The 144,179-nt window shown below is 51.7% G+C and overlaps 1 long non-coding RNA gene across 1 annotated transcript; it reads right to left on the bottom strand.

The window, feature by feature from the left end:
- Nucleotides 1-24,216: 24,216 nt before the first annotated feature.
- LOC140407758 (uncharacterized) lies at nucleotides 24,217-123,416 on the bottom strand. Its single transcript, XR_011939781.1, has 4 exons — nucleotides 123,083-123,416; nucleotides 121,580-121,926; nucleotides 90,649-90,878; nucleotides 24,217-24,408 (listed from the first exon to the last, which is right to left on the bottom strand). It is a non-coding gene; the product is annotated as an uncharacterized lncRNA (long non-coding RNA).
- Nucleotides 123,417-144,179: the final 20,763 nt, after the last annotated feature.

Below are 144,179 nucleotides of genomic sequence, written 5' to 3'. Positions count from 1 at the left end.
AGATGGAGCAGAATTTGTAAGGAGCATCCAGGAGGGTTTTCTAGAGCAGTATGTAAATAGTCCAACTCGGGAAGAGGCCATACTGGACCTTGTGTTAGGGAATGAGCTCGGCCAGGTGGTTGAAGTTTCAGTCGGGGATTACTTTGGGAATAGTGATCACAATTCCGTAAGTTTTAGAATACTCATGGATAAAGACGAGAGTGGTCCTAAAGGAAGAGTGCTAAATTGGGGGAAGGCTAACTATACCAAAATTCGGCAGGAGCTGGGGAATGTGGATTGGGAGCAGCTGTTGGAAAGTAAATCCACATTTGATATGTGGGAGGCTTTTAAAGAGAGGTTGATTAGAGAGCAGGGCAGACATGTCCCTGTGAAAATGAGGGATAGAAATGGCAAGATTAGGGAACCATGGATGACAGGTGAAGTTGTAAGACGAGCTAAGAGGAAAAAGGAAGCATACATAAGGTCTAGGCGACTGAAGACAGACGAAGCTTTGGAAGAATATCGGAATGTAGGACCAATCTGGAACGAGGAATCAAGAGGGCTAAAAGGGGTCATGAAATATCTTTAGCAAACAGGGTTAAGGAAAATCCCAAAGCCTTTTATTCATATATAGGGAGCAAGAGGGTAACTAGAGAAAGCGTTGGCCCACTCAAGGACAAAGGAGGAAAGTTATGCGTGGAGTCAGAGAAAATGGGTGAGATTCTTAACGAGTACTTTGCATCGGTATTCACCGAGGAGAGGGACATGACGGATATTGAGGTGAGGGAAAGATGGTTGATTACTCTAGGTCAAGTCGGCATAAGGAGGGAGGATGTGTTGGGTATTCTAAAAGGCATTAAGGTGGACACGTCCCCAGGGCTGGATGGGATCTATCCCAGGTTACTGAGGGAAGTGAAAGAGGAAATAACTGGGGCCTTAACAGATATCTTTGCAGCATCCTTGAACACGGGTGAGGTACCGGAGGACTGGAGAATTGCTAATGTTGTCCCCTTGTAAGAAGGGTAGCAGGGATAATCCAGGTAATTATAGACCGGTGAGCCTGACGTCAGTGGTAGGGAAGCTGCTGGAGAAGATACTGAGGGATAGGATCTATTCCCATTTGGAAGAAAATGGGCTTATCAGTGATAGGCAACATGGTTTTGTGCAGGGAAGGTCATGTCTTACCAACTTAATAGAATTCTTTGAGGAAGTGACAAAGTTGATTGATGAGGGAAGGGCTGTAGATGTCATATACATGGACTTCAGTCAGGCATTTGATAAGGTTCCCCATGGTAGGCTGATGGAGAAAGTGAAGTCTCATGGGGTCCAGGGTGTACTAGCTAGATGGATAAAGAACTGGCTGGGAAACAGGAGACATAGAGTTGTAGTGGAAGGGAGTTTCTCAAAATGGAGAACTGTGACCAGTGGTGTTCCACAGAGATCCGTGCTGGGACCACTGTTGTTTGTGATATACATAAATGATCTGGAGGAAGGTATTGGTGATCTGATTAGCAAGTTTGCAGATGACACTGAGATTGGTGGAGTAGCAGATAGTGAAGGGGACTGTCAGAGAATACAGCAGAATATAGATAGATTGGAGAGTTGGGCGGAGAAATGGCAAATGGAGTTCAATCCGGGCAAATGCGAGGTGATGCATTTTGGAAGATCCCATTCAAGAGCGAACTATACGGTAAATGAAAAAGCCCTGGGGAAAATTGATGTACAGAGAGGTCTGGGTGTTCAGGTCCATTGTGCCCTGAAGGTGGCTGCGCAGGTCGGTAGAGTGGTCAAGAAGGCTTCAGCATGCTTTCCTTCATCGGAAGGGGTATTGAGTACAAGAGTTGGCAGGTCATGTTACAGTTGTATAAGGCTTTGGTTCGGCCACATTTGGAATACTGCGTACAATTCTGGTCGCCACATTACCAAAAGGATGTAGATGCTTTAGAGAAGGTGCAGAGGATATTTACCAGGATTTTGCCTGGCATGGAGGGCGCTAGCTATGAACACAGGTTGAGTAGATTAGGATTATTTTCATTAGAAAGACGGAGGTTGAGGGGGGACCTCATTGAGGTCTACAAAATCATGAGAGGTATAGACAGGGTGTATAGCAAGAAGCTTTTTCCCAGAGTGGGGGACTCAATTACTAGGGGTCACGAGTTCAAGGTGAGAGGGGAAAAGTTTGAGGGAGATATGCGTGGAATTTTTTTTACGTAGAGTGTGGTGGTTGCCTGGAACGCATTGCCAGTGGAGGTGGCAGTGGCGGGCACAATAGCGTCATTTAAGATGTATCTAGACAGATACATGAATGGGCAGAGAGCAGAGGGTTACAGATCCTTAGAAAATAGTTTTAGATAGAGGATCTGGATCGGCGCAGGCTTGGAGGGCCAAAGGGCCTGTTCCTGTGCTGTAATTTTTCTTTGTTTTTTGTTCTTCTTTGTATTATTATTGTTGCTCCGCTTGCCACAAGTTTTGTTTTTCGTTATAGTTCACTATCGGCTGCTAGTACAGTTCTGGAAACCTATCTGTGTCCTTGAACAGTAAATCATTTGGGACTTCTGTCGAAACTTCCAGTAAGTTCTTTGCCTCATTGGTGCCCTAATGCGGTTTGTTCAGCCATTGTCACCCTCCACCTGGGGGTCGCCTTGTCCCATTGGAGCTTTATTAGGGCTGCTCTAGACCTTCTTTTAAGATCTGCGCTATCCACAACTTGGGGTTAAAATATTTGTCAAAGGCTTTTAATAGCTCACCAAATGTGGTTAAGATTTCAACTATGCTTTGGTTTATAGCTACTTCATCCACAGATAGGTCAAACAAGTCTACAAACATGTTAACTTGTACTTCTGATTTCTTACTGAATCCTGTAATCTAAACTTTTTCTTCTCCAAGACTTAAAATCTTGTGCATGGTTTAGCCATTGCTTTAGCCAAAATCAGTCTGATAGTTTTAATTTTCTATTCATGGTCATTTGTTCCAATAGGTAAATACATCCTTATCTTTTTTCCTCTTGAATATGATTCCGCAACTGCTGTTTCTTTTTCTACACTGTGATCTCCCTGGAGTTGTCATTTTGGTGGGTTCCCGTTGAACTGATGGGGCCATTTGTTTTTCAACTCTTCTCAAACTAAACTTTTAATACTACTTGCCAGCATCTCAGATTCGAAGATCGATTTTGAGGCAATTCTTTCTTTTTTTTTAACCCGACCTGCCATTTTGAAAAACTTTGCTTTTACTTCCACCCCACTCATCCACCGCATGTCATAATAATAATCTTTATTGCTACAAGTAGTCTTACATTAACACTGCAATGAAGTTGCTGTGAAAATTCACAGAGGGAGAATCCAGAATGTCCAATTCACCTAACAAGCATGTCTTTTGGGACTTGTGGGAGGAAACCGGAGCACCCGGAGGAAACCCACGCAGACACAGAGAGAATGTGTAGATTCCGCACAGACAGTAACCCAAGCTGGGAATCGAACCTGGGACCCTGGCGCTGTGAAGCAACAGTGCTAACCTCTGTGCTGCCGTGCTGCCCTACCTAGCTATTTACATATCCAAGGTACTACCCTGCATGGGTTCTGTCTCCATGTTGGCTCCTTCCAGGCTACCACACAGTCTACTATCATGTGACATTTTACATCATACCATGGGCAGTAATGTTCTCCTGTCCCACATTAACCCATACTTTGCCGGGGCACCCTCATACTACAATGGCACGCCACTACCTGTTTAGGGCACGTATAACCGACAGACACTTTCTGTTCAGAGTTAAACAGGGGTAGGGCAGCGTCAAAAAAGGCAGAGAGACAATGATGGAAATGTAGTTCCATTTAATTGTAGAGCCTGAGGGACATCAAATGGTTAAGCCAGGCAAGATAAAGGTGGAGGAAGATTTGCCTAAGGTATGGCTCAGAATTTGAGGGGGACACTGTGATACTGCTCAAGGAGGTAGAGATGGTCATGCACAGGGCCCTGGGAGAAGAGAACATTGATGTTTAAGGGATTTGTTTTTAAATCTACCACTGAATGTCCGAGTGTGCTCAAAGGGAGATCCATGATAGTTACTGCAGGACGCAAGAGGAGTATGACGATGCAAACGCTGGGGTCCATCAGCAATTAATGTTCGTGGACTCTGACTTCTCAACTGTCACCATCTGTGGTGATATACATCACTGTAAGTACACAAAGGGTTAATGTACATACACTACACCTAGCTAGACACTAGAGGGAACACCAGAGACATGACACACAGACAGTCAACCAATAGGTCAGTAAGATAGGACACGTCCAATGGGCAGTCACGATACACACAGAGGTGACACTACCACAGGAGGGCATTACACCAACCCATATAAACAGACACATCACACATGCTCAGTCTCTTTCCAGTGGAGACTCTCAGTGAGTACAGACACAGGGTTGATTGAACATCATACCCACCACGTGGATTGTCGCAGACTGGTTCATCAGTCTGAGTAGCTATAGCTGGATTAACAGGGATTTGTTTTTAAATCCACCACTGAATGTCCGAGTGTGCTCACAGGGAGATCCATGACAGTTACTGCAGGACGCAAGAGGAGGAGTACGAGGATGCAAACGCTGGGGTCCATCAGCAATTAATGTTCGTGGACTCTGACTTCTCCACTGTCACCATCTGCGGTGATATACATCACTGTAAATACACAAAGGGTTAATGTACATACACTACACCTAGCTAGACACTGGTTGAATCCAGGTAGAAGAATTGTTCATAGTTTAATAAATGTGTTAAAGCTATTGATGTGTTGGGTGCTCTGGGTCCGTGGAACACATACAGGCCACCAACACTTAAAATAGTGCAACTCTATTTTATTAAGTCAGAAACTGTTGAACATACTTTCACTGTGTGTTAACACAATATTAGATTGAACTAAAGACCTATGCCTTGTCCTAACCAGTCTATGCACTCAGCACATGATGAAGATCTGTGTTGCAGGCTGTGAGCTCTGTCCTACTAGGAGGCTGCAGCTCGAATGAGCAGGAACTCTGATGCCCCCTGTCTTTATAGTGTGTGTGTTCTAACTGGTGATTGGCTGCAGTGTTGTGTGTGTTGATTTGTCCCGCTGTGTGTCCATCAGTGTGTGTGTATCTGCACAATGATATACTGGTGTATATTATGACATCCCCCCTTTTATAAAAGAATGTATATGTGTGGCAATAAATAGTGTATGGTGAGAATGTTCCTAACTCTGTGTGGGGTGCGAAGACATATTTACAGGACTACATACATGAGAACTAAGCTATTTACATGGGAAGGTGCCTGGTGCAGAGAAACAGTATGCAACAAGAGTAACGAGATCAACACTATATACAAACCAGGGAAACGATCAAACAAAGCAACAAAACAATTCAGAGAGCCTATAAGTTCGCAAAGTTCAGACATTAAGTCTCTGAGGTGGGCGACGAATTCTGGTTGACCGTCAGGGTGGCACACCACTCATCATCTGGATCGATGCTGTATACCGATAGAGGCTCGATTCTTTGCTTCGGGGACACCCTGTTTTTTGTAACTATACCGACACGAAAAGGCGCCTTCGGGACCTCGGTGTCAATGATGGGTAGTAGGTCCGCATCGGACTCGGTGACCGTGGGTTGAATAGCCCGGACATTCCTGCGAGGCTGGCTGAAGCGATGTGAGTTGGCAGGCTGAGCTGCTCTGCATAAGGCAGCATAGTGTCCAAGTTTGCCACATCTCAGGCGTTGTCGGGATTTGGCAGGGCATTGCCGCTTTAAATAGGCGGAGCCACAGTTGCCGCACGTTGGAGCGTCCGTACGTTTGCTGCGCCACCGCGCATGCGCAGTGCGGTCGTACGTGGTGCGCGCCTGCCCATTACGCTCATCGACGTTGCCGTCCCCTCGTTTGGTGCGCACAAGCGCGGGAGTCCGCGAAAAGCGCGCAAAATGGCTGCACTCATCCAGGCTGAGGCCCTGGAGTTGCTCGATTGCTTGGACCCATTCCGCCTCGTGGGGACCTTGGATGTTGTTTCAGCCGCTTGGATGTGGGAATACCGACTCATGGCATTTTCGTGCAGCACACAGGTCTCGATGGCGGTCGCTAGGGTGAGATGCTTTACCTTGAGGAGCTGCTGGCATAGGGGGTCCGACTGAACACCGAAAATGATCTGGTCGTGTATCATGGAGTCGGAGGTGGGCCTGTAGCTACAGGACTGCGCAAGGATGCGGAGGTGGGTGAGAGAGGACTGGAAAGGTTCATCCTTACCCTGCAAACACTGTTGGAATACATAGCGCTCAAAACTTCCATTCACCTCTACGCTGCAGTGAGCGTCAAACTTGAGGAGGACCGTCTTGAACTTTGTTTTATCTTCACCATCCGCAAAGGTGAGAGAATTGAAAATGTGGATGGCATGGTCCCTGGCCGTGGATAGGAAGAGAGCGATCTTCCTGGTATCCGAGGCATCCTCCCGGTCTGTGGCTTCAAGGTAGAGTTGGAAGCGTTGTTTGAATATCTTCTAGTTGGCCCCTAGGTTACCGGTGATGCGGAGCGGTGGCGGCGGGCAGACGCTGTCCATTTTGCAGGATGACGGTATGTTGGTGGAAGGCAGATCACTTGCAGGTAGGTCTAAGAAGTTCTAATATCCCTCAACTCCTGGTATCATGATCTGTTGGGTGCTCTGGGTCCATGGACCACATACAGGCCACCAACACTTAAAATAGTGCAGCACTATTTTATTATGTCAGAAACTGTTGAACATACTTTCACTGTGGGTTAACATGATATTAGATTGAACTAAAGACCTATGCCTTGTCCTAACCAATCGATGCACTCAGCACATGGTGAAGATCTGCAGGCTGTGAGCTCTGTCCTACTAGGAGGCTGCAGCTCGAATGAGCGGGAACTCTGATGCCCCCTGTCTTTATAGAGCGCGTGCTCTAACTGGTGATTGGCTGCAGTGTTGCGTGTGTTGATTGTCCCGCTGTGTGTCCATCAGTGTGCGTGTATCTGCACTATGATATACTGGTGTATATTATGACAGCTACCTCCAAGTCTGAACCTTCCTTTGTCAGAGTGCAATCAAGGAAGCAGCTCATGCGACGTTGAGAGCACAACAAAACACCATCGACAAACTTTTCAAGATATTTGCATTAGCAAGACCTGCCAAAATTCAACTTAAAGACACATATTACTGACCATTTCTCTCAGAATTGGTTAAATAAGAGCTGGTTTAGCACAGTGGGCTACACAGCTGGTTTGTGATGCAGAACAAGGCCAGCAGCGTGGGTTCTATTCCCGTACCAGCTTACCCGAACAGGCGCCGGAATGTGGCGACCACGGACTTTTGACAGTAACTTCATACTTGTGACAATAGAAGCTTATTATTAAGTAGAAAACATCGGGACTTGAAAATTAAATCAAAAGAGAAAAAGGATAAAGAAAAGAGATGGGAAAGATTTGCTCCTCTTCTATAGTTAGTCTTTAGTGTTGGATATTTGAGAAGCTGGTGTCTCACTTTATCTCTTAGAGCCCTGGATGTACCAAAAATATCCTGGACGAGAAATGTCTTACAAAATGTTCAAAGATTTTGACGTGGTTGGAATTTTAAAATTGGGCACAGTTGAAGAAAAGATAACAAAAGAAGTAAAAGAAAATAGTTTAATCCAGAGTTTGTTTGTTTTTTGATTGGCAAAGCTTACCGATCTAAATTGACGGAATTGCATGCCACGTTTCTATGACACCCCAAAACAAGCAGAGGAGCTTTCTTTTTGTATATTGTCAAACAACATTAATTTACTAAATGCATATTGTGTGAGATTATCATAAATGTAAAGAATTGTAAGGGTTAATGTAATGTCTAAATCAACCACCAGAGGGAACTAGATGTACAACTATATAAGGCATCGATGCTAAGCCTTGTGGGTGAGAGGCTGCGGTGAAAGCAAGAGTACAGGCTGAAGGAAAGATAGTGTGAGTGAGAGCAGATCATAATTAATGTAATAGTGCAGAGATTAGTGGCAGGTCAGTGTAGATTGTATGTATATTATCAACTGTGTATCATACAGGAGTAAGTGCCGAATCCAATTAATTAATGTAAATAAATTTATAGTTTGTTCAACTTAAAAGCTATTTGTGGTCTTTGTGAACACTATGCCAACCATCCTAAAATTAACAAAACAAAGAACACCACATATTGGACAACATGAGATACCACGGCAAAGGATCCAAGAGTCTCGCAAATTCAAGAACTTATCTGCAGACATCAAATTTGGACGAAAGGCTTTTTTTTGCCTTTCAGAGACTTGGCTTTAACCATTTGTTACGATTTATTATCTTCAAAGACAAGAATGTTTGCATGCGGGAGATACGGAAGTTACCTCTAAACTGATTGCAAACACGTCTGTCTCAGATATAGAACCACAAAGCCTGGACGTAATTGTTTCTGAAATTGGAATTGATAAAATAACTTGATATGAGTTGCTATTTCAAGCATTCAAAGGAAAATCTGCCTGAAGTTGAAGGGGACAAGCACATTTTATTTTGCGAGAAAGCTAATGTAGAAACAGTCTAAGTGGATTCTCTATAAAACTGTTTGTTACGGGGAGATATAAATTGAACACAAACAAAACGTGTCAACCCAACAACACTGCTGTGAACTTGAGCAAATTTTAAAATAAAATTGTCAGGCACAATCTAACTTGTTATATTTGAGAAAATAAAATGCTGTATAAATGAAAGAACAAACAAGCAAAATATGTGGAATCAGGAGTGAAGGATTAATTTCTGCTTTAAAAATATTATGAAAACATTTTATTCGACTGTAAGATTTCTGCAGGGCTCTTGAATGTGACAAGGGTCTAGATTCTCCCATTCCCCAGCCTTGTGTTTCTCAGCAGCGTGCCATTGGCTGGCAGTGGGAATTTCTATTCTTACCGATTGTCAATGGGATTTCCCATTGAGAAGATCTCGCAGCGCCGGGAAATCCATGGGCGGGTGTGCACTGCCAACGGGAACAGAGAACAGGATTCTCCGGAAAAATTTCTAAGTGTGGCAGTGAACGGGAACTGCCACAAGCTTCCCGGCGCTAGGCCCAGTGAAGCTAGTATCGCTATTCAGCATTAATTGGTCCACTTAGCGAGGTCTCATGGTCTTCTCACCGCAAATGAAGGCTCGCCAGCCAATTCGCAGGCACTGCGCTTGCCAGCCTCCCCCTCCCGCTAACAAGGTTGAGCAGCACTTAAGCTGCACTTGTTCAGCCAACCCCAGCTAGCTCACAACAATGGCGCCCAGGAGACCGGCCCCAACATTCAAATAGTGAACAAAGAACAAAGAAAAGTACAGCACAGGAACAGGCCCTTCGGCCCTCCAAGCCTGCGCCGACCATGCTGCCCGTCGAAACTACAATCTTCGACACTTCCTGGGTCCGTATCCCTCTATTCCCATCCTATTCATGTATTTGTCAAGATGTCCCTTAAACGTCACTATCGTCCCTGCTTCCGCGACCTCCTCCGGTAGCGAGTTCCAGGCACCCACTACCCTCTGTGTAAAAAACTTACCTCGTACATCTCCTCTAAATCTTGCCCTCGCACCTTAAACATATGCCCCCTAGTAATTGACCCCTCTACCCTGGGAAAAATTCTCTGACTATCCACTCTGTCTATGCCCCTCATAATTTTGTAGACCTCGATCAGGTCGCCCCTCAATCTCCTTCGTTCCAGTGCGAACAAACCGAGTTTATTCAACCGCTCCTCATAGCTAATGCCTTTACCAGGCAACATCCTGGTAAATATCTTCTGCGCCCTTTCTAAAGCCTCCACATCCTTCTGGTAGTGAGGCGACCAGAATTGAACATGATACTGTTCAATTCTGGTCGCCACACTACCAGAAGGATATGGAGGCTTTAGAGAGGGTGCAGAAGAGCTTTACCAGGATGTTATCTGGTATGGAGGGCATTAGCTATGAGGAGCGATTGAATAAACTCGGTTTGTTCTCACTGGAACGACGGAGGTTGAGGGGAGACCTGATAGAGGTCTACAAAATTATGAGGGGCATAGACAGAATGGATAGTCAGAGGCTTTTCTCCAGGGTAGAGGGGTCAATTACTAGGGGGCATAGGTTTAAGGTGCGATGGGCAAGGATTAGAGGAGATGTACGAGGCAAGTTTTTTACACAGTGGGTAGTGGGTGCCTGGAACTCGCTGCCGGAGGAGGTGGTGGAAGCAAGGACGATAGTGACATTTAAGGGGCAGCTTGACAAAAAGATGAGTAGGATGGGAATAGAGGGATACGGACCCAGGAAGTGCAGAAGATTGTAGTTTAGTCGGGCAGCATGGTCGGCACGGGCTTGGAGGGCCGAAGGGCCTGTTCCTATGCTGCACTTTTCTTTGTTCTTTGTTCTTACTCCAAGTGTGGCCTAACTAAGGTTCTATACAGCTGCAACATGACTTGCCAATTTTTATACTCAACGCCTCGGCCAATGAGGGCAAGCATCCGTATGCCTTCTTGACTACCTTCTCCACCTGCGTTGCCCATTTCAATGACCTGTGGACCTGTACACCAAGGTCTCTCTGACTGTCAATATTATTGAGGGTTCTAACATTCACTGTATATTCCCTACCCATATAAGGCCTTCCAAAATGCATTACCTCACATTTGTCTAGATTAAACTCTATCTGCCATCTCGCCGCCCAAATCTCCAAACAATCTAAATCCTGCTGTGTCCTCCAACAGTCCTCATCGCTATCCGCAATTCCACCAACCTTTGTGTCGTCCGCAAACTTACGAATCAGACCAGTTATATTTTCCTCCAAATCTTTTATATATACTACGAACAGCAAAAGTCCCAGCACTGATCCCTGCGGAACACCACGAGTCACAGGCCTTCAATTAGAAAAGCACCCTTCCATTGCTACTCTCTGTCTTCTATGACCTAGCCAGTTCTGTATCCATCTTGCCAGCTCACCTCTGATCCCGTGTGACCTCACCTTTTGTACCATGAGGGACCTTGTCAAAGGCCTTACTGAAGTCCATATAGACAACATCCACTGCCCTACCTGCATCAATCATCTTTGTGACCTCCTCGGAAAACTCTATCACGTTAGTGAGACACGACTTCCCCTTCACAAAACTATGCTGCCTCTCGCTAATACACTTGCTTCCAAATGGGAGTATAAATGGGAGTAGATCCTGTCTCGAAGAATTCTCTCCAGTAATTTCCCTACCACTGACGTGAGGCTCACCGGTCTGTAGTTCCCTGGATTATCCTTGCTACTCTTCTTAAACAAAGGAACAACATTGGCTATTCTCCATACCTCAGGGATATCACCTGAAGACAGTAAGGATCCAAAGATTTCTGTCAAGGCCTCCGCAAATTCCTCTCTTGCCTCCTTCAGTATTCTGGGGTAAATTTCATCTTGCCCTGGGGATTTATCCACCTTAACATTTTTCAAGCCTCCCAACACCTCGTCTTTTTGGATCTCAATGTGACCCAGGCTATCTACACACCCTTCTCCAGACTCAACATCCACCAATACCGGGCAGCACGGCAGCACCAATGGATAACCCTGTGGCTTCACAGCGCCAGGTTCCCAGGTTCGATTCCCCGCTGGGTCACTGTCTGTGCTGAGTCTGCACGTTCTCCCCGTGTCTGCGTAGGTTTCTGCAGGGTGCTCCGGTTTCCTCCCACAGTCTAAAAACGTGCAGGTTATGTGGACTGGCCATTTTAAATTGCTCTTAGTGTCCAAAAGGTTAGGAGGGGTTATTGGTTTACGGGGATAGGGTGGAAGTAAGAGCTTAAGTGGGTCGGTGCAGACTCGATGGGCCGAATGGCCTCCTTCTGCACTGTATGTTCTATGTTCTAATTCCTTCTCTTTGGTGAATACTGATGCAAAGTATTCATTTAGTACCTCGCCCATTTCGTCTGGCTCCACACATAGATTCCCTCCCCTGTCCTTCAGTGAGCCAACCCTTTCCCTGGTACCCTCTTGCTTTTTATGTACGTGTAAAAACCCTTGGGATTTTCCGTAACCCCATTTGCCAATGACTTTTCGTGACCCCTTTTAGCCCTCCTGACTCCTTGCTTAAGTTCCTTCATACTTTCCTTATATTCCACACAGGCTTCGTCTGTTCCCAGCCTTCTAGCCTGACAAGTGCCTCCTTTTTCTTTTTGACGAGGCCTACAATATCTCTCATTTTCCATGGATCGTGACATTTGCCATATTTATCCTTCTTCCTCACAGGTACATGCAGGTCCTGAATTCCTTTCAACTGACTTTTGAAAGCTTCCCACATGTCAGATGTTGATTTACCCCCAAACATCCGCCCCCAATCTAGATTCTTCAGTTCCCACCTAATATTGTTATAATTAGCCTTCCCCCAATTTAGCACATTCACCCGAGGGACACTCTTATCCTTGTCCACCAACACTTTAAAACTTACTGAATTGTGGTCACTGTTCCTGAAATGCTCCCCTATTGAAACTTCTACCATCTAGCCGGGCTCATTCCCCAATCCAGTACAGCCCCTTCACTAGTTGGACTATCTACATATTGTTTTAAGAAGCCCTCCTGGATGCTCCTCACAAACTTTGCCCCATCCAAGCCCCTAGCACTAAGTGAGTCCCAGTCAATATTGGGGAAGTTAAAGTCTCCCATCACAACAACCCTGTTGCTTTTACTCCTTTCCAAAATCTGTCTACCTATCTGCTCCTCTATCTCCCACTGGCTATTGGGAGGCCTGTAGTAAACTACCAAGATTGTGACTGCACCCTTCTTATTCCTGGGGCGAAATTCTCCGTTATCGGCGGAAACTCCGCCGATCGGCGCAAAAAACGGCGCAAATCCCACTTGCGTCACGTCATAAAAATGGGCCGATAGTCTGCGGCCCGAAATGGGCTAGCAGCGACGTAACGGGATCCGCGCTTGCGCAGTGGTTCACGCCGTGCAGCGTCATACGCGCTGCACGGCGTGACGGCTCATAAGGCCGCGCAGCTCCCCCCCACCCGACCGGAACAGCCGACCGCAACACCCGACTTGATGGCTGGCCGTCGCTCAGCCCCGAGGTTCGAGTCACGCGATGTGGAGGCGCTCCTGGATGCGGTGGAGCAGAGGAGGGACGCCCTGTATCCCGGGCACGGCCGCAGAGTTGCCCCACGCCACAGCCGGCGTCTGTGGAGGGAGGTGGCAGAGGCCGTCACCGCTGTGGCCCTAACACCACGGACAGGCACCCAGTGCCACAAGAAGGTGAACGACCTCGTCAGAGCAGGCAGGGTGAGCGTCCCCCATATCCCCCATATCCCCCATATCCCCCCTCCCCCATATCCCCCATATCCCCCCTCCCCATATCCCCCCTCCCCCATATACCCCATATCCCCCCTCCCCCATATCCCCCATATTCCCCCCTCCCCCATATCCCCCATATCCCCCATATCCCCCCTCCCCCATATCCCACATATCCCCCCTCCCCCATATCCCCCATATCCCCCCTCCCCCATATCCCCCATATCCCCCCTCCCCCATATCCCCCATATCCCCCTCCCCCATATCCCCCCTCCCCATATCCCCCCTCCCCCATATCCCCCATATCCCCCCTCCCCCATATCCCCCATATCCCCCCTCCCCCATATCCCCCCCTCCCCCATATCCCCATATCCCCCTCCCCCATATTCCCCATATCCCCCCCTCCCCCATATCCCCCCTCCCCCATATCCCCCATATCCCCCCTCCCCCATATCCCCCATATCCCCCCTCCCCCATATCCCCCATATCCCCCCTCCCCCATATTACCCATATCCCCCCCTCCCCCATATCCCCCCTCCACCATATCCCCCATATTCCCCCCTCCCCATATCCCCCATATCCCCAAGTGAATCCAGCCCTAACCTTAACCTCTGCAATGCACGCGCAACCGATGGCGTGCATTCATATACCTGCCTAACACTGTTGCCTTTTACCCCTGCCACCACCCCCCCCCCAGGAGAAGCGCGCACACAACAATAGGGAGCATGTGAGGACTGGAGGAGGGCCCGCTGATGAGAGGCCACTGAACGTACACGAGGAAAGGGCCCTGGAACTGGCTGGCGGACCTGAGGACCGGGAGGTTGCTGATGCAGAGGTCGGGGCCCCACGAGCAAGTGAGCCACCAACAGCCCGTCCCCATATCCCCCCTCCCCTATATCCCCCTCTCCCGTATCACCTGATCACTGCCTGATGTCTAACCATGCATGCTTCATTGTGTATCGCAGGACCAAACGTCCAGGCACCCATCCCCGCAGATGCAGACCGCCCGCAGGATGCCCCTCGGAGACCACGGGAGACGGAGAGACCCGCACCCTCCAGCATGCGACGCCCGCAGGATGCCCCTCCGAGACCACGGGAGACGGAGAGACCCGCACCCTCCAGCATGCGACGCCCGCAGGATGCCCCTCGGAGACCACGGGAGACGGAGAGACCCGGACCCTCCAGCATGCGACGCCCGCAGGATGCCCCTCGGAGACCACAGGAGACGGAGAGACCCGCACCCTCCAGCATGCGACGCCCGCAGGATGCCCCTCGGAGACCACGGGAGACGGAGAGACCCGAACCCTCCAGCATGCGACGCCCGCAGGATGCCCCTCGGAGACCACGGGAGACGGAGAGACCCGAACCCTCCAGCATGCGACGCCCGCAGGATGCCCCTCGGAGACCACGGGAGACGGAGAGACCTGGAGCAACAGGGAGACGACACCCCCGTCACGTGCGGGAGCGACCACCCAGCGATGAGGGGGGCAGCCACAGGCCCCCGTCACATCCGAGCCAGGACACCACTACCCGGGACACCACTATCCAGGACACCCCTACCCGGGACACCACTACCCAGGACACCCCTACCCGGGACAGCACTACCCGGGACAGCACTACCCGGGACAGCACTACCCAGAACACCCCTACCCGGGAAGACGAAAGACCGGACAGTGACTCAGAGTGGATGGGTGGAGACGAACCCCCACCCCAAAGTGCCATGGACTCAGAGTGGGACGAAGAGCACGACACAACGCCACTGCTGTCACCAACACCCTCCACCATCGCAGAAACACTCACCACGGTTGGGCACTTTAGTGATGAGGCGTCTGGTACACTCACTGGTGCGCACAACACAGCCGTCCCGGTACAGCAGGTGGAGGTAGGAGCAGCAGAGGGACCGGGCGGTCGGAGGGCAGCCCAGGCCAAACGAACATCTGCCGCCCAGATGGATCCCGGGTTCCTGCAGTTACCACACCCACACATAGATCCGATGCAACCACCGACACGGAGACGAGCGAATAGGGTGACGGGTGGCTTGCGGCGGCTGCGGTCGCAGGTGGAGGAGTCCACCCGCGTCCAGGAGCTGGGAGTGGTCCCGGTCATGCGTGCCACCCAGGCTGACACCGCACGGGTGGCGTCCGCGGTGGAGGCAATGGGTGCGACGGTGTCAGACATGGGGAACGGTTTGCGAGGCCTGGGGCCTTCCGTGCAGGCGGCGTCTGTGGCCCAGGAAATGGCTGCCCTCTCACAGGAGGCCATGAGCCAGTGCCAGCGCCAGATGGCAGAGGCGCTCAACGCCATAGCCCAGTCTCAGCAGGCCATGGCCCAGTCTCAGCAGGCCATAGCCCAGTCTCTGCAGGCCATGGCCCAGTCTCTGCAGGCCATGGCCCAGTCTCAGCAGGCCATCGCTGAGGGCATCGGCGCCAGTGGCCATGTGCGAGCTGGCGTCGCACTGTCGCAGACAGGGTTCGACAACCCCCTGGGCTCCATGGCTGCAAACCTGCAGACCCCTGTCGATACCAGCACGGGCCTCCAGGACTGGCAGCGTCAGATGTCGGGGGCGCGTCGGATGGCCAGTCCGTTCGCATCCCCCACCCATGTAGAGGCCTGGGGGCCATCGGGCACGCCGAGGGAGGAGGAGGTGGTGTGGTCCGTCCCGGCTCCCTCTGTAGGGGAGGTCCCGGTACACCGCGACACCTCGGACTCCCCCCCTTCCGTCCCAGGTGCATCGGGTGGGCAACGGGCAGGACAGGCTGGCAGCTCGCCATCCCAGTCGCAAGGGCCGCAGCCTGGCCCATCTAGGCCAGGACGCCCCAGGAAACGGCCGCCAAAGGGATCCAGTGTCAGAGGGCAGGAATCACAGGAGTCCACCTCCAGTTCTGCTGTACCGTCTGGGGAACCACGTAGACATAGTCAAAGGGCCCGTAAGGCCAAACAATTAGACACTGAGTAAGTTGGCACGGGTGCAGGGCACAGATGAGTTTTAGGCGCTAGGGCACGTGCATGAACTCCTTTGGTTATTAAAGTCAATGTTACACCTACCGAAGCTGCCTTTGTGCTCTGTCCAAAGTGTGCGGGGGTGTCATGTACGTTGAGCGCAAGTGTGTGTGTGAGGGGTGGTCTTACCTCAGCCCCAGGTGAGTCTGCCCCCTTTCCCCTGGGCCGCCATCAACATCCCCCGGGCAGAGGACGGGACCGTGCGCTGCAGTGTCACAGCCGCATGCAGGGATGGTCCGGGTGGATGGTGGTACTGTGGCCATGGGTCAGACATAGTCCAACGATGTAGAGCCAGGAGCTCATTGGAGGCGGGTTGTCATCATTCTCCATGGCCTGCGATAGACACGCGTCCACCCGCAACTGGGTGAGCCCGGCCCGTTGTGCCGCCGGTGGATCGGCAATTGGGAGTGGGGGGGTGGTGTGCATGCGGGTGGGGTGTGTGGGGTTGGGGAGGGGGGTGATGGTGCTGGGTGGATGGATGGGTGGGGGGTGTGGGTGGTCGGCTGTTGTCATGGTGTGCGGTCTGTGGCCATACTACCCGATTCCCACGCCCATCTAGTCAGTGAAGCGGGCGTCTATCAGTCTGTCCCGTGCCCGCTGGGCCAGCCGGTAACGGTGGACAGCCACCCGTCTGTGTCTATCCCGTCTGCCCTGACCATTGCCCCCATCCCCCTCATCTGGGGAGGACTGGGCCTCTTCCTGCTGCTCCTCCACTCCGCCCTCCTCTGCCTGCGGCACATCGCCCCTCTGCTGGGCTATGTTGTGCAGGACGCAGCACACCACAATGATGCGGCCGACCCTATCTGACCGATACTGGAGGGCGCCCCCATAGAGGTCCAGGCACCTGAAACGCATCTTCAGCACGCCAAAGCACCTCTCGATCATTCACCTTGTCGCTACATGGGCATCATTGTAGCGGTTCTCCGCCTCATTGCGTGGCCTCCGTATAGGCGTCATCAGCCACGATCGCAATGGGTAGCCCCTGTCGCCCAGCAACCAGCCCCTCAGCCGGGGATGGCGTCCCTCGTACATGCCGGGGATGGATGAACGCGACAACACGAATGAGTCGTGTACACTGCCTGGGTAACGGGCGCAGACGTGCAGGATCATCATGCGGTGTTCGCAGACCACCTGTACGTTCATCGAATAGGTCCCCTTTCTATTAGTGAACACGGCCCTGTTATCTGCAGGTGGCCGCACGGCGACGTGCATCCCATCGATCGCGCCCTGGACCATGGGGAACCCGGCAATGGCAGAGAAGCCCACGGCCCGGGCATCTTGGCTGGCCCGGTCCACGGGGAAGCGGATGTAGCGGTGCGCCATGGCATAAAGGGCATCTGTCACTGCCCGGATGCACCGATGCACCGATGTCTGCGATATGCCGGACAGGTCCCCACTCGGTGCCTGGAATGACCCCGTTGCATAAAAGTTCAGGGCCACCGTAACCTTGACGGACACGGGGAGAGGGTGTCCCCCGCCAGTGCCACGCGGTGACAGGTGTGCCAGCAGGTGGCAGATGTGTGCCACGGTTTCCCGGCTCATCCGGAGTCTCCTCCTGCATTCCCGGTCCGTGAGGTCCTGGTATGACTGCCGGGGCCGGTACACACGGGGCGCCCTCGGGTGCCTCCGTTGCCGTGGGGCCGCGACGTCCTCCTCCCCCTCCTCGTCCTGTCGGTCAGGTGTCCCTCCAGCCTGGGCGGCTGCCGCCTGCCCCTCTGCGGCAGCCTGCGCCGCCTCTCTGGCACGCTCCTCCTCCTCCTCCTCCTCCTCCTCATCCAGGGCAACATAGACATGAGCGGCTGCCACCACGGCGGCCAACATCGCTGGATGATCTGAAAACATGACGACCTGGTGGGGGGGAGGGGAACGACGACATGTCATCATTGCCCATATCCCCTCCTCCCCCCAGCCAGGTGGCATGGACCGCATGGGTCCAACTGTTGGAGGCTGGCACCTGGCCAGGTGGACCAACTCATTTGCCCTCCCATCACCCACCCCGGCACGGACCCCCTCCCCAACCCCCAACCTCCACCCCGGCACGGAACCCCTCCCCAACCCCCAACCTCCACCACGGCACGGAGCCCCCCCCAACCTCCACCCCGGCACGGACCCCCTCCCCAACCCCCAACCTCGACCCCGGCACGGACCCCCTCCCCAACCCCCAACCTCCACCCCGGCACGGACCCCCCCCCCAACCTCCACCCCGGCACGGACCCCCTCCACAACCCCCAACCTCCACCCCGGCACGGACCCCCTCCCCAACCTCCACCCCGGCACGGACCCCCTCCCCAACCTCCACCCCGGCACGGACCCCCCCCCAACCTCCACCCCGGCACGGACCCCCTCCCCAACCCCCAACCTCCACCCCGGCACGGACCCCCCCCCCAACCTCCACCCCGGCACGGGCCCCCTCCCCAACCCCCAACCTCCACCCCGGCACGGACCCCCTCCCCAACCCCCAACCTCCACCCCGGCACGGACCCCCTCCCCAACCCCCAACCTCCACCCCAGCACGGACCCCCCCCCAACCTCCACCCCGGCACGGAACCCCTCCCAAACCCCCAACCTCCACCCCGGCACGGACCCCCCCCCCCAACCTCCACCCCGGCATTGACCCCCTCCACAACCCCCAACCTCCACCCCGGCACGGACCCCCTCCCCAACCTCCACCCCGGCACGGACCCCCTCCCCAACCTCCACCCCGGCACGGACCCCCCCCCAACCTCCACCCCGGCATGGACCCCCTCCCCAACCCCCAACCTCCACCCCGGCACGGACCCCCTCCCCAACCCCCAACCTCCACCCCAGCACGGACCCCCCCCCCAACCTCCACCCCGGCACGGAACCCCTCCCCAACCCCCAACCTCCACCCCGGCACGGACCCCCCCCCCCAACCTCCACCCCGGCACGGACCCCCTCCACAACCCCCAACCTCCACCCCGGCACGGACCCCCTCCCCAACCTCCACCCCGGCACGGACCCCCTCCCCAACCTCCACCCCGGCACGGACCCCCCCCAACCTCCACCCCGGCACGGACCCCCTCCCCAACCCCCAACCTCCACCCCGGCACGGACCCCCTCCCCAACCCCCAACCTCCACCCCGGCACGGACCCCCTCCCGGCACTCCCCCGGAGCCCAGCCTACTCTAACCATCCCCCCCCCCCCCCGCCGCACACACACACAAGCCGAGACACACCTCTCCTCAGGCAATCAGTCTGCGGCCACGCCATTTCCTGCCCAGAGCCAACCCCCCAGGCCGTCACTCACCTCCTCGCTGGTCGGCGTGAGGCTGGAGCACCGGGTCACGCCGATGAAAAGGAGGTTTGATTGACGTCGACGTGAACGGTCATCACGTCGACGGGACTTCGGCCCATCCGGAAGGGAGAATATCGGCAGGCCGAAAATCGGCTGCCTTGCGCAGACCCGTGACATTCTCCGCGGCAGCGGCGCCATTAACGCCCCGCCGACTTTTCTCCCTTCGGAGACTTCGGCGGGGGCGGGGGCGGGATTCACGGCGGCCAACGGCCATTCTCCGACCCGGCGGGGGGTCGGAGAATGACGCCCCTGATCTCTACCCATTTGACCTCGCTGCCCTCTGAGGTGTCCTCCCGCAGTACAGCTGTGATATTCTCCCTAACCAGTAGCGCAACTCCTCCAACCCTTTTACATCCCCCTCTATCCCACCTGAAACATCTAAATCCTGGAATGTTTAGCTGCCAATCCTGTCTTTCCCTCAACCAGGTCCCTGTAATGGCAACAACATCATCGTTACAAGTACTAATCCAAGCTCCAAGTTCATCTGACTTATCTGTTATACTTCTTGTATTAAAACATATGCACTTCAGGCCACCAGTCCTGCTGTTTTCAGCAACTTCTCCCTGTCTGCTCTTCCTCAGAGACATAGTGGCCCTATTTCCTAGTTCTCCCTCAATTTTTTCACCTTCTGACCTATTGCTCCGGTACCCACCCCCCTGCCATACGAGTTAAAACCTCCCGTGTGACACGAGCAAACCTCGCGACCAGGATATTTATGCCTCTCCAGTTTAGATGCAACCCGTCCTTATCCAGGTCACACCTGCCCCGGAAGAGCTCCCAGTGATCCAAATAACTGAAACCCTCCCTCCTACACCAGCTGTTTAGCCACGTGTTTAGCTGCTCTATCGTCCTATTTCTAGCCTCACTGGCATGTGGCACAGGGAGTAATCCCGAGATTACAAGCCTAGAGGTCCTGTCTTTTAACTTTCTGCCTAGCTCCCTGAACTCCTGCTGCCGGACCTCATCTCCCTTCCTGCCTATGTCGTTAGTATCAATATATACCACGATCTCTGCCTGTTTGCCCTCCCCCTTCAGGATGCCCGCTACCTGTTCTGAGACATCCTGGACCCTGGCACCAAGGAGGCAACATACCATATTGGAGTCTCTTTCACGTCCACAGAAGCGCCTATCGGTCCCCTATGACTAATGCTCTTCTGCGCTTTGACCCTCCCTGCTGAACATCAGAGCCAGCCGTGGTGCCACTGCTCTGGCTGCTGCTGTTTGCCCCTGATAGGCTACCCCCCCCGACAGTATCCAAAGGGGTATACCTGTTCGAGAGGGGGACAACCACAGGGGATTCCTGCACAGCCTGCCTGCCCCATCTGATGGTCACCCATCTCTCTGCCTGCACCTTGGGTGTGACCATATTTATATAACTACTATCGCTTCTGCCACCTGCATGCTCCTAAGTGCATCCAACTGCTGCTCCACCCGAACCATGCGGTCTGTGAGGAGCTCTAGTTGGATGCACTTTCTGCAGATGAAGCCATCCAGGATGCTGGAAGCCTCCCGGACCTGCCACATCTCACAGTCAGAGCACTGCCCCCCTCTAATTGACATTGCGTTAATTAATTAGTAAATTAAATTTAAAAATACATTTTTAAAAAAGTTACTGTTAACAATATGTTTCCTAGCACTAGATTTCTACTTTAAATGTAAATGCTAAATACAGTGCTCTCCGGTCTCTGGCTTAGATACCCCTCTAAATTATGATTAAGTAATTAATTAATTAAGTTTAATTAGTTTAACAATGTTTAATTTTTAAATTTAGTGCAGATTCCCTATCAGCCAGTCAGGTCACAGCTTTCCGATGATGTCACTTTTCAGTTTTTTCCCACACCCAGTCGGATCACTGAGAATAGCAGAATATCTATTACTTACCTGTTCCCAAGCTGCTCCCCAGCTCTCTCTCTCGCTCCCGAAAATGAAGGTCGCTGGAACATGGGGGTAAGTTTTGATTTCACCTCCCTTCCCAGGGTGCTCCCTGGTTTTCTCCCTGCTTCCCGGAATGCACTCTGGATCTCTCCCTGCAGATTACCAGTTACAAAGCCAAACTAAGGAAACGGAACAAAAAGGGAAACAGCACCTCCTCCCACTCCGCGCTGAATGACCACACTGCCCAAATTACCAAGTTCCAATTCCCACTTTGGCTGTGTCTCACTCACTCAGGCTGTGTCTCCTTCACCTGCGCAAAGCTTACTGAGTGCGCTTTCTGTCTGTCTTTTGTATAGAACTCAGCTAAACAAGATGAGTCACACTATTTAAGCTTCAAACAGAAGAACACAATGTACACCCTTGTGCCACTAAACAGGCCTCAGGTGACTGACAGATAACTGCCTCTCCGCAATTAGGGTGGGGGCAGCTTCAGCCAATCAGCCACTGAGCTCGACACTGAACCTTTAACTGAAAAACTGAAAAAACTGTTTTGAAGACTTGAATTAACCACTTACCTCTTTAATTACCACAATGCCCAAATTACCAAGTTCCAATTCCCACTCTGGCTGTGTCTCACTCACTCAGGAAATTTGAATTCAATAAAATTCTGGAATTAAAAATCTAATGTTGACCATGAAACTATTTCCGATTGTCGTAAAACCCCATCTGACTCATGAATGTCCTTTAGGGAAGGAGATCTGTCATTCTTACCTGGTCTGGCCTACATGTGAATCCAGATCCACAACAACCATGATTCTTGAAAGGAAGCTTTTCAATCAAAGCTTTGGCCAAAAAAAACAATAAATGAAGACCATATCCAACAGATAGAGAAATGGGAATTGGGATTCCAGTTTGAATGCATAGAAGTGATTTTTTACATGTGTAGTTACTAATGTGTGGGAGCGCATGGTGAACTGCACTGAAGGATGTGTCCCAGACAGGCTCAGCATCTGACGAACAGCATGACATGAAATAGTTAATGTGGCCTGAAGAGGAAGAATGCACTTTTAAATGATCACGACTCTGACACACACTCCATAGAAAAACTGATGTCAGGGCAATTAAGTTGATCAGAGGGAGCAAAATTATAGTAAAAGGCATTTTGGGTTGAGACACTTGAAGGCTGAGGAGAAATAATACATAATAAGAATTTTCCACATGATGGATGTAGGTGAAGGGAAAGCTGAAGAACCTTTTAAGTCTATGCATAATCTGTTGCTTTAATTGTCTGCTCATCCATATTAATAACCTAGAAAGTAATAGTGCTGTGGCAAAATAATCAGATCATTAGAGAAACGGCTTGTATTGTAGGATTAACTATGTTACCTGAAAAGTAGTTGTGAGAAGTCAATAAACAGACTTCTTTCCCAAAGTGGCGAGTTGGAAGAAATAGGGACCTTTAAGAAATAGGCCAGAATTTTTTGGTTGCCTCGCGGTGATTTTATTTTATTTTATTTATTATTGTCACATGTATTAGTACATAGTGAAAAGTATTGTTCTTGCATGCTGTACAAACAATGCAGACAGTACAAAGGGAAGGAAGGAGAGACTGCAGAATATAATGTTACAGTTATAGCAAGGTGTAGAGAAAAGATCAACTTAATACGAGGTAGGTCCATTCAAAAGTCTGATGGCAGTAGGGAAGAAGCTGTCCTTGAGTCGGTTGGTACGTGACCTCAAACTTTGGTATCTTTTTCCTAACGGGAGAAGATGGAAGAGAGTATGTCCGGGGTGCATGGGATCCTTAATTATGATGGCTGCCTTTCTGAGGCAGCGGGAATTATAGACAGAGTCAATGGATGGGAGGCTGGTTTGCGTGATGGACTGGGCTACATTCACAACCTTTTGTAGTTTCCTGCGGTCTTGGGTAGAGCAGGCTCCATACCAAGCTGTGATACAACCAGAAAGAATGCTTTCTGTGGTGCATCTATAGAAGTTGGTGAGGGTCGTGGCTGACATGCCAAATTTCCTTAGTCTTCGGAGAAAGTAGAATCGTTGGTGGGCTTTCTTAACTATAGTGTCGGCATGGGGGGACCAGGACAGGCTGTTGGTGATCTGTACACCTAAAAACGTGAAGCTCTCGACCCTTTCTACTTCGTTCCCATTGATGTAGACAGGGGCATGTTCTCCACTACGCTTCCTGAAGTCGATGACAATCTCCTTCGTTTTGTTGACAGAGAGGGAGAGATTATTGTCGTCGCTCCAGTTCACCAGATTCTCTATCTCATTCCTGTACTCTGTCTCATCATTGTTTGAAATCCGACCCACTATGGTGGTGTCATCAGCAAATTTGAAAATAGAGTTGGAGGGGAATTTAGCCACACAGTCATAGGTGTATAAGGAGTATAGTAGGGGGCTGAGGACACAGCCTTGGGGGCACCGGTGTTGAGGATGATCGTGGAGGAGATGTTGTTGCCTATCTTTACTGATTGTGGCCTGTGGGTTAGAAAGTTCAGGATTCAGCCGCAGAGGGAGGAGCCGTGGTCAAGGCTACGGAGTTTGGAGATGTGTTTCGTAGGAATGATGGTGTTGAAGGCTGAGCTGTAGTCGATAAATAGGAGTCTGAGATAGGTGTCTTTGTTATCTAGGTGTTCCAGGGTAGAGTGTGGGGCGACTGTAGAGGGGGGGAGTGGAAAGAGTGCTTGGGGCCTGCAGGGGGTGCAGCTCTCTGGGTCAGTGGGGTTGGAAGCTGGGGGGTGGGGAGGGCTGCAGCTGCTGCGATGCTGGTCTGGTCGTTGGAGAGCAGCAGAGTGGAGGCTTCCAGGGCGTTTTCCTGGTCTCTGGCAGCCGCTGTAGGGGAATTCTCAGGCCTGGGACTGCAGCTCCGGCAGCTGCTCACACGTGGTCGGCTGGTCCGGGTCGATTTCAGGTCGTCAGTTTCAGGTGTCTCCAGGGTCCTAAAGATCGCAAAATCTGTCAGTAATTGAATTAGAACATTGTTAGAGCGTTTAAAAGAGTTAGAATTAAGTTTTAGAAGCATAGAACGATAGTAAAAGATAGATTTAGAGGGTATGCTGAGCACAGCTTGCAAGAAGTCGCCTTGCACCGGCACCATCTTTTTCGAGAAAAAATATGGTGGGTCCTGTCTCAGGATATTCGGCAGCCTAACCAAAAGCCTTTTGACTTTCAGGGGGAGTAGATGACCTAGTGGCGGGTGGGGTTATAATGATAATAATAATAATTATTATTATATTATTATTCTAACCCCGTCCGCCTCTAGGTGACATCCTGCCCATGCAGATTTTTAAAATTATACCGAACTCTCATGAAACTAGCTGGCACCATATTTAACTCTAACCCTCTCTCGAAAAAATAGAAGCAATTCTAAGGAGTTAGCAGCAATTAGGAGAGGCAGTGGCATAGTGGTCTTGTCACCGGACTGGTAACCCAGAGACCCAGGGTAATACTTTGGGGCCTCGAGTTCGAATCCAACATGCCGATTGGTTCACTAATGTCCTCAGAGAAGGAAATCTGCCATCCTCACCCAGTCTGGCCGACATAATAATAATAACAATCTTTATTGTCACAAGTAGGCTTGCATTAACACTGCAATGAAGTAACTGTGAAAAGCCCCTTGTCGCCACATTCGCCGGCGCCGGTTCGAGTACACAAAGGGAGAATTCAGAATGTCCAAATTACCTAATACCATGTCTTTCGGGACTTGTGTGAGGAAACCGGAGCACCCGGAGGAAAACCCCGGAGACACAGGGAGAACATGCAGACTCCGCACAGACAGTGACCCAAGCCGGGAATCGAACCTGGAGCTGTGAAGCAGTAGTGCTAATCATTGTGCTACCGTACCACCCACATGTGACTCCAGACCAACACAGCGAAGCGGTTGACTCTCAACTGAATCCCTCTTAAATGATCGAGCAAGCCAGTCAGTTCAAGGGCAACTAGGGATGGGAAACAAATTTTGACCCAGCCAGCGACACCCACATCCCAAGAATGAATTTAAAAAATTCAAAGTCGACAGAAATGTCACAAAGATTGCATGCCCCACATTGAGGTCACTCGACTTCACAAACATTTCTGGACCAATTACAGGAAGTCAGAGATGCCTTTATTGAGAAAATGACTCGGGCGGCGCCGGAGGTGTGGCGCCGCGCCAACCGGCGCCGAAAGGCCTTCGCCGGCCGCCATGAATTGGCAAATGCGCGGGAGCTCCAGTGTGTTCAGGCGTGATCCCAGCACATGTGCAGGGGGGTTCTTCTCCGCGCCGGCCATGGCAGACCGTTACAGCGGCCTGCCATGCGACCCGGACAGCGACCCGGGACGCTCGACCGAGCAGACCCACCTACCGACGCAGGACTCCGCAGAGCCAGGTCCCGCCGGTAAGGACCTTGTTTGATTTACGCCGGCGGGACGGCCCCAACCTGCGCGACGCGATTCCCGCCCCTGCCGAGAAACCGGTGCCGGAGAATTCTCAGAAACAGGACCAGTCCTCATCAGGCAGCCATATTGTTCAAAGGGGAAAAAAAACTTTCAAAAAAAAAATTTGTTTTTAAACCCTTAAAACCCCTTTGGATTTTTTTTTCTTTGGGGGGAACAAAAAAAAAAGAATTTCTGTTTCGCACCAAAACCCAGGAAAAAAAGAGAAAGGCACAGACAGAAATATGCCTGCAAATAATAAACTGGGGGGGTGGCGAGATGTAAGAAGGAACAGCAACGAAGGCGAAGGAAAAAAGCAGGAGCTGCGGCCGTGCAGGCAGACGACCCCACGGGGCGAGGCGGAGGTTCAGGCGAATCAGGAAGCGGAAAAGCTGGTGAGCCGAGCAGCGGAGCAGGAACAGGACGCGGCTACCCGCCCCCCCCCCCCCCCCGCACAGGGGGAGGAATGGAGAAGCGCGCTGAAAACGGAAATAAACGCCATAAAAGAGGAGATAAAAACGGAGATAAACGCCATGAGGGAGACACTCAGTACGGAGCTCCACACAATGGGCCAGGAATGAGGGAGGAAGACAGTGGAAGAGATCCTGAACACTGATTAGACAACAATATTCTGCCATCGCACGACACTGAGATCAACGTACTCTCAACTTCGAGGATCAATGGAACACTCTCTATTATATATTTATTTTGATTTAGCTAAGGCATGATATCTAAAATGTCTCTTCTTAATAGACCACCTTAACACTTGACTGCCAAACTTAGGTTCCCAAATCCAAAGTCTTACAAGTTCCTAGATTTCAGGAAGAATTTCTGCAGCAGTGCCTCCAGTCCATTGAGAAAGAAGGCACTACTGGAAATCTGGGTCTGGATTCTCCCTTTCAGAGATGTTTTGACGCTGGGGCTGAATCAGCTGACTTCTACGACAACAAAATTAGCGCCGGCCCCAGGGCAAATCATCAACCATAATGGATTAGCATCGGCGCCATGTGAAACTCGAGTGATTCCAATGAAAGACGGTATCCGATTTGCCGGGGTTGGGACTGCCGCCCGAGCGGCTGACAAGCTCTAGTCGTACATCAGCATTCCATTCCCCATACATACACTTATCCCAGCTGATAGTAATCAACTATTTCCTGGTAGATCTGATAGGTAAAAAGGCTATTTTAATGTAAATATTAAGACCCAGTTTTAATACCCATTTTAAAATGAGGATTCCAGCACTCATAATCTCAGGTCATGACAAAACACAGAGCTTCAACAGAGACACAAAATGCCTGACACATGCAGAAACTATTGGTCTGATCAACAGATTTTCAAAGTCAGTTTGACATTAAGAAATGAGCCATACCAGTAATCTAGATCAAGGTCGAAGGAAGCACCATAGCACCATGAAGGCACCATTGTTCATAATGTGAATAAAGTAAAGTCAGTAGAAAACCAGTAGAAACCAATCTTGATAATAGCACAGAATCGCATTCCATAGCGTACACAAATATTCAAACATGAAACATTCAGAATGTTGCACATTAAGGATTGACAGTTAACCATCGAATCAAATGTATTTGATTCGAACCCAAACCAATTAGGACGACATAGAGGTGTACATAGATGGCTAAAGACTGATAAGATTCTCCTTAAACATGATGGTCCGTACGGCCATCTCTATCCAGGATCATTCTATACTTGGATCGAACTGCTCGCTATCTTTACTTTCATATTTTCACTTTTCGACTCTAACTCTTGAAGTAAACACAAGCTGTTTTGCCGTAAGCAAGAAACCACTTCTGTATTATTTTGAAAGTTAAATTGTGTATAAGTTATTACTCTTTATGTCCTTTTGCGAGCCGGACTTTATTGAGAATAGATTTAAATTTCTCTCAATTGTAGTCAAATAGAGGCAATAAAAGATTCTTGTTTGCATCCAAGAAGTTTAACTCAAATTTCTACTGAGTTTTAGTGTCTCAAGACTTCATTAAATCCGCATGGTAGATCTCTTCACCAGCCAACAAGATGGCAGCACATCTGCGGCACCCCGGTTTGTAGATGCGGAGCTCGAGACCTTACAGATGCAGTGAAGGAGAGGCAGCCACCCTGTTGCCCAGGATGGGAAGGAGGCTGTCATCCACCACCATACACTGGGTCTGGATGCAGGCAGCAGAGGCTGTGAGCGCCATGGGCCCCACCACAAGGACCGGACAGGAGTGCACTGCACAACTTCCTCAGGGAAGCCAGGGTGAGTAGGCAGCACTGTGCCTCGATTCCAATCCCCATCCCCAAAAACCATAACCACCCTCCCCCCCCACCCGTAGGGCAATCGAACCCCACCCACCTTCAGTGAGCATGCACCCCACCCTGCATCACCTGCCAGCACCCATAACGGCCGCCATGGACGGGTTCCCTGGCCACGAGGGCCACCAGCTGCTCACCCCCTGTATTACCCGTGAATGACTGTCTAACACTGTGCATAACTGCAGAGAGAGGTAGAAGACCGAAGTGGGACCACCGGACCTGCGGAGCGCCGGGCACTGGACCTGGTCGGAGGGCCCGGAGAGAGGGCAGACGCCGAGATGGAGATTGGCATCGGGGATCCAAGTGAGACCCCCATTGCGCTGCGGTTCCCCATGGGATGCATGACATGACTCCCAACCCCCCACACCATCCCCATGCCACTCCCACACCACCCCCACACCACCCCAACACCACCACCCACTACCCCAACCTGCGATCCAATCATGCGTCATGTCTTGTGCTTTGCCGGATCACCTGGGAACGAGGTGGGCTCTTCTGGTGACCCCACCTCTGACACCAACCCCAAGCAGATGCCAGTGACCAGGAGGCAACAGACAGTGACGCAAACCCTCAAACGTCAGCTCGCGACACCCCGGAACACCATTCCGGGATGACACCAACTTCCCATCACAGCTGTATCCAAGACCGTCCACCATCCAGAGACACTCACCTTGGTTGGGCACCTTATTGAAGAGGCTCCTGCAGCACTATCTGGTGCACACCACACACGTGCTGCGGCATATCAGATGGAAGTAGGGACTCCGGAGGGGGCAGTCAGTCTTATGGCCGCCCGGCCCAGGGACTAGCTGCCAACCAGACGGGACTCGGACTACTGGAAGGGACGGGCCCATCGATAATGGAGATGCAGACACAGAGACGAGGATGACATGAGTGGCTATCAGTAACCATCCAGTTGGAGGAGTCCAACAGCGTGCAGAGGCAGGAGGCAGTGCCGACCATGCATGGCACCTAGGCCAACACCGTGCAGGTGGCATCCATGGTGGAGGCCCCGGGGGTGAAGGTATCTGCCTAATGTCACTGCATTGGGCAAATTGCTGCTTCAGAGGGTCGACAGAGACACAATGGGACAAATGGCTCCTTTCTGTGCTGTAACCATTCTACATGATTCATTATGATTTTCGTCAAGTTTAGATGCTTTAAAATACTAGTGGATTCCTTACAAAATCTCAAAGGAGCTTACTTGTCAGGGAGATTAATCTAAGTGGACATAATGCAACTGAAGCAAATACTAAATTACTTCCTCAGGCACTTTCAGAGGCTGAATAGAATATGGATATTGGAAATAAAAATTCCCCTCCTAGTCGCAGATCTGATTTAGAACAAAATGCCCATTTCTTATCTTGCTTGGGCCAGTGTCCTGGATTCCATACCTAGCAGCACAGTGCGAGTACCTTCACCACATGGAGTGGCCCAGTTCAGGAATAAGACAGGGAATAAGTGGCAAACTTGGCAGTGATCCCTGAAAACAGTTTTCAAACATTCTTTAAATAGATTAATAGAGAATCATCAACAAGGCCTGTGAGCAGGAACTGCTGAAGCACAAACATTTCTTAAGGAATGAAGAGGCGAAAATGTCCAAAGAATCAAGTGACGGAGGAGGGATTAGGTGAAAAGAGGGAGATAATGAAATGTTTCCCAGACAAGATCGAATGTCGGGGTTGTTGTGTTATGCTTCTTCATGTAGCATAAGCTGCTTCCTTGATGTGCACTCTGACAAAGGAAGGTTCAGACTTGGAGATAGGTTTAACACATTTATTGAACAGTTAACAATTCTTCTACTTGAGTTCGACTCTCCTGCTAATCTTGCTATAGTAACTCAGTCTAACTAACCAGTCTGCTCTAAGCCACATGGTGGGTGTGATGCTTCTGATCTGCCCCTGTCCTTCTCTCGAAGTGTCACCTGTGGAAAGAGAAAGAGCATGTGTGCCCTGTCCTTTTATATGGGTTGCCCCCTTGGGGTCGTGTCACCTCTGGGTGTCTTATTCTATGTGTTCATTAGCTGTATGTCTGCATGTCATGACATCTCCGGTGCTCCCTCTAGTGTTTACTTAGTTGTAGTTGATGCACGATCAATAACCTCAGAAACGAGATTGGAGACAATTGAAGGTTTTAATACGTTAGATGTTTCCCCAGCAGCGCAGGTACAGAAGAAAGCTGCTGGGGCGGCACGGGCACTTATACCCCGCCTTGCAGGGCAGGGCTAACATACAAGCTTATCTAATGGGAACATTCTCCACCAATGTGTATTCCGGCATTACTAGGTACCGTAATCCTCCTAACACAGACTACCACATTCACCCCCTGTTAAAAAAGAGCCCAGCGTGGGTGGTGGCTTCGTATTACAACGTGGTAAAAGTGGTAGAAGTTACAGTTATGACGGTACCGTAATGCCTCCGTACACCGTTTTGCCTCATTACAACTCTTAGCTATTTACAACAGTAATGTACATTTCAAAAGGAAGCAATTAGTCAATCGGGGGCTCTGGTCGTCCTCTGCGATCGTCGTAACTTTGGTGGTGATGTCGGTGGAGGTTCGGGCGTCTGTGACTCCGGGAGCATGGTTTTGGCTTCTGTGGCAGCTTGATCACCCCTAGACGTGGCTGGTGGAAGGACCGACTGACCTGGGAAGTGTGGGGTGCGCCGGTGGGAGGGAGGGTGGGACTGGTGGCGGCGGTGTATGTGGGGATCCAGCGGGCGGCAGGTCCCGTAGGGAGACCGTATCCTGTCGGCCGTCGGGGTATGCCACGGAGGCGTACTGAGGGTTAGCGTGGCGGAGATGGACCCTTTCGACCAATGGGTCCAATTTGTGTGTCCGCATGTGTTTTCGGAGCAGGACAGGTCCGGGAGCTGGCAGCCAGGTCGGGAGCGAGGTCCCAGAAGAGGAATTCCTGGGGAACACAAGGAGACGTTCATGAGGTGTTTGGTTGGTCATGGTACACGCAGTGACCAGTGGAGTGGAGGGCATCTGGGAGGACTTCCTGCCAGCGGGAGACAGGGAGATTCCTGGACCACAGGGCCTGTAGGACGGTCTTCCAGATCATTCCGTTCTCCCTCTCTACCTGTCCATTTCCTCGGGGGTTGTAACTGGTCGTCCTGCTCAAGGTAATGTCCATCCTGAGCAGGAATTGACGCAGTTCATCGCTCATAAAGGAGGACCCCCTATCACTGTGTATGTAGGCGGGAAAACCGAACAGCGTAAAGATAGTATGGAGGGCCTTGATGACGGTGGTTGCGGTCATGTCGGGCAGGGGATGGTGAATGGGAACCGGGAGTACTCGTCAATCACGTTCAGGAAGTACGTGTTGCGGTCGGTGGAGGGGAGGGGGCCTTAGAAATCCATACTGAGGCGTTCAAAGGGACGGGAAGCCTTTATCAGGTGCACTTTCTCTGGCCTGTAGAAGTGCGGCTTGCACTCCACGCAGATTTGCCAATTCCTGGTGGCTGTCCTGACCTCCTCGATGGAGTAGGGCAGGTTGCAGGTCTTGATGAAGTGGAAAAATCGAGTGACCCCCGGGTGGCAGAGGTCCTCGTGGAGGGCTCGGAGGCGGTCCACTTGTGCGTTGGCACATGTGCCGCGGGATAGGGCATTAGGAGGCTCGTTTAGCTTCCCGGGACGATTCAACATCTCATAGTTGTAGGTGGACTGTTCGATCCTCCACCGTAAGATCTTGTCATTTTTTATCTTGGCCCGCTGTGCATTATCGAACATGAAAGCAGCCGACCATTGGTCCGTGAGGAGAGTGAATCTCCTGCCGGCCAGGTTATGCCTCCAATGTCGCACAGCCTCAATGATAGCCTGGGCCTCCTTTTCGACTGAGGAATGGCGGATTTCGGAGGCGTGGGGGGTGCGTGAGAAGAAGGCCACGGGTCTGCCGCTTGGTTGAGGGTGGCCGCCAGAGCTACGTCGGATGCGTCGCTCTCGACCTGGAAGTGGAGGGACTCGTCGATGGCATGTATCGTGGCCTTTCCAATGTTTGCTTTGATGCGGTTGAAGGCCTGGCGGGCCTTTATCGACAGGGGAAAAACTGTGGATTGGATCAGTGGACGGGCCTTGTCCGCATAGTTGGGGACCCACTGGGCATAGTAGGAAAAAAAACTTAGGCAGCGCTTCAGGGCCTTGGAGCAGTGCGGGAGGTGGAACTCCATAAGGGGGCGCATGCGTTCAGGGTCGGGGCCTATCACTCCAGTACGCACTATGTAGCCGAGGATGGCTAGGCCGTCGGTGCTAAACACGCATTTATCCTTGTTATATGTTAGGTTAAGGACTTTTGCGGTTTGGAGGAATTTTCGGAGGTTGGTGTCATGGTCCTGCTGATCGTGGCCGCAGATGGTGACATTATCGAGGTACGGGAATGTGGCCTGTAAACCGTACCGGTCAACCATTCAGTCCATCTGTCGTTGGAAGACCGAGACCCTGTTAGTGACACCGAAGGGAACCCTTAAGAAGTGGTAGAGCCGCCCATCTGCTTCGAAGGAAGTGTATTTGCGGTCACTCGTGCAGATGGGGAGCTGGTGGCAGGTGGACTTAAGATCCACCGTGGAGAAGACCTTATAATGCGCGATCCTGTTGACCAGGTCAGATATGCGGGGGAGAGGGTTGCGAGTTGCGTAAACCTGTTGATGGTCTGACTGTAGTCGAAGACCATCCAATGCTTCTCCCCGGTCTTTACAACCACTACTTGAGCTGTCCAGGGGCTGTTGCTAGCCTCAATGACACCTTCCTTCAGTAACCGTTGGACCTCTGACCCAATAAAGATCCGGCTCTGGGCACTGTACCATCTGCTCCTGGTGGCGACAGGTTTGCAATTTGCATTGGTCGCACATGTCTGGGGGTGCACAAAATGGCAGCGCCCATCCATCACACGTGACGTCCGTGGGACAAGATGGCAGCGCCCGGAGGCCGCACATGGCCCTGGAGGAGAAAGATAACGGCGTCTGCTGGCCGCACGGGGACGGTGGAGAGGATTGTGGTGGAGGTCCGTATTCGCCGCCGGAGACCGCAGCGACCGCCCGGGCCTGGCATACCGCCACGAAGTAGCCCTTTTTACCGCATCCCTTGCAGGTGGATGCACGGGCTGGACAGCGCTGTCGGGGGTGCTTGGCTTGCCGGCAAAAATAGAAGCAGGGCCCCCCGGGGTTGCCAGGCCGTCTTGCAGCACAAGCTTGTGGGGGGATGGGAGATGCCTCGGGGTCGGCTGCCCAGGGGGCTACCGTGCGGTCGGGGACATAAGCTTGGGCGTTTCGTGAGGCCACATCCAGGGAGTCGGCAAGGGCCCGTGCCTCCTTGAGGCCTAGTGGCTCTTTCTCCAGCAATCGCTGGCGGATTTGGGAGGACAGCATACCTGCAACGAAACCGTCCCGGATCAAAAGTTCTGTGTGGTCGCTTGCCAAAACCTGCGGGCAGCTGCAGTTTCTCGCCAACACCAGGAGCGCACGGTAGAATTCTTCCAGCGATTCCCCAGGGATTTGTCGCTAGCAGATGTCGGGCGTAGACCTGGGTTACAGGGCGAATATAATGTCCTTTCAGCAGCTCCATTGCTGCATCAAAATCGTCCGCGTCCTCGATGAGGGTGTAGATTTCTGGGCTCACCCTCGAGTGCAGGACTTGCAGTTTCTGTTCTCCCGTGGGTGTGTTTTCAGCCGTTCCGAGATATCCGTTGAAACACGCCAGCCAGTGCTTGAAGGTTGCCGCTGAGTTTGCTGCGTGGGTGCTGAGTTGCAGACACTCCGGCTTGATTCGGAGCTCCATCCTTTTAAATGTAGCGTATTAAATTGATGCACGATCAATAACCTCAGAAACTAGGGGCGTCATTCTCCGCCGGCAGGAGTCTCCGTTTTGCCGGCGCCCGGGGGTTTCCCGACGGCGTGGGGCTGCCCCACAATGGGAAACCCCATTGACCGGCCGGTGTTACGGAGACTCCCGCCGGCAGGTCGGAGCAGAAATGTGGCGGGGCGGGTGGGAGAATTTCGCCCATTATTGGAGAACAGAGAACAATACAGCGCAGTACAGGCCCTTCGGCCCACGATGTTGCACCGAAACAAAAGCCATCTAACCTACATTATGCCATTATCATCCATATGTTTATCCAATAAACTTTTAAATGCCCTCAATGTTGGCGAGTTCACTACTGTAGCAGGTAGGGCATTCCACGGCCTCACTACTCTTTGCGTAAAGAACCTACCTCTGACCTCTGTCCGCTATCTATTACCCCTCAGTTTAAAGTTATGTCCCCTCGTGCCAGCCATATCCATCCGCGGGGGGAGGCTCTCACTGTCCACCCTATCCAACCCCCTGATCATTTTGTATGCCTCTATTAAGTCTCCTCTTAACCTTCTTCTCTCCAACGAAAACAACCTCAAGTCCATCAGCCTTTCCTCATAAGATTTTCCCTCCATACCAGGCAACATCCTGGTAAATCTCCTCTGCACCCGCTCCAAAGCCTCCACGTCCTTCCTATAATGCGGTGACCAGAACTGTACGCAATACTCCAAATGCGGCCGTACCAGAGTTCTGTACAGCTGCAACATGACCTCCCGACTCCGGAACTCAATCCCTCTACCAATAAAGGCCAACACTCCATAGGCCTTCTTCACAACCCTATCAACCTGGGTGGCAACCTTCAGGGATCTATGTACATGGACACCTAGATCCCTCTGCTCATCCACACTTTCAAGAACTTTACCATTAGCCAAATATTCCGCATTCCTGTTATTCCTTCCAAAGTGAATCACCTCACACTTCTCTACATTAAACTCCATTTGCCACCTCTCAGCCCAGCTCTGCAGCTTATCTATATCCCTCTGTAACCTGCTACATCCTTCCACACTATCGACAACACCACCGACTTTAGTATCGTCTGAAAATTTACTCACCCACCCTTCTGCGCCTTCCTCTAGGTCATTGATAAAAATGACAAACAGCAACGGCCCCAGAACAGATCCTTGTGGTACTCCACTTGTGACTGTACTCCATTCTGAACATTTCCCATCAACCACCACCCTCTGTCTTCTTTTAGCTAGCCAATTTCTGATCCACATCTCTAAATCACCCTCAATCCCCAGCCTCCGTATTTTTTGCAATAGCCTACCGTGGGGAACCTTATCAAACGCTTTGCTGAAATCCATATACACCACGTCAACTGCTCTACCCTCGTCTACCTGTTCAGTCACCTTCTCAAAGAACTCAATAAGGTTTGTGAGGCATGACCTACCCTTCACAAAGCCATGCTGACTATCCCTGATCATATTATTCCTATCTAGATGATTATAAATCTTGTCTCTTATAATCCCCTCCAAGACTTTACCCACTACAGACGTGAGGCTCACCGGTCTATAGTTGCCGGGGTTGTCTCTGCTCCCCTTTTTGAACAAAGGGACCACATTTGCTGTCCTCCAGTCCTCTGGCACTATTTCTGTAGCCAATGATGACATAAAAATCAAAGCCAAAGGTCCAGCAATCTCTTCCCTGGCCTCCCAGAGAATCCTAGGATAAATCCCATCAGGTCCCGGGGACTTATCTATTTTCAGCCTGTCCAGAATTGCCAACACCTCTTCCCAACGTACCTCAATGCCATCTATTCTATTAGCCTGGGGCTCAGCATTCTCCTCCACAACATTATCTTTTTCCTGAGTGAATACTGACGAAAAATATTCATTTAGTATCTCGCCTATCTCTTCAGACGCCACACACAATTTCCCATCCCTGTCCTTGACTGGTCCGACTCTTTCCCTAGTCATTCGCTTATTCCTGACATACCTATAGAAAGCTTTTGGGTTTTCCTTGATCCTTCCTGCCAAATACTTCTCATGTCCCCTCCTTGCTCGTCTTAGCTCTCTCTTTAGATCCTTCCTCGCTACCTTGTAACTATCCATCGCCCCAACCGAAACTTCACACTTCATCTTCACATAGGCCTCCTTCTTCCTCTTAACAAGAGATTCCACTTCCTTGGTAAATCACGGTTCCCTCGCTCGACGCCTTCCTCCCTGTCTGACCGGTACATACTTATCAAGAACACGCAGTAGCTGATCCTTGAACAAGCCCCACTTATCCAGCGTGCCCAACACTTGCAGCCTACTTCTCCACCTTATCCCCCCCAAGTCACGTCTAATGGCATCATAATTGCCCTTCCCCCAGCTATAACTCTTGCCCTGCAGTGTATACTTATCCCTTTCAATCATTAACGTAAACGTCACCGAATTGTGGTCACTGTCCCCAAAGTGCTCTCCTACCTCCAAATCCAACACCTGGCCTGGTTCATTACGCAAAACCAAATCCAACGTGGCCTCGCCTCTTGTTGGCCTGTCAACATATTGTTTCAGGAAACCCTCCTGCACACACTGTACAAAAAACGACCCATCTATTGTACTCGAACTATATCTTTTCCAGTCAATATTTGGAAAGTTAAAGTCTCCCATAATAACTACCCTGTTACTTTCGCTCATATCCAGAATCATCTTCGCCATCCTTTCCTCTACATCCCTAGAACTATTAGGAGGCCTATAAAAAACTCCCAACAGGGTGACCTCTCCTTTCCTGTTTCTAACTTCAGCCCATACTACCTCGGAAGAAGAGTCCCCATCTAGCATCCTCTCCGCCACCGTAATACTGCTCTTGACTAGCAGCGCCACACCTCCCCCTCTTTTGCCTCCTTCTCTGAGCTTACTAAAACACCTAAACCCCGGAACCTGCAACATCCATTCCTGTCCCTGCTCTATCCATGTCTCTGAAATGGCCACAACATCGAAGTCCCAGGTACCAACCCATGCTGCCAGTTCCCCTACCTTGTTTCGTATACTCCTGGCATTGAAGTAGACACACTTCAAACCACCTACCTGAACACTGGCCCCCTCCTGCGACGTCAAATCTGTGTTCCTGACCTCTATACTCTCATTCTCCCTTACCCTAAAGCTACAATCCAGGTTCCCATGCCCCTGCTGCATTAGTTTAAACCCCCCCAAAGAGCACTAACATATCTCCCCCCCCAGGATACTTGTGCCCCTCAGGTTCAGATGTAGACCATCCTGTCTGTAGAGGTCCCACCTTCCCCAGAAAGAGCCCCAGTTATCCAGAAATCTGAATCCCTCCCGCCTGCACCATCCCTGTAGCCACGTGTTTAAATGCTCTCTCTCCCTATTCCTCATCTCACTATCACGTGGCACGGGCAACAACCCAGAGATAACAACTCGGTTTGTTCTAGTTCTGAGCTTCCATCCTCGCTCCCTGAAAGCCTGCCTGACATCCTTGTCCCCTTTCCTACCTATGTCGTTAGTGCCAATGTGGACCACGACTTGGGGCTGCTCCCCCTCCCCCTAAGGACCCGGAAAACACGATCCGAGACATCACGTACCCTTGCACCTGGGAGGCAACATACCAAACGTGAGTCTCTCACGCTCCCACAAAATCTCCTATCTGTGCCCCTGACTATAGAGTCCCCAATTACTAATGCTCTGCTCCTCTCCCCCCTTCCCTTCTGAGCAACAGGGACAGACTCCGTGCCAGAGGCCCGTACCCCATGGCTTACCCCTGGTAAGCCCCCCCCCCCACAAGTATCCAAAGCGGTATACTTGTTTCTCAGGGGAACGACCGCAGGGGATCCCTGCACTGACTGCTTTTTCCCAGTCCCTCTTACAGTTACCCACCTATCTCCAATCTTTGGTGTAACTAATTCCCTGAAGCTGCTATCTATGACCCCTTCTGCCTCCCGAATGATCCGAAGTTCTTCCAACTCCAGCTCCAGTTCCCTAACTCGGTCTTGGAGGAGCTGGAGATGGCAGCACTTCCTGCAGGTAAAATCAGCAGGGACACTAACTGCATCCCTCACCTCAAACATCCTGCAGGAGGAACATTGCACTCCCTTCCCTGCCATTCCTCTTACTTTCTACCAAGATCTGGCTAACAACTAAATTAAATTTTAATAAAAAATAATAATAATATAATAAAATATGGTTGAAGGCTTTAATACGCTAGATGTTTCCCCCAGCAGCGCAGGTACAGAAGAAAGCTGCTGGGGCGGCATGGGCTCTTATACCCCGCCTTGCAGGGCGGAGCTAACATAAAAGCTTATCCAATGGGAACAAGTACATTCTCCACCAATGGTATTCCGGCATTACTAGGTACCGTAATCCTCCTAACACAGACTATCACAGTAGTTTATTTACATTAACCCCTTGTGTATTTACAGTCATGCATATCACCACAGGGGTAACAATATTGCTGGAGGGAAGTTCCAAAATAACAGAACGACACCCATTTTTTTAACTGAATAGGCCATTGCAGAAATTAAATTCCAATTATTTTATGAAATAGCTCTGGGCAGGATTTTCTGGCCCTGTTTGAGGTGGGCACCATGGTGGGCAGGAGTAGAAATCATCACGACAAGGAGACATGTCAGTTGTACGTCCTCGTAAAGCTAGTTTGCGATTGTCCGCCCCACCTGTCAAAGGTCAGCTGGTTCTCCCGCCATATCACATCAGGAATGTCATGTTAATATATTTACATCTCATTATAAGCCCTGGTTGCTGGAATCATCCCACCCATGGTGGATAATCCGGGCATTTCAATGCATAATTAGAACAATGGGCGGGATTCTCCGACCCCCCCTCCAGGCCAGAGAATCGCCGGGGGACGGAGTGAATCCCGCCCCCACTGGCTGCCGAATTCTCTGTCGCCACGGTTTTGGTGGGGTTAGGAATCGCCCCGCGCCGGTTGGCGGCCGCTGGTAGGGGCCCCTCGGTGATTCTCCGGCCCGCAATGGGCCGAGCAGCCGCCTGTTTTCGGCCGGTCCCGCCGGCGTAAATTAGACCTGTTCCGGACCGGCGGGACCTGGCTCTGCGGGTAGCCTCCAGGGTCCTCAGGGACGAGCGTGGGGATCTGGCCCCAGTGGCCTGGACCGCGATCGGGGCCCACAGATTCGTGGGCCGGCCTGTGCCGTGGGGGCACTCTTTCCCTCCGTACCGGCTGCTGTGGACCACCGCCATGGCCGGTGCAGAGACGAACCCCCCTGCGCATGCACTGGGATGACGCCAGCACACGCTGGCACTCCCGTGCATGCGCCAACCCGCGCCGGCCGGCGGAGGCCCTTCGACGGCAGTTGGTGCGGCACCAAGTCCCTACCGCGCCGATTGGTGTGGTGCCAACCCCACCGGCGCCGGCCTAGCCCCTGAAGGTGCGGAGGATTCTGCACTTTCCGGGCAGCCCAGTGCCGGAGTGGTTCACGCCACTCCTCGGCGCCGGTACTGCCGCCCCGCCGGGTAGGGAAGAATCCCCCCCAATGTGTTTCACAGCGATACATAATCGAGGTGCAACTGGTAATCTGCACTTTGCTCGTGACTCCTAGGTTATTTCGTCTTCCGTGCATCGTGCACAGCTCGCTCGAATGAGTGCCAGGCTTCACAGGTAGCACCACATCATGTTCAGGGGAGCCACACAGGTAGCTCTTGACCTACTAGACCAGTCTGGTGTGGCAGGGTTCAGGGGCATGGGGATACCTGACCTCAGGCTGGAGAAGGGTTTGCGGAGGAGGGCAGACATGGTGTGGTTACAAGTGGGGACAAATGGGAAATGGGTGCCAGGGATTAACATCATCAGTATCAGGATGAGGAGAGAGAATGTTACAGATGTATATCAGCCACTTGGGACCTAAATGGGTTGAGCATGGAGTGGAAAAGCTCTTCAGTTTATGTTGGGAGGAATGTTACCATATTTTTTCAAAGTTCAGGTTCAGACTGAAAACAGACGTGTAGCTCTCCAGCTGTACAGACCTGCTTCCTCTCCAGATCTTCAACCTCTCTACGTAAAGAAAATGGGTGGGTGGATTTTCCACCATCATTCTCACATACGTACTCAGTTCATCTACTTCAACATACTCCAAAGAATTCTGGGTGCCACTTTTAAAGGGCATCAGCACTGAAGTGGAGAACCTCCCCACCTCAAAACAAGGAGGCATCGGGGCCTCCACACCCCCTCTCAGCTCAATCATTAGTGGCCCCTGCTCCCCTACACTCAATCATGGGAGCATCTCCCCCAACACCACTGCAGAATTACCGCCAGAGTTCTCCCCTCACTCCGCATTTCCAGGTTCCCCCCCCTGCCTGTAAGTTCCCCCTTCACTACCTACTCGCCACCCCCCCAACGCACATAACTAGAACCCCCACCCATGGTGCTCCCATGAGAGTAGGTCTCAGGCACTTCCCCTTGGCACAGGTTGGCACTTCCAGACTGGCATTGTGCCAAACCTGACAGTGCCAACCTATGCCCAGAGGTAATGCCAGGGGACAGTGCCAAGGCACTACCCTAGCCCCTACCCTAGCACTACCCTCTACCTGAGGGCTATACATACCATTGAACCCCCGAGGGGATACCCTCAACTGTATCTCATTTTTAAAAAGCGGTTTGACTATGAATAAGGGGGTATCATGTGGCAGTGGCAAGTTAGGGGCTGGGCAATCATATTACAATGTGTTTATATCCATTAAAATTAGGTTCTCGTCCATTGGCGTGTGAACCACGTCACGTCACCGGTGAGGGGTATGGAAAATCGGGAAACACGGGGCGTCATTCTCCGCCGGCGGGAGTCTCCGTAATGCCGGCGCCCGGGGGTTTCCCGACGGCGTGGGGCTGCCCCACAATGGGAAACCCCATTGACCGGCCGGTGTTACGGAGACTCCCGCCGGCCGGTCGCCGCAGAAATGTGGCAGGGCGGGTAGGAGAATTTCGCCCACGATCTCTCCAGATTGTCTGCCTGTGTCGCCGTTCTCTCTGATGGCGACCTCGGGCTGAAAACTGCTCCCATTTTTCAGTACGTAAAGATTGCTTTTTGCCCAGTCTAGGGAGAGGATGCACATGTCACACCAGTCTGTCATGCCCAGTATGTTGTGCACAATGCTGTGACAGCATGCACCTCGTTCCATGAGGTTTCAGGCATTATAATGGGCTGCAGTTGGTATACCCATGCCATCGTTGTGCTCCTAAATCTTTCTGACTTTCCTAATCCACCCGCTATGCCTTGATGCTTCTCTGATATCCATAGAGGGGGTGGAGGCAGCCTGCTGATTGCTGTGGTGGACCTTGATAGGCACCCCTGGAGGACGGAGACTGGGAGTTTGTTTTGGTTGTCCTGCTATGGGACTGGTGCACTCTCCTGGACCTGTGGAGCTGGAGTTGATGGGGGTCACAGGAAGAGGATTCGTCAGACAGTCCCAGAGTCGACTCAATGGATGCCCGCGGAGTGCCCAGCCGGTTGTCCATCTCCGATGGCTACCCAAGAGCCCCTGGCTGAAACCCTGAGGAGAGGGGATGACTGAAGTGAGATCCATGTGCCCTGCACCCCTCTCGCGTAGCCACTGTTAAATGCCATCGAGGCTCCAGTCATCTAGTACTGCTCCTGCAGCAGTACCGGACGATGTCCTGGGCCAAGGTCTCCATGGCGACAGCCAAACTGCCTGTGTCGATCCCAGTGCATTGGCAGGCAGGCCGGCGCTATCCTCTCCGTATTTTATTGCAATCTGAAGATTGCAGGTGACAACCCTTCCTGACTGTTGCTGCAGCTCCAGTAACTGATTGAGGGCAAGGTCTTGTAGATCGTCATCTGAGTCAGACTCTGCAGGATCACAGCCCCCAGCAGTCCTCTGAGTGACAATGACCTCGGATCTCCCTGCCTCCGCCTGCTGTGGGCCTGATTGTGTGCTGTGCTCACCATAATATGACCCCGAGATCTCGGTGCCACCGAGGTGCGTCTTGCTGCACTGGAGGAAAGTGTGGGTGAGCGCCATGACGGTTCTTAAAAAATGCTGTCCTCAGGTCACTCATCAGAGGTGCCCTCTGGGCTGCTGCTGCAAGACTGGCTGGTGTAGGGCACTGGGCAGAGGTGCCTATGGTGGAAAGTAGACACAATTAGCGCAAGGCAACAAAAAACACAGGCGTGCACTCATGGTCGCGTTGACTGATGGATGATCGAGTTCAGGTGAGCCTTTTACACCGACCTCACTTTCACCGCAGGCATGGTCCGTGTCTTCTCCAGCCAGCTCAATGGCACGTTCTCCAAGTTCCGAACCCCACCCTCGGTTGGGGACCTCTCCCTTTCATTGTGCATGAAGACAAATGGAGAGAGTGTGAGCAGGATACACGACAGGGCAAATTAGAATGTTGCCTGACATATGTGGGTGGTGGGCGGTTCCGTGCTCCTATTTTCTATGTTTCTATACCAATCTTCATGCCCGTAACCGCATTTTGTGCAAATCAGGGAATATCTCGCCCAACGAGTCTAGATAAGTAATTCACCGGTGAGTTGGGGTGGGTTTGGGGCGGGGGGAGGGGCTAGATCGAATATGCTTCAAAGTATCTAAGCTTGATGCCAATGGTTATTTGATGGAGAGCTCATCTACCCAATTTGAATGCTATGTTTCAGACAAACCAGAAAATATTCAGATTATTGAGTCACTTTGATGCCTTACCCTGCACTTTAAAGGGAACAGTGTATTGTACTGGGAATTGGAACTGCAGTTCCTGGAATAAGGAATTAGCTGCTTTGAATATTGTGATGGAGCACCATCACACGAGGCATTGTGACATGATTAAACTGCCAGGCCTGCTGTATCTCTCGCACTGAGGTTTTTTGGATTGTATTATTTTCATTCTAACTTCATCGGGCTGCTGACTGCGAGGCTTATTTTGGTTGAATAATTTTGTCGGTGATAGAGGACCTTCTTCAAGGGATTAATTATTTGAGGTTTTCCATTTGCTACTTTACCTTTAACGGCACCCCAGAACATACGTCTATCTCTGATAAATAACCTACCAAAGTACTCAATAAAAATGTTTTTGTTTTATGCATATTTTCAAATCAGGGACTTAGAAAACAAACAATTCTCAGAAGAGTTTTTCTTAATCCTTTGCCTGGCAGCAGACTGAACAACCTTTTCTCCGAATATAAAAGCCCCAAAATGGTTGGAAGCACAGCAGGTCATCCAGCGTCTGGGGCGAAGAGATTCTCAAAATGATGGCATGTTACTGGTCGAGTAATCCAGAAGCCTGGACTAATGAGCCACGAGCCATGAATTCAAATACCAGCTTGGGAGCTGAGGGATTTTAATTCAGTTCATGAAATAAGTCAGGAATCAAAAGTTAGGATCAACCACGATTATTGTCAAAGTCCGTCTGGATTTATTTATTTCTTTTAAAAAAAATTTAGAGTACCCAATTCATTTTTTCCAATTAAGGGGCAATTTAGCGTGGCCAATCCACCTAGCCTGCACATCTTTGGGTTGTGGGGGTGAAACCCACGCAAACAGAGGGAGAATGTGCAAACTCCACACAGACAGTGACCCAGGGTCGGGATCAAACCTGGGACCTCGGCGCCGTGAGGCAACAGGGCTAACCCACTGCGCCACCATGCTGCCCCCCCGTCTGGATTTAATAATTCCCTTAATCCTGCCCCTACCTCCTTGGTCCGATATGGAACTCCAAACCCGTTTGGTTCACTGTACTGTATCGAAGTGATACATAAATATTGTACTGTAGTGGTTCACTGTACTGTATCGAAATGATACATAAATATTGTACTGTACTGTACTGTATCAAAATGATATATAAATATTGTGAGTGCCGCTGCCCAGCCCAGCATTTATTGTCCATCTCCAATTGCCTTTGAGAGAGGCTGGTGAGGCACCTTCTTGCAATCCATGTAGTGCAGGAACACCCACAGTTCTGTGAGGAAGGGAGTTCGAGGATTTTGACCCAGTCACCCATTGAGGATTGTCATCAAGTTGTGACAGATCAGAATTATACCTATAGCCTGAGGGCAATGGAAACGTGAGTGAAGAGGGCATGCCATTGAGTAAGTGAAGACAGTCGGATAGGTCTTCCGGTCCCATCCGCCATAGCAGTCAGAGGCAGGACAGGCAATTTGACAGACCATTAGGTGGGAATTTTTGGTCTTGGGGTGGGCAGACCAGAGAATCTCACCCAGTATATTTAAGACAACTAAATATGAAGAAGTGGTTCACTGTACTGTATCGAAATGATTTCAGAAGGAGTGTTGTGCACTGTGAGCTGTGAAAATGAAAAGGTAGGACGATTATGATTACTGATATTTCTCACAGTCAGATGAAGAAGAAAGCATTTGCCCTGTGTTTTAAGATGGGATGTAAGAGTGGAATACAAGTTAGAAACTGGAAATGCAGAGCTCCCACTTGTAGAATAATAAGAGGTAGACTGCACGGAGGAATAGAATATTGCACTGTGAGAAGGTTGCATCCAAATGGGTAGGTGCTGTCTGCCTGCAGATTAGCACCTGGTGATTGGATAGATCGAAATTGGGAAAAAAAGATCATGTTGAAAGTTCAAATTGAGAAGATGGAAGGGTGTGCGTAACGTCTTGAATGGGATGAAAGCTTTAGGTAGAACATTGAAAGAAAGGGGAAGGTCATGTAGCAAGATCTTGTCCCATTATGATTATGGTTACTGATAGACGTGGTGACTAAAATGTCAATAAGGCTGGGTTATGATAAGCTGTCCTTTTTTCATTTATTTCTTTAGCTTTGAAGTTGCAGATTCATACTGGAAGTCAGGTATTTCTTCAACTGTTCCCCTTTTCAGTTGTAATTTTCACATTAAAAAAAATGTATGTTGCTTTTCTACAGATCTGCCACTCAAGGTACATTCAAACACCGCAGTGCACTTACATTAAAAATAACTTGTTGCAAAGACTGATTACGAGGACTGGCTGGATTTCAATAATTATCTGGGTATTTGCTATGCTTCAAAGGAATAGACAGGAATAAATTGAGATATGTGCAGCGACGGTTTGCAAAGAAGCAATGACAGCAACACGGTTTTACTCGTCAATGAGGTCAGTGGTACACTGGAAATTGCAAGTACCGTGTGAATATGATAAATAATTGCTGCATCAACGTTGTGACCCTATCATTTAGAATAATAACATTTATTCCATGAAAGTCTCAAATACGTTCCCATTATGTAAAAACGGAATAATGTAGTGATAGCTTGCAGTAGGCATCATCACATTTAAATGTACCAACATTCTAAAACACAAATTTCAAAATCTTACTTCTTGACTTACGCCATCTGCTCTAAGATTGGTAATAACCTACACAATAAATTTTGCTCCATTGACTACATTTATATATAGTTCTTAATAATGGAAAGAAAAAGGCCTTGATATTTAAAATGTAAAGCTAAATTCCTGACAGTGCACAAGCACAGTGAACAATCTATCCAAAGGGATATAAGGGGCATTTAAAATTCTAGACCGAGACAAAGGTTCACAACCCATAAGCCAATATGTTCGTATCTAATAGGTTTGTTGATGGATGCCAAATACATGGGCGTTGAAGGTAATAAGGTGGACAGGTGTTGGGTGTTGGTTGGTCAATTGTAGCCAGGTGTGTATGTGACAAAGAGTCAAACAGCACCAGGGAGATTGTGTTAGAATGCAGAAGTTAAATTCTGTGGGGAGCAATAACAGTCTCTAACAAAGCAATCTCGACTCAATGTCTTATTCACGACCAGGCTTGGGAGTCTCCTCTCACATTGATAGCAGAGAATGGTATCCTGAAAGTGAAGATCGGAGACTAAGATTTACTTCCAGCCAGTAGGCTAGAATTAGAGCTAATTTTGTTTGAGATGAGACAGCAATTGGAGACTCTTCGAAGAAAAATGACTGAAACCAATTATACAGCGGCACAATGTGATTTCCCACTACTGTTTTGTGACACGGAGCCTTATGATCAATGGGAAAATGAAGCTGATGCAGGCACACGGTTTATGTCTCCACTGAAAAGAATACAGGATTAAACAGTGCAGCACTTCCACTTCCTGCCAGGAGCAAGATCAGCGACAAAGTCTTCCCAGAGCGAGATGCTCAGGAACATGACAATGAAGAAGGTAAAATTCATGGATAAAATTTACATGGTAGATGACTCGTTTCGTACCTAATGAGATTTGGTCGGACTTTGATAAAGTTAGAAAAATGGATGATTCTTCCAATGGAGAACACACCATGAGTTGAACTGATTATAAATAGTTGACTGATTATAAACAACTGACTATAAACAGACTTGATTGTAAACCAGGGGCTGGTTTAGCACAGGGCCAAATCGCTGGCTTTGAAAGCAGACCAAGGAAAGCCAGCAGCACGGTTCAATTCCCGTACCAGCCTCCCCGAACAGGCGCTGGAATGTGGCAACTAGGGGCTTTTCACAGTAACTTCATTTGAAGCCTACTTGTGACAATAAGTGATTTTCATTTCATTTTTCATGAAACAAGATTACACGATTACATTTGAAAATCAGTTTGTGCCTTTAAATTATTGGACAGTGTGAAGATACCGTCCATGGGTTGGCTCTCGGCTTTAATGGGAGTTCATTTCAAAGAGACAGAAACAAATGGCAGAAGCTTTCAAAATATTTCTGGGAAAGGGTGGCATGTGGCGCAGTGTTTAGCACTGGGACTGCAGCGCTGAGGACCCGGGTTCGAATCCCGGCCCTGGGTCACCGTCTGTGTGGAGTTCGCACATTCTCCCCATGTCTGAATGAAAATTGCAAACAAAAATGAGGACAGAGCACCTTTTGAGAGCTGTAGCAGGTGGTGGAAGTTGGGCAATTATGGAAGGAGAATGAACCTCAGGGAAACCAATGGGTGGTTTGGATGCAAAGATGAGCTGATTTGGTGGATTAGCAAGGCTAATATTGACCCAATGTGTCCAAAAATGTGCAGGTTACGGGGTAAGGCGGGGGAGTGAGCCTAGGTAGGGTGCTCCTTTAGAGGGTCACTGCAGACCCGATGGGACAAATGGCCTCCTTTTGCACTGTTGGGATTCTGTGTGAAATCTTAAGTGTCATGATGTGCTGAATTGCCCGCGTTGAAAAAAAGAGATTTTCACACCACACGTGGCTTGGAAGATACAGAAGGCGAGGAGGAAGTTGCTTGGAAGGTAGTAGATGCTTGGAAGGTAGTAGATGTTGGAAGGTAGTAAAACAGGGACAGAAACAAAAGGCAGTAAGGGGGAAAGTGTAAGGCAGAGAAGCCATAGTCAAAAATCAAAAAGGGCGACAGTACAAGGTACAGTGACTGAGGGGAGCTCAGTGAATAGGACCAGGAATACTAAAAGGAATAAAACGGGAAGTGAAAACATTAATGGTAAGCGACGCGGCAGGTTGTTACATGAAGATATGGGTTCAACGACAAGGAAAATTAGGAGAACGATGAAGAGGAAATATAACTTAGGAGAGGTTACTGATCGAAGTGCTAAGATTCAGAACAGAGGTAAAAAAGCCAACATAAGTGTACTTTACCTGAATGCTCGTAGTATTCGGAATAAGGTAAATGAGTTGATGGCGCAAATCATCGTGAATGACTATGATTTAGTGGCCATTACTGAAACATGGTTAAAGGATGGTCACGACTGGGAGTTAAATATCCAAGGGTATCAAACTATTCGGAAGGACAGAGTGGATGGTAAGGGAGGTGGTGTAGCTCTGCTATTTAAGGATGACATCCGGGCAACAGTAAGGGATGACATCGGTGCTATGGAGGATAAGGTTGAATCCATTTGGGTGGAAATCAGGAATAGTAAGGCAAAAAAGTCACTGATAGGAGTAGTCTATAGGCCACCAAATAGTAACATTATGGTGGGGCAGGCAATAAACAAAGAAATAACGGATGCATGTAGAAATGGTACAGCAGTTATCATGGGAGATTTTAATCTACATGTCGATTGGTTTAACCAGGTGGGCCAAGGCAGCCTTAAGGAGGAGTTTATAGAATGTATCCACGATAGTTTCCTAGAACAGTATGGAATGGAACCTACGAGGGAACAAGCGGTCCTAGATCTGGTCCTGTGTAATGAGGCAGGATTGATTCAGGATCTCATAGTTAGGGATCCTCTCGGAAGGAGCGATCACAATATGCTGGAATTTAAAATACAGATGGAGGGTGAGAAGGTAAAATCAAGCACTAGTGTTTTGTGCTTAAACAAAGGAGATTACAATGGGATGAGAGAATAACTAGCTAAGGTAGACTGGGAGCAAAGACTTTATGGTGAAACAGTTGAGGAAAAGTGGAGAACCTTCCAAGCGATTTTTCACAGTGCTCAGCAAAGGTTTATACCAACAAAAAGGAAGGACGGTAGAAAGAGGGAAAATCGACTGTGGATATCTAAGGAAATAAGGGAGAGTATCAAATTGAAGGAAAAAGCATGCAAAGTAGCAAAGATTAGTGGGAGACTAGAGGACTGGGAAATCTTTATGGGGCAACAGAAAGCTACTAATAAAGCTATAAAGAAGAGTAAGATAGATTATGAGAGGAAACTTGCTCAGAATATAAAAACAGATAGTAAATGTTTCTACAAATACAGAAAACAAAAAAGAGTGGCTAAGGTAAATATTGGTCCTTTAGAGGATAAGAAGGGAGATTTAATAATGGGAGATGAGGAAATGGCTGAGGAACTGAACAGGTTTTTTGGGTCGATCTTCACAGTGGAAGACACAAGTAACATGCCAGTGACTGATGGAAATGAGGCTATGACAGGTGAGGACCTTGAGAGGATTGTTATCACCAAGGAGGTAGTGATGGGCAAGCTGATGGGGCTAAAGGTAGACAAGTCTCCTGAACCTGATGGAATGCATCCCAGAGTGCTAAAAGAGATGGCTAGAGAAATTGCAAATGCACTAGTGATAATTTTCCAAAATTCACTAGACTCTGGCGTGGTCCCGGTGGATTGGAAATTAACAAACGTGACACCACTGTTTAAAAAAGGAGGTAGGCAGAAAGCGGGTAATTATAGGCCAGTGGGCTTAACTTCGGTAGTAGGGAAGATGCTGGAATCTATCATCAAGGAAGAAATAGCGAGACATCTGGATGGAAATTGTCCCATTGGGCAGACGCAGCATTCGTTCATAAAGGGCAGGTCGTGCCTAACTAATTTAGTTGAATTTTTTGAGGACATTACCAGTGCGGTAGATAACAGGGAGCCAATGGATGTGGTATATCTGGATTTCCAGAAAGCGTTTGACAAGGTGCCACACAAAAGGTTCCTGCATAAGATAAAGATGCAGGGCGTTAAGGGGAAAGTAGTAGCATGGATAGAGGATTGGTTAATTAATAGAAAGCAAAGAGTGGGGATTAATGGGTGTTTCTCTGGTTGGCAATCAGTAGCTAGTGGTGTCCCTCAGGGATCAGTGTTGGGCCCACAACTGTTCACAATTTACATCGATGATTTGGAGTTGGGGACCAAGGGCAATGTGTCCAAGTTTGCAGACGACACTAAGATAAGTGGTAAAGCAAAAAGTGCAGAGGATACTGGAAGTCTGCAGAGGGATTTGGATAGGCTAAGTGAATGGGCTAGGGTCTGGCAGATGGAATACAATGTTGACAAATTTGAGGTTATCCATTTTGGTAGGAATAACAGCAAAAGGGATTATTATTGAAATGATAAAACATTAAAACATGCTGCTGTGCAGAGAGACCTGTGTGCGCTAGTGCATGAGTCGCAAAAAGTTGGTTTACAGGTGCAACAGGTGATTAAGAAGGCAATGGAATTTTGTTCTTCATTGCTAGAGGGATGGAGTTTAAGACTAGGGAGGATCTGCTGCAATTATATAAGGTGTTAGTGAGGCAACACCTGGAGTATTGTGTTCAGTTTTGGTCTCCTTACTTGAGAAAGGACGTACTGGCACTGGAGGGTGTGCAGAGGAGATTCACTAGGTTAATCCCAGAGCTGAAGGGGTTGGATTATGAGGAGAGGTTGAGTAGACTGGGACTGTACTCGTTGGAATTTAGAAGGATGAGGGGGCATCTTATAGAAACATATAAAATTATGATGGGAATAGATAGGATAGATGTGGGCAGGTTGTTTCCACTGGCGGGTGAAAGCAGAACTAGGGGGCATAGCCTCAAAATAAGGGGAAGTAGATTTAGGAGGAACTTCTTCACCCAAAGGGTTGTGAATCTATGGAATTCCTTGCCCAGTGAAGCAGTAGAGGCTCCTTCATTAAATGTTTTTAAGATAAAGATAGATAGTTTTTTGAAGAATAAAGGGATTAAGGGTTATGGTGTTCAGGCCGGAAAGTGGAGCTGAGTCCACAAAAGATCAGCCATGACCTCATTAAATGGTGGAGCAGGCTCGAGGGGCCAGATGGCCTATTCCTGCTTCTAGTTCTTATGTTCTTATGTTCTTATACTGGCCAATTATATAGAATCTTATTGGCCACCAGAAGCTTCAGCCTAGCAATGAGTATCCTATAAGCAGATTTGTTCAATTGCACAGTTCTAGATGTTCGGTGCATGTTCACGGCATGTGGAGTAGATTGGCCAAGCTATAAAATGGACTTTACAAGTAAGGAAAACCTAAGTCAAGTCAAAGACTGTGATAATTCAAATATTTATGGGTTCAGTGATGGTAACCATTGAAATCATTAAAAAGAATAGTAACTCTATGTAATGTAGCAGGGGTAAATCAATTAAAATATCTTTTTTTTTTTTATTCGGCCATGGAATGTGGGCGTCACGGGCTGGACCAGCATTGATTACCCATCCCTGAGGGCATTTAAGAGCCAACCACATTGCTGTGGGTCTGGAGCCACAAGTAGGCCAGGCCAGGTAAGAACCACAGATTTCTTTCCCTAAAGGGCATTGGTGGATTTTTATGAGAATCTATAATGACTTAATGGTCATCATTAGACTTTTAATTCCAGGTTTTTGTTTTATTAAATTCAAATTCCACTATTTGCCATGGTAGGCTTTGAACCTGGGTCCCCAGAGCATTATGCTGGGTTGCTGGATTACGTGTCCAGTGACAATACCACTGCGCCAATGCCTTAATGAAAATGGCCTTGATGAAGTTGGACATGGAACATGATAAAAACAATTGTCTTTGCGAGATCTTAGATTTGCATTTCTGCAGTCGGCACATTATTTTATTCCTTCAAGGCTTACCCTCTCTAGATAGAATGTTTAAAAGGTATGAGTGGCAGCTGGGGGGAGGGATTAAAAATGAAATGAAAATTGCTTATTGTCACAAGTAGGCTTCAGAGAAGTTACTGTGAAAAGCCCCTAGTCGCCACATTCCGGCGTCTGTTCGGGGAGGCTGGTACGGGAATTGCACTTATTGCTGGCCTGCCTTGGTCTGCTTTCAAAGCCAGCAATTTAGTCCAGTGTGCTAAACCAGCCCCAGATAAGAGAAGATGCTGTTAAACGCTGTAGGGGTATTGGATGAGGAATAGAGTAGACTTGCTGAGGGTATTAGTGAAAATACGACATTTGTAAAGAATGCAGACGAACACCATCATGATCAACGGTAAGTCTTCCATTGTGAGCGACTTTATTGTGCCCGTAGCAATAAACTTTGAAGTATGAGACAAAGAAAAAGATATCTTTCTGCTACGTTTTATAGATGTAGTGACTTGATTTAGTCTGTCGATAGAAATTTATAGTAAAGACAAAAACAGTACATTTCGATAAGAAAATGGAAAGATGTATGGGAATTTCTTCAAAAACAATGGAGAAGAATTTACCAATGGTGAATTCAGGAGTGTGTGTGAAAATCTAAATATGGCAGCAATGCACATAGCAGCAGAAAGTATTTTTAAGCAATGGGCTATGTGAGAGAAATCACATCATGATTGACAATATGCCCCAGAAAATTCTTAGCTGAACAACCGAATTGTAAATTGGCAACTGCTCTAGCATCAGCAGTACAAGTAAAAAAAAACACATTCCAGATGGTTGGGGGCTACGCCCGTATCAATTAGTTTATGGCAGGAATCCAAAGATACCTTCAATAATGTGGGACCATTCCTGCCTTTAAAGGGGTGTTGGATTCAACAATTATAGCGGGGGGACCTTTAAAATAATAGCAAAAATGATTCTTGAAAATTAAAAAATTGTAGAAATATGTGTAAGTTAAATCGTTTGAATACTGTCCATGACTGTTTCAACTGTTTTGAATAAATGCACTACAAGTTCTGATATGAAGGGACATTTGAAAAGCTTAAAACAATATCGTAACTAAGATCAGACGTGCTGTCGAGAGTTTGAACGTGGGACAAAAGTCGTGGGACAGTTAATTAATTAATTTTGAGTAATTGATTAATGTCTAATTAACCAATCACCTGTTAAGTGACTGACACTTTCCTGAACGAATCACAGGGGTCTCAGCTAGAATTAGAACCAATGAAACTAAGTAAGGGGCTAAACCCAGATAAAGATTCCCTGAAGAATGTAATCCGTCTAACCGATTAGCAGAGAAATCATAGCCGTCGGAGACGGCTATAATCTTTTTGGTAAAAATTACTTTTAAAGGTCTTGGGTGGGTTTCTCCGCCCCCTACCGGGCCGGAGAATCGCCGGGGGGGGGGGGGGGGGGGTGTGGCGTTCATCCCGCCCTGCCCGGATTCACCGGCGCCGGTTTGTGAGCGGGGGTGGGAATCGCGTTGCGCCGGTCAAGGGCCATTGACAGTGGGCCCCCCCGGCGATTCTCCGGCCTGCGATAGGCCGAGTGGCCTCCGGTTTTCAGCGGGTCCCGCCGGCGTATATTACACCAGGGCCATACTGGTGGGACCTGACTCTGTGGGCGGCCTGCGGAGTTCTCGGGGGGGGGGGAACCTGGCCATTGGGGGCCCCCCACGGTGGCCTGGCCCACGATCGGGTCCCACCGATCCGCAGGTAGGCCTGTGCCGTGAGGCACTCTTTCCCTCTGTGCCAGCCGGTGTAATGGTCAGCCATGGCCGGCGATGAGAAGAACCCTCCTGCGCATGCGCTGGGATGACGCCAGCACACGCTGGCGCTCCTACGCATGCGCCGACTCGTGCCGGCCTAGCCCCTGAAGGTGCGGAGTGGTTCACACCACTCCTTGGCGCTGGTACGGCCGGCCACGCCGGTTAGGAGAGAATCCCGCCCCTTGTTGAAATGACTTTTAATTTTGTAAATCTGAAGTCACTTTTATCTTGACATTTTTTGCTTCCACTTGTTGGTGCCTCAAGGACATTTCAAGAGACACAGCAAAGGACAACACGGTGGCGTAGTGGATTAGCCCTGCTGCCTCACGGCGCCGAGGTCCCAGGTTCGATCCCGGCTCTGGGTCACTGTCCGTGTGGAGTTTGCACATTCTTCCCGTGTTTGTGTGTGTTTTGCCCCCACAACCCAAAGGTGTGCAGGTTAGGTGGATTGCCCCTGAATTGGAATAAATGAATTGGATGCTCTAAATTTAAATTTAAAAAAAATAATGTAATTACATTTTTTTTTTAAAAGAGACACTGGAAAAAGGAATTTCCCAGTTAATTTTGTGTGAATGTGTGAAATGTTTTCTTAAATAAATAAACTTTGCTTTACATTCATTCAACTGGACTGAGACCTTGGGCGGGATTTTGCCAGCCCTGCGCCGGGATTCTCCGGCCCGGATGTTGCCAAGCGGCTGTAGGAAAAGAGCCGGGTCCCGCTGGCGCAGTTCTAACCTGCTCTGGGCCGGCGGGACCTCGGCGTGTAAGGATCGGATGGTGGCCTGTGGCGGGCGGGGGGGGGGGGGGGGGTCTGACCGTGGGAGGGGCCTCCGATGTGGCCTGGCCCGCGATCGGGGCCCACCAATCGGCAGGCCGGCCTCTGTGGCTGGGGACCTTCTTTCCTACGTGCCGGCCCTGTAGCCCTGCACCATGTTGCGTCGGGGCCGGCGCGTTGAAGGCGGCCATGACACATGCGTACATTGGCGCCGGCGCCACTGCGCATGTCCTCGTTCGCGGCAGCACAACTACGCATGCGCGGATCCCACGGCGCACTGTTCACGCCAGGATCTGCAGCTGGAGCGACACAAAATTCTCCAGCGCTGTGCTGGCCCCCTGTCGGGGCCAGAATTAGACGTGGGAGCAGCCCGTTCATGCCGTCGTAAAACGTGACGGCGTTTACGACGGCGTGGACACCCTGCCACGGGATAGGAGAATCCTGCCCCCCATCTATGAGCGAGAGTTAAGGCGAATCTTACTAGGGGGTTGCCATTAGTTAAATATTTTGCAGAACATTTACATGCCGTGCATGCAGCGGGTATAGTGTTCCTAAAGGCAGGGATTTCTGAAGAAAACAAATAGGGGAACTTCGAGGTATGAAATTAGGGCGTCAGAAATTAATTTTAAGCCTGGGGCCATGGCGTATTATAAAAGAGAATGGCAGAAAGAATGAAGGGCCCAGGCACTAATCGCAAAATAATAATCTGTAACACGGTAACCAAACTGGGAGAGTACATTCTACATGGCTCACCAGCAGTGATTACTCATTGGTGAAAGTTGGACAGATGGTGCATATTGGAGATGCATCATGCACCTTGCGCACAGATATGCCGGACCTCGAGAAACAACAGATTGTGGTAGATAATGGGCTAACCGAAAGTAGGTGAAGTGATAGTGAGGATCAGGAAAGGACCATTGATCACAAAGCTCAACGACCAAATGTTGGAACTATGGTGGCGGATATGCTACCGAGTGAGTGGAGGGAAGCTAACATTGTCAGAAGGGCAGGAAAGGCAAAAACTGGCTAAATGTACAAGACAAGAGGTAGAATATCTGGGGCGTCATTCTCCGACCCCCCACCGGGTCGGAGAATCGCCGGGGGCTGGCGTGAATCCCGCCCCCGCCGGTTGCCGAAGTCTCCGGCACCAGCGATTCTGCGGGGGCGGGAATCGCGCCGCGCCGGTTGGCGGGCCCCCCCGCTCGATTCTCCGGCCCGAATGGGCCGAAGTCCCGCCGATAAATTGCCTGTCCCACCGGCGTGGATTAAACCACCCTTTGAACGGTGGGACAAGGTGATGTGGGCAGGCTCCGGGGTCCTGGGAGGGGGGCGGGGCGAGCTGGCCCCGGGGGGTGCCCCCACGGTGGCCTGGCCCGCGATCGAGGCCCACCGATCCGCGGGCGGGCCTGTGCCGTGGGGGCATTCTTTCCATTCCGCCTCCGCCACGGTCTCCACCATGGCGGAGGCGGAAGAGACTCCCTCCACTGCGCCTGCGTGGGAAACTGTCAGCGGCCGCTGATGCTCCCGCGCATGCGCCGCCCGGGGATGTCATTTCCGCGCCAGCTGGCGGGGCAACAAAGGCCGTTTCCGCCAGCTGGCGGGGCGGAAATTCCTCCGGCGCCGGCCTAGCCCCTCAATGTTGGGGCTAGGAGCATTCCGCACCTTTGGGGCGGCGCGATGCCCGTCTGATTGGCGCCGTTTTGGGCGCCAGTCGGCGGACATCGCGCCGTTTCGGGAGAATTTCGCCCCAGATTCTGAATTGGCAGGAGGAAGTACAAATGTGGAAAGCCAGGAAACAAAGTGTGATTTCAGACAATGGGCCAAGTGGTGATCACAGCCCAAGGAAGAGATCAAGAACTTGTGAAAGGAAGTCTCGAGGGTGGCGTGTGGCGCAGTGGTTAGCACTGGGACTATGGCGCTGAGGAGCCGGGTTTGAATCCCGGCCCTGGTCACTGTCCGTGTGGAGTTTGCACATCCTCCCCATGTTTGCGTGGATTTCACCCCCACAACCCAAAGATGTGCAGGTTAGGTGGATTAGCCATGCTAAATTGCCCCTGAATTGGAGAAAAAAATAATTGGGTACCTGAAAAAAAGTGAAAGAAAGTCTAGTGACAGGAGGGTCAAGTTGAGTAATAGCAGTCCAGATAGGGGCAGGAGATCTAGTCAGGCATATAATTGAACAAGAACAAGGATCAATGAACATGCAAGGAGTGATCATGGAAGTAGGAGCTTTGACAGAGGCATGCTAGAGAGAAGTTCTAGTGGCTACGAGCAAGGTAAATTGGTAATGGAGGCAAAACAAAAGAAACTAGACAGTTGGGGAGTGCTTAGTTTTTACACAAAAGTGCCAGACAAAGCATTGTCCCATAGATGGATAGGTATTGTCATGAGAATGTCGCTAAAAGAAATGTTTGGCTGCTCATGTTACTGCAGTGATGTCAGAGTGTGGGTGGAGCTGAGCTCTGGTTCTGCTTTTTAGTTTCACTTTGAGAAAAGCTTGGGTGTGTCTGTCTTTTTGGTTTGTTTTTCAGTGTGTTGCAGCTGAAGTCAGCCAAAGCAGCTGTACTGTTGAGCTCTCTGCCATGAAGGACTATCTCTTGATCATTTGGTGAATTCAGAATTATAAATGTTTTCAGTAGTAAATGTAAACCCTGATGTGCTTCTGTTTGAAGGTTTGTTAAATCTTTTGGATGTTAAAAGAACAGCATACAGATTACTTAGTGTTGTATTCTTTGGGGGGTGTATTTGAATTAATGGTTGCTAAGATATTCACTGTTTGTTTTAAAAAAGTTAACTTGAGTTTAAAGAATAAATATTGTTTTGTTTTAAAAAATACTTTTCCATTTCTGTTATACCACACCTGTAGAGTGGGCCGTGTACTCCCCATACCACAATCCATTAAAAGTTGTGGGACAGGTGAACCCCATGATACACTTTGGGATTCTCTAAGCCCTGACCCATAACAGTATGGAGATGGTACATATAAATTAAACCAAACTTGTATGTTTGGGATTTAAGAAACAACTGGGCAACCAGGAAATTAGAGTAGTCTACCCAACAGCAAAAATAGTGTGCAACATACTCATGGGAATGTAAATCCATTGATGTCAAATCAGCATATTTGCAAGGGCAACAATTTCAAAGAGAGTATTCTTAAAACCTCCAAAAGAATCTCACGATTTGGAGGAGAAAGAATGGAGGGTAAATAAGTGTGTTCACGGGCTAAACAATGCATCCAGGTTATGGTTTGTTTCCAGTATGTCCTGGTTTTGCCTGACGCTTTATGGCATATGTGGAATATTCCTTATTATAGTCGTAGTCTGGTCCCATCCCACAACTCATTTATTGATACTTTTATGACTCTTTGGGTGCCCTTTCATGTTCCCATCTGGAACTGGAAAATGTTATTAATTTTGCTTCCAATTTCCATCCCTCTATCACCTTAACATGGTCCTTCTCCAACACTTCCCTTCCTTGACCTTTCTATCTCCATTTCTGGGGATAGACTGTTCACTAGATTCCATTATAAGCCCAATTAAAAGACAGTTCTTCACATCCCACATCCTGTATGGACTCCACCCCATTCATCCAGTTCCTTTGTCTCCGGTGCATCTGATCTGATGATGCCGCTTTCCAAAACAGCGCTGTTAGCATGTCTTCATTCCTCCTTAATCGTGGTTTCCCACCCACTGTGGTCAACAGGGCTCTCAGCCGTGCCCAACCCATCTCCCACACCTTTTCCCTCACCCCTTTCACTCCCTCCCACAACTAGGATGGGGTCCCCCTGGTCTTCACTTTTCACCCCACCAGCTTCCGCATTCATAGAATCATCCTCCGCCATTTCCGCCAATTCCAGAATGATGCCAATGCCAAACACATCTTCCCCTCACTCCCCCATCAGCATTCTACAGGGACCATTCCCTCCGGGAAACCCTGCCCCGCTCCTCCATCATCCCCAACATCCCACTCGCTTCCCGCAGCAACTTTCCATGCAATCACAGAAGGTGTAACATCTGCACTTTTAACTCCTCCCTACTCACAATCCAAGGGCCTGAAACACTCTTTTGAGGCGAGGCAATGCTTCACGTGCACCACCTTCAATCTGGTCTATTGCATTTCCTGCGCCCAATGTGGTCTACTTTACATTGGAGAGATTACAGACTGGGTAGCCACTTTGCAGAACACCTTTGGTTCAATCCACAAGCAGGCTGTCACTGGCCATTTCAACTCACCGTCCTGCACTCATGTCCACATGTCCGTCCTTGGCCTGCTGCAATGTTCCAGTGAAGCCCAACGCAAACTGGAGGAACAATGCCTCATCTCCAGATTAGGCATGTTACAGTCTTCCGGACTTAACATTGAGCTCAACAACTTCCGACTGTGAACTCTCTCCTCCACCTTCACCCCATTTTTGTTTCTATCAATTTTATTTCATTTCTTCCATCGCTCTGTTTATCTCTCACCATTATCACACTCCCTCCACCCCACCTGGCCATCTGTTCCCTGTTCCAGGTTGTCCTTTGACACACACTGCTCACCTTTGCTCTGCCATTAACATATTCTGGGTCACTGTCTGTGCGGAGTCTGCACGGTCTCCCCGTATTTGCGTGGGTTTCATCCGGGTGCTCCGGTTTCCTCCCACAGTCCAAAGACATGCAGGTTAGGTGGATTGGCCATGCTAAATTGCCCCTTAGTGTCTAAAAAAGTTAGGAGGGGGTATTGGGTTACGGGGATAGGGTGGAAATAAGGGTTTAAATGTGTCGGTGCAGACCTGATGGGCCGAATGGCCTCCTTCTGCACTGTATGTTCAATGTTCTATATGGATTGGTTAGGTGAGTGGGCCAAAATATGGCAGCTGGAGTTTAACGTGAATAAGTGTGAGGTCATCCATTTTGGTCGGAAAAATAGAAAGGCAACTTATTATCTAAATGGAGAGAAACATCAAAGTGCTTCGGTGCACAGGGATCTGGGTTTCCTCGTGCATGAATCGCTGGAAACTAGCGTGCAGGTACAGCATGTAATAAGGAAGGCATTATGGGGGCGATTCTCCGATATTGAGGCCAAGTGTTCGCGCCGTTGTGAACGCCGTCGCGTTTCACGACGGTGCAAACAGGGCCCGGCGACAACCTATTCGGGCCCTACAGGGGAGCATGTGCAGTTGGGCCGCGCCATCCTGCGCATGCCTGGGGAACGTCTTACGCACGCCGGCCCCTCACCAACATGGAGCCGGTGCTCTGGGGCCGCGCACGGAAGGAGGTAGGCCCAGGGGGGGGCAGAGGCCGGCCCGCTGATCGGTGGGCCCCGATCGCGGGCCAGACCCTATCGGAGGCCACCCCGGTGAAGGAGCCCCCCTGTCCCCCTCCCCCACTGGCTGCCCCCCCCAGCGTTCCCGCAGAGTTCCCGCCGGCAGTGACCAGGGATGGACGGCGCCGGCGGGATCCTTTCGTATCGTAGCGGCCGCACCGGCGCCGGAAATTTGGCGGGAGCGGGAAACGCGCTGGTTGGCAGGCCCCCCCCCCCGGCGATTCTCCGGCCTGCGATAGGCCGAAGTCCCGTTGCTGTCATGCCTGTCCCGCCGGTGAGAATCAAACCACCTCTCTTACCGGCGGGACAAGGCGGCGCAGGCGGGCTTCGGGGTCCTGGGGGGGGCGCGGGGCGATCTGGCCCCAGGGGGGTGCCCCCTCTGTGGCCTGGCCCGCGATCGGGGCCCACCGATCCGCGGGCGGGCCTGTGCCGTGGGGGCACTCTTTTCCCTCCGTCTTGGCCACAGCCTCCGCGATGGCCGATGCGTAAGAGATACCCCCCCTGCGCATGCACGGGGATGACGTCAGCGTCCGCCGCCCGGCAAAGTCCTTCTGGCCCCAGCTGGAGTGGCACCAAAGGCCTTCCACGCCAGCCGGTGGAGCGGAAATCACTCTGGCGCGGGCCTAGCCCAATCACGGTGAGTGCTTGGCCCCTTTGGGGCAGCCCAACGCTGGAGTGGTTCCCGACACTCCATCCCGCTGGGACTCCCCGCCCTGCCGGGTAGGGGATAATTCCGGCCCAGATGTTTCCTCTTCCAGGCCAATCAAGAATGAGAGGTCATAATTTTAAGATAAGGGGTAGCAGATTTAAAACAGTGATCATGAGAAACTACTTCTCTCAAAGGGTTGTGAATCATTGGAATTAGTGGGTGTCATATATAGACCCCCAAACTGCAGTGGTGATGTTGGGAATGGCATTAAACATAAAATTAGAGATGCATGTAATAAGGGAATATCGGTGATCATGGGTGATTTTAATCTTTACATAGATTGCGCAAATCAAATTAGCCACAATGCCATAGAGGAGGAATTCTTGGAGTGTAAATGGGATGGTTTTCTTGATCAATATGTGGCGGAACCAACTTGATAGCAGGCCATCTTAGACTGGGTACTGTGTAATGAGAAGCGAATCATTGCTAATCTGGCTGTGCGAGACCCCTTGTGGATGAGCGACCAAAACATGATAGACTTTTTTACCAACGTGGAGAGTGAAGTAGTTGATTTGGAGGCGAGGGTGCTGAATCTTAATAAAGGGATCTATGAAGATGTGAGGCATAGGTTGGCCTTGATGGATTGGGGAAAGTTACTTAAAGGGATGACAGTAGATAGGCAATGGCAAACATTCAAGGAATGCACAGGGGAACTGCAGCAACTGTTCATTCCTGTCTGGCACAAAAGCAAAATGGGTAAGAGGGCCAATCCATGACTTACAAAGGAAATTAGAAATAGTATCTGATCCAAGGAGGAAGCTTACAGATTGGCCAAGAAGAATAAGAGGTCTGAGGATTGGGAGCAGTTTAGAATTCAGCAAAGAAGGACAAAGGGATTGATTAAGAAGGGGAAAGTACAGTACGACAGGAAGCTTGCAGGGAACATTAAGACTGACGCTAAGAATTTCTATAGATGTGTGAAGAAAAAGAGATTGGTAAAGACAAATGTAGGTCCCCTACAGGCAGAAACAGGGGAATGCATAATAAGGGACAAAGAAATGGCTGAACAATTGAATACATAACTTTGGTTCTGCATTCACAAAAGAGGACACAAATCAGGGGCGAAATTCTCCGGAAACGGCGCGATGTCCGCCGACTGGCGCCCAAAATGGCGCAAATCAGTCGGGCATCGCGCCGCCCCAAAGGTGCGGAATGCCCAACCTTAAGGGGCGAGGCCCTCGCCGGATGGATTTCCGCCCCGCCAGCTGGCGGAAAAGGCCTTTGGTACCCCGCCAGCTGGCGCGGAAATGACACTCCGGGCGGCGCATGCGCGGGACTGTCAGCGGCCGCTGACGGCATTCTCGCGCATGCGCAGTGGAGGGAGTCTCTTCTGCCTCCGCCATGGTGGAGACCGTGGCGGAGGCGGAAGGGAAAGAGTGCCCCCACGGCACAGGCCCGCCCGCGGTTCGGTGGGCCCCGATCGCGGGCCAGGCCACCATGGGGGCATCCCCTGGGGCCAGATCGCCCCGCACCCCCCCAGGACCCCGGAGCCTGCCCGCGCCGCCCTGTCCCGCCGGTAAGGTAGGTGGTTTAATCTACGCCGCCGGGACAGGCATTTTAGCGGCGGGACTTCCGCCCATCCGGATCGGAGAATCGCGCGGGGGGGCCCGCCAACCGGCGCGCCGCGATTCCCGCCACCGCCGAATATCCGGTGCCGGAGACTTTGGCAACCGGCGGGGGCGGGATTCACGCCAGCCCCCGGCGATTCTCCGACCCGGCGGCGGGAGGAGAATCTCGCCCCAGATACCAGGGGCGTCATTCTCCGACCCCCCAGAGGGTCGGAGAATGGCCGTTGGCCGCCGTGAATCCCGCCCCCGCCGGTTGCCGAAGTCTCCGAAGGGAGAAAAGTCGGCGGGGCGTTAATGTCGCCGCTGCCGCGGAGAATGTCACGGGTCTGCGCAAGGCAGCCGATTTTCGGCGTGCCGATATTCTCCCTTCCGGATGGGCCGAAGTCCCGTTGACGTGATGACCGTTCACGTCGACGTAAATTAAACCTCCTTTTCATCGGCGTGACCCGGTGCTCCAGGCTCACGCCGACCAGCGTGGAGGTGAGTGACGGCCTGGGGGGTTGGCTCTGGGCAGGCAATGGCGTGGCCGCAGTGTGAATGCGTGAGGAGAGGTGCGTCTCGGGTTGTGTGTGTGTGTGTGCGGCGGGCGGGGGGGGTGTGTGGTTAGAGTAGGCTGGGCTCCGGGGGAGTGCCGGGAGGGGGTCCGTGCCGGGGAGGTGGATGGGGGGTCCGTGCCGGGGTGGAGGTTGGGGGAGGGGGCGTTCGTGCCGGGGTTGAGGTTGGGGGGGGTCCGTGCCAGGGTGGAGGTTGGGGGGGGGTCCGTGCTGGGGTGGAGGTTGGGGGGGGGGGTCCGTGCCGGGGTGAGGTTGGGGGGGGGTCCGTGCTGGTGTGGAGGTTGGGGGGGGTCCGTGCAGGGGTGGAGGTTGGGGGGGGGTCCGTGCTGGGGTGGAGGTTGGGGGGGGGGGTCCGTGCCGGGGTGGGGTTGGAGGGGTCCGTGCCGTGCCGGGGTGGAGGTTGGGGGGGTCCGTGCCGTGCCGGGGTGGAGGTTGGGGGAGGGTCCGTGCCGTGCCGGGGTGGAGGTTGGGGGGGGTCCGTGTCGTGCCGGGGTGGAGGTTGAGGGGGGGGTCCGTGCTGGGGTGGAGGTTGGGGGGGGGTCCGTGCCGGGGTGAGGATGGGGGGGGGGGTCCGTGCCGTGCCGGGTTGGAGGTTGGGGGGGGGTCCGTGCCGTGCCAGGGTGGAGGTTGGGGGGGGGTCCGTGCCGTGCCGGGGTGGAGGTTGGGGGGGGTCCGAGCCGTGCCGAGGTGGAGGTTGCGGGGGGGGGTCCGTGCCGTGCCGGGGTGGAGGTTGGGGGGGGTCCGTGCCGTGCCGGGGTGGAGGTTGGGGGGGGGTCCGTGCCATGCCGGGGTGGAGGTTGGGGGGGGTCCGTGCCGTGCCGGGGTGGAGGTTGGGGGGGGTCCATGCCGGGGTGAGGTTGGGGGGGGGACGTGCCGTGCCGGGTTGGAGGTTGGGGGGGGGGTCCGTGCCGTGCCGGGGTGGAGGTTGGGGGGGGTCCGTGCCATGCCGGGGTGGAGGTTGGGGGGGGGTCCGAGCCGTGCCGGGGTGGAGGTTGGGGGGGAGGTCCGTGCCGTGCCGGGGTGGAGGTTGGGGGGGGTCCGTGCTTGGGTGGAGGTTGGGGGGGGGTCCGTGCCGGGGTGAGGTTGGGGGGGCTCCGTGCCGGGGTGGAGGTTGGGGGGGGGTCCATGCTGGGGTGGAGGTTGGGGGGGGTCCATGTCGGGGTGGAGGTTGGGGGGGTGTCCGTGCTGGGGTGAGGTTGGGGGGGGTCCGTGCCGTGCCAGGGTGGAGGTTGGGGGGGGTCCGTGCCGTGCCGGGGTGGAGGTTGGGGGGGGGTCCGTGCCATGCCGGGGTGGAGGTTGGGGGGGGTCCGTGCCGTGCCGGGGTGAGGTTGGGGGGGGGACGTGCCGTGCCGGGTTGGAGGTTGGGGGGGGGTCCGTGCCGTGCCGGGGTGGAGGTTGGGGGGGGTCCGTGCCATGCCGGGGTGGAGGTTGGGGGGGGTCCGAGCCGTGCCGGGGTGGAGGTTGGGGGAGGGGGTCCGTGCCGTGCCGGGGTGGAGGTTGGGGGGGGTCCGTGCTTGGGTGGAGGTTGGGGGGGGGGTCCGTGCCGGGGTGGAGGTTGGGGGGGGTCCGTGCTGCGGTGGAGGTTGGGGGGGGGTCCGTGCCGGGGTGAGGTTGGGGGGGGTTCCGTGCCGGGGTGGAGGTTGGGGGGGGGGTCCGTGCTGGGGTGGAGGTTGGGGGGGGTCCATGTCGGGGTGGAGGTTGGGGGGGTGTCCGTGCTTGGGTGAGGTTGGGGGGGGTCCGTGCCATGCCGGGTTGGAGGTTGGGGGGGGGTCCGTGCCGTGCTGGGGTGGAGGTTGGGGGGGTGTCCGTGCCGTGCCGGGGTGGAGGTAGGGGGGTGTCCGAGCCGTGCCGGGGTGGAGGTTGGGGGTGGGGTCCGTGCCGTGCCTGGGTGTAGGTTTGGGGGGGGCCGTGCTTGGGTGGAGGTTGGGGGGGGGGTCCGTGCCGTGCCGGGGTGGAGGTAGGGGGGTGTCCGAGTCGTGCCGGGGTGGAGGTTGGGGGTGGGGTCCGTGCCGTGCCTGGGTGGAGGTTTGGGGGGGTCTGTGCTTGGGTGGAGGTTGGGGGGGGGGGTCCGTGCTGGGGTGGAGGTTGGGGGGGTGTGTCCGTGCCGGGGTGAGGTTGGGGGGGGGGGTCCGTGCCGGGGTGGAGGTTGGGGGGGGGTCCGTGCTCGAGTGGAGGTTGGGGGGTGGGGGGTCCGTGCCGGGGTGGAGGTTGGGGGGGGGGTCCGTGCTGGGGTGGAGGATGGGGGGGGTCCGTGCCGAGGAGGGGGCTGGGAGGGCAAGTGAGTTGGTCCACCAGGCCAGGTGCCAGCCTCCAACAGTTGGACCCATGCGGTCCATGCCACCTGGCTGGGGGGGAGGAGGGGATATGGGCAATGATGACATGTCGTCGTTCCCCTCCCCCCCACCAGGCCGTCATGTTTTCAGATCATCCAGCGATGTTGGCCGCCGTGGTGGCAGCCGCTCATGTCTATGTTGCCCTGGATGAGGAGGAGGAGGAGGAGGAGGAGGAGCGTGCCAGAGAGGCGGCGCAGGCTGCCGCAGGGGGGCAGGCGGCAGCCGCCCAGGCTGGAGGGACACCTGACCGACAGGTCGAGGAGGGGGAGGAGGACGTCACGGCCCCACGGCAACGGAGGCACCCGAGGGCGCCCCGTGTGTACTGGCCCCGGCAGTCATACCAGGACCTCACGGACCGGGAATGCAGGAGGAGACTCCAGATGAGCCGGGAAACCGCAGCACACATCTGCCACCTGCTGGCACACCTGTCACCGCGTGGCACTGGCGGGGGACACCCTCTCCCCGTGTCCGTCAAGGTTACGGTGGCCCTGAACTTTTATGCAACGGGGTCATTCCAGGCACCGAGTGGGGACCTGTCCGGCATATCGCAGACATCGGTGCACCAGTGCATCCGGGCAGTGACAGATGCCCTATATGCCATGGCGCACCACTACATCCGCTTCCCCGTGGACCGGGCCAGCCAAGATGCCCGGGCCGTGGGCTTCTCTGCCGTGGCCGGGTTCCCCATGGTCCAGGGCGCGATCGATGGGATGCACATCGCCGTGCGGCCACCTGCAGATAACAGGGCTGTGTTCACTAATAGGAAGGGGACCTATTCGATGAACATACAGGTGGTCTGCGACCACCGCATGATGATCCTGCACGTCTGCGCCCGTCACCCAGGCAGTGTACACGACTCATTCGTGTTGTCGCGGTCATCCATCCCCGGCATGTACGAGGGACGCCATCCCCGGCTGAGGGGCTGGTTGCTGGGCGACAGGGGCTACCCATTGCGATCGTGGCTGATGACGCCTATACGGAGGCCACGCAATGAGGCGGAGGACCGCTACAATGATGCCCATGTAGCGACAAGGGGAGTGATCGAGAGGTGCTTTGGCGTGCTAAAGATGCGTTTCAGGTGCCTGGACCTCTCTGGGGGCGCCCTCCAGTATCGGTCAGATCCGGTCGGCCGCATCATTGTGGTGTGCTGCGTCCTGCACAACATAGCCCAGCAGAGGGGCGATGTGCCGCAGGCAGAGGAGGGCGGAGTGGAGGAGCAGCAGGAAGAGGCCCAGTCCTCCCCAGATGAGGGGGATGGGGGCAATGGTCAGGGCAGACGGGGTAGACACAGGCGGGTGGCTGTCCACCGTTACTGGCTGGCCCAGCGGGCACGGGACAGACTGATAGACGCCCGCTTCACTGACTAGATGGGCGTGGGAATCGGGTAGTATGGCCACAGACCGCACACCATGGCAACAGCCGACCACCCACACCCCCCACCCATCCACCCACCCAGCACCTTCACCCCCCTCCCCAACCCCACCCACCCCACCGCATGCACACCACCGCCCCCCCCCATTGCCGATCCACCTGCGGCACAACGGGCCGGGCTCACACAGTTGCGGGTGGACGCGTGACTATCGCAGGCCATGGAGGATGATGACAACCCGCCCTGTGATGAGCTCCTGGCTCTACATCGTTGGACTATGTCTGACCCATGGCCACAGTACCACCATCCACCCGGACCATCCATGCATGCGGCTGTGACACTGCAGCGCACGGTCCCGTCCTCTGCCCAGGGGATGTTGATGGCGGCCCAGGGGGAAGGGGGCAGACTCACCTGGGGCTGAGGTAAGACCACCCCTCACACACACACTTGCGCTCAACGTACATAACCCCCCAGCACACTTTGGACAGAGCACAAAGGCAGCTTCGGTAGGTGTAACATTGACTTTAATAACCAAAGGAGTTCATGCACGTGCCCTAGCCCCTAAAACTCATCTGTGCCCTGCACCCGTGCCACCTTACTCAGTGTCTAATTGTTTGGCCTTACGGGCCCTTTGACTACGTCTATGTGGTTCCCCAGACGGTACAGCAGAACTGGAGGTGGACTCCTGTGATTCCTGCCCTCTGACACTGGATCCCTTTGGCGGCCGTTTCCTGGGGCGTCCTGGCCTAGATGGGCCAGGCTGTGGCCCGGGCGACTGGGATGGCGAGCTGCCAGCCTGTCCTGCCCGTTGCCCACCCGATGCACCTGGGACGGAAGGGGGGGAGTCCGAGGTGTCGCGGTGTACCTGGACCTCCCCTACAGAGGGAGCTGGGACGGACCACACCACCTCCTCCTCCCTCGGGGTGCCCGATGGCCCCCAGGCCTCTACATGGGTGGGGGATGCGAACGGACTGGCCATCCGACGCCCCCCCGACATCTGGCGCTGCCAGTCCTGGAGGCCCGTGCTGGTATCGACAGGGGTCTGCAGGTTTGCAGCCATGGAGCCCAGGGTGTTGGCCAACCCTGTCTGTGACAGTGCGACGCCGACTGGCACATGGCCACTGGCGCCGATGCCCTCAGCGATGGCCTGCAGAGACTGGGCCATGGCCTGCTGAGACTGGGCCATGGCCTGCTGAGACTGGGCCATGGCCTGCTGAGACTGGGCTATGGCGTTGAGCGCCTCTGCCATCTGGTGCTGGCACTGGCTCATGGCCTCCTGTGAGAGGGCAGCCATTTCCTGGGCCACAGACGCCGCCTGCACGGAAGGCCCCAGGCCTCGCAAACCGTTCCCCATGTCTGACACCGTCGCACCCATTGCCTCCACCGCGGACGCCACCCGTGCGGTGTCGGCCTGGGTGGCACGCATGACCGGCACCACTCCCAGCTCCTGGACGCGGGTGGACTCCTCCACCTGCGACCGCAGCCGCCGCAAGCCGCCCGTCACCCTCTTCGCTCGTCTCCGGGTCGGTGGTTGCATCGGATCTATGTGTGGGTGGGGTAACTGCAGGAACCCGGGATCCATCTGGGCGGCAGATGTTCGCTTGTGCTGGGCTGCCCTCCGACCGCCCGGCCCCTCTGCTGCTCCTACCTCCACCTGCTGTACCGGGACGGCTGTGTTGTGCACACCAGTGAGTGTACCAGACGCCTCATCACTAAAGTGCCCAACCGTGGTGAGTGTTTCTGCGATGGTGGAGGGTGTTGATGACAGCAGTGGCGTTGTGTCGTGCTCTTCGTCCCACTCTGAGTCCATGGCACTTTGGGGTGGGGGTTCGTCTCCACCCATCCACTCTGAGTCACTGTCCGGTATTTTGTCTTCCTGCGTAGTGCTATCCCGGGTAGGGGTGTCCTGGGTAGTGGTGTTCTGGGTAGTGGTGTCCTGGGTAGTGGTGTCCTGGGTAGTGGTGTCCTGGCTCGGATGTGACGGGGGGCTGTGGGTGCCCCCCTCGTCGCTGGGTGGTCGCTCCCGCACGTGACGGGGGTGTCGTCTCCCTGTTGCTCCAGGTCTCTCCGTCTCCCGTGGTGTCCGAGGGGCATCCTGCGGGCGTCGCATGCTGGAGGGTCTGGGTCTCGCTGTCTCCCGTGGTCTCCGAGGGGCATCCTGCGGGCGTCGCATGCTGGAGGGTCCGGGTCTCTCCGTCTCCCGTGGTCTCCGAGGTGCATCCTCCGGGCGTCGCATGCTGGAGGGTGCGGGTCTCTCCGTCTCCTGTGGTATCCGAGGGGCATCCTGCGGGCGGTCTGCATATGCGGGGATGGGTGCCTGGACGTTTGGTCCTGCGATACACAATGAAGCATGCATGGTGAGATATCAGGCAGTGATCAGGTGATACGGGGGAGGGGGATATAGGGGAGGGGGGATATGGGAACGGGCTGTCGGTGGCTCACTCGCTAGTACGCCCCCGACCTCTGCATCAGCAACCTCCCGGTCCTCAGGTCCGCCAGCCAGTTCCAGGGCCCTTTCCTCGTGTACGGTCAGTGGCCTCTCATCAGCAGGCCCTCGTCCAGTCCTCACATGCTCCCTATTGTTGTGTGCGCGCTTCTCCTGTGGCGGGGGGGGGGGCGCAGGGGTGGTGGCAGGGGTAAAAGGCAACACTGTTAGGCAGGTATATGAATGCACGCCATCGGTTGCGCGTGCATTGCAGAGGTTAAGGTTAGGGCTGGATTCACTTGGGGATATGGGGGATATGGGGGAGGGGGGAAATGGGGGAGGGGGGATATGGGGGTGGGGGGATATGGGGGATATGGGGGATATGGGGAGGGGGATATGGGGAGGGGGGGCTATGGGGGATATGTGGGAGGGGAGAATATGGGGGATATGGGGGAGGGGGGATATGGGGGATATGGGGGAGGGGGATATGGGGGAGGGGGGATATGGGGGATATGGGGGAGGGGGGATATTGGGATATGGGGAGGGGGATATGGGGGAGGGGGGATATGGGGGAGGGGGATATGGGGGATATGGGGAAGGGGGGATATGGGGGAGGGGGAATATGGGGGAGAGGGGATATGGGGGAGGGGGATATGGGGGAGGGGGGATATGGGGGAGGGGGGATATGGGGGAGGGGGCTATGGGGAGGGAGGGATATGGGGGAGGGGGGATATGGGGGAGGGGGGGATATGGGGAGGGGGGATATGGGGAGGGGGGATATGGGGGAGGGGGGATATGGGGAGGGGGGATATGGGGAGGCTCACCCTGCCTGCTCTGACGAGGTCGTTCACCTTCTTGTGGCACTGGGTGCCTGTCCGTGGTGTCAGGGCCACAGCGGAGACGGCCTCTGCCACTTCCCTCCACAGACGCCGGCTGTGGCGTGGGGCAACTCTGCGGCCGTGCCCGAGATACAGGGCGTCCCTCCTCTGCTGCACAGCGTCCAGGAGCGCCTCCACATCGCGTGACTCGAACCTCGGGGCTGAGCGACGGCCAGCCATCCAGTCGGGTGTTGCGGTCGGGTGTTCCGGTCGGGTGGGGGGGAGCAGCGCGGCCTTACGAGCCGTCACGCCGTGCAGCGCATATGCGCTGCACGGCGTGAACCACTGCGCAAGCGCGGATCGCGTTACGTCGCTGCTAGCCCATTTCGGGCCGGAGACTATCGGCCCATTTTTCCGACGTGACGCAAGTCGGATTTGCGCCGTTCCTTGCGCCAGTTCCAGGGCCCTTTCCTCGTGTACGGTCAGTGGCCTCTCATCAGCAGGCCCTCGTCCAGTCCTCACATGCTCCCTATTGTTGTGTGCGCGCTTCTCCTGTGGGGGGGGGGCAGGGGTGGTGGCAGGGGTAAAAGGCAACACTGTTAGGCAGGTATATGAATGCACGCCATCGGTTGCGCGTGCATTGCAGAGGTTAAGGTTAGGGCTGGATTCACTTGGGGATATGGGGGATATGGGGGAGGGGGGATATGGGGAGGGGGGATATGGGGGTGGGGGGATATGGGGGATATGTGGGATATGGGGGAGGGGGATATGGGGAGGGGGGCTATGGGGGATATGGGGGAGGGGGGAATATGGGGGATATGGGGGAGGGGGGATATGGGGGATATGGGGGAGGGGGGATATGGGGGATATGGGGAGGGGGATATGGGGATATGGGGAGGGGGGATATGGGGGAGGGTGGGATATGAGGAGGGGGGGTATGGGGGATATGGGGGGGGATATGGGGGAGGGGGGATATGGGGGAGGGGGAATATGGGGGATATGGGGGAGGGGGGATATGGGGGAGGGGGGATATGGGGAGGGAGGGATATGGGGAGGGGGAATATGGGGGAGGGGGGATATGGGGGAGGGGGGATATGGAGAGGGGGGATATGGGGGAGGGGGGATATGGGGGAGGGGGGATATGGGGAGGGGGGATATGGGGGAGGCTCACCCTGCCTGCTCTGACGAGGTCGTTCACCTTCTTGTGGCACTGGGTGCCTGTCCGTGGTGTCAGGGCCACAGCGGAGACGGCCTCTGCCACTTCCCTCCACAGATGCCAGCTGTGGCGTGGGGCAACTCTGCGGCCGTGCCCTGGATACAGGGCGTCCCTCCTCTGCTCCACCGCGTCCAGGAGCGCCTCCACATCGCGTGACTCGAACCTCGGGGCTGAGCGACGGCCAGCCATCCAGTCGGGTGTTGCGGTCGGGTGTTCCGGTCGGGTGGGGGGGAGCAGCGCGGCCTTATGAGCCGTCACGCCGTGCAGCGCGTATGACGCTGCACGGCGTGAACCACTGCGCAAGCGCGGATCCCGTTACGTCGCTGCTAGCCCATTTCGGGCCGGAGACTATCGACCCATTTTTCCGACGTGACGTAAGTCGGATTTGCGCCGTTTCTTGCGCCGATCGGCGGACTTTCCGCCGATAACGGAGAATTTCACCCCAGAAATGTTTGAGAATGAAACGTTCAGGGGGCGATTCTCTGATATGGAGGCCAAGTGTTCGCACCGTTCTGAACGCCGTCGCGTTTCACGACGGTGCGGACAGGGCCTGGGCACGACCTATTCTGGCCCCCACAGGGGGCCAGCACGGCACTGGAGTGGTTCATGCTGCTCCAGCATCCTTACGTGGCACCACATGGGCACTGCGCCAACCCGAGCATGCACAGTCGGGGCAGCCCAATCATGCGCATGCTCAGTTGGGCCGCGCCATCCTGCGCATGCGCGGGGAATGTCTTACGCACGCCGACCCCTCACCAACATGGCGGCGGTGTTCTGGGGCGCAGAAGGAGTTAGGCCCGGGGGGTGAGAGGCCGGCCCGCCGATCGGTGAGCCCCGATCGCGGACCAGACCCCATCGGAGGCCACCCCGGTGAAGGAGCCCCCTCCCTCCCCCACAGGCCGCTGCCCCAGCATTCCTGCAGAGTTCCCGCTGGCAGCGACCAGGGGTGGACAGCGGCATCGGGAACCTGTCGTGTCGTAGCGGCCGCTCGGCCCATCCAGGCCCGATGAATCGCCGTTCTCCGAGCGGCCCGGTGCGAATCGCGCGTCGCTGGTTTCTGGGGGGTGGGAGAATCATGTGCGGGGGTCGGGGCGGATAATGCGATTCGCGCGGTGCCCCGGCGATTCTCCAACCTGGCGTGGGGGGGGAGAATAGCGCCCACTGTGAGAGGGAAGAACTGAAGGAGATCACCATTAGTAGAGAAATGGGAAAATTGATGGGATTAAAGGTGGCTAAATCCCCAGGGATTGATAATCTGCATCCCAGACTGCTTGAGGCGGTGGCTCTGGAAATAGTGGATGCATTGATGGTCATCTTCCAGGATTCTATAGACTCTGGAACTGTCCCTGCAGATTGGAGGGTAGCTCACATCACTCCAATATTCAAAAAGGGAGGTCGAGAGAAAGCAGGGAATTATAGACCAGTAAACCCTACATCGGTAGTGGGGAAAATTCTTGAATCCATTATCAAGGACTTTATAGCGGAACATTTGGGAAGCAGTGGCAGGATCAGTCAGAATCAGCACAGATTTATGAAGGGAAAATCATGCTTGACAAATCTGTTGGAATTCTTTGACGATGTAACCAGTACAGTTGACAAGGGGGAGCCAGTCAATGTGGTATATTTGGACTTTCAGAAGGCTTTTGACAAAGTCCCGCATAAGAGATTATTGTGCAAAATTAAAGCGCATGGGATTGGGGAAATGTATTGAGGTGGATAGGAAACTGGTTGGTAGAGAGGAAGTAAAAAGTAGGGATTAATGGATCTTTTTCAAACTGGCAGGCAGTAACTAATAATAATAACCTTTTATCGTCACAAGTGTGAAGTTACTGTGAAAAGCCCCTAGTCGCCACAGTGCTATTCGGGTAAGCTGGTACTTGAATTGAACCCGCGCTGCTGGCCTTGTTCTGCATCACAAACCAGCTGTCTAGCCCACTGAGCTAAACCAGCCGTAGTGGGGTGCATTAGGTATCAGTGCTGGGACCCCAGCTATTCACAATATTTCTGAATGAATTGGATTAGGGAACAAAATGTAACATCTCAAAGTTTGCAGATGATACCACGTTAGGTGGGAGGGTGAACTGTGACGAGGATGCAAGGATCCTACAGCATGACCTGGACACGTTGGGCGAGTGGGAAAATCAATGGCAGATGCAGTATAATTTGGATAAGTGTGAGGTTATTCATTTTGAAGCAAAAACAGGAAGGCAGATTACAACCTGAATGGTTGTAAATTGGGAGAGGGGAGTGTGCAGTGGGACCTGGGTGTCCTTGTGCACCATTCGCTGAAGGTAAGCATGCAGGTGCAGCAGGCGGTAAAGAAGGCTAATGGTATGTTGGCCTTCATTGCAAGGGGTTTTGAGTATAGAAGCAGGGATGTGTTGCTGCAATTATACAGGGCCTTGGTGAGGCCACACCTGGAATATTGTGTGCAATTTTGGTCTCCTTTTCTGAGGAAGGATGTTCTTGCTCTCGAGGGAGTGCAGCGAAGGTTTACCAGACTGATTCCAGGGATGGCACGACTGTCATAGGAGGAGAGATTGACTAGGTTGGGATTATTCTCGCTGGAGTTCAGAACAATGAGGGGGGATCTCATAGCGACTTATAAAATACTAACCGGACTAGACAGAGTAAATGCAGGGACGATGTTACCAATGATGGGTGTGTCCAGAACTGGGGGTCACAGTCTGAGGATTCAGGGTAAACCATTTCGGACAGAGGTGAGGAGACATTTCTTCACCCAAAGAGTGGTGAGCCTGTGGAATTCATTACCACAGGAAGTAGTTGATGCTAAATCATTGAATATCTTCAAGAGGCGACGAGATATAGCACTTGGGGAGAATGGGATCAAAGGCAATGGGGAGAAAGCAGGATTAGGCTATTGAGTTGGATGATCAGCCATGATCGTGATGAATGGCGGAGCAGGCTCGAAGGGCCAAAAGGCCTCTTCCTGCTCCTATCTTCTATGTATCTATCTATGTATCTATACCCCCTGGAGCTTGCAGAATACGAGTTACCCGGATAATGGGGTGGAGAACATTAACAATAATCGCCTTTGTGTGGATAGAGTTAGCTAGTGAGGCACTGACTCGAGAAGACACTGTAGGGGAGTCTACCGGAGCTGTACATAATTTTTTTTAAATTTGTTAATGGGATGTGGACGTCGCTGGCCGGGCCAGCATTTGTTGCCTATTCCTGAGGGCAGTTAAGAGTCAACAACATTGCTGTGGGTGATGAGTCACATGTAGGCCAGACCGAGTAAGGCTGGCAGGTTTCCTTCCCTAAAGGACATTAGTGAACCAGATGAGACTTTACGACAATTGACAATGGTTTCATGGTCATCATCAGACTTTTAATTCCAGATTTATTTTTATTGAATTCAAATCATCTGCCCTGGTGGGATTCAAACCCTAGCCCCAGAACATTAACCTGGGTCTCTGGATTGCGTGTCCAGTGACAACACCACTGTGCCACTGCCTCTCCATAATAGTGTTTGTACAATAAAGTTTTTGTTTCGACCGACTCAATGTGGACTCTTCGTGCCCTTACAAAAATTCAACTCATCCAATTTCTTAATCTTCTTCAGGCGATAATGAATCACAAGTAAATCAAGAAGTTCAGACTCTTTATAATTTATAACTTCCCATCTGGGGCGTCATTCTCCGACCCCCCGCTGGGTCGGAGAATGGCCGTTGGCCGCCGTGAATCCCGCCCCCGCCCCCGCCGAAGGCTCCGAAGGGAGAAAAGTCGGCGGGGCGTTAATGGCGCCGCTGCCGCGGAGAATGTCACGGGTCTGCGCAATTTTCGGCCTGCCGATATTCTCCCTTCCGGATGGGCCGAAGTCCCGTCGACGTGATGACCGTTCACGTCGACGTCAATCAAACCTCCTTTTCATCGGCGTGACCCGGTGCTCCAGGCTCACGCCGACCAGCGAGGAGGTGAGTGACGGCCTGGGGGGTTGGCTCTGGGCAGGAAATGGCGTGGCCGCAGACTGATTGCGTGAGGAGAGGTGTGTCTCGGCTTGTGTGTGTGTGTGTGTGCGGCGGGGGGGGGGGGGTGGTTAGAGTAGGTTGGGCTCCGGGGGAGTGCCGGGAGGGGGTCCGTGCCGGGGTGGAGGTTGGGGGGGGGGTCCGTGCCGGGGTGGAGGTTGGGGGTTGGGGAGGGGGTCCGTGCCGGGGTGGAGGTTGGGGAGGGGGTCCGTGCCGGGGTGGAGGTTGGGGGTTGGGGGGGGGTCCGTGCTGGGGTGGAGGTTGGGGAGGGGGTCCGTGCCGGGGTGGAGGTTGAGGAGGGGGTCCGTGCCGGGGTGGAGGTTGGGGGGGGGGTCCGTGCCGGGGTGGAGGTTGGGGGGGGGGTCCGTGCCGGGGTGGAGGTTGGGGGTTGGGGAGGGGGTCCGTGCCGGGGTGGAGGTTGGGGAGGGGGGGGTCCGTGCCGGGGTGGAGGTTGGGGGTTGGGGGGGGGTCCATGCCGGGGTGGAGGTTGGGGAGGGGGTCCGTGCCGGGGTGGAGGTTGGGGGGGGGTCCGTGCCGGGGTGGGTGATGGGAGGGCAAATGAGTTGGTCCACCTGGCCAGGTGCCAGCCTCCAACAGTTGGACCCATGCGGTCCATGCCACCTGGCTGGGGGGAGGAGGGGATATGGGCAATGATGACATGTCGTCGTTCCCCTCCCCCCCACCAGGCCGTCATGTTTTCAGACCATCCAGCGATGTTGGCCGCCGTGGTGGCAGCCGCTCATGTCTATGTTGCCCTGGATGAGGAGGAGGAGGAGGAGGAGCGTGCCAGAGAGGCGGCGCAGGCTGCCGCAGAGGGGCAGGCGGCAGCCGCCCAGGCTGGAGGGACACCTGACCGACAGGACGAGGAGGGGGAGGAGGACGTCGCGGCCCCACGGCAACGGAGGCACCCGAGGGCGCCCCGTGTGTACCGGCCCCGGCAGTCATACCAGGACCTCACGGACCGGGAATGCAGGAGGAGACTCCGGATGAGCCGGGAAACCGTGGCACACATCTGCCACCTGCTGGCACACCTGTCACCGCGTGGCACTGGCGGGGGACACCCTCTCCCCGTGTCCGTCAAGGTTACGGTGGCCCTGAACTTTTATGCAACGGGGTCATTCCAGGCACCGAGTGGGGACCTGTCCGGCATATCGCAGACATCGGTGCATCGGTGCATCCGGGCAGTGACAGATGCCCTTTATGCCATGGCGCACCGCTACATCCGCTTCCCCGTGGACCGGGCCAGCCAAGATGCCCGGGCCGTGGGCTTCTCTGCCGTTGCCGGGTTCCCCATGGTCCAGGGCGCGATCGATGGGATGCACGTCGCCGTGCGGCCACCTGCAGAGAACAGGGCCGTGTTCACTAATAGGAAGGGGACCTATTCAATGAACGTACAGGTGGTCTGTGACCACCGCATGATGATCCTGCACGTCTGCGCCCGTCACCCAGGCAGTGTACACGACTCATTCGTGTTGTCGCGGTCATCCATCCCCGGCATGTACGAGGGACGCCATCCCCGGCTGAGGGGCTGGTTGCTGGGCGACAGGGGCTACCCATTGCGATCGTGGCTGATGACGCCTATACGGAGGCCACGCAATGAGGCGGAGAACCGCTACAATGATGCCCATGTAGCGACAAGAGGAGTGATCGAGAGGTGCTTTGCGTGCTGAAGATGCGTTTCAGGTGCCTGGACCTCTCTGGGGGCGCCCTCCAGTATCGGTCAGATAGGGTTGGCCGCATCATTGTGGTGTGCTGCGTCCTGCACAACATAGCCCAGCAGAGGGGCGATGTGCCGCAGGCCGAGGAGGGCGGAGTGGAGGAGCAGCAGGAAGAGGCCCAGTCCTCCGCAGATGAGGGGGATGGGTGCAATGGTCAGGGCAGACGGGGTAGACACAGGCGGGTGGCTGTCCACCGTTACCGGCTGGCCCAGCGGGCACGGGACAGACTGATAGACGCCCGCTTCACTGACTAGATGGGCGTGGGAATCGGGTAGTATGGCCACAGACCGCACACCATGACAACAGCCGACCACCCACACCCCCCACCCATCCACCCACCCAGCACCCTCACCCCCCTCCCCAACCCCACACACCCCACCCGCATGCACACCACCCCCCCACCCCCAATTGCCAATCCACCGGCGGCACAACGGGCCGGGCTCACCCAGTTGCGGGTGGACGCGTGTCTATCGCAGGCCATGGAGAATGATGACAACCCGCCTCCGATGAGCTCCTGGCTCTACATCGTTGGACTATGTCTGACCCATGGCCACAGTACCACCATCCACCCGGACCATCCCTGCATGCGGCTGTGACACTGCAGCGCACGGTCCCATCCTCTGCCCGGGGGATGTTGATGGCGGCCCAGGGGGAAGGGGGCAGACTCACCTGGGGCTGAGGTAAGACCACCCCTCACACACACACTTGCGCTCAACATACATGACACCCCCGCACACTTTGGACAGAGCACAAAGGCAGCTTCGGTAGGTGTAACATTGACTTTAATAACCAAAGGAGTTCATGCATGTGCCCAAGCGCCTAAAACTCATCTGTGCCCTGCACCCGTGCCAACTTACTCAGTGTCTAATTGTTTGGCCTTACGGGCCCTTTGACTTCGTCTACGTGGTTCCCCAGGCGGTACAGCAGAACTGGGGGTGGACTCCTGTGATTCCTGCCCTCTGACACTGGATCCCTTTGGCGGCCGTTTCCTGGGGCGTCCTGGCCTAGATGGGCCAGGCTGCGGCCCGGGCGACTGGGATGGCGAGCTGCCAGCCTGTCCTGCCCGTTGCCCACCCGATGCACCTGGGACGGAAGGGGGGGAGTCCGAGGTGTCGCGGTGTACCGGGACCTCCCCTACAGAGGGAGCCGGGACGGACCACACCACCTCCTCCTCCCTCGGGGTGCCCGATGGCCCCAGGCCTCTACATGGGTGGGGGATGCGAACGGACTGGCCATCCGACGCGCCCCCGACATCTGGCGCTGCCAGTCCTGGAGGCCCGTGCTGGTATCGACAGGGGTCTGCAGGTTTGCAGCCATGGAGCCCAGGGGGTTGTCGTACCCTGTCTGCGACAGTGCGACGCCAGCTCGCACATGGCCACTGGCGCCGATGCCCTCAGCGATGGCCTGCTGAGACTGGGCCATGGCCTGCAGAGACTGGGCCATGGCCTGCAGAGACTGGTCTATGGCCTGCTGAGACTGGGCCATGGCCTGCTGACACTGGGCCATGGCCTGCTGAGACTGGGCTATGGCGTGCTGAGACTGGGCTATGGCGTTGAGCGCCTCTGCCATCTGGCACTGGCTCATGGCCTCCTGTGAGAGGGCAGCCATTTCCTGGGCCACAGACGCCGCCTGCACGGAAGGCCCCAGGCCTCGCAAACCGTTCCCCATGTCTGACACCGTCGCACCCATTGCCTCCACCGCGGACGCCACCCGTGCGGTGTCAGCCTGGGTGGCACGTATGACCGGGACCACTCCCAGCTCCTGGACGCGGGTGGACTCCTCCACCTGCGACCGCAGCCGCCGCAAGCCACCCGTCACCCTATTCGCTCGTCTCCGTGTCAGTGGTTGCATCGGATCTATGTGTGGGTGTGGTAACTGCAGGAACCCGGGATCCATCTGGGCGGCAGATGTTCGCTTGGCCTGGGCTGCCCTCCGACCGCCCGGTCCCTCTGCTGCTCCTACCTCCACCTGCTGTACCGGGACGGCTGTGTTGTGCGCACCAGTGAGTGTACCAGACGCCTCATCACTAAAGTGCCCAACCGTGGTGAGTGTTTCTGTGATGGTGGAGGGTGTTGGTGACAGCAGTGGCGTTGTGTCGTGCTCTTCGTCCCACTCTGAGTCCATGGCACTTTGGGGTGGGGGTTCGTCTCCACCCATCCACTCTGAGTCACTGTCCGGTATTTCGTCTTCCCGGGTAGGGGTGTCCTGGGTAGTGCTGTCCCGGGTAGTGCTGTCCCGGGTAGTGCTGTCCCGGGTAGTGCTGTCCCGGGTAGTGGTGTCCCGGGTAGGGGTGTCCTGGGTAGTGGTGTCCCGGGTAGGGGTGTCCTGGATAGTGGTGTCCTGGGTAGTGGTGTCCTGGCTCGGATGTGACGGGGGCCTGTGGCTGCCCCCCTCATCGCTGGGTGGTCGCTCCCGCACGTGACGGGGGTGTCGTCTCCCTGTTGCTCCAGGTCTCTCCGTCTCCCGTGGTGTGCGAGGGGCATCCTGCGGGCGTCGCATGCTGGAGGGTCCGGGTCTCTCCGTCTCCCGTGGTCTCCGAGGGGCATCCTGCGGGCGTCGCATGCTGGAGGGTGCGGGTCTCTCCGTCTGCTGTGGTCTCCGAGGGGCATCCTGCGGGCGGTCTGCATCTGCGGGGATGGGTGCCTGGACGTTTGGTCCTGCGATACACAATGAAGCATGCATGGTTAGACATCAGGCAGTGATCAAGTGATACGGGGGAGGGGGATATAGGGAGGGGGGATATGGGGACGGGCTGTTGGTGGCTCACTTGCTCGTGGGGCCCCGACCTCTGCATCAGCAACCTCCCGGTCCTCAGGTCCGCCAGCCAGTTCCAGGGCCCTTTCCTCGTGTACGGTCAGTGGCCTCTCATCAGCGGGCCCTCCTCCAGTCCTCACATGCTCCCTATTGTTGTGTGCGCGCTTCTCCTGGGGGGGGGGGGGGGGGCGGTGGCAGGGGTAAAAGGCAACAGTGTTAGGCAGGTATATGAATGCACGCCATCGGTTGCGCGTGTATTGCAGAGGTTAAGGTTAGGGGGAATATGGGGGAGGGGGGAGTATGGGGGATATGGGGGAGGGGGGATATGGGGGATATGGGGGAGGGGGGATATGGGGGAGGGGGGAATATGGGGGATATTGGGGAGGGGGGATATGGGGGAGGGGGGGATTTGGGGGAGGGGGGATATGGGGAGGCTCACCCTGCCTGCTCTGACGAGGTCGTTCACCTTCTTGTGGCACTGGGTGCCTGTCCGTGGTGTTAGGGCCACAGCGGTGACGGCCTCTGCCACCTCCCTCCACAGACGCCGGATGTGACGTGGGGCAACTCTGCGGCCGTGCCCGGGATACAGGGCGTCCCTCCTCTGCTCCACCGCATCCAGGAGCGCCTCCACATCGCGTGACTCGAACCTCGGGGCTGAGCGACGGCCAGCCATCAAGTCGGGTGTTGCGGTCGGCTGTTCCGGTCGGGTGGGGGGGAGCTGCGCGGCCTTATGAGCCGTCACGCCGTGCAGCGCGTATGACGCTGCACGGCGTGAACCACTGCGCAAGCGCGGATCCCGTTACGTCGCTGCTAGCCCATTTCGGGCGGCAGAATATCGGCCCATTTTTATGACGTGACGCAAGTGGGATTTGCGCCGTTTTTTGCGCCGATCGGCGGACTTTCCGCCGATAATGGAGAATTTCGCCCCTGATGTCTGATGTAATTCATCTGATACCCAGGATATTATTTAATATTTCCCAACAGTGCAAAAACCCACATTTTCCATGATCTATTGCAGACCAATTTACAGGTGGAATCTCCCACTCTGAAGTCTTTGTTTGGTGGTGGGGCTGGAAGTGCGAGTGATTCCCATTGCGCTGTTGGGCAGTTTAACTTGGGACAATCATGTGCTATTCAGCTCATGATTTCTGCATCCTTGTGGAGCAAGACAAATCTTGTGGTGGGGCTGGTAGGAAGTCACCATCCCCATCATTACCCCATGTTCTTGAGGGTTTGGGCACCATATTTAATGGATACCTGGACAGGCTCACCTCCCTCCCCCCCCCCCACCCCTGCCCCCGGGCCCCGCCCCACCCCGCCCCACACCCCGCATCTTAGCGTACCTCGCACTTCACCCTTCCAACCTATCACTCCCTCTACCAGCCTGTGCACAACAGATACGAATTAAGTTCTGAGTGGTGCCCAAATAGGCAAAAGCAGCATCCATTGACCTCAAAGTCGTGGAAGGAGTGATGCTCTTATATATAATCGTAAAACTGAACATTCTAATTTCCCACTGACGGGGAACTTAATTTGGAGGGAGAACTTAATGCTGGTGAGGTGGCCTTTTAATGAGCACCTCTCAGCTGTGGCCCCAGGTGAATATGGTTCAGACATATTTAAATTAGCCTAATCACTCACTTAAATATGTTAATCTGGATCTTGCCCAGTGAGGCCGAGATCCAGATTGCAACATTTTGCGAGATCCGGTTTAATCTCGCGAGACATTTTGAGTGTCGCGAATCTCACGCGAGACCACTCACGAGACGCAATGCCCTCGTCGTGTCACCAAATCATGCACGGCGAGGCCATTAAATTGCCCCCCAGAATTCCAAATATTCATCACAATGTCGGGGACATTTATTTTTGGCTTCACGCCAAATTAAGTTTACTATCCACCACGCTTCCAACGGCTGCCATTTTCAAACTCAAATGCTACCTGATTTGCCTTTTCTCCCCCAAACACTTCTTTAGTTTTGTTGTTGTCTTGTACAATGGACATTTGCCTTTCAAAGAAACAAGTAAGTTCCCTGAATACAAGAAAATGAACGTGACAAGATTGGGAAATTGGAACTTACTTCACCTGATGCAAACTGCAAGATTGCTGAGTGTTGTTTAGTACTGCACACTTAAACAGACCACCACCATTGGCAATGGACACAATATCCAGCCTTCTTTCCATTCATAGATTTGTACATAACCGGTTAAAGATGGAGTTTCTCCACCATAATTAATCTTAAACAGTCACAAAGCATTATGATTGCCATCAGGATTCTCTTGTTCTACCCACTTTACTAACCTTTTGTTTCGGTGATGAATGATAATTACATCGGTGGGATTGCTAGGTTTAAGGAGTTAATTGAGCCAACTGCATAAAAGGCACTGATTAAAGATTAGTGGAGAAACAGTCATTGACACAATGGTAAACAGACAATAATAGCTTATGTTAATTCATTAACCCTTTCAGGCCAATACTCCTAATTGCATGAAGACAAATAATGCAAGAAATGCAAAACTAGTTCTTCAGTACCAGAAAAAGACTGACTGAATAAAAATCTGTTTATTCGTCATAAGGATGCCGCATAAAATGAAGTTGCGCCATTTCAATCCAGTTGTTGGGGGTGAGGAGCCCTAATTTGCTACATTAAACCTGACATGGTTAATGTTGGGCTGGATTCTCTGCCCCGCAATATTGGCAACGCGATTCTCGATCAGGTGGAAAATCGGGAATCAAATCGAGGTTTGTGCCAGGCACCGAATGAACCGCTATAATCTGGCCCTCCGTTGGTGGTTGGATGGGGGTTCATGCCCACGCGCCAGCAGGAGGATGCACCAGATTGTCCAGGCCCTTGAGATTCTGCGGTCCTCCAGGTCAGGAATCACATGGGCGCGGATCATTATAGGTGTCACCAAACATGTACCTGATGTGGTGGTCCCGTGAAGGACCAAGGGGGTAACTCCTGAAGGAAGGTGTCCCCAAAATCTTCCCAAGGGCCAGCCTCCCCTCCCCCAACAATGCAGTAGCTGCCCACCTCTCCCATATTAGACCCCCCCCACCCCACCCCAGAGGCCTCCTAAAATGGGAGAGCCCCACACAGAGACTCACTAACTAAAGGGACCCCCAACACACAAAGACTCCCTAAATAGAGGGACCCCCCCCCACACAGAGACCCCCACTAAATAGAGGGACCCCCAGGTACCCCATCAATAGGGGGACCCCCAGGGTTCCCCTTAATAGGGCGAGCCCCCAGTTACCCCCTAACTAAAGGAAACCCCCTCATGAGACCCCCTAATTAAACAAATTCCCTACAGAGACCCTCTTGGGACCCCACAGAGACCCTCTGGGGACCCCACAGAGACCCTCTGGGGACCCTACAGAGACCCTCTCGGGACCTCATGGAGACCCTCTGGGGAACCTACAGAGACCCTCTGGGCCCCACAGAGCCCCTCCCCCCACTGACCCTCCATAAAAAAAGACCCTACTATCTTGAAGCTACAGAGTAGTCCAGACAGGGGCAGTGACATTACAGCGAATATACTTGCGTGGAAGTACCATGTGCCTATTCCTGGAAAGAGATTAGCTGTGACCTGTGTTTAACCCCTCATATCCATTAGCTGCAAGCCATTCATTCACTTCTAGTAGTGGGCTGTGATTGACAGCTTCCACAAAACAACTGCAGCCTTGATTCATTCAGAGGGTGTGAGGGATGAGCTTGGCTGGCCGAAGAGGGGGCGCTGGGGCGGGGTGCCCCCCCACCCCTTAGTGAGGCAGCTAGGAATCATGGAGAGGATTGCAAGGGAGGGTGTTCTGGGAGGGATTGGGAAGCTGGAGGGGTGGGTGGGGGGGGGGGGGGGGGGGAAGTGGAGAATGATGGAGGTGGGATGGGATGTCCATGCAAATGGCCAGGCCCCCTAGTCAGTGAACCTGGATGCTATTAAAGCGCCTCATGCGTGCCGGCACAGGTGCACAGGTTGTGCAGCCTCCCGTGCCTGCCCGGACCCCATGTCCTGTCCATTCTAGTTCTCCTGCGCATTCTCCTTGTCAGACGGGGCTTGTAGTCCATCTTCCTCCTCCAGCCCACCACCATGTGGGAGACTCTCCTCGCACTATAATGGAGGGTCCCTCCAGGGCGGTCCAGGCACCTGAAACAAATCTTCAGGATGCTGAAGCACCGATCAATCACGCCTGTAGTTGCAGCATGGGAGCTGTTGTAGTGGGTCTCCACGTTGGGCTGTGGCCTCCGGATAGGTGTCATCAGCCACGGTCACAGCGGATAGTCCGTATTGCCCAAGAGCCAACCTCTCAGCCCACGGTGCGCTTCAAAGAGGTCAGGAACCGTTGAGTGTGCCTGGATGAAGGCATCATGCACATTGCCCGGGTATTGTGTGCAGACAGGCATGATGTGCATTTGATGGTCACACACCAGCTGAAAGTTCATCGAGTGGAATCCCTTTTGGTTTGTAAAGACCTGCTTGCCATGGGCCGGTGCTCGTAGGGTGAAATGCATCCTGATGATCGCTTGCTGGACCGATGATGATGGCAAACCCTGCTGCCTGGGCATCCTGGTGGGCTCGGTCCACATTGCATGTGATATATTATGCCGACCGGGCATCCATGATGGTGAGGATGCACCTGTGCACCAAGTTCTGTGAGATTCCAGAGAGGTCTCCACTCAGCACCTGGAGGAGAGACTGTCACATTGACAGGCACTGGAGCAGGAGGCTCCCCCATACTCCCGCAGTTCCCGTTGTACCATGATCTGGCAGATATGTCGCACTGTCCCGCTATTCAGCTGGAGTCTTGATGGCATGCCCTTTCTGGCAGGCCCTTGAATGACAGGCGCTGCCGGAACACACGAGGCCTCGTATGGCGCCTCCTTCTCACCAACTCCTCCTTGGTCTGTTGCCTGGCTCTCACTCCTCTCCGGCTGCTTCCTGTTCCTCTGGGGCAGGGTCCCCATTGAGCAGCTCCAGCTCATAGAGTCTCACTGCATCCCCCAGGGCTGCAGCGACTAGAAAGAAGACCACCATTGCTGGTTTAATTCCAAAGTCCATTGACTGCAGGGGGTGAAAGGCAGACATGTTACTTGATGCGTACCCCTGTGCCCAACCAGGTCTGATGGGCTACACAATGGCCCCGGTCTGCACTGCAGATGATGTCCCCACATGTCCTCCTGTCCCCCCTCCATCTGTCCCCATCCCCACATCCACTCCTGGTCCTTCCTCCGGCACTTGCCCCTTTGCACACCAACCCCGTCAGTGCCCAGCACTGCGGGAATCTTGAGCCCTGGTGCCCGTCCCTGCTGGCAGGGTGCTGGTGGCTGGCCCTACCTATGTCGGCGGTATGTTCCACTTCTCCCATCCGACGCCCTCCTGCAGAATGTTGCCCTTTTGTGAGCTATGTGCTGCCCAGCTTACTTGGGGGCCGATTGGAGGGGGGAGTTTGTGGGGTGGAAAGTGGGACATGGAGTGGTGGGGTGGGCGCACCCATGTGGCTGGAGTCACACTGCACAACCAGGGGCCACAGTGGACGGGTGGTGGGGTGCACATCAAGACGGCTGCCTTCCAGGCCGCGGCAATGGCGTTCCATGCCTGGACGGCATGTCCTGTGGGGCGGTCACCCCGACCAAACAGCCCATCCCCTGGTCACCCCACCCCGCTGTACACCCACCTGGGCCTGGCAGATGTCTCCACCACCACCCCGCCTCCCCAGCCATCACAGCCAGTGTCAGGACTGGCAGCACACATTCATGCCTCTTTTTGCTGAGGTACATTCCAAGGGTATCTTCCATGTCTTTTTCGGTGGTCTCCAACTATGTCTTCAATTTCTTTTTCGCCAAATTTCTCTCAGGTCAGGCTTCAGTTTATTTAGTTTCTCATGGTTTGAGAATCTGGGTTTTTCCTTCAGCTGCTTCACAGCTCTGGGTTGATTACTTAGCTGCCACCGTGTTGGAAAGGTTCATTTGGTATATCACTGTGGTGAATGTATAATTACTGATAATTCACCAGTGCACTGTGTTATGTTATTAACCCTGTGGGCTCTACCTATGGGCCATTGTGTGGCTTCACCCACAGGGGATATGTAGGGGCATGTATGGGCGCCGCCCATGGCTCCACCCCCTTTACAGGAAGTATAAGAGCTGCCGACCTGCGGGGGCCGCCTTCAGTGTTGTACCAGTCACAGGCAGGCTCAGTTCTAAGCTGATTAAAACCACAGTTTACTTCTCCACATGTCTTCGAGTGAATTGAGGGTCGCATCAATTTAATCAGCTTAAAATACTACTTATGGAATCAGCCCTCAAAGCTGACAGACTGGAACTCGATCCACAGGCCGTGGAGGCGAAAGACATTTTTTCACCACTCGCCGCCAGTGCCCCGGGGAGTTGCTAGATGATTACCTAGGTGACCTCAAAGCCCTCACGCGCAACTGTAACTACCAGGCTGTTACAGCTACTCAGCACATGGAGCTCGCCGTCCAAGACATTTATGTGGCGGGAGTCCGATCGAACTATATGAGACAGCGCCTGCTCGAAAAAGGGGCCCAGGACCTGGACAACACGGTAAAACTGGCTACCTCTCTGGAGGCCGCTTTTCAGAGCCTTACTGCGTTCCCGGCCAATCACGCGAGCCCATCGTGGGCCCCCGACCCGAGACTACCCCAGGCCTGTGCCCATCATGGGGGGTTACCCTGCTACTTTTGCGGCCAGTCCCAACACCCCCGACTGCACTGCCCGGCCCGCAACGCGAACTGCAGCAGCTGCGGGCGAAAAGGACACTTTGCCAAGGTCTGCCTGGCCAGGTCTAAGAACTCAAACTCACAGACTCGATCCACAGACTCACAGGCCCGCAGACCCCGCAAAGTGGCACCGTGTCTGCCGATTCCGCCTCCACATAACATGTGCGACTCATGGGGGCCACCATCTTGGCGATCCTCCCCCATGCGGCCGGCCACGTGCGATCCATGGGGGCCGCCACCTTGGACGCCATCTTCCTCACCGCCTGCTACGCTCGATCAATGGGGGCCGCCATCTTGGCCGCCATCTGCTACGCGCTCGACGCATACGACCTACACGGACAGCCATCGCGGGGCCGCCCCAGCACCTCCGATCACGCCACCGGCTACCCACACCACAGCGTGGTCACCCTGGACCAATCACGACCTAAGCACCTCCGGAGTTCCATGATGGCCGTCCGGGTTAACGGGTACGAGACACCTTGCCTTTTCGACTCCGGGAGCACAGAGAGCTTCATTCACCCAGATATGGTGCTCGCTCCCAATATTCCCGACGCAACAAACCATATCCCTCGCCTCTGGGTCGCACTCGATGCAAATCCAAGGGTGCACTACTGCAACCCTAGCGATACAGGGTGCTGGGTACGCTAATTTTCAACTATATGTGCTCCCAGACCTCTGCGCTCCCCCAGTATGCGGACAGAGCCCGACCACTATTTAAGGCCACCCTCTTTCCATTGGCAGCCGAGGCCCGCCAGGCCTTCAACTGCATCAAGGCGGACATCGCCAAAGCTGTGATGCGCGGGTTGGATGAGTCCGTCCCCTTCCAGGTGGAGAGCGACGCCTCAGAGGTCGCTCTCACCGCCAACCTCAACCAAGCAGGCAGACCGGTAGCGTTTTTTTCACGCACCCTCACCACCTCCGAAAGTCGACACTCCTCGGTCGAAAAAGAAACCCAAGCCATCTTGGAAGCCATGCGGCACTGGAGGCACTACCTCGCTGGTAGGAGGTTTACCCTCGTCACCGACAAACGATCGGTTGCCTTCATGTTTGACAATACGCAGCGGGGCAAGATCAAGAATGATAAGATCTTGAGGTGGAGAATCGAACTCTCCACCTATAACTACGATTTAGGAGATCGTCCTGGGAAGCTCAATGAGCCCCCAGATGCCCTGTCCCGCGGCACATGCGCCAGCGCGCAAGATGGACGACTACGGGCTATCCACGATGACCTCTGCCACCCGGGGGGTCACCCGGCTCGCCCATTACATCAAGGCCCGCAACCTGCCCTACTCCACCGAGGAGGTCAGACTGCCAAATCTGTGCGGAGTGTAAACCGCACTTCTATCGACCGGATAAGGCCCACCTGGTAAAGGCATCCTGGTCCTTTGAACGCCTCAGTATCGATTTCAAAGGGCCCCTCCCCTCCAATAACCGCAACACGTACTTCCTTAACATCATAGATGAGTTCTCCCGCTTCCCGTTTGTCATCCCTTGCCCTGATATGACCAACCCCACTGTCATTAAAGCCCTGCATAGTGTCTTCACCCTGTTTGGTTTCCCAGTTATGTCCACAGCGACAGGGGCTCGTCGTTCATGAGCGACGAACTGCGTCAGTACCTGCTCAGTAACGGCATCACCTCGAGCAGGACTACCAGTTATAACCCCAGGGGAAACGGGCAGGTGGAGAGGGAGAACGCGACGGTCTGGAAGACCGTCCTACTGACCCTGCAGTCCAGGAATCTCCCAGTTTCTCACTGGCAGGATGTCCTCCCCGATGTGCTCCACTCTATTAGGCCCCTCCTTTGCATGGCCACAAACCAGACTCCTCATGACCGTTTGTTTGTTTTCCCTAGGGGAGCTACCTCAGGGGTCTCGCTTCCGCCCTGGCTGATGACACCGGGTCCAGTCCTCCTCCAAAAACATGTTCGGAGCCATAAGACCGCCCCCCTGGTAGAGAGGGTCCAGCTCCTGCACTCCAACCCACACTATGCATAGGTCGAACACCCCGATGGCCGACAAGGTACTGTCTCCCTCCGGGACCTGGCGCCCGCAGGCTCCAACACCACTCCCACTACAGCATCCCCCACACTGTGTCCCATCCAACCTCCCATGTTCAGCGCCGCCACCCTCTTTATGAATGTGTGCTTCCTCCAGACTCTTCTCCACAGAGTCTGCTGTAATGTCACTCAACCATACCATTGGTATTACTGTTCTCCTATGCCACAGTTACCCTTGCTCTGCCTTATGCTACAATTACATGCCACTATCTCTCAAAGACACACCACATCATTTAATGTCTGCTTACAGCATGACCTCTGTTGAGGATGTCAGTCTTGGTTCAGTGGAAAAGGCTCTTCATAGAATTTACAGTGCAGAAGGAGGCCATTCGGCCCATCGAGTCTGCACCGGCTCTTGGAAAGAGCAACCTACCCAAGGTCCACACCTCCACCCTATCCCCATAACCCAGCAACCCCACCCTACACTATGGGCAATTTTGGACACTAGGGGCAATTTAGCATAGCCAATCCACCTAACCTGCACATCTTTGGACTGTGGGAGGAAACCGGAGCACCCGGAGGAAACCCACGCACACACGGGGAGGATGTGCAGACTCCGCACAGACAGTGACCCAAGCCGGAATCGAACCTGGGACCCTGGAGCTGTGAAGCAATTGTGCTATCCACAAGGCTACAGTGCTGCCCTCTTACCTCTCAGTTGATGGTTCAATTTCTACTTCAGAGCCCTGAGTTGTGATTCAGGATGACAGCACTGTTGCTGATGCTGTCCCTCAGATGAAACGTTAAACTGAGGCCCTATCTACCCTTGCAGGTGTAAATGAAAGATCACATGGATTTAGTAAAAACAGGTGTGTTCTCTTGCTGTCCTGTTTATGAAAGGCATATCTCCTTCCTTTTATTGTGTAATGACTGTAATTGCATTCCAGTCCATCAAAGAGAGCTAATCATGCTTAATAATCTTTATTGTCACAAGTAGGCTTACATTAACATTGCAATGAAGTTACTGTGAAAAGCCCTTAGTCGCCAGATTCCGGCGCCTGTTTGAGTACACAGAGGGAGAATTCAGAATGTCCAATTCACCTAACAGCATGTCTTTCAGGACTTGTGGGAGGAAACCGGAACACCCAGAGGAAACCCACGCAGACACAGGGAGAGCGTGCAGACTCCACACAGACAGTGACTCAAGCCGGGAATCGAACCTGGTCCCTGGCGCTGTGAAGCAACAGTGCTAACGACTGTACTACCATGCCGCCCATTGATGTATTATTGTTATTTGGGCAACTCTTGGCGAGCGAATATGAGTCTGGAAGTTAAAGACTGCAGTGGAACACAAGAATAAAAATAGAAAATAATCTAATTACAAATCAATGATCTTTCTGCACTCAGATCCATGTAATATAATATACGAAAATACAGCATGTTGAATCTACTTGGAGTTTAACATCCTTCTAATTGGTTTCATCGTGCTTTTGTCCTCAACTCTACAATGTGAAGGTGGTTTTGTAATCTGAAGATGTTCAGTGATAGTATTCTGTATGTGTGCACCCCATCTTTCAGGTGGTAAATGTGTGCAATATTGAATTTAGCAGTGGAAACACCCATGTCCAATTTGTGTGTGTTCTAGCCACGGCAGAATGCATTGGGCTGGTTTGTTTTGACAGGCAGCCTCAGGCCCCTTGCATATGTCAATGTTCATGACCACCTTTGGACCACTCCCAGCTCTTGACAAGAGGTACTGGGAGTAGTCCATTCAAAATTCTTCGAAGAAATGTCAGCAATTAATAGGTCAGTTTCAAATTAAAAGAAAAAATGAAAAATCCAACAATATCAGGAATGCCCTTGTTACTTCACAGTCCTTTCAGTAACTCCCTCCACTCCCCACCCCCAACCATTGCCAGTTCTGCTCCACCCGGGGAGTTAACCTTGGGCCATTACCTTCAAGTCAATTACATTTATACTGGCTGAGTTGCTTCTCGAAGTGCTAGAGGTGTCAATAGTTCTTACAACTAATGTTAACAAAGCTTGAGGACTAATTTTGGGCCGGCTTCAAGCCTCTATTTGAAGTGCATGAGAAGTTGGACAATTATAGGCCCGAGAAGATGACATAACCAATTCCTACTTCTCAGACTCCTCATACTTTGAGGCACAAGTACCTGTGTACCTTGACCTCAATGTGTTTGGGGCATTATATTTGACAGTTATCTTCCACAGTGGCAAGGTTCCTTTTCCGTTCAGGAAAGTAAGGCAGCATTGTTAACCCACACAGTTGTTGACTTTGGTTGATTTATTTTTTCTGCGAATGCGTCACCGGGTTGAAGGAAGCACTGATCAGTCATTCTTGTCTCCGCCACCTCTATCCCCATAATTCAAGCACATTAAATCGAGTCACAAGTGAATGAATGGAAGCCACAGTGAACCAGTTGGAACTCCAGTCTCGCACAAAGAAGGAATTATGGGCACAGGCAATAATGCTGAACATTCCTACCCGGGTGAAATTCATTCACTCTCATAGAATTGAGAATATCACAGCACAGAAAGAAAATATTTGATTTATCAGAGCGATGCTTTTTGTAAGAGCAACCAATAAGCTCTTGCTTTATTGGCTGGCAGATATTTCCTTTTCAAGTCGATATCACTATGAACGCATAACAACATACTTCATTAAAAACAAAATCACCTGATCTTCTCCGTGGTTATTTTTCCAGTCACGTTAAAACTGTGTCCTTTGGTTACGGATCCTCCAGCCAGCGCAAACAGTTTCTTATTTTCTCCATTAAAACCTCTCATAATATTGAAGAACTCTGTTAAATCTCCTCACTGATTCTCCACTCTATTCCATTTCCAGCTCGTATTTTGGAACAAAACCTACTTGAAAATGTTTGACGTCCTCGGAAGATATTTTACAGGACTCACCCAAGCTGGAGTATAATCTGAAGGACTTCACAATGCAGTAAAGGCTGAAAATATACTGAATGAAAAATGGAAGTTGCTGACCAGTGCAATGCTTTAACTTAATTTATGGCTCAAATATGTTCAAGTCATAAAGTTGGAGCCTAGAGCGTTGGAAAGGTAAATCTTATTGCAAGGTTTCTCTGCTAAATCAGCAAACATAAAAGATGGTGGCATGATGCGAACGGACAAGGAATGGCTGCCAAATGCTGCTTTATAAACAAGTTTGCAATTATCCCAGGTCTCGAATGTAGAAAAAGAAACACGAGGTGCTGCACAGAAGCATAATCCGACAAAAATGAATGCTGAGCAGAAAAGGTCATTGCTTGCGACTGGTCCCCAGAAGAGAGGGATTGGTGCTTTTTTTTTCATGAAATAAATACTCTGACACTAAATATTAAAATTGAGAATTGTGCCATTGCATCACTACAATCGACGCATGGCTGCTTTAATGATGTCCTGTGGTGCAGTGGTAGCGTCCCTTACCTCTGGGCCAAAATTTCCAGGTTCAAATCCGACTTCAGGACTTGGTAGGCATGGAACATGCATTCATAACGTGGAAAAACAGTTTGATTATCAGCCGTGAAGCTCTTCAAAATGCCTGGGAAGATTGGGAGAGTTTTCTCGTGTTATGACTGCAACAGATGTTAATTCCTGAACAAAACCAAATCACAGAGGCGAACTTTGCTTATGGACCATGTTGTGTTTTTTGCACTCTGAAAATGAAAAGAAAATACACCAAACTCAGCAGCAAGAAGTCCAGTAACACTTTTGGTGTTTTAAAAATTAAAAGTAAAGGTTGATTGACAAGAATAAAAGAAAACTTAAGCACACAAGATTACACTTACCCAGTTAAAATTAGTCTTTCAAGAGATTCTCCCCCAAAAGGTTCCCCACTTTGATAGACCCAGAAGTAGACACATGCCAGGTAGCAATCCATTATCAATGGTTAACTATAAAAATCCAGTAATATTACCCAAGTCAAAACTGCTGTCATTTTAGTAAAAGTATACAACACAATCTTAGTAATCTTTATTATTGTCACAGGAAGGCTTACGTTAACACTGCAATGAAGTTACTATGAAAACTATCTCGTCGCCACACTCCGGCACCTGTTCGGGTACACTGAGGGAGAATTCAGAACGTCCAATTCACCTAACAAGCACGTCTTTCAGGACTTGTGGGAGGAAACCGGAGCACCCGGAGGAAACCCACACAGACATGGGGAGAACGTGCGGACTATGCACAGACAGTGACCCAAGCCGGGAATCGAACCTGGGATCCTTGCACTTTGAAGCAACAGTGCTAACCACGAAACGTCGCCTTCTCCCAGCCCAGAGCTTTTTCCAGGACATTTTGCTCATACAGCTAACTCCAAATAAGCTCAACATCTTTCCTTTCATATCCCTTTGTCCCTTCCATCTTTGATTCCATTTTTTTCAACCTACATTGAATTTAATTTTACCAAAATATAAAAATCTTCCATCTTTTCCCTATTGCCCTCACTGTTGGTCTCAAATTCAATTTAATAACCATCCTTTGTTTATTTACAAAACCTTTGCAAGTTGTAAAAGCCTTTAATTCCCCTTTTGGGATCTTTAAAAAAAATGGTTCTGATCTATCTCCTAATGCAGATTCCTAAATGTTACTTCTTTAACACAGTGGTTAGCACTGTTGCATCACAGCGCCAGGGACCCAGGTTCAATTCCGTGTTTGGGTCACTGCCCATGCAGAGTCTGCATGTTCTCCCCGTGTCTGTGTGCGTATCCTCTGGGTGCTCCGGCTTCCTCCCACAAGTCTCGAAAGACATGCTTGTGAGGTGAATTGGACATTCTGAATTCTCCCTCAGTGTTTCCGAACAGGCGGCAGAGTGTGGCGAGTAGGGGATGTTCACAGTGCGTCATTGCAGTGTTAATATAAGCCTACTTGTGACACTACTAAATATTATTATTATTATAGAAGGAGGAGTCTGGTTAAATACAACAATAATTTGCATCTACGTCACTTTAATAATAATAATCTTTATTGTCACAAATATGCTTGTATTAACACTGCAATGAAGTTACGGTGAAACACCCCCAGTCACTTCACTGAGGCAGAAGAATGTTGCAGGATCCTTCACAGATGCTGGGCCCCAAAAGGCGATGTCAGGAGGGGTGGTCGAGAAATTGATGAAAGAGATAAGGGCGTTTAAGGAAGGAGAGTGAAGACAGGGGCATTTAGCATGAGAATTACAGGGATTGAGGAATGGATGGCTGAAAGTATGACTGCCAGTGGCGAAGCAATGGACCAGGCGGGAGCACTGAAGTCAGAGGGGATCGAGGTCGCTGGATGGGGTTTATAAGTAGAAAAAGGATTAATTTCACAACCAGTGCCCTCACAATTTGTGTTCTCACAGTTTTTCTTGGATGAGATAGTTTTCTTTGTCAAGAGAAAAGAACGATAAGTGAAGAGGAATTGCAATTATTTCCCACACTGACAGGTGTTTGGAAATTATAACACTATGACCTTAAAAAGGTGACTAAGCATGAAAGAAGGTTCCTTTTTTTTTTCCATTGAAATATATTCTGTCATGCCCCATATTGCAGAGGTTGAAAGGATACTTTAGTGCGATATAATAGAAATGATCAAGGAAAGAATTAGCCTGAATGACGTATTGAAAGTCACCTTTCAGTCAAAACTTTGTGGAATTCACTCTTTTGATGAGAACATAGCATGAACAGCAACCATGTTCCATTCAGTACATCGTTTATATGTCCTGCCATTTGCTGCCTCATTGGTTTCTTTTCAATGTCATTCTGCTTAACTGACAATTGCAAATTTAATTTGTCTATTTTTCTAAAGTACCTCGCACTTCAAATGAAATCAGGCCAGATACGGTTATCGCGCGCAGTGGCCACGGACACGCTGAATTTAAAAGAATTAAGCATGGGCGGCTGAACATTTCCCATCGAAAGGTTCCTTCGGTGCAGTCATCTTAATTTTTTAATCATCAGTCATCCCCTGGAAATGGATCTTCAACCTTAGCCTTCAAATGCAAAATGCCACCATCCTTGACGCTTTTGGCAGGGCTGTTCCACAGAGTTCCGATAGGCTGAAGCCTGGTCTGCTTGATAATAGCCTTGGCAACACAATGGACCTTGTGGCCTCATACGATCAGAAGGTAAACTGAGGCTTTTAGCATGTAGAAGGGGAACGAGTCTGCAGGGGTGTTAGGGGAGTACAGAAAGTGCAGGATGGAGCTTAAGAAATCTATGAGGAGAGTGAAGAGGGGATATGCAAAAACTCTGGCTGGTAAAAGTATGGAAAAGATACTCTATCAGTATATTATGGCAAGGGGATAACCAGGAAAAGGTTGGGGCCATTAGGACCAAGGGGGAAATCTGTGGTTGGAGCCAAAGGACATTGGTAGGGTGTTGAACAAATATTTCACATCTATCTTCACCCAAGAGAATGAGAACATAGTTATGGAACTTGGTGAGAGAGATTGTGAGGTTCGTGAGCGAATTGTCATATGAGTGACAAGGTCATATAATAATAATCACTTATTGTCACAAGTAGGTTTCAATGAAGTTACTGTGAAAAGCCCCTAGTCACCACATTCCGGCACCTGTTCGGGGAGGCTGGTACAGGAATTGAACCCACGCTGCTGCTTTGTTCTGTATTGCAAGCCAGCTGTTTAGCCCACTGTGCTAAACCAGAACCCTAACCCCAATTCTGTGCTAAACCAGTCCCAATACCAGGTATTGGAGTTATTGGAGGGCTTATAAGTGGACAAATCTCAAGATCCGGATGAATTGTGTCCCAGGCTGCTGTGGGAGGTGAGGGAGGAGATTGCTGGGGTTCTGACCCAAATTTTAATTCCTCACCGGCCACTGGGGAGGTGCCAGAGGACTGGAGAACAGCTGATGTGGTCCCACTATTGAAGAAAGGTTGTAGAGACAAGCCAGGGAACTACAGACCAGTGAGTCTCATCTATGCCAGATAACTTACAAACAATACCCATCTCTTACAAGGGAGAGTCCAAACGTCCCCCCTTTATGTTGAATTGCATTACCACCACTGAATTCCCCCATTATCAACATCCTGGAGTTTATCATTGACCATAAATTTAACTGGTCTAGCCCTATGTAACAGTGCCTACAAGATTGGGTAGGGACAGGGAGTTCACTGGCTTGCATTGAGTTTATTGGCAAGTCATGTTGCAGCTTTATAGAATCTTAGTTCGGCCGCACTTGGAATACAGTGTTCAATTCTGGTCACCACACTACCAGAAGGGTGTGGAGGCTTTGGAGAGGGTGCAGAAAATATTTACCAGGCTGTTGTCTGGAATGGACGGCATTAGCTATGAGGAGAGGTTGGGGAAATTTGGTTTGTTCTCACTGGAACTACGGAGATTGTGGGGCGGCCTGATAGAAGTCTACAAAATGATGAGGGGCGTGAGCATATTAGATAAACAGAAGCTTTTTCCCAGGGTGGAAGAATTATTTGCGAGGGGGCATTGGTTTACGGTGCAAGGGGCAACATTTAAAGGAGAAATACAAGGCAAGTACAAGGTGAGACCTTGGAACTCGCTGCCGGGGGAGGCAGTGGAAGCAGATACGATAATGACTTTTAAGGGGCGTCTTGACAAATACATGAATCGGATGGGGATAGAGGGATATGGTCCCCGGAAGGGTAGAAGGTTTTAGTTCAGACAGGCAGCATGGTCGGTGCAGGCTTGGAGGGCCGTGGGGCCTGTTCCTACTCTGTAATTTTCTTTGTTCTTTGGATCATAGGATTTACAGTGCAGATGGAGGCCATTCGGCCCATTGAGTCTGCACCGGCCCTTGGAAGAGCACCCTACCAAAGCCCACATCTCCACCCTATCCTGTAACCCAGTAACCCCACTTAAACATTTTGGACACTAAGGGCAATTTAGCATGGCCAATCCACCTAACCTGCACATCTTTGGATTGTAGGAGGAAACCGGAGCACCCGGAGGAAACCTACGGAGACACGGGGAGAAAGTGCAAACTCCGCACAGACAGTGACCCAAGCCAGGAATTGAACATGGGATCCTGGAGCTGTGAAGAAACTGTGCTAACCACTGTGATGCCGTGCCCCCAGGGTGGGTGGGGCCAGGGGGGTGGGGGTTCAATGGGATTTGATGGGTGTAGGGAGTGAGATGTGGGGGCAAGTGAGCAGGAGGGTTGGGGTGGTTTGGGTGGAGGGTAAGGGGGCATGGGGGACAGGGGTTGAGGTTAGCTTTTAAGGTTCAGTACCCCAAAATTAAATACTGCACACTTCTCAAAATTCTGTTTTGAATTTAAATCAACATAGAAATAGAAGTCTAAATTTTTATTATGTCCGTAAGTAGGAAGTCACAGTTCTGATGGTATGCCATGTTGATGTATGAAGGGTGGGGGGAGGGGTTCAGCGATGATACCTCTTAAAACTGAATAGTTAGCATGCCACGAGAGTAGTTTTACATAAGCTATTTTATTAAGGATTGAGATAAATTATAGGACTGCGGAATCATTATTAACCAGTAAACATGTATTTTTAAGGGCAGCCGGTGGCACAGTGGGTTAGCCATGTTGCCTCACGGCGCCGAAGTCCCAGGTTCGATTCCGGGTCACTGTCTGTGTGAAGTTTGCACATTCTCCCCGTGTTTGTGTGGGTTTCGCCCCCACAACCCAAAAAGATGTGCAGGGTAGGTGGATTGGCCACGCTAAATTGCCCCTTAATTGGAAAAATTGAATTGGGTACTCTAAATTTATATTAAAAAAAACATTTATTTTCAGGACATAGCATTAATAAGTAATCAAATGGAATTTAGGATCGCAAACTTGACCAAAAGGATATTACGTCTGACACCCTGTCTTTGTGAAACAATCCAGGGTGCTGGTTCTGTTGTTCTGTTTCTCACAAACTGTCAGCACAGGCTGCAAAGATTGTACACAGCTGTCAGCATGAGGATTCATCATGGGTTGCTTGTGATTCTATTGGATATGTTTAAAAGTAGCAGCTTCAGGGGTTGGATCGCGTCCAACTGAGGTGGGCTATTGATTTTTGAATTTGTATAAGTACTGTGTTCTGGTCTTTATTCGGCAGAACAGGTCTTGGCAGATATCCAGTCTGTTTTCCATGTACACGTAACAAGCTTGAATAAACAGCCGTCTTGTCCAGGTTGTCATTGTGTTTGTTCCTCTCTGTACTGAATTTAGCCACAGGGAATAACCCCACGTGGAAGCTGACTCAATACACAGGTTTTGAAACCGCTCCTACAATGTACAAGAGCCTTGAGAATCGTGGGCTTCACCTAAATAAAGGGAGCAAAGTATTGTGCACACCGCTGTCTGCATCCATGGTGCCGAGGTGGAGATGGTTGACAGCTTCAAATTCCTAGGTGTCCACATCACCAGCAATCTGTCCTGGTCCACCCACATTGGCGCTATGACCAAGAAAGCACAACTGCCCTATACTTCCTCAGGAAACTGAGGAAATTTGGCATGTCCACATTGACTCTTACCAATTTTTACAGATGCACCATTGAAAGCATCCTATCTGGATGCATCACTGCCTGGTATGGCAACTGCTCGGCCCAAGACCATAAGAAACTACAGAGGTCGTGAACACAGTCCAGTCCATCATGTGAAACCGCCTCCCATCCACCGTCTCTATCTACACCGACGCTGCCTTGGGAAAGCAGGCAGAATAATCAAAGACCCCTCCCACCTGGGTTATTCTCTCTTCCAACCTCTTCCATCGGCAGGAGATACAGAAGTCTGAGAAAATGCACTAACCGATTCAAAAACAGCTTCTTCCCTGCTGTTACCAGACTCATGAATGACCCTCTTCTGGACTGAACTGATCTCTCTATGCATCTTCTCGACTGAGTAGTACTACACTTGGTATGCTTCACCCGATGTCTGTGTCTATGTATTAATGTTGTGTGTTTATGTATGTCCTATGTTTTTCATGTGTGGAACGATCTGTCTGGACAGTACGCAGAACAATACTCTTCACTGTACCTTGATACACGTTGCAATAAATCAAATCAAATCAAATGTAAAAAATTAAAAACCAGAAGTGATGCAAGACATAGTGGACTGAATGTTTGTTAATTGTATCATTCTTTGAAAAATTCAGATCAACAATTTAATCTACAATTTTTTTAAGATGCTGGTAAATTTTTGATTGACAAATCCTGGTGGTACGGTCAGTAGTGTGAAAGGAGGAGATTCCAGTTTTGGTATATTGTGGGTCAGTACCAGTGAAGTCAGAATGGTATGGTTGTATTAGCTACAGAGTTGAATTGTTCAGTAAATTCAGTGATTCCTTTGTCATCACTTTCCAAACATCAGGGGCGTCATTCTCCGACCCCCCGCCGGGTCGGAGAATGGCCGTTGGCCGCCGTGAATCCCGCCCCCGCCCCCGCCGAAGTCTCCGAAGGGAGAAAAGTCGGCGGGGCGTTAATGGCGCCGCTGCCGCGGAGAATGTCACGGGTCTGCGCAAGGCAGCCGATTTTCGGCCTGCCGATATTCTCCCTTCCGGATGGGCCGAAGTCCCGTCGACGTGATGACCGTTCACGTCGACGTCAATCAAACCTCCTTTTCATCGGCGTGACCCGGTGCTCCAGGCTCACGCCGACCAGCGAGGAGGTGAGTGACGGCCTGGGGGGTTGGCTCTGGGCAGGAAATGGCGTGGCCGCAGACTGATTGCCTGAGGAGAGGTGTGTCTCGGCTTGTGTGTGTGTGCGGCGGGGGGGGGGGGTGGTTAGAGTAGGCTGGGCTCCGGGGGAGTGCCGGGAGGGGGTCCGTGCCGGGGTGGAGGTTGGGGGTTGGGGAGGGGGTCCGTGCCGGGGTGGAGGTTGGGGGTTGGGGAGGGGGTCCGTGCCGGGGTGGAGGTTGGGGGGGGTCCGTGCCGGGGTGGAGGTTGGGGAGGGGGTCCGTGCCGGGGTGGAGGTTGGGGAGGGGGTCCGTGCCGGGGTGGAGGTTGGGGGTTGTGGAGGGGGTCCGTGCCGGGGTGGAGGTTGGGGGGGGGGGTCCGTGCCGGGGTGGAGGTTGGGGGTTGGGGAGGGGTTCCGTGCCGGGGTGGAGGTTGGGGGGGGGTCCGTGCTGGGGTGGAGGTTGGGGGTTGGGGAGGGGGTCCGTGCCGGGGTGGAGGTTGGGGGTTGGGGAGGGGGTCCGTGCCGGGGTGGAGGTTGGGGGGGGGGGTCCGTGCCGGGGTGGAGGTTGGGGAGGGGGTCCGTGCCGGGGTGGAGGTTGGGGAGGGGGTCCGTGCCGGGGTGGAGGTTGGGGAGGGGGTCCGTGCCGGGGTGGAGGTTGGGGGTTGTGGAGGGGGTCCGTGCCGGGGTGGAGGTTGGGGGGGGGGGTCCATGCCGGGGTGGAGGTTGGGGAGGGGGTCCGTGCCGGGGTGGAGGTTGGGGAGGGGGTCCGTGCCGGGGTGGAGGTTGGGGAGGGGGTCCGTGCCGGGGTGGAGGTTGGGGGTTGTGGAGGGGGTCCGTGCCGGGGTGGAGGTTGGGGAGGGGGTCCGTGCCGGGGTGGAGGTTGGGGAGGGGGTCCGTGCCGGGGTGGAGGTTGGGGGTTGTGGAGGGGGTCCGTGCCGGGGTGGAGGTTGGGGGGGGGGTCCGTGCCGGGGTGGAGGTTGGGGGTTGTGGAGGGGGTCCGTGCCGGGGTGGAGGTTGGGGGGGGGTCCGTGCCGGGGTGGAGGTTGGGGGTTGGGGAGGGGTTCCGTGCCGGGGTGGAGGTTGGGGGGGGGTCCGTGCCGGGGTGGAGGTTGGGAGTTGGGGAGGGGGTCCGTGCCGGGGTGGAGGTTGGGGGTTGGGGAGGGGGTCCGTGCCGGGGTGGAGGTTGGGGGGGGGGTCCGTGCCGGGGTGGAGGTTGGGGAGGGGGTCCGTGCCGGGGTGGAGGTTGGGGAGGGGGTCCGTGCCGGGGTGGAGGTTGGGGAGGGGGTCCGTGCCGGGGTGGAGGTTGGGGGTTGTGGAGGGGGTCCGTGCCGGGGTGGAGGTTGGGGGGGGGGTCCGTGCCGGGGTGGAGGTTGGGGAGGGGGTCCGTGCCGGGGTGGGTGATGGGAGTGCAAATGAGTTGGTCCACCTGGCCAGGTGCCAGCCTCCAACAGTTGGACCCATGCGGTCCATGCCACCTGGCTGGGGGGGAGGAGGGGATATGTGCAATGATGACATGTCGTCGTTCCCCTCCCCCCCACCAGGTCGTCATGTTTTCAGATCATCCAGCGATGTTGGCCGCCGTGGTGGCAGCCGCTCATGTCTATGTTGCCCTGGATGAGGAGGAGGAGGAGGAGGAGCGTGCCAGAGAGGCGGCGCAGGCTGCCGCAGAGGGGCAGGCGGCAGCCGCCCAGGCTGGAGGGACACCTGACCGACAGGACGAGGAGGGGGAGGAGGACGTCGCGGCCCCACGGCAACGGAGGCACCCGAGGGCGCCCCGTGTGTACCGGCCCCGGCAGTCATACCAGGACCTCACGGACCGGGAATGCAGGAGGAGACTCCGGATGAGCCGGGAAACCGTGGCACACATCTGCCACCTGCTGGCACACCTGTCACCGCGTGGCACTGGCGGGGGACACCCTCTCCCCGTGTCCGTCAAGGTTACGGTGGCCCTGAACTTTTATGCAACGGGGTCATTCCAGGCACCGAGTGGGGACCTGTCCGGCATATCGCAGACATCGGTGCATCGGTGCATCCGGGCAGTGACAGATGCCCTTTATGCCATGGCGCACCGCTACATCCGCTTCCCCGTGGACCGGGCCAGCCAAGATGCCCGGGCCGTGGGCTTCTCTGCCATTGCCGGGTTCCCCATGGTCCAGGGCGCGATCGATGGGATGCACGTCGCCGTGCGGCCACCTGCAGATAACAGGGCCGTGTTCACTAATAGGAAGGGGACCTATTCGATGAACGTACAGGTGGTCTGCGACCACCGCATGATGATCCTGCACGTCTGCGCCCGTTACCCAGGCAGTGTACACGACTCATTCGTGTTGTCGCGGTCATCCATCCCCGGCATGTACGAGGGACGCCATCCCCGGCTGAGGGGCTGGTTGCTGGGCGACAGGGGCTACCCATTGCGATCGTGGCTGATGACGCCTATACGGAGGCCACGCAATGAGGCGGAGAACCGCTACAATGATGCCCATGTAGCGACAAGGGGAGTGATAGAGAGGTGCTTTGGCGTGCTGAAGATGCGTTTCAGGTGCCTGGACCTCTCTGGGGGCGCCCTCCAGTATCGGTCAGATAGGGTCGGCCGCATCATTGTGGTGTGCTGCGTCCTGCACAACATAGCCCAGCAGAGGGGCGATGTGCCGCAGGCAGAGGAGGGCGGAGTGGAGGAGCAGCAGGAAGAGGCCCAGTCCTCCCCAGATGAGGGGGATGGGGGCAATGGTCAGGGCAGACGGGGTAGACACAGACGGGTGGCTGTCCACCGTTACCGGCTGGCCCAGCGGGCACGGGACAGACTGATAGACGCCCGCTTCACTGACTAGATGGGCGTGGGAATCGGGTAGTATGGCCACAGACCGCACACCATGACAACAGCCGACCACCCACACCCCCCCACCCATCCACCCACCCAGCACCCTCACCCCCCTCCCCAACCCCACACACCCCACCCGCATGCACACCACCCCCCCACTCCCAATTGCCGATCCACCGGCGGCACAACGGGCCGGGCTCACCCAGTTGCGGGTGGACGCGTGTCTATCGCAGGCCATGGAGAATGATGACAACCCGCCTCCGATGAGCTCCTGGCTCTACATCGTTGGACTATGTCTGACCCATGGCCACAGTACCACCATCCACCCGGACCATCCCTGCATGCGGCTGTGACACTGCAGCGCACGGTCCCGTCCTCTGCCCGGGGGATGTTGATGGCGGCCCAGGGGGAAGGGGGCAGACTCACCTGGGGCTGAGGTAAGACCACCCCTCACACACACACTTGCGCTCAACGTACATGACACCCCCGCACACTTTGGACAGAGCACAAAGGCAGCTTCGGTAGGTGTAACATTGACTTTAATAACCAAAGGAGTTCATGCACGTGCCCTAGCGCCTAAAACTCATCTGTGCCCTGCACCCGTGCCAACTTACTCAGTGTCTAATTGTTTGGCCTTACGGGCCCTTTGACTACGTCTACGTTGTTCCCCAGACGGTACAGCAGAACTGGAGGTGGACTCCTGTGATTCCTGCCCTCTGACACTGGATCCCTTTGGCGGCCGTTTCCTGGGGCGTCCTGGCCTAGATGGGCCAGGCTGCGGCCCGGGCGACTGGGATGGCGAGCTGCCAGCCTGTCCTGCCCGTTGCCCACCCGATGCACCTGGGACGGAAGGGGGGGAGTCCGAGGTGTACCGGGACCTCCCCTACAGAGGGAGCCGGGACGGACCACACCACCTCCTCCTCCCTCGGGGTGCCCGATGGCCCCCAGGCCTCTACATGGGTGGGGGATGCGAACGGACTGGCCATCCGACGCGCCCCCGACATCTGGCGCTGCCAGTCCTGGAGGCCCGTGCTGGTATCGACAGGGGTCTGCAGGTTTGCAGCCATGGAGCCCAGGGGGTTGTCGAACCCTGTCTGCGACAGTGCGACGCCAGCTCGCACATGGCCACTGGCGCCGATGCCCTCAGCGATGGCCTGCTGAGACTGGGCCATGGCCTGCAGAGACTGGGCCATGGCCTGCAGAGACTGGGCTATGGCCTGCTGAGACTGGGCCATGGCCTGCTGAGACTGGGCTATGGCGTTGAGCGCCTCTGCCATCTGGCGCTGGCACTGGCTCAAGGCCTCCTGTGAGAGGGCAGCCATTTCCTGGGCCACAGACGCCGCCTGCACGGAAGGCCCCAGGCCTCGCAAACCGTTCCCCATGTCTGACACCGTCGCACCCATTGCCTCCACCGCGGACGCCACCCGTGCGGTGTCAGCCTGGGTGGCACGCATGACCGGGACCACTCCCAGCTCCTGGACGTGGGTGGACTCCTCCACCTGCGACCGCAGCCGCCGCAAGCCACCCGTCACCCTATTCGCTCGTCTCCGTGTCGGTGGTTGCATCGGATCTATGTGTGGGTGTGGTAACTGCAGGAACCCGGGATCCATCTGGGCGGCAGATGTTCGCTTGGCCTGGGCTGCCCTCCGACCGCCCGGTCCCTCTGCTGCTCCTACCTCCACCTGCTGTACCGGGACAGCTGTGTTGTGCGCACCAGTGAGTGTACCAGACGCCTCATCACTAAAGTGCCCAACCGTGGTGAGTGTTTCTGCGATGGTGGAGGGTGTTGGTGACAGCAGTGGCGTTGTGTCGTGCTCTTCGTCCCACTCTGAGTCCATGGCACTTTGGGGTGGGGGTTCGTCTCCACCCATCCACTCTGAGTCACTGTCCGGTATTTCGTCTTCCCGGGTAGGGGTGTCCTGGGTAGTGCTGTCCCGGGTAGTGCTGTCCCGGGTAGTGCTGTCCCGGGTAGGGGTGTCCTGGGTAGTGGTGTCCCGGATAGGGGTGTCCTGGATAGTGGTGTCCTGGGTAGTGGTGTCCTGGCTCGGATGTGACGGGGGCCTTTGGCTGCCCCCCTCATCGCTGGGTGGTCGCTCCCGCACGTGACGGGGGTGTCGTCTCCCTGTTGCTCCAGGTCTCTCCGTCTCCCGTGGTCTCCGAGGGGCATCCTGCAGGCGTCGCATGCTGGAGGGTGCGGGTCTCTCCGTCTCCTGTGGTCTCCGAGGGGCATCCTGCGGGCGTCGCATGCTGGAGGGTGCGGGTCTCTCCGTCTCCCGTGGTCTCCGAGGGGCATCCTGCGGGCGGTCTGCATCTGCGGGGATGGGTGCCTGGACGTTTGGTCCTGCGATACACAATGAAGCATGCATGGTTAGACATCAGGCAGTGATCAGGTGATACGGGAGAGGGGGATATAGGGGAGGGGGGATATGGGGACGGGCTGTTGGTGGCTCACTTGCTCGTGGGGCCCCGACCTCTGCATCAGCAACCTCCCGGTCCTCAGGTCCGCCAGCCAGTTCCAGGGCCCTTTCCTCGTGTACGGTCAGTGGCCTCTCATCAGCGGGCCCTCCTCCAGTCCTCACATGCTCCCTATTGTTGTGTGCGCGCTTCTCCTGGGGGGGGGGGGTGGTGGCAGGGGTAAAAGGCAACAGTGTTAGGCAGGTATATGAATGCACGCCATCGGTTGCGCGTGCATTGCAGAGGTTAAGGTTAGGGCTGGATTCACTTGGGGATATGGGGGATATGGGGGAGGGGGGATATGGGGGAGGGGGGATATGGGGGAGGGGGGATATGGGGGATATGGGGGAGGGGGGATATGGGGGATATGGGGGAGGGGGGATATGGGGGATATGGGGGAGGGGGGAATATGGGGGATATGGTGGAGGGGGGATACGGGGAGGGGGGATATGGGGAATATGGGGGAGGGGGGATATGGGGGATATGGGGAGGGGGGATATGGGGGATATGGGGGAGGGGGGATATGGGGGATATGGGGGAGGGGGGATATGGGGGAGGGGGGGATATGGGGAATATGGGGGAGGGGGGATATGGGGATATGGGGGAGGGGGGGATATGGGGGAGGGGGGATATGGGGGATATGGGGGAGGGGGGGATATGGGGGAGGGGGGGATATGGGGGAGGGGGGATATGGGGGATATGGGGGAGGGGGGATATGGGGGAGGGGGGATATGGGGGATATGGGGGAGGGGGGGATATGGGGGAGGGGGGATATGGGGGATATGGGGGAGGGGGGATATGGGGGAGGGGGGATATGGGGGAGGGGGGATATGGGGGATATGTGGGAGGGGGAATATGGGGGATATGGGGAGGGGGGATATGGGGGATATGGGGGAGGGGGGGATATGGGGGAGGGGGGATATGGGGGAGGGGGGGATATGGGGGAGGGGGGGTATGGGGAGGGGGGATATGGGGGATATGGGGGAGGGGGGGATATGGGGGAGGGGGGGATATGGGGGAGGGGGGATATGGGGGATATGGGGGATATGGGGGACGCTCACCCTGCCTGCTCTGACGAGGTCGTTCACCTTCTTGTGGCACTGGGTGCCTGTCCGTGGTGTTAGGGCCACAGCGGTGACGGCCTCTGCCACCTCCCTCCACAGACGCCGGCTGTGGCGTGGGGCAACTCTGCGGCCGTGCCCGGGATACAGGGCGTCCCTCCTCTGCTCCACCGCATCCAGGAGCGCCTCCACATCGCGTGACTCGAACCTCGGGGCTGAGCGACGGCCAGCCATCAAGTCGGGTGTTGCGGTCGGCTGTTCCGGTCGGGTGGGGGGGAGCTGCGCGGCCTTATGAGCCGTCACGCCGTGCAGCGCGTATGACGCTGCACGGCGGGAACCACTGCGCAAGCGCGGATCCCGTTACGTCGCTGCTAGCCCATTTCGGGCCGCAGACTATCGGCCCATTTTTATGACGTGACGCAAGTGGGATTTGCGCCGTTTTTTGCGCCGATCGGCGGAGTTTCCGCCGATAACGGAGAATTTCGCCCCAGTTCATTGCTCTGCGATTCATTCTCCTTAGAGAATAAGCACTGAGTCTCCAATTTCCCCATTGCTACCTTGAATCAACTTGCTACATGAGGATATAATGAAAGAAAGACAACTTACACCTACACTTATACAGCACCTTTAATGATGTCCCAAATCACTTTATAGCCAATTCAGTATTTTTGACTTGTAGCCAGTGTTATAATGCAGACAATGTTTTCAAATGGTTGACCAGGTTCAAGGGGCCGAATGTCTTACTCCTACACATAATATGTATGGTTGGCTGTCATTCTGGATGGATGAAATGAACTGGGCTAAATCGCCTTTGCCATCTAAAGTTATCTTGCAAACTTAGGGTGGAATCATGACTGGAGTTCTATTTATTTTATTGCGAATGCAAGTTTACTGTGAGCATGCTTTGTGGGCTGAAATTGCAAGGACACAATTTTGTAGTGAGGTTAAAGTGAATGAGTCACCTGTTTTATGCTGCATATGATTCTAAACAGTATTTTCAATTGACTTCAATCTTGACCTTTTATCTATTTATCTATTATCCCACTCTTTCTTGATGCTTCTATGAGTTTTTTGAGGTACTGAAATATCATGATAAAGTTGCGCTACAAAGTAGATATTGAAAATATATTGCAGTAAGAAGCAGCTATCATTCTTCATACTTGCTTATCAGAAAAACACAGATACAACGGTGAATCATTTGTCCACAGACTTCTTGGGCGGGATTCTCCGATATCGGCGCGATGTCCGCCGACCGGCGCCAAAAACGGCGCAAATCAGTCCGGCATCGCGCCGCCCCAAAGGTGCGGAATCCTCCGCATCTTGACCGGCCGAGCCCTAACCTTGAGGGGCTAGGCCCGCGCCGGACTGATTTCCACCCCGCCAGCTGGCGGGAAAGGCCTTTGGTGCCCCACCAGCTGGCGCGGAAATGACATTGCCGGGCGGCCCATGCGCGGGAGCATCAGCGGCCGCTCACGACATCCCTGCGCATGCGCAGTGGAGGGGGTCTCTTCCGCCTCTGCCATGGTGGAGACCATGGCGAAGGCGGAAGGAAAAGAGTGCCCCCACGGCACAGGCCTGCCCGCGGATCGGTGGGCCCTGATCGCGGGCCAGGCCACCGTGGGGTCATCCCCCGGGGCCAGATCGCCCCACGCCCCCCCCCCCCCCCCCCCCAGGACCCCTGAGCCCGGCCGCGCCGCCTTGTCCCGCCGGTAAGAGAGGTGGTTTAATCCACGCCGGCGGGACAGGCATTCTAGCAGCGGGACTTCGACCCATCCGGGCTGGAGAATCGCCGGGGGGGGGGCCCGCCAACCGGGCCAACCGGCACAGCGCGATTCCCGCCCCCGCCGAATCTCTGGTGGCAGAGAATTCGGGACATGGCGGGGGCGGGATTCACGCCAGCCCCCGGCGATTCTCCGACCCGGTGGGAATCGCTCCCCTTGTGTCACAAAGGTTATGTCACACAGAGACACCTGAAGACTCCAATGCTTCCCAGTGTTAGTGAAGACCTACGTTTTTGACCTTTGAGGGTGGCATGGTAGCACAGTGCTTAGCATTGTTGCTTCACAGCTCCAGGGTCGCAGGTTCAATTCCCGGCTTGCGTCACTGTCTGTGAGGAGTTGTACGTTCTCCCTGTGTCTGCATGGGTTTCCTCCAGGTGCTCCAGTTTCCTCCCACAGTCCAAAGATGTGCAGGTTAGGAGCATTGGCCATGCTAAATTGCCCTTAGTGTTGAAAAACGTTATAGAATTTATATCGAGTTTACAGTGCAGAAGGAGGCCATTCGGCCCATCGAGGTTAGGTGGGATTACTGGGTTACGGGGATAGAGTCGAGGTGTGGGCTTAATTAGGGTGCTCTTTTCAAAGGCCAGTGCAGACTCGATGGGCCAAATGGCCTCCTTCTGTACTGTAAGTTCTATGATTCTATGTTGTTGAATCATTCCATCTCATTGCTCAGGAGTCATTTGATCTTTCTACCATGTGACAATGCTGATAAAATAGAATCCAATTGCACCTCTTGTATGAAACCAGTATGTTGAATAATATCAGGAGAAAGTCTTCCACTTCTTCGCCAGAATGGAAAAGATCTTGTGCAGTTTATCCGGGTTGCATTAAATGAATCTTTCCCCCAAATACGAATTTACTACCAACATGTCCAGATGATACAATGTGAAGAAGATGTTAATGAGGGCTGAGGCAGTCATCAAAACAGCCCGCACAATGTTCTAAATAACTAATGGGATCATTTTTATGTCAAATTAACAATATTTCAGAATGCTGTTAAAGTGAAATTTATAATTCCTTGTTTGTTTAATAGTCATGGTGGGATCACCCACAGTGTGCACGCAAAGTAAAATTGCATGATATTGCCTCTGCTCTTAATATTCATGACCCACGCTACACATACATTGGATGCTATTTGGAACCAGATCCCAACAATGGGCATTATTATTTTACTAGGATCTTTCCGTGCTTGTTTGGTTAATTGATCAGTGAATCTTGAAGTGGAAAAATACCATGCATGTTTGAGGAGAAGGTATAAGGCAGGGTTGGGGGGGTGGGGGGGTTGGTGGGAGGGGGGGGGGAGGTGGGTTTGGATGGAGGGCCGGTGAAATAAAGGGCCCAGAAACAGGAGAAGCACAAAGGACCATGATTTCTCTCCCTTGCCCTGAGTGCACTGCAGCACCTCATCAGGGCTCCTTCAATAGCATCGCCCAAACCTGCAATCTCTACCACCAAGAAGTGTCCATTCAAAGAATGCACCATCCTTCACTATGGTGGGTCGCAATTCTGGAACTCCCTCCCTAACAGCACATGAGCTTCAGCGACTCAAAAAGATGACTCACCACCACCACCTTCTGAAGCGTAATTGGGGATGGGGAATATATACTGGCCTTGCGAGCGATGCTCACAGCCCATGAGCAGATTCTAAAAATGAACATGAGCGACTGATGATATTGCGGACAACCAATGAAAACTCACATTTACATAACCCGTTTAATACAGCAAAATATCCCAAGATTATTTGCAAGAACATTTAAAACAAAATGTGAATACCGAGGCACATAAGGAGATATTAGAAGAGGTAACTAAAAGCTTGGCTAAGAGGGTAGGTTTTGAGCAGTTCCTTAAAGGAAGAGACAGGAATAGAGGAGCAAAGTGTCAGAGGCAGGGTATTTGTGAGTGTGTGACCAAGGTAGCTGATGCCTGCCAATAAATAAGCAAAGGGAATATGTGATGCACAAGAGGCCAGAATTGGAGGGACACAGAGTTCCCGGAGAATTGCAGAGCTGGAGGAGAGCTACCAGTCCTATCTGCATAAGAAAGAAAAGTTTGATTATCCGCGAAGAGAATGTCTGCAGTTTCTGAGTTCGGGCATAATGTGCAACTCAGGTAAAAGTAGATTCCAAGGTAGGTCTTCAACAGCCTACAAAGCTCAAAAGAAGTTAAATGTAAAAAAAACCAAGGGCTGGATTCTCCGATTTGGAGACACTGGGCGTCATTCTCCGACCCCCCGCCGGGTCGGAGAATGGCCGTTGGCCGCCGGGAATCCCGCCCCCGCTGAAGTCTCCGGTACCGGAGATTGGGCGGGGGCGGGAATCGGGCCACGCCGGTTGGCGGGACCCCCCCGCTGGATTCTCCAGCCCGGATGGGCTGAAGTCCCGCCCAGAAATTGCCTGTCCCGCCGGCGTAAATCAAACCTGGTATTTACCGGCGGGACCAGGCGGCGTGGGCGGGCTCCGGGGTCCTGGGGGGGGGGGCACGGGGTGATCTGACCCCGGGGGGTACCCCCACGGTGGCCTGGCCCGCGATAGGGGCCCACCGATCCGCGGGCGGGCCTGTGCCGTGGGGGCACTCTTTCCCTTCCGCCTCCGCTACGGCCTCCACCATGGCGGAGGCGGAAGAGACTCTCCCCACTGCGCATGCGCGGGAAACTGACAGCGGCCGCTGACGCTCCCGCGCATGCGCCGGGAAACTGACAGCGGCCGCTGACGCTCCCGCGCATGCGCCGCATTTCCGCGCCAGCTGGTGGGGCAACAAACGCCATTTCCGCCAGCTGGCGGGGCGGAAATCCCTCCGGCGTCAGCCTAGCCCCAACATTGAGCATTCCGCACCTTTGGGCCGGCGCGATGCCCATCTGATTGGCGCCGTCTTTGGCGCCAGTCGGTGGACATCGCGCCGTTGGGGGAGAATTTCGCCACATGTCCCCACGCTGGCGTGGAAACGGTGGAAAACTGAGGCAAAACGGCCACCGATATCCCGTTTTGCTGGGGGCTAGCATGCCGGCAGCATAGAGCACCTGGCTCGAACTGATGATTCGGCCTGGAGAATTGCCGGGTCCGTGGCCACGCATGTGCACGCGGCGGCCTGCAGCAGCCCCGCTGTGCTTCATGGCGGATGCTGCTCGCGGAACTGGCCTGAGAAATAGTCCCCCCTTCGGCTGGCTCGCACAACCCTGACCATGACCCCCCCCCGCCCCCCCCCCCCCCTCCCCCACCAGTATTCCCAGCCCCGAATAATGTTCCCCCTAACCGCGGATAGGCCCTCCCCCGACTGTGGCGGTGCTGGACTGAGTCCACAGCTGCCACGCTGAGTTCCCGACGGGTGAGACCCCACATCGTCTGGAATTCGGCCTGTCCGGGGGGGTGGGGGGGCGGGGGGGGGGGGGGGAGGTGGGGGTGGGAGCACTGGGGGGCAGGCCACAGGCAATGGCCTGAGGCTGTAGATACGTAGTGCAGCATACGCCGCTTTGGAGGGGACGGAGCATCGCGGAAGCGGCGCCACTCCCAATTCTTTGGGGAATTTGAATTCTCCGGCCCATCGGCAACCGGAGAATCCAGCCCAAGATTTGCCAGTGCTTTTAAAACCTGCCAAACAAATGGAGATTCTCTGTATCTCCTGTGCCCAACTTCATATTCAAAGAAATTTGAGTACACATAAAAATGAGTGGGGACGGTATGTCTCTGATATGTCTCTGACCCACTTCTTACACCTTCATTAGGCTTGTATTACTCTGACTGCATAAGATTAAAGACTGATCTAATTGAAGTGTTGGAGATTATTAAAGGAATTAATCAGCTAGGCAGAGAGAAACTATTCCCTCTGCTGGGGAGAGTTCAGAACAAAGGAGCATAATGTTACAAATTAGAGCTGGACAATTCAGGTACTTCTTTGTTCATGAATCGCAGAAAGTCAGTATGCAGGTGCAGCACGTAATTAAAAAGGCAAATGGAATGTCAGCGTTTATGCAAAAGAACTGGAGTGTAAAAGTATGTTGCAATTGCCGAGGGTGTTGGTGAGACCACATAACATAGAAAATACAGCACAGAACAGGCCCTTCGGCCCACGATGTTGTGCCGAACCTTTGTCCTAGATTAATCATAGATTATCATTGAATTTACTGTGCAGAAGGAGTCCATTCGGCCCTTTGAGTCTGCACCGGCTCTTGGAAAGAGCACCCTACCCAAACTCAACACCTCCACCCAACACCAAGGGCAATTTGGACATTAAGGGCAATTTATCATTGGCCAATTCACCTAACCCACACATCTTTGGACTGTGGGAGGAAACCGGAGCACCCGGAGGAAACCCATGCAGACACAGGGAGGACGTGCAGACTCCGCACAGACAGTGACCCAAGCCGGAATCGAACCTGGGACCCTGGAGCTGTGAAGCAATTGTGCTATCCACAATGCTACCGTGCTGCCCTTGAGAACAAATAAATCTACACTATATAATTTTACCGTAATCCATGTACCTATCCAATAGCTGCTTGAAGGTCCCTAATGTTTCCGACTCAACTACTTCCACAGGCAGTGCATTCCATGCCCCCACTACTCTCTGGGTAAAGAACCTACCTCTGATATCCCTCCTATATCTCCCAGCTTTCACCTTAAATTTATGTCCCCTTGTAATGGTTTGTTCCACCCGGGGAAAAAGTCTCTGACTGTCTACTCTATCTATTCCCCTGATCATCTTATAAACCTCTATCAAGTCGCCCCTCATCCTTCTCCGTTCTAATGAGAAAAGGCCTAGCACCCTCAACCTTTCCTCGTAAGACCTACTCTCCATTCCAGGCAACATCCTGGTAAATCTTCTTTGCACCTTTTCCAAAGCTTCCACATCCTTCCTAAAATGAGGCGACCAAAACTGTACACAATACTCCAAATGTGGCCTTACCAAAGTTTTGTACAGCTGCATCATCACCTCACGGCTCTTAAATTCAATCCCTCTGTTAATGAACGCGAGCACACCATAGGCCTTCTTCACAGCTCTATCCACTTGAGTGGCAACTTTCAAAGATGTATGAACAGAGACCCCAAGATCTCTCTGCTCCTCCACATTGTCAAAAACTCTACCGTTAACCCTGTATTCCGCATTCATATTTGTCCTTCCAAAATGGACAACCTCACACTTTTCAGGGTTAAACTCCATCTGCCACTTCTCAGCCCAGCTCTGCATCCTATCTATGTCTCTTTGCAGCCGACAACAGCCCTCCTTACTATCCACAACTCCACCAATCTTAGTATCGTCTGCAAATTTACTGACCCACCCTTCAACTCCCTCATCCAAGTCATTAATGAAAATCACAAACAGCAGAGGACCCAGAACTGATCCCTGCAGTACGCCACTGGTAACTGGGATCCAGGCTGAATATTTGCCATCCACCACCACTCTCTGACTTCTATCGGTTAGCCAGTTCGTTATCCAACTGGCCAAATTTCCCACTACCCATGCCTCCTTACTTTCTGCATAAGCCTACCATGGGGAACTTTATCAAATGCCTTACTAAAATCCATGTACACTACATCCACTGCTTTACCTTCATCCACATGCTTGGTAACCTCCTCAAAGAATTCAATAAGATTTGTAAGGCAAGACCTACCCCTCACAAATCCGTGCTGACTATCCCTAATCAAGCAGTGTCTTTCCAGATGCTCGGAAATCCTATCCTTCAGTACCCTTTCCATTACTTTGCCTACCACCGAAGTAAGACTAACTGGCCTGTAATTCCCAGGGTTATCCCTAGTCCCTTTTTTGAACAGGGGCACGACATTCGCCACTCTCCAATCCCCTGGTACCACCCCTGTTGACAGTGAGGACGAAAAGTTCATTGCCAACGGCTCTGCAATTTCATCTCTTGCTTCCCATAGAATCCTTGGATATGTCCCGTCAGGCCCGGGGGACTTGTCTATCCTCAAGTTTTTCAAAATGCCCAAAACATCTTCCTTCCTAACAAGTATTTCCTCGAGCTTACCAATCTGTTTCACACTGTCCTCTCCAACAATATCGCCCCTCTCATTTGTAAATACAGAAGAAAAGTACTCGTTCAAGACCTCTCCTATCTCTTCAGACTCGATACACAATCTCCCGCTACTGTCCTTGATCGGACCTACCCTCGCTCTAGTCATTCTCATATTTCTCACATATGTGTAAAAGGCCTTGGGGTTTTCCTTGATCCTACCCGCCAAAGATTGTTCATGCCCTCTCTTAGCTCTCCTAATCCCTTTCTTCAGTTCCCTCCTGGCTATCTTGTATCCCTCCAATGCCCTGTCTGAACCTTGTTTCCTCAGCCTTACATAAGTCACCTTTTTCCTCTTAACAAGACATTCAACCTCTCTTGTCAACCATGGTTCCCTCACTCGACCATCTCTTCCCTGCCTGACAGGGACATACATATCAAGGACATCTAGAGTATTGTGTCCAGTTTTGGGCCGGGATTCTCCCCTACCTGGCGGGGCGGGGGGTCCCGGCGGGAGGGAGTGGCGTGAACCACTCCGGCGTCGGGCCACCCCAAAGGTACGGATTACTCCGCACCTTTATTGGTCACGCAATCACCGTGAGGGGCTAGGCTCGCGCCGGAGTGGTTGGCGCCCCGACGGCATGCGGGAAAGGCCTTTGGCGCCACACCAGCTGGGGCGAAAAGGACTTCGGCGGGCGGCGGAAGTCCGCGCATGCGCGGGAGCGTCAGCGGCTGCTGACGTTACCCCGCGTATTCGCAGGGGTGGTGTCTCTTACGCGTCGGCCATCGCGGAGGCTGTGGCCGAGGCGGAGGGAAAAGAGTGCCCCCACGGCACAGGCCCGCCTGCGGATCGGTGGGCCCCGACACCGGCCAGGCCACGTGGGGGCACCCCCCAGGGCCAGATCGCCCCGCGCCCCCCCCCCCAAGGACCCCGGAGCCCGCCCGCACCGCCTAGTCCTGCCGGTAAGACAGGTGGTTTGATTCTCGCTGGCGGGACTGGCATGACAGCAGCGGGACTTCGGCCCATTGCGGGCCGGAGAATCGCTGGGGGTGCCCGCCGACTGGCGCGGCGTGATTCCCGCCCCCGCCGAATATCCGGTGCCGGAGAATTCGGCAACCGGCGCAGGCGGGATTCACGCCAGCTGACGCCGATTCTCCGACCTGGCGGGGGTCGGAGAATCCCGCCCTTGGTCTTCTTATTTGAGGAATAATGTGGTGGCTTTGGAGGCAGTTCACAGCAGGTTCATCAGATTGATTCCGGGGATGAAAAAGTTGACGTATGTGGCGAGATTTAAACAGTTTTGGCTTGTACTCACTGGAGTTTAAAAGGTTGACAGGGAATCTGATCGAGGTGTATAAAATACTAAAAGGTATTGATAAAGTAAACGTAGACCAAATGTTCCCCCTTGTGGAGATAATCTAGAACGAGAGGTCACAGATGTAGATTGAGAGGTGGTAGATTTAGTACTGAGATGAGGAGGAACTACTTCTCGTGGAGGGTGATGAATTTGCAAAACATGTTGCCCCATAGTGTGGTGGAATCTGAGTGATTAAATGGTTTCAAGAAGGAGATAGATATATTTCTGGCACAAAACGGATTAAAGGGGTATGGGCAACTGGCAGGTAGGTGGATTTGAGACCAGGAAGAGATCAGCCTTGATCTGACTGACTGAAGGAGCAGGCTCAAAGGGTTGAGCTGCCTACTTCCGCTCCTAATTCCCATGTTCCTATGTTCTTTTGAAAAAGGTGAGTGGAAATTTGGAACTCTCTCCTACTAACAGTTTATGAGACTGGGTCAGTTGAAAATTTCAGAGCACTAAGATTGACAGCTTCTCATTTGGGTCAAGAATGGAGTCATATAGTTTAGTACAGAAGATGGCCATTCAGTCTCCTGAAATTGTGCCCACACTCTGATCGAACAATTCACCTAGTCTCACTCTCCTGCCTTACTCCAGCAAATACTTTCTTTTCAGATGATTACCACCACCCCCCCCCACCACACGCCCATGGGGATCCCGGCGGCGTTGAGTGGCTACAATGGAAAATCCCATTGACAAGTGCAGGGAAAGTGAAATCCTGCCATCAGCGAATGGCGCGCCGCCGAGAAACACCCGGCTGGGCAACCGGAGAATCCCACCCAAGATCTGATTAAACGGTAAAAGTTTGATTGGTTGAATTACCTACTCGTGTTCCTATCCTGATTCTACCCCAGTGATGCTGCTAAATTGGCAGAAGAGGGGTAGAATACCTTTCCCAAGATTTGTATAAGCTTGCTGAAGTCTACAGGGAAGATGATTGATTGATTGATTGATTGGCTCTCCTCAATATTGATGAGGAGTGCTAACTCATAGCACATTTTCCCAATAGTAAAATAAAGCCTTCCAGGACAGGTGTTGCTTAGGCTAGGTGCTGCTTAATTTCCAATTTCTAAAGAGCAATCCTTACTGTACTGGTGTAAATTTTCAAATTTCCCTTAAAAGTAATAGGAACAGGAGTAGGCCATTCGTTCCCTCAGGCCTGCGCACCATTCAAATTTTGTTCCTGGTTGGTCCGCAGCCCAACTCCGATACCTGCCTTAGCTTCATATCCCTTGATTCAAAAGAAACCTATTAAACTGAGTATTGAAGAAACCATAACCCAGTATCCACAGTTTTATTGATGATAAAATTCCAGATTCCAGGACCCTTCCTGATTTTATTGACTATATAGGTTTGGCTCCAATTTTACCACTATGCCCGCTCCTTTTCGATTCCCTCAGCAGAAAATTATCTCACCTATTGAATCCTTTTAACATTCTAAAAAGGGCACTATAAATGAAAATATATCCAGCTGTATGCTTTTCATGTACCTGTGGCATTATGGTCTGCGGGATCTTATGAAATGGCAATATTTTGCACTGATGCGTTTCAAAGACCTCGCCCATTCTTTCTTCCCTCTCCTGGAAATGAAATGAAAATTGCTTATTGTCACAAGTAGGCTTCAATGAAGTTACTGTGAAAAGCCCCTAGTCACCAAATTCCAATGCCTGTTTGGGGAGGCTGTTACGGGAATTGAACTGAGCTGCTAGCCTGCCTTGGTCTGCTCTCAAAGCCAGCGATTTAGCCCTGTGCTAAACATCCCCAGAAGGTGAATAACTTTTCGTAACAAATGGAGACCTAATCATGAGCTTGCTTTCATTGGTAAGATCGGAAATCATTACACTGGTTTAAAACAGCCTTTAGGACTTATATAACCGGGTGCCACAGTTAAGAATCAGGGACAAAAATCTCTTGGTCATTATACTGGAACAGGGAAAAAGTGTGGCTGGAGGAAGGGTACTTGTTGCTGATCCCTCTCATCTCTGAACTCCTCGAACATGGATTCAATGTTTGCTTTAATCACCCAATGCTTGCCCCTTCTACCTTGCTTTGTAGGTTATTGGCAACATTTATCATTTTTCAGATGCAACAGTTTTTCCCAACATCTGTTCTCAATCATATTTCGCTGGATTTCTAACAATTGGAATGATATACCATAATAATCGCTTATTGTCACAAGTAGGCTTCAATGGAGTTACTGTGAAAAGCCCTTCGTCGCCACATTCCAGCGCCTGTTCGAGAAGCTGGTGCAGGAATTGAACTTGCGCTGCTGGCCTTGTTCTGCATTACAAGCCAGCTGTTTAGCCTCCTGTGCTAAACCAGCCCGTTTCCAGCATTCAACATCGAATTGCTTAATTATTCTGTAAAAGTGGTCGGGGTGGCAATTAATGCAAGTGGATTTGATCCGAGCTTTGGTTATGAGTTGATCTTAGCCAGGATTTCAGTAGGGAAGCTACAATTGAATGCAGTATCTTGTGGCAATCCAGTAGCGCTTGCTGAGTTGTGTGTTGTGCATGTGTGTGCATGTTGACCTGGATGATGGCAGAATCACATCTGTTAGAGATGGAGTAACACTGCGGAATTCTGCATCAGCGGGATCCTCTGCTTCGTCGGCAGGATCCCATGGTCGCTGGTTTGCAGGAAGGGAGAAGCCCACTGCCGGCAGGGGCACGCCGCGCGGGAAAACGGGGCTGGCGGGACGGAGAATCCCGCCCACAGTTTCTCAAATTCTATCTTGATTTACAAGTAATGAAAATTGGACATTTGGAAGGGATACAGAAATCTTTCACCATGTAAAGCTATTCCTGGGAAATCCAACTAAGAAGGAACTCTTAAAAGGCAGTAAGTCTCGAACAGGGAGAGGGGAGTTGCAATAGACTGATAAGGCACTTGTTCAAAAAGAGGGAAGAAGATGAAACAGCAAAAGACCACTGACAAAGAGAGGATTAGTGCTTGCCACATACAAGCTAATAGCTTTGCTCGTCACCTCAGAATTGGTAGATGTTATTTTCTCAATGTAATGTAAAGTTTTTCCCAATGCGTTTCATAAAATGTGTTGATTGAATTCATCTCTCGAGGTAAAGATTTTTAAAAATAAATTTAGCGTACCCAATTCTTATTATTTTTTCCAATTAAGGGGCAATTTAGCGTGCCCAATCCACCCTACCAGCACATTGTTTGGGTTGTGGAAGTGAGACCCACGCAGACACGGGGAGAATGTGCAAACTCCACACGGACAGTGACCCAGAGCCGGGATTCGAACCCAGGTCCTCAGCGCCGCAGTCCCAGTGCTAATCACCGTGCTGCCCCCAAGTGGTAAAGATTTTTAATGCAGTTCTTGAAGTGTGGGTGCCACTGACAATTCAGCATTTATTGCCCACCCCTAGCTGACTTGAGAACATTGAGAATAGAGGATTAGATAGGGTGGACAGTGAGAGCCTTTTTCCTCGGATGGTGATGTCTAGCACGAGGGGACATAGCTTTAAATTGAGGGGAGATAGATATAGGACAGATGTCAGAGGTAGGTTCTTTACTCAGAGAGTAGTAAGGGTGTGGAATGCCCTGCCTGCAACAGTAGTGGACGCACCAACATTAAGGGCATTTAAATGGTCATTGGATAAACATATGGATGATAAGGGAGTAGTGTAAATGGGCTTTAAAGTGGTTTCACAGGTTGGCGCAACATCGAGGACCGAAGGGCTTGTACTGCGCTGTAATGTTCTTTGTTCTATGTTCTAATAGACCACACAGTCACACCAGGTAGGTGCAACACAAGGTAGGAGCTTGATAACAATCCAATATCGATTCACTTTCACCACTTACCACGTTGTGAGATTTGAACTCATGCACCCTGAGTTGCTAGTTCAAGGTGACGACCATCTTGCGCATTCCCCAGTAATAAAGAAACATTAATAACGACTGCATTTCCCTTTAACAAGAGAAATTGTGCTGTGTGATACTTTAGTTCAAAGAATGTATATCACTCCCATGAGTATACTCCTGAAGGAAAGTGATGTGCGTGGTGAGTTATGCAATCCCTTGGGAGATCCCAACAGCAACAGATTCAGCTTAAAACACAGAAAGGTGACCGAGCAGGAGCATATGCGAGCTTTATTCTGCCGAATGAATGGTGCTTAGTTATGCAAAGATGCTAACCAGTGTTTATTATAATTATTTATCCATCTATGCGCCAAGCAGGTGTGTCCACTGAGAACTGTGGCATGCTGTGAAATATCTCATCATTTTTTTTGATAAAAATAATTAATTTTTTTCTTCCAACTTTGAAGACGTCTGGGAGGAAATGTAATATGATTTTAAAACCCTGAACTTTACGATGGCTGTCAATATAGAATGCCATTCTGTGAACATCTCTCAGTTGTTCTTTCAGTTTTTGCATCAATTCTCCTTCTTAATCAGTCCCTTGCGATCAGTTGCTTCCACTCTGATTTGCTGGGTTCTAAAATGCAGTCCGCGATCTGCAGACTCCGCCACATGAGGGCCAGGCGGTGCTGAAAGGGTCGGGCTGGTGAATTGTTTGGACGTTTGTGTGCTCCCTCAACTTTGCCTCTGCATGTCCCCAATGATGTCTCTCAATGTGTCCGGTGCCTTCCCAAACAAACCTCCATTTTGGTTGTTCACAATCCAGGGACTGGCATGAGCATCGGTTATATTTAGAGGCTCAGATATTACAGCTGATTGGAAGCATCCTCTCTGCTGGCCAAATTCAGATTCAGAAGGTACAAACAAATCTGGCTATGTATGATGGCAAGCCACTGGAAGGTGGGTGTGCTAGAATAACATCATACCTGAAATAATGGGCTGCATTTTACGTGCCTCTTGCGGATGTGTTTTCAGCAGGGAGGTAAGTAAAATAGGACAGGTGCCCACCATACCACCTTCCCACCCACCCCTGAGCTAACCCTCAAATACAGGGGGTGGGCAGGTACCAAAGTCAGCTGCCTACCAGCCATTCTCCAATAAATAATTAGGGGTCAATTGAGCTTGGTAACAAGGCAATTAACCCCAATAGCATGCTGCCCACGCCATAAAATGGTTGATTTGAGCAGTTGGGCGGGAGCGGGCCGCGTGTAATAACCCTCATGAAACCCAGGGCGGGCGACCTGATTGATCTCCCCATGGGACTTGTGGAATACGAGCTCCCCAGCTAATTGATAGAGGCCCATTGGCTGAGGCTCATCGAAATCACCTCTTAAAAGTCGTCCCGGATTGGGATCAGCATTATCGGTTGTCCCGGTTGGGACCTTTGTGCTGTATGCCATGTTACGGCCTTTTCTATTGGCTGAAAATAAATTCTTGCTTTGATGTGGGCAGCACGGTAGCACAGTGGTTAACACAAGACGTGCTTGTTAGGTGAATTGGACATTCTGAATTCTCCCTCAGTGTGCCCGAACAAGCGCCAGAATGTGGCAACTGGGAGATTTCCGCAGTAACTTCATTGCAGTGTTAATGTAAGCCTACTTGAGACACTAATAAAGATTATTATTATTATTTACCTTATTGAATCTCCTGAGCTGTTACACAGTTGCGATTCTGGATGTCCTGTACGCAGCTGGATTACCCAGCACAAGAGCAAGGTCAGCGAGATTTTAAAATTATCACTTTTCAGAAGACCTTTGACACAGGCATGGAATTTTGGACCCAGTGTACCGAACACATGCGTTACTTCTTCCAGGCAAATAGTATTGTTGGAGATGACCAGCAAAAGGTAATACTCTTGCCACCAATGGAGCCGCAACTTTTAGCATAATTAAAAACCACCCAGCAACCCCAGACTCAAAATCCTTCAGCAAACTCGTGGAACTTGTCACAAATCATTTTGACTTTAAACCAATGGTACCAATTTATCATGGCTGGGCGAACCCCGGGGGAAACAGTCTCGGAATTCCCAATGTTCCAGATCCTTCGATCTGGTTGAAGGATCCTTACTCTGGAAGCCCACAAGCAAACACGGCAAGGTTTGCTTTGCAAGCTTCCTGCATGGCAAGTCTGCCACCCATCATTTAGTGAATACCTGCCCAGTGCAATGAGTTCCTTAAATGGGTATTAATTGTCAACTTCAGATCTTCAATTTGTGTTGGGGCAAGAAGCCCGCCCACAAGCCTTCCTGCCAGAAGCTTAATCGGGGCAGAGGCAGGAGCCACCTGCTAACTTCCCGCCTGATTGAATGCCTCCCGCCAACAAATTCGCCACAGGCCTTAAATTCCACCCAAACGCTCAAAACGTTAGAAGGATGAAGCAGATTATTCAGTGGCAGAGAGAGGGACAGTTGGATTAATGTTTTGTGCGAGGCCCTTCATCAGTGTCATGATATTCAAACACACACATCATGATGGACACACCAACAGACAAATCAGAGCACACAACACCACAACCAATCACACACAAGGACAGCAACCACATAAAAGCACGAGCACGACACCTAGTGGACAATAGGTCTGGGGACAAAGACACGGACAAGACCTGTTACAAGATCACAAACAGGGAATCCCCACGTGCAGAGTATCAAGACAAAACTGTACATAGAAAGTTTAAATAAAATAGCGTTGTACCATATACAACCGTGTTGGCTCATCTGTGTGTCAGAACGCCCAACACCACATGGTACAGGAGTGGATCGATACCTGCCAACTAACCTGCCATTCTGGACATGGACCGCACTGACAAACCGCAGCCGTTGCAAGTCACGGGGAACCTAGGTACCAATTGGAAGCTCTTCAGGCAGCGATTTGACCTGTACATCCGAGCCAACGAAAAACAGAGTGCCTCGGATGAAATGAAGATTGCAATGCTCCTCTTCTACGCAGGTCAGCACGCCCTCGATGTCTTCAACTCACTGGTGTTCGAAGAAGACGAAAACCAATCCAAGTATGACACGGTCATCCTCAAACTGGACCAGCACTTTAAGGTTGAAGTGAATGAAAGTTTTGAAAGATACCTCTTTCAGCAACGCCTGCAAGGTAAGGAGGAGCTTTTTCAACCCTTTTTGACGCACCTCCGAATTCTAGCGCAGTCCTTCGGTTACGGCAGCACCACAGAGTCCATGATCAGGGACCAGATTGTTTTTGACGTTGCCTCTAGTGGCCTACGCCAGCAGCTTCTTAAAATAAAAAGCCTCACCTTAGCGTCTGCTGTGGAAGCCTGTGTCCTCCACGAGAATGCAACCTGACGTTTTGCCCAATTTCAGGAGTCCGAGTTGGCACGGAGGGGGTCCCCAGCCATCGAATCGGCAAGCCAGGCCGCCCCCGACGCCGAACGCATCCAGGCCGTCGATTACTTCCCGACCCACGGCCCGGACGACAGCGGCCGCTTCCCGCGCTTTTTGCGGTCTCCCGCGCTGGTGCGCGCCAAAAATAACGGCCACATCGAGGGACGCACTGCGCAGGCGCGCCCACCGCAAGATCGCACTGCACATGCGCAGTGGCGCAACGAACGCCGTGACGTCATGACGTGCGGCAATTGTGGAGCTGTACACTTAAAAGGGCAATGTCCTGCTAAAAACCGACAGTGCCTCAGATGTGGCAAGATGGGCCACTATGCTGCCCACTGTCGTTCGGCTCAACCCATGGATCCTGCACATCCCCGACAATCTCGCAGACAAGTCAGGACCGTCCAGCCCACGCATCAAGACTTCCAGTTAAGTGATGCAGATGACCAGGATGCCTTCCGCGTTTCCGTCATCGATGTCAACAAGGTCAATGCCATCAATCCAGCCGATGAGTGGTGTGCCACCCTGACGGTCAACCCAAACTCGTCGCAAGCCCATTAGACTGGACTTATAACACCATTCATATGTCTAACAAGTTACACAATTTTATATGATAACCTGTTGTTGTTTATCGTTCCAGATATCGTCTGACTGGACCACTGTTCAAGTTTTTTTTCTCGTTCGCATTCATGTTCTGTTATGGTACAACCTTGTTCATGTGACGCACCCGACATCGCACCATGTAAATAGTTACGTCATATGCACATGCTGTACACAACACACACACACTCTTAGATGCACTCACGACGCGATCATATTTATTACCACGTAGGCACATATCTTTGTAAAAAGGGGGGATGTCATGATATTCAAACACACACATCATGATGGACACACCAACAGACAAATCAGAGCACACAACACCACAACCAATCACACACAAGGACAGCAACCACATAAAAGCACGAGCACGACACCTAGTGGACAGTAGGTCTGGGGACAAAGACACGGACAAGACCTGTTACAAGATCACAAACAGGGAATCCCCACGTGCAGAGTATCAAGACAAAACTGTACATAGAAAGTTTAAATAAAATAGCGTTGTACCATATACAACCGTGTTGGCTCATCTGTTTGTCAGAACGCCCAACACCACAATCAGAGGTTCCAGTGAAGTGTCTCTCCAAGCCTTTCTGTTTCAGGTATCGCTGGTGCTGCTATCCACTTCCAACAGTTTCAGCTTCGACTTCACAAAACAGAGTTTCAGGGGGTGTTCCATTTCCAAAGATCTGCTGCAAGATCAACTCATCCGGAAAACATGATGATCACAATGACAAGTGTTTGATCAGTCTGATTCACTGGCAAAGGTGACAATTCCGCCTCAGCTTTTCATGTATGGTAGATGTATAATAAACATCTTGCACATGAATCACCTGCTGTGCAATCAGTCTCACCTGGGAAAACAATCAGATCACAGGGCAGATACTGATAACATCCTCTCTGTAAATTTAACAGTAATCTGAATCTTAATGTACTAAAAATAGTTAACTTCCTGAGCTATCTCCCTGGTAATTTGATTGTTTTCATGCCTTTTTATAATGATGCACTTTCAGAGACTTCATTAATGAACAACAAAAGATTTGCTTACAAAGGATTTACAGGAGCAGCAGCTTGTCTGCTGCTTATTCTGGAATGCCTCCTGCTGAGGAGAGTTAGTCTCCCAGGAGAGATTCTCCACCCTGAGACCCAATTGGTCAGCCACACCAGGTGACCCTTACTCTGCTGTGTTGCCCTGAAAGGGACACTTTTCAACCTTGATGTTCTCAATATATCACTCAGTGGATTTCCAACTCTTTCCAGTTATTTTGAAAAATTAAGTTTGCAATCTCTTTCGGATGGGGCATTAAACCAATGATTGTTTAGTGGAAGTTTCCTTGGAATTTAAAATACAGGTGGAGGGTGAGAAGGTAAAATCAAACACTAGTGCTTTGTGCTTAAACAAAGGAGATTACAATGGGATGAGAGAAGAACTAGCTAAGGTAGACTGGGAGCAAAGACTTTATGGTGAAACAGTTGAGGAACAATGGAGAACCTTCGAAGCAATTTTTCACAGTGCTCTGCAAAGGTTTATACCAACAAAAAGGAAGGATCGTAGAAAGAGGGAAAATCGAACATGGATATCGAAGGAAATAAGGGAGAGTATCAAATTGAAGGAGAAAGCATACAAAGTGGCAAAGATTAGTGGGAGACTAGAGGACTGGGAAAATCTTTAGGGGGCAACAGAAAGCTACTAAAAAAGCTATAAAGAAGAGTAAGATAGATTATGAGAGTAAACTTGCTCAGAATATAAAAACAGATAGTAAAAGTTTCTACAAAGAAATGAAACAAAAAAGAGTGTTTTACAGCAATTAAGTACTTTGGACATTTTGATACTGTTGTGCTCAGCAAAGTGTAGCAGCCAATTTGTGCACAGCAAGCTCTTACAAAGAGCAACATGACAATAACCTGATATGCAGCTTTTTGTGATGTTCGTTCAGGGATCTATGTTGGCCAGGTCACTGGGGATAACTCTCCTACTCTCGTTCAAAATAATATAATGGGATCACTCACATCCACCGGAGGGTGTTGAGAAGACGACATTTTGAAGTCACATCGACCTCCATCAGTGCTGCACCAGAGAATTAGCTATGATTTTTCTACTCAATTCCTGGAATGGGATTTTAAGCCGCAATCTTTTGACTGAGACGCGGAGATGCCGGCGTTGGACAGGGGTGAGCACAGTAAGAAGTCTTACAACACCAGGTTAAAGTCCAACAGGTTTTGACTGGGAGGCAGATGTGTTACCCACAGCTGAAACATAAAAAGAAAATAAAGACTTAATTAAGAAAAACGCACAATAAGTTATCCTGTCACACCATTATGATCAACCAGTGCTGGGAGACACTTACATTGTAGCTGGGAACTTAACTTCCAGGGAAAATATATTCTGTTCCCATGGCAACCCTCAGACCTCAATGTTTAGTTCCAGTGATTGAGAACGTTTTTCAAAATCTTCTCAAGCATTTAATTTGTTTAGCCAAAGGTTAAATAGGTTGGACTAATTGCGAACCAAGTGGTTTTAAATCTTTTAAATCCAAAATATACCCAGCACGGTGGTGGAATCTTTCAGTTGTGCGTTACTGATAATTTTAAATAATTTGAGAATTATAATATGCTGAGTTCTCACTCAGTTGTATCCCAAGTCATAAAATTGTTCAGTTAATCATTCATTCCTCAAGTACAAGAGGAGGACTTGACATGGTATGTACTGTACATGTACCACTGAAGAATCATGTGTGCAATCAAATGATCGTAGCAACTAGTTCTGCTGCTTCAACTACGCCCCAGACAAATGTGTGGAGCTCATAAATTCCTTTGTTACCTCGATGGAAACTAAACATTCAAATTCCTCTGGTTCTTCTCCCCTTTGATTGGCAATTCTCATCTCCCCAGACGTTGCCCCCTATCCTAACCCTGAACTCCCATTTCTCTCTCCAGTCTCACATTCCTTTCCCTATGCCCTCCCGGTAAAATGCCACCGAACTGGCACCAAATTTAGTAATTCCTCTCAGGTCCAAAGCTCTGCTGCCCATATCCTGATCCATGCCAAATCTGACTCACCCATCATCATCGTCCTTGCCTCTTGGTCCAACAAAATAGGGTTATTCTCTCTTCCAGCCTCTTCCATTGGGGCTGGTTTAGCACACTGGGCTAAATCGCTGGCTTTTAAAGCAAACCAAGGCAGGCCAGCAGCCCAGTTCAATTCCCGTACCAGCCTCCCCGAACAGGTGCCGGAATGTGGTGACTAGGGGCTTTTTACAGTAACTTCATTTGAAGCTGACTTGTGACAATAAGCAATTTTCATTTTCATTGGGCAGAAAGTACAAAAGTCTGAGAACACCCACTAAAAAATTCAAAAACATCTTCTCCGCTGTTACCAGACTCCTAAATGACCCTCTTATGCACTGAACTGATCTTTCCATGCATCTTCTCCACTGTTATTAGCACAATACTCCGTATGCTTCACTCAATGTTTATGTCTATGTATTTACATTATGTATTTATCTTATGTCCTATGTTTTTCATGTATGGAATGATCTGCCTGAACTGTAGACAGAACAATACTTTTCACTGTACCTCGTTACATGTGACAATAAATCTAAATCTAAATAAGGTCATGGTTGATCTCATTGTAACCTCCCACCTGCCCCACAATAATCTTTCACCCCTTGTTTGCCAAGAATCAATCCACCTTTACCTTAAAAATATTCAAAGGCTCTGCTTCCAGAGACTCATGGCACTCTGAGAGAATAAAATGTCTCCACATCTCTGTCTTAAATGAGCGACCCCTTATTTTTAAACAGTCACCCCTGTTTGGCACGGTAGCACAGTGGGTAGCATTGTTGCTTCACAGCTCCAGGGTCCCAGGTTCAATTCCTGGCTTGGATTGCTGTCGGTGGAATCTGCACGTTCTCCCTGTGTCTGCGTGGGTTTGCTCTGGGTTCCTCCCACAAGTCCCAAATGACGTGCAATTAGGTAATTTGGACGTTCTGAATGCTCCCTCTGTGTACCCGAATAGGCGCTGGAATGTAGCGACTAGGGGCTTTTCACAGTAACTTCATTGCCGTGGAAGCTTTTATACTCGATATCCTGTCCGATGAAGGCAAACATGCCATATGCTCTCTTTCCCATAATTTCCACCTGTGCTGCCACTTTTAAGGATCTATGGACCGGCACGCCGAGATCTCTCTGTGTGTCTCTATGCTCCTGATGAATCTGCCATTTATTTTATAGCTCCCACCTGAACTGGATCTACCAAAATGCATCACCTCGCATTTGTCCGTGTTAAATTCCATCTGCCATTTCTCCGCCCAATTTTGCAGCCGATCTATATCCTGCTGTATTATCTGACAATCTTCATCACTATCCACAACTTCTGCAATCTTAGTATCATCCACAAACTTGCTAATAAACTTGCTTAACTTGTTTTCTTCCAAGTCATTTATATATATTACAAAGAGCAATGGTCTCAGCACTGATCCCTGCGGAACACCACTAGTTACAAACCTCCATTCGGAAAATCACCCTTCCACTGCTACCCTCTGTCTTCTACGGCCAAGCCAGTTCTGAATCTATCTAACTAGTTCACCTCTGATCCCGTGCGATTTAATCTTTTGCACCAGCCTGCCATGAGGGACCTTCTCAAAAGCTTTATTAAAGTCCATGTCGGCAACATCCACAGCCCTTCCCTCGTCAATCATTTTCATCACCTCTTCAAAAAACGTAATTAAGTTAGTGAGACATGAGCCCCTCCATACAAAACCATGCTCTCTACCGCTAATAAGCCCATTCACTTCCAAATGTTCATAGATCCCATCTCTGAGAATCTTTTCCAACAATTTCACTATCAATGCGTCAAGCTCACCGGCCAATAATTACCCGGGTTATCCCTTGCTACCCTTCTTAAATAAAGGGACAACATTAGCTATCCCCCAATCCTCTGGAATCTCACCTGTGGCCAATGGGGAAACAAAGATTTCTTTTAGAGGCCCAGCGATTTCATTTCTTGTCTCCCTCAGTAATCTGAGGTAGATGTCATCTGGCCCTGGGGACTTGTCTATCTTAATAAGACCATAAGACCATGAGACATAGGAGCAGAATTAGGCCACTGAGCCCATCGAGTCTGCTCCGCCATTCAATCATGGCTGATATTTTTCGCATTCCCATTCTCCTGCCTTCACTCCATAACCCCTGATCCCTTTATTAATCAAGAACCTATCTATCTCTGTCTTAAAGACACTCAGTAATTTGGCCTCCACAGCCTTCTGTGGCAAAGTGTTCCACAGATTCACCACCCTCTGGCTGAAGACATTCCTCCTCATCTCTGTTTAAAGGATCGTCCCTTTAGTCTGAGATGGTGTCCTCTGGTTCTCCATCCACTCTATCCAGGCCTCATAGTATCCTGTAAGTTTCAATAAGACCCCCCCTCATCCTTCTAACTCCAACGAGTACAGACCCAGAGTCCTCAACCGTTCCTCATACGACAAGCTGTTCATTCCAGGGATCATTCTTGTGAACCTCTTGTGGACCTTTCCAAGGCCAGCACATCCTTCCTTTGATACGGGGCCCAAAACTGCTCACAATACTCCAAATGGGGTCTGAACAGAGCCTTATACAGCCTCGGAGGTACATCCCTGATCTTGTATTCTAGCCATCTCGACAATAATGCGAACATTGCATTTGCCTTCCTAACTGCCGAACTGAACCTGCACATTAACCTTAAGAGAATCATGAACAAGGACTCCAAAGTCCCTTTGTGCTTCTGATTTCCTAAGCATTTCCCCATTTAGAAAATAGTCTATGCCTAAATTCCTCCTTCCAAAGTGCATAACCTCAAATTTTCCACATTGTATTTCATTTGCCACTTCATTGCCCACTCTCCTAGCCTGTCCAAATCCTTCTGCAGCCCCCTTGCTTCCTCATTACTATCTGTACCTCTACAGAGCTTTGTATCATCTGCAAACGTAGCAACAGAGCCTTCAGTTCCTTCTTCCAGATCATTAATGCTTTTTAACACACATTACACTTCTTCCCTCGTAATAATGACCTGTTCTAAAGTATTTACATATACCTCTGAGACACCACCTATTAACGTGTCCCTCTCCTTTGTCAATACCGATGCAATATACTCATTAAGGATCAGACCTATTTCCTTTGGTTTTACGCATAGTTTCCCTCCTTTGTCCTTGACTGCACCAACTCTTTCTCTAGCTACCCTCTTGTTCCTAATAAATGTATAAAATTCCTTGGTATTCTCCTTAATCGTGTCTGCCAAGTGCATTTCATGACCCCTTTTTGCCCTCCTAACTCCCTGCTTGAGCTCTTTTCTACTTACCTTGTATTCTTTAAGTACTACATCTGTTTTTAGTTGCCTAGACCTCACGTATGCATTCTTTTTCTTTTTGACTAGACTCGCAATTTCCCTGATCATCCACGGTTCTTGAATCCTGCCTTTCCTGTCTTTCCTCTTCATCGGCACATGTCGGATCCCTGCATGCGAGCTGGCCAATCCATCAAATAGTCACAAGGAATTAGGGCTAATGTATTGAGATGGATAGAAAACTGGTTGGGAGACATCCCAACTCCTGTATTCAATATTCTGACCATTAAAACCAAACTTGCCGAATGCCTTCTTCACCACCCTGTCCACCTGTGACTCCACTTTGAAGGAGCTATGAACCTGTACTCCTAGATCTCTTTGTTCTATAACTCGCCCCAGCACCCTACCATTAACTGATATGGTCCTGCTCCGATTCGCTCTACCAAAATGCACCACCTCACATTTATCTAAATTTAACTCCATCTGCCATTCATCGGCCCCCTGGCCCAATTGATCAAGATCCCGTTGCAATCCTAGATAACCTTCTTCACTGTCCACTACGCCATCAATCTTGGTGTCATCTGCAAACTTACTAACCATGCCTCCTACATTCTCAACTAAATCATTAATATAAATAACAAATAACAGTGGACCCACCACTGATCCCTGAGGTACACTGCTGGTCACAGACCTCCAGTTTGAAAAACAATCCTCTACAACCACACCTTCTCTTTTGCATCCAATTAGCTACCTCACCCTGGATCCCATGAGATTTACCCTTATGCAACAACCTACTATGTGGTACCTTGTCAAAGGCTTTGCAAAAGTCCATGTAGACAATGTTGACTGCCCTCCCCTCATCTACCTTCTTGGTTACTGCTTCAAAAAACTGAATCAAATTCTGAGACATGATTTTCCACTTACAAAGCCATGCTGACTATCCCTAATCAGTCCTTGCCTCTCTAAATCCCTGCAAATCCTGTCTCTCAGAATATCTTCTGACAACTTACCCACCACAGACGTGAAGCTCACCAGTCTGTAGATCCCAGGCTTTTCCCTGAGGCCCTTCTTCAAAAAAGGCACAACATTTGCGACCCTCCTATCTTCAGGCGCCTCACCCGTGGCTGTCGACGATTCAAATATCTCCGCTAGGGGACCCGCAATTTCCTCCCTAGCCTCCCACAATGCCCTGGGATACATTTCATCAGGTCCCGGGGATTTATCTACCTTGATTCACTTTAAGACTTCCAGTACCTCCTTCTCTGTACTATGTGCACACCTCAAGGCATCATTATTTATTTCCCCAAGTTCCCTAACATTCATGCCTTTCTCAACAGTAAATACCGATGAGAAATATTCATTCATGCTTGACAAATCTGTTGGAATTCTTTGAAGATGTAATTAGTACTGTTGACAAGGGGGAGCTAGTCGATGCAGTATATTTTGACTTTCAGAAGGCGTTTGATTATTATGCAAGATTAATGGGATTGGGGAAAATGTATTGAGGTGGAGAGAAAACTGTTTGGCAGAGAGGAAACAAAGAGTAGGAATTAATGGATCCTTTTCAAATTGGCAGGCAGTAACTAGTGGGGTGCCACAGGGATTGGTGCTAGGACCCCAGCTATTCACAATATTATTGATTTGGATGAGGGAACAAAATGTAACATCGCAAAGTTTGCAGATGATACCAAGTTGGGTGTGAGGGTGAACTGTGATGAGGATGCAGGGATCCCACAGCAAAGTCTGGACAGGTTGGACAAGTGGGCAAATCAATGACAGATGCAGTATAATTTGGATAAGTGTATGGTTATTCACTTTGGAAGCAAAAACAGGAAGGCAGATCACTACCTGAATGGTTGTAAATTGGGAGAGGGGAGTGTGCTGCGGGAACTGGGTGTCCTTTTGCACCAGTCGCTAAGGTAAACATGCGGGTGCAGCAGGCGGTAAAGAAGGCTAATGGTATGTTGGCCTTCATTGCGAGAGGTTTCGGGTACAGGAGCAGGGATGTGTTGCTGCAATTGTACAGGCCCTTGGTGAGGCCACACCTTGAATACTGTGTGCAGTTTTGGTCTCCTTTTCTGAGGAAGGATGTTCTTGCTCTCGAGGGAGAGCAGCGAAGGTTTACCAGACAGATTCCAGGGATGGCGGGACTGTCATATGAGGAGAGATTGAGTAGGTTAGGATTGTTCTCGCTGGAGTTCAGAAGAATGAGAGGGGATCTCGGAGAGACTTATACAATTCTAACAGGACTAGACAGGGTAGTTGCAGGGGAGATGTTCCGAATGATAGCTGTGTCCAGAACCAGGGGTCACAGTCTGAGGATTCAGGGTAAACCATTTTGGACAGAGATGAGTGAGATATTTCTTTACCCAAAGAGTGGTGAGCCTGTGGAATTCATTACCACAGGAAGTAGTTGATGCTAAAACATGGAATATATTCAAGAGGCAGTTAATTACAGCACTTGGGGAGAATGGGATCAAAGGCTATGGGGAGAAAGCAGGATTAGGCTATTTAGTTGGATTATCAGTCATGATTGTGATAAATGGCGGAACAGGCTCGAAGGGCCAAAAGGCCTCCTCCTGCTACTATTTTCTTTGTATCTATGTATGTATGTATTTAGGATCCCCCCATCTCTAGTGGGTCTGCACATAGAGGACCTTGTAGAGACCCTTAAGAGGACCTACTCTCTCCCTAGTTACTTGTTTGACCTTTATGTATTTGCAGAAGTTCTTTGGATTTTCCTTTGCCTTATCTGCTAAAGCAATCTCATGTCCCCTGTTTGCCCTCCTGATTTCTCTCTTAGCTCTAATCCAACAGCCTCGAGACTCTTCAAGGGATCCACTTGACCCCAACTGCCTATGCATAGCATATGCCTCCTTCTTCATTTTGACCGGGGTCTCAATATCCTGAGTCATCCAGGATTCACTACTTCACTCTAAAAGGAATGTGCTTACCCTGAACCCTGGTAAACACACTTTTGAAAGCCTCCCACTTCCCAGCCATCCCTTTGCCTGCCAACAAACTCCCCCAATCAACTTTTGAAAGTTTCTGTCTAATACCATCAAAATTGGCCTTGTCCCAATTTGGAATTTTAACTTTTGGGCCAGACCTATCATTCTCCATAGCTATCTTAAAACTAATGGAATTATGGTCACTGGACCCAAAGCGATCCATCATGAACACTTCTGTCACCTGCTCTTCCTTATTTCCCAAGAGTAGGTCAGGTTTTGCCCCCCATCTTGTCGGGTCACCTACATACTGAATGAGAAATTCTTCCTGAATACACTCAACAATTTTTTCTCCATCAAACCGCTAATGCTATGGCTGTCCCAGTCAATGTTGGGAAAGTTAAAGTCCCCGACTATTACCATTTAATTTTTCTTGCAGCTATCTGTAATCTCCTTACATAGTTGCTCCTCAATATCCCACTGACTATTTGTGGGCCTGTAGTACAATCCTAACAAAGTGATCTCTCCCTTCTTATTGTTCAGTTCTACTCATATTGACTCAGTTGAAGCTGGGCCGGTTTGCGAGCATGGGGTGATCAGCAATTTTTTGGACATACTCAAAACTTCAAGGTCACAAAATTAAAATGGAAGTGGATACGGCTGCAGCAGTATTGTTAATGTCTTGTTATGCTCTAGGCGGAGCATAAGCGGCTTCCTTGTGGTGCACTTGACAAAGGAAGGTTCAGACGTGGAGAAAACTTCAACACGTTTATTAAACTATTTACACTTCTCCTACTCAGGTTCGCCACTACTGTTAATCCTTCTATAGCTACCCAGACTGACTAACCAGTCTGCTACAATCCACGTGGTGGGTGTAATATTGAATCAACCCTGTGTCTCTACTTACTGACTGCTCCACTGGAAAGAGGAAGATCATGTGTGTTGTGTCCTTTATATATGGGTTGGTGTAATGCCCTCCTGTGGTCGTGTCACCTCTGTGTGTATCGTGAATGCCCATTGGTCGTGTCCTATCTAACTGTTCTATTGAATGAGTGTCTGTGTGTCAAGTCTCTGGTGCTCCCTCTACTGTCCAGCTAGTCTACATGTATTTACATTAACCCCTTGTGTCTTTACAGTGATGCACATCACCACAGTTAATACCTGTGACAATTTATCATCAAAATCTGAAACATCTGCCTTTACAGCCATCAAATGTGATCCAAAGGATGTACTCTGAAGAGGTTGTACTATTAAAATGATGCATTTTGGCTGAAAGTAGAAACAAATGGACAGGCAGTGAAGCTGTCTCCTCACATTGTCCGTGGAAATTTTCCCATTCTATCTGGCAGAGCACGGTTGGCTAAGATTAGGCTTAACTGGCGAAAAGTCCATCAACTACTGGATTCAAAGAGAAACCTGCAACAACTTCTGATGAAGTATGCAAAGGTGTTCAATATTCGCTAGATTCTATGACTGGAGCTAAGGTACACCTGAAGATCAAGGCAGACAGGAGACTCAAACGTCTGAAACATAAAACTGTAACATAAGCCAGGAAGTCATCCACACTACCTAGGTCCTATTATGGAAAAAGGTGGCTTCCACAAGGAACCAAACAAAATGCCAGGAATCTTGGGCTAAATTCTCCCCCAACGGCGCGATGTCCGCCAACTGGCGCCAAAAACGGCACCAATCAGACGGGCATCGCGCCGGCCCAAAGGTGCGGAATGCTCCGCATCTTTGGGGGCCGAGCCCCAACATTGAGGGGCTAGGCCGGCGCCGGAGGGATTTCCGCCCCGCCAGCTGGCGGAAATGGCATTTGTTGCCCCGCCAGCTGGCGGACATGGCGTTTGTTGCCCCGCCAGCAGGCACGGAAATGCGGCGCATGCGCGGGAGCATCAGCGGCTGCCGACAGTTTCCCGCGCATGCGCAGTGGGGAGAGTCTCTTCCGCCTCCACCATGGTGGAGGCCGTGGCGGAGGCGGAAGGGAAAGAGTGCCCCCACGGCACAGGCCCGCCCGCGGATTGGTGGGCCCCGATCGCGGGCCAGGCCACCGTGGGGGCACCCCCCGGGTCAGATCGCCCCGCGCCCCCCCCAGGACCCCGGAGCCCGCCCACGCCGCCTGGTCCCGCCGGTAAATACCAGCTTTGATTTACGCCGGCGGGACAGGCAATTTCTGGGCGGGACTTCGGCCCATGCGGGCCGGAGAATTGAGTGGGGGGTCCCGCCACCCGGCGCGGCCCGATTCCCGCCCCCGCCCAATCTCCGGTACCGGAGACTTCGGCGGGGGTGGGGGCGGGATTCACGGCGGCCAACTGCCATTCTCCGACCCGGCGGGGGGTCGGAGAATGACGCCCCTGAGAAGCAATACATCCTCAAAATGTGACACAACTTAAGTCGTTTTTAGGATTGATCAATTATTATGGAAAATGTGTGCCGAATGTAGCAACTCACTTGAAATCTTTACACGGTTTACTACGTTCAAACAGGCATGGCACTGGTCAGAAGAATGTGAGAATGCATGCAATGAGGTAAAAGAAGCTTTACAGATGTCGGAGCTGTTGCTTCATTGTAATCCAAAGCTGTGGTTACAACTTGCTTGAAATTCCTTGTCCAATGGGGTTGTTGCAGTTGTCCTCAGGAGAGGAACGACCAATAGCATTTGCTTCATGTTCTCCTACTAATGTAGAAATTAAATGAGCTCAGCTGGAAAAAAAGACTTTGAGCATTATTTTTGGTGTAAGAAGGTGCCACCATTATGGGCGTCATTTCACTCCTTTGACGGATCATCGGCCCTTGATGGCCTATAAACGTACAATCATTTTGGTAGCGAGTAGATTGCAAAGGTGATCATTAATATTGTTGGCACACACTTACGATATCCAGTATCACAAGTCAGCACAGCATGCAAGTGCGGATGCTTTATCATGATTGTTGTTAAATGGCAGACATCAACCAGGTTAAGATTTCATCAACATCTTTTCTTTCTCGCTTCGAGATAATGTACAAGTGACTTCATCTCAAGTTCTTGTCACAGGGCAGCACAGTGGTTAGCACTGCTGCCTTACAGCGCCAGGGACCTTGGTACTATTCAGATCTCGGGTGATTGTGTGGAGTTTGCGCTTTCTTCCCCTGTCTGCGTGGGTTAATGACAATGGTACTCAGTTTACTTCAAAGGAGTTTGAGGGCTACTTGAAGGATAATGGTATGCACCATATCAATCAGCTCCACATCTTCCTGCAATAAATAAATTGGCCAACTGTTTTGCACAATCATTAAAGCATTGTAAAACTCAAAGTAAAGTCACCATAGTCGCTAATGACCGTAGGCTGCTTTTTTCCCGTTGAGGCGGAGAGCTGACTGGTGGTGTTAAACCTGAGGATTACCACTCCTCAGGTGAGGGACAAGGTTGAAAAGGTGAGGCCTTTTTAAATAACCTCAACCATTACAGGAACTGAACCCACCCTGTTGGCCTCGCTCTGCTTCATGAAACCAGCTGTCCAGCCAACTGAGCTAAAACTAACCCCAGCGTTGTATCAACGTGTCAAAGGACCAAGGGAGATTGAATTCCTAATGTCTTACCGGAACACTGTACAGGCTACCATGCCGAGTTCACCGGCAATGCTGTTGTACAAAAGGAAACTATGAACACAGTTAGTGCGTAAGAGCCCATGGGATCCAAGGAAATTTGGCAAATTGGATCCAAAATAGGCTGAGGAAGCGGAAGATGATGGTTGAGGGGTGTTTTTCTGTCTGGAAGCCTGTGTCCAGTGGGGACCCACAGGGATCAGTGTTGGGACCTTGCTATTTGTGGTTTATATACATTATTAAGAACAACGAACGAAGAAAAGTACAGCACAGGAACAGGCACTTCGGCCCTCTAAGCCTGCGGTGACCATTCTACCTGTCAAACCTAAAACCTTCTACTCTTCTGGAGACCGTATCCCTCTATTCCCATCCTATTCATGTATTTGTCAAGGCACCCCTTAAACATCACTATCATACCTGTTTCCACTACCTCTCCAGCAGCGAGTTCCAGGCTCCCACTGTCCTCTGTGCAAATAATTTGCCTCAAACATCTCCTTTAAACTTTACCCCTTGCACCTTATACCTATGTCCCCTAGTAATTGACTCTTCCAACCTGGGAAAATAACTTCTGACTCTCTCCAGGCCTTCATAATTTTGTAGACTTCTATCAGGTCGCCCTCAACCTCCATTGTTCCAGTGAGAACAAACAAGTTTATCCAACCTCTCCTCATGGCTAATGCCCTCCGTACCAGGCAACATCCTGGTAAACCTCTTCTGTACCCTCTCCAAAGCTTCTGGTAGTGCGGCGACCAGTATTGAACACTATATTCCAATTAGATATGAATATAGGAGAGTTGGCCAGTCAGTTTGCGGTTGATACAAAAATTGGTGGGGTAATAAATAGTGAGGAGGACAGCCTTAGATTACAGGAGGATATGTTGTAAAATTCTGACCCTCAAAAATGCTTAGTCAACTTCAGCATCTTTATTACTTTCACCAATTGAATGGACTGACTCAGTCTCAATCGAGGAATTGTGCCTCGTAGGATCTTCCTGTGTAAGTCACACACAAGCACGACCAACTGAACCATAATAAAGGCTTACGACTCTCTTTAAATTAAAATGTTTCAAGGTCGAAGTCTTCAGAAAAATCGGACTCTGTCATCCGAGAATATTTTAAACTGCTATTATTTGCAATCGAAGTTAGTTATTGTTTCACACAATACAAAGACAAATTTGCCTACTCATTTGGTACTTGTTCTGATTAAAATGGGAAGGTGTTTTTTTTTTAAGATTGTCTAAATTATCACAGTATTGCAAAGTAATTTTAACCAGAGAAGGTTGGCAGGTGTTTTTTAATTCTCACATGAAGATTGGAATTAATGATTGTGGATTTTCTTTTGTTGAATACTAAAACTGCTGTAGACACTTCAGTTTGCCCAGGCTGTCCTTTTTGTGTGTGTTTCTTTCAGTTTGATTGAACATGTTGGCCGGTGGTACCAGTATTTGTTTGGCACAGGGGCACAATTGGCGCATTTATTTACTCTTACATTCCTGACAAAGCAGATTGTGTGTCTCCCATTCAGCTTGCTCAGCAGCTTTGAAGGTCTGTGCATGATCCGTGGTTGAATTCCAGATGTTCTGAAGACCTGTCAGTGGTTTACAGTCAATACAATGAACGATAGCATGGAATTAAATGGTTCAGTGTCTGCTAAATTTAAGTTGGGTGTAGGCATCAAAATAGACATCTGTGGCGTGCATTGGATACAGACATTAGGCCCCTTGCATATACAAGTAAGTAGTCAAATAGCTGTTTGATGATTCATTTAACAGGCTAATTTGCCCCAAGTGATTCGGGGCTGGTCGATATGCAGGCTAACCGGTGGACCCTTTCCCTATCGTGTCCTCGGCTATTGCGACCTTCGCCCACCCCAAGTTCTGACATCAATCCCCTCCCAGTCTTGAAATTGACTGATGTCTCATTGCAATCTCACCTGCCCCCGACACTCGTCCTCACCTACCCCTTCACCCCCTCCACCTCCTCAAACGTGACCTCTGTTCTGTCCACCCACGGATGACATCAACCACCCACTCCAAATCGTGACCTCATAACGCTGCACGCCCACCCTGCCCCTATTCCTGATTGTGAACTTGGCCATTCCCCAACTCCCGAACGTGATCTCAGTCATGCACACCCCTTTGAAATGCTACTCCTTGCTGCTATCCCACCTCCTCTCATGATCATAATCTCAGGCCCATTAGCGATTCCAACCCCTCACCGCCCCCCCCCCCCCCTCCGCCTCCCCCATCCAATCTCGAGTTCCCTTTCCTTTCCAGGTTGCAACTACTGAGTGATTACGCCTGTGATGATACGCACAGTTTCAGATATCGTTGTTGTTGGGTGAAAAATATTCACAAATAGACAACGTGAGCAAAAGAAGCAATTTATTGTTTACAGAGCTCTGGGAGAAAGGTCTTAGACTCCTCAGTCTTACTAGTCAAAGAACTAGATCATAGAATTTACAGTGCGGAAGGAGGCCATTCGGCCCATCGAGTCTGCACCGGCTCTTAGAAAGAGCACCCTACCCAAGATCAACACCTCCGCTCTATCCCCATAACCCAGTAACCCCACCCAACACTAAGGGCAATTTTGGACACTAAGGGCAATTTATCATGGCCAATCCACATAACCTGCACATCTTTGGACTGTGGGAGGAAACCGGAGCACCCGGAGGAAACCCACGCACACACGGGGAGGATGTGCAGACTCCGCACAGACAGTGACCCAAGCTGGAATCGAACCTGGGACCTTGGAGCTGTGAAGCAATTGTGCTATCCACAATGCGACCGTGCTGCCCGAATGTTCTGTGTGCATCTGTTCTGTGTGCATCTGTACTATGGCCACAACACAGAACATAACAACGCCACCCTTCCCCCCAAAGAAAATTCCCCAAGACTCATATCCCCTGTCCCACCTCCAGATCAAGCTCTTAGGGGAACCCTTTCCAGTCACTCGCCCTCCCAATCGCCCCCTCATTCCAGTCACCCATTCCTGTCTGCTCCCCTGTCCTGGTTGCACCCTCCTTCCTGATCGCCCCTCTCTCAGTTGTCCAACATCCCCCGCCCATTTCTCCCTCCTTGGATCACATAACCCAAAGCTGCCTGAGGGCAGTGTCACTGATGCAGTGGCCCAAGATTGAAATGGTGTTCACTGGTGTACTTGCTGGTCTGTTGCAAATGAGACCCAGACCCAATATCAGGTGAATCTTAGGCCAAACCATTCCGGTGATTTATTCATTCCCTGTGCCCAGTTTATATACCAGAGGCTCAGCTCGAACGAATATTTCAATAGCCTAAAATAATGCAGACTCCATCTGTTGGGCTAACGAATTTATCTGAGAAGCAATTGCATTTAATGCAATGATTTGGATCAATATATTGATGGTATCTTATCAAGACGGCAAGGGTCTTAGCCACTGGCTGGCAAGGCATTGAGATGCCCAGTGGCATATTTTCCAATAAGTCTGCCATATTGCATGCCTTGCAACAGGCCAATAACAGACATTCCCTCAGGATCAAGTACCCGGACATCCCAGCCACCGGGAGGCGATGGTTGCTGCAGATACAATGCCCACCTGAGGGTACGACTGTCGTGGATCAGGGACTAAAGGTACATGATATTGGATTGGATTTGTTTATTGTCACGTGTCCCGAGGTACAGTGAAAAGTATTTTTCTACGAGCAGCTCAACAGATTATTAAGTACATGGGAAGAAAAGGGAATAAAAGAAAATACATAATAGGGCAACACAACAAATACAATGTAACTACATAAACACTGGCATCGGATGAAGCATACAGGGTGTAGTGTTAATGAGGTCAGTTCATGAGAGGGTCATTTAGCAATCTGGTGACAGTGGGAAAGAGGCTGTTTTTGAGTCTGTTCGTGCGTGTTCTCAGACTTCTGTATCTCCTGCCCGATGGAAAAAGTTGGAAGAGTGAGTAAGCCGGGTGGGAGGGATCTTTGATTATGCTGCACGTTTTCCCCAGGCAGTGGGAGGTATAGATGGAGTCAATGGATGGCAGGCAGGTTTGTGTGATGGACTGGGCAGTGTTCACGACTCTCTGAAGTTTCTTGCGGTCCTGAGCTAAGCAATTGCCATACCAGGCTGTGATGCAGCCCGATAGGATGCTTTCTATGGTGCATCTGTAAAAGTTGGTAAGGGTTAATGTGGACATGCCAAATTTCCTTAGTTTCCTGAGGAAGTATAGGCGCTGTTGTGCTTTCTTGGTGGTAGCGTTGATGTGGGTGGACCAGGACAGATTTTTGGAGATGTGCACCCCTAGGAATTTGAAACTGCTAACCATCTCCAACTCGGCCCCGTTGATGCTGACAGGGGTGTGTACAGTATTTTGCTTCCTGAAGTCAATGACCAGCTCTTTAGTTTTTCTGGCATTGAGGGAGAGATTGTTGTTGCTACACCACTCCGCTAGGTTCTCTAACTCCCGTCTGTATTCTGACTTGTCGTTATTCGAGATCCGGCCCACTATGGTCGCATCGTCAGCAAACTTGTAGATGGAGTTGGAACCAAGTTTTGCCACGCAGTCGTGTGTGTACAGGGAGTAGAGTAGGGGGCTAAGTACGCAGCCTTGTGGGGCCCCAGTGTTGAGGACTATTGTGGAGGAGGTGTTGTTGTTCATTCTTACTGACTGTGGTCTGTGTGATTAAACCACTGTGTTCCTATATTAAGGGTTGTACGTTAGAACCTGCACTACAGGTTCACCTGGGCCCCTGCATGCTAGCTCCGCCCAGGAGCCGGGTTATAAATATGCGTGGCCTTCAGCTAGCAGCCATTTTGTCAGCTGCTGTAGGAGGCCACACTTCAGATACTAATAAAGCCTCAGTTTGAATCCAACTTTGTCTCTAGCCAAATTGATCGTGCCTCAGTCTATTGGTCAGAAAATTGAGGATCCAGTTGCAGAGTGGGACCCAAGTCCTAGGTTTTGGAGCTTTGATGTGAGCCTGGCTGGGATTATGGTGTTGAAGGTGGAGCTGTAGTCAATAAAGAGGAGTCTGATGTAGGAGTCCTTGTTTTCGAGATGCTCTAGGGATGAGTGTAGGGCCAGGGAAATGGATTCTGATGTGGACCGGTTGCAGCGGTATGCGAATTGCAGTGGATCAAGGCGTTCTGGGAGTATGGAGGTGATGCGCTTCATGATCAACCTCTCGAAGCACTTCATTACGACTGAAGTCAGGACCACTGGACGGTAGTCATTGAGGCACGTTGCCTGGTTCTTCTTTGGTACCGGTATGATGGTGGTCTTCTTTAAGTAGGTAGGGACATCGGAGTGGAGTAGGGACAGGTTAAAGATGTCCGCGAATACCTCTGCCAGCTGGTCCGCGCAGGCTCTGAGTGCACAACCAGGGATCCTGTCCGGACCCGTTGCCTTCTGAGGGTTCACTTTCAGGAAGGCCAATCTGACTTCGGAAGCTGTGATGGTGGGTATGGGTGAATTATGGGCTGCTGGAGCACTCGCCAGCGGATTGTTGGTTACCTGCTCGAACCGAGCATAGAATGCATTGAGTTCATCAGGGAGGGGTGCGCTGATGCCAGAGATACTGTTCGGCTTTGCTTTGTAGTCCGCTATGTTGTTTAGTCCTTGCCACAACCGCCGAGGACTGTCTGTGACTCAAGCTTGGTTTGGTATTCTCTCTTGGCATCTCGGATGGCTTTGCAGAGGTCGTACCTGGATTTCTTGTATAGGTCAGGGTCGTCTGTCTTGAACGCCTCAAATCTGTCCTTCATTAGGGAGTCAATCTCGCGATTGAGCCATGGTTTCCGGTTGGGGAACGTACATACTGCTTTCTTTGGCACGCAGACATCCACACATTTGCTGATGAAGTCTGTGACGGTGGTGGCATACTCATTTAAGTTGGTCGCTGAATTCTTAAATATGGACCAATCCACTGTCTCTAAGCAGTCACGTAAGAGGTCTTCTGTCTCCCCGGACCAGCACTGCACAACCTTCTTAGCTGGATTCGCCGTTTGAGTTTCTGCTTGTAAGCCGGGAGAAGGAGAACTGTCTTATGGTCTGATTTCTCACAGTGCGGTCGGGGGATGGAACGGTAGGCACCCTTGATTTTTGAGTAGCAGTGGTCAAGAGTGTTGTCGCCCCTGGTGGGACAGGAGATGTGCTGGTGGAATTTTGGCAGTAACTCTTGAGGTTGGCCTTGTTGAAGTCTCCGGCCACGATGAACATGGCCTCCGGGTGTTCTGTTTCGTAGTTGTTTATAACTGTGTATAGTTTGGCCTGCGCCTTCCTCACTTCTGCCTGGGGGGATGTAAACCGCTGTGATAATAGCTGAAGTGAATTCACGTGGAAGATAATATGGGCGGCACTTCACGGTCAGGTATTCCAGGTCTGGGGAGCAGTAGGTCACCAGGGTCGCCACATCCAAGCACCAGGAGGAGTTGATGAGGAGGCACACCCCTCCACCCTTCGCTTTGCCTGATGATGCCGTGCGGTCCGCCCGGTGAATTGAGAAGCCTTCAGGTTGTATGGCACAGTCCGGTGAGGTGGGGGTGAGCCGTGTCTCTGTGAAACAGAGCACACAGCAGTCTCTTACTTCCCTCTGAGAGGTAAGTCTGGCGTTACATTCATCCAGCTTGTTTTTGATCGCTTGGACGTTTGCCAGGAGTATGCTGGGGAGAGGGGTCTTGAAACCGTGTTGCTTCAGTCGAACCTGCAGACCGCCATGTTTCCCTCGCTTCCTCGGTCGGCGGTTGCTGCTGGATGATCCTGGCATCAGATGGGAGATGTCAGCTCTTGTGGAAGGTAGGTGGTCGCGTCTGGCGGGGTCCAGGGAGCTGGCGGGGACCAGGGCGCTGTTTACGTATCTGGGGTCGGGTCTGGCAGGGTCCCGGGCACTGGTTGAGGTAGAGGGGTTGCTAGGGGGGCCTGTTTGCGATCTGGATGGGTCTTGGCGTTTTGCGGGCGCGGGAATACCTTGCAGCGAGTTTGGGTCCTCGCGCAGGGTCTCTGCCATTTTGGGGGTCCTGGGCCGTGGGCAGGGGCTTCCTGAGGCAGGTTGGGCTGGGTCCTGTGGTCTGTTCTGACCCTGGGCGCTCCTGGGGCTGGATCTTGAAGTAGGCCCGGTCGGGCCACCACGTGGATTTTTCTTTCTTCCATCACCAGGTAGGTCGGGTTGTTGGGCGGGCCTCTCTGGGTCGGGTCGCTGGGCTGGTCTCTCGGGGTCGCGTTGGGCCGGGTCTTGCCGCCGGGGGTCGGGTCGGGAGCTCCGGGGACTGGGCAAGGCGATCCGGGGACTGGCGTCAGTAGTTAGGCCGGGTTGGGAGCTCCAATGTCCGGGTCGGCTCCAAATCGAGGTCGGGGCTTCACTTCCGGTTTTGGCCTGATCTTCTTCCAGGTCGTGGCGGTCAGGTCGGCTCGGGTCAAAAGGTCGTCAAGGGCCTCGGAGGATGTTCAAGCCTGCAAGAGAAGATAAAAGAGAAAGGTTAGAATAATGTTAGTTTCAGAATTAATTTTTAAAAGATTAGAACGAGTTTAAGTTAAGTAAAAAGTGGATCTGTTGGGGAGAGCTCGCAGAGTCGCCTCGCTCCGGCGCCATCTTGATATCGGGAAGTGGAGAAGGTGTCACAGTAGATAGGTGGAGAGCGGGAACTGCAGCAAGAGCAGGAGGATCTCAATGGGCTCCAACTTCCCTGTACTGGATCGCTCGATCAGGCACTCAATGCCTTAGAACTAGGAATCCCAGGGAGCCCACAAGCAACTTCGCGCAGGTTTACCATCGCAGGTGACTTGATACCAGAATGAGGTCCTTAAGTGGCCATTGAAAGGTTCGTCAGGAGCTCACCATAAAAAAAACATGGGGAACACTTCAGCAATCAAGGACATTCAGCCTCCGATCTTCGGTTGAGCGTTCTCCAAGGTGGCCTATTTCACATAACTTCATTGCAGTGTTAATGTGAGCCTGTTTGTGACACTAATAAAGATTATTATTATTATTTTACACTTTGTGGGATGTTAATGGGCTCAAGAATCTTGGGATTAAGCTGGAGCCTTGTCCGCTGCTGATCATTTTTGGGGTCTTGTCCTCGCCGGATTTGCAGACGGGGACAAAGGTATATGCCCTCGCCTTCACCTCACTGATAGCGCGGAGGTGAGCTCTGCTTGGATGGAGGATTTCGGTCCGCCCAGGACCTCATCGTGGTTCAGTGACCATATGGCTTTCTTGTGCTTGGAGAAGGTCAAGAACATCATGAGGGGGTCGGCAGAAAGGTTTCTACTCGAGGTGACAGTCATTCACTTCAAGGAGCTAGTCACCATCAGCTGTTAAGTGGGGGGTTGGGTTTGGTTCAGTTTGTCGGGACGTGAGATAGTTTGAAGATGGGTTTGTTATGTGTTGTGGTTTTACTGTAATGAAAAGCTTTCTTCTTAAAAATATTTTGAAACAAAGTTAACGGGCTCAGGCTGAGACTTCTGTCCTCATCGGGGGAGGTAGTCCCCACTTAGAGAGCTGCTGGCCAATCTGACTGGCTGGCAGCTATATAGTACCAGCAGCACCAGATTCGGGTAATGGCTATAAACAGTTCCCAAAGAAGAGGAGGTACAGAGGGCGGACTGCAGGCAAGTCCAGGGTATGGGCAGGACGTGGCTGGAAAATCCCCGCAAGGTGAGGGAGTCGGGGACTTGGTTTAAGAGGCCAGTGGGGCATGTTTAAGGAGGGATCATGGTGGAGATGTCTCTGATGGGCACAAGGGGTCCCCAAATGAGGTTCCCCCTCCTCCCTTTGTGCCTGACCTTTCAGCTCTCTCAGTAAACTGTGCCTAGCTACCTTAGCTTCCCCTGCCATGGGTAAACGGGTATTGGGGGCACCATTAATTGGCTACTTAAATAATTCTTGAGGCTTGGAGGTGGGCGGGCCACATATGCCTCCACTGCCCACATGGAAAGGGAGACAGGTCAGGGGTGGAAGGGAAAGTGGTCGGCAGACCATTCACTGCATTTTACAAGCCACCCAGCGTTCAAACACACCAGCAGAAGACTACAAAATACAAACTGCGGAATCAGAGAATGGTTAGAGCGCGGAAGGTGTTGATTCAGTCCATCCAGTGGGTGCCAGATTTTTAAACGCAATTCTTATCTGAGTTTATTTTGAAAGCCCCGAGCAAATCTGACAGCAACAATTCAGAACTCTGGCCCAGCTGCAGAAATGCCATGTCCGGGACTGAATTTAGGACTTCCATGTTCACCTGCCATTTTCCTCACAACAGAGAGGCTCACTATCATGGTGAAAATCTGGACCTTGTTCTTTGTAATGATATTCCTACTCAGCCATTCAATAACCAACAGATACACGTTCACAGCATGCCAAGGCACCGTATGTTATTGACCAGCCAGTCTTGCTCATTAATGTGAATTGGAGGGATCGACCTGTTCTTACACCCAGGATACTTGCCATTCAACACCAGATACCCCTTGAAGCCAATAATCTAATTAGTAGAATGGACATCTCCAGAAGCAACAGGAAGAACAATAGTGCTGTTGAATTGTGAAGTTTGAGCATCACAGGCTAATACCTATATGCCGCTAACATTTATATGGGTAGAGCCAGCTAAAAGTCACGTGACCTGCTGAGAATGTAGTCCTGGTAATGAAAATCTATAAATGGAAACAATCTAAAGATGGGTCTTGGAGGATTCAAAGCGCTGGGGCTTTGACTGTTTCCTTTGTCAGCTAGTTCCACTGTGGGATTGTCCTTGGGAAGAAAGATTGTTGATAAACTGTCTTAGAAGCAAACGGCCTTTGTAGTTTGTGTGGTTGGCCAGCTCACGTTTTGTCATTGCCAGAGGGCACCAGGTACCTGTTTCTGTCCATGCCAAGCAATACATTCCATATTTTATATCACATGGTCAGTCTATTATCCTCCCTCCTTTGCTATCATGATTTTCATTCCAACTCTTTGATCAAGGATATGACTTGGTATATGTTCTCACTGATTCAAGCAGAATCATACAGCACGCCACTGGATCAGTTCAACCTTAATTACATCCCACGCACAACTTACACAAACAAATATTTTGTAAGCTATAACTGATATTTTTGTTGCGATGCCAACGATTCCTCCTCAAGAAATCTAAGATCCCTGTTTGCTTTGGGTGTTGCCTGCTGAAGATTGTTTTCGAGGTGAACCCCCAGGCATGGCTGGGTATCGTTTACCTGTTGGAGAATTTGATTACAGACCTCAAAGCTATCTCTTATTGGACCCATTTTACTGGTAATGCACATGGCAAA

The sequence above is a fragment of the Scyliorhinus torazame genome, chromosome 2 (genome assembly GCF_047496885.1).
Source record: "Scyliorhinus torazame isolate Kashiwa2021f chromosome 2, sScyTor2.1, whole genome shotgun sequence".
Taxonomy (NCBI): domain Eukaryota; kingdom Metazoa; phylum Chordata; class Chondrichthyes; order Carcharhiniformes; family Scyliorhinidae; genus Scyliorhinus; species Scyliorhinus torazame.
This window is presented reverse-complemented; position numbering and strand designations above follow the sequence as displayed.